Source organism: Penicillium diatomitis (assembly GCF_028827545.1).
Source record: "Penicillium diatomitis strain IBT 30728 chromosome Unknown utg000013l_segment0_segment0, whole genome shotgun sequence".
Classification (NCBI taxonomy): Eukaryota; Fungi; Ascomycota; class Eurotiomycetes; order Eurotiales; family Aspergillaceae; genus Penicillium; species Penicillium diatomitis.
In genome coordinates this window covers 1107352-1229333 of record NW_026623185.1, presented here as the reverse complement: position 1 = coordinate 1229333, position 121982 = coordinate 1107352, and the positions used below count along the sequence as shown (strand labels likewise).

Here is a 121982-nt window from a genome sequence, read left to right as displayed (position 1 = left end):
TTGACCGATGAGATCTATATTGATCTTCCTGGAGGAATCCGCGAACAGCATAGTCCTTCGAAATGCGGTCTGCTTATGAAAACCTTGTATGGCCTCAAGCAGAGCCCAAGGGATCGGTACAACGTGGTGCACAATGCATTTACAGCACTCGGATTCATGAGATCTGAAGCGGATTACTGCGTTTTCTACCTTGTTACGAATGCAACGCCGACCCCTTCGAGGCGCCTCTACGTCCTTATTCATGTTGACGACTGCCCGATCATATCTCCTTCTAATGAGGATATCGCATGGCTGAAGCAAATGCTTTTCAAAACGTTCGATCTTACTGATAATGAGGTCCCTAAGCGTTTCTTAGCGATTGATATCATACAGCAAGACGATACAATCTTCTTGAGCCAACAAGCTTACATTAAGAAGATCCTTGCGGATTTTAACTTGCAAGATTGCCATCCCGTGCCTACACCATTCTTTGACCGAGAGGTCTTACAACCACATAACGGAACTGCAACCGCAGAGGAAGTATTGGAATGCCGCAAGAAAGTTGGTTTCTTGATATGGCTCATGGTCAAATCCAGACCTGATATTCAATACGCTATCACCAAACTTGCACGCTACTCTCACAATCCTTCTAAACCGCACTTTACGGCTTTCAAGAGAGTATTTTGTTATCTCAAAGGCACCAAGGGTCTCTCAATCTGTTACAGACGGAATTTGGACCCTCTCTATGGCTACGTTGATGCAGATTTGGCAGGCCGCCATGCTGATAATACCATGTCAACCTCCGACTTTGTGTTCAAGCTTGGAGGGGGCCAGTCTCATGGATCTCGAAGAAGCAAACTTGCGTTGCACTATCATCAACAGAAAGCGAATATATCGCTGTATCTCTGGCTACGCAAGAGCTGGTCTGGCTCCAACTTTTCCTGAGGGAGCTTCAATTCGACTTTCTCCTCGAGCTTCCCACGCTCATTTATGAGGATAACCAAGGTGCCATATGCCTCACGGAGAATCCTGAGTTTCACCAAAGGACCAAACACATTGATGTGAAATTCCACCACATCAGGCATCAAGTTGTAAAAGGGGTCTGCAAATTCAAACAGATTCCTACGGCAGAGCAGGTGGCAGATGGTCTTACAAAGCCACTTGCGAAAATACAGCACGAGAGATTTATCAATCTTCTAGGGATGCAACAGCTCCATACGAAGTAATCTCTCAAAATTCCTAACAAAAAGGTGTTTTTAACTTCCTTGGAGGAACGCACACAAGGCACAACAGCATGGATTTTGGCGATTTTTGAGAGTTTGGCGGTCCAGGGGGGTGTTTGTGGTGAGGTCTGCCATACTGCCTGGCACACACATGGGCTACACCCTCTCACCACCTAGGACCACCAACCTCAGTAGTCTAGCTTAGCTTCCTTCTTCCTCCTCTCCTAGTCAACGTCGAGTGTTTTCACCTTTCAGGTTTTTCCTTTCGTAGGATCCTGCAGTCAAACATTTCTATCCGAAACGGGATCAACACTCTTAAGGACCGCGAACGACCCCTGTCTCTTCTTTCTTTCCTCAAGATTGTTGTAAACAGCATGTTTGTAAGAAGAGAAATCAGTGCAGTCTCATTGAAAATTGAGTGCTCGGGTAAGCTCGGTCGGGGACTTGGAAAGCTGGACCTGAGGACACCCAGGATGGGTCACGTGGTCCGTAGTGGCCGCAGTCAGCCGCAAATCAAGGACGTCACGACTGAACGAAGAACTCGCAGATTCCCCAAGGAAAAATTATCGGAGGAAGACAGTCCGTAGGGAATCAAGAGTCAGACTTGTTACTCACCCATGCCTATATTGACTTGCTCCGTAACCGTTGAGATATCTGTCCCACCTCGCATCTCCATCTAATCATTACCGTCTCTTCACGTACCATGTATTCGACCCAGTTCTCCCTCGGGCTATTCCTTTTAGGGATTGTCCTTACATTTATAGGTCAAGAGTATTCAAGTATCAAGATGACAATGCTCCTTCCTTTCCGCAGCCCCTGCTTTTCGTAATAGCTCAGGCAGAGTACATAGTTATTGAAAATTGTAATGGTGGTAGATACCAAGGTTAGAGCTATAAAGGACTTCGGAGATCTAATCAAATGGCGTGAATAAGCTACAAGAAACTTTGTTTTGCGGCCGTAGCTTTACTTAATTTTTTCAATTCGTGAAATCGTTCTACGCGGAGATCAAATTTTCATTGGCTACGCAGCAAAGCTTGAGCCTGAAGACGCTCAGAGCGACGGAGGGGAGGAGAAGTGGGCCTTGGAAGGTCAATTGAACCACAAGAGGCACAATTTCCAGGTATACAGCAGGCGTAAAGTCTCTCTATTGAGAATACAGTCAGTACGAGCGAGAGGAAACTGGCACACCGTAGGATGCCTACGTTTATTCCATGCAGACTTGTTTCTGTGTAAACGCGCCTTACCACGGCCCTCAAATACCGCCAACTTGATTGGATTGAGTGTCCTGACAATCTGCTCTTCGACGTCTGCAATAACAACGAAATATTTCTGACTATCGTCGGGCTCGAGTCGACTAGTGAAGGATTCCATTATGAAGGATGACACTTTATCGCAGGCATTTGCTGCCCAAACGATGATTCCTTCAAGTCCGCCTTGATTTACTTCGTCGCAGGAAGACAAGCGAAGAAAATCAGTAGGGGTGACTGTCGCGATTACTTGGAGTCTCTCATGATCCACTCGGTGAACTATCCGGCATATAGCGATCAGTACAATATTTTGGCTAGCTAGCGGAAGAGCGTGGATCACCATCGCGCCCGGTGTCAACCTTTCGCTTGGGCAAATATATGCTATCGTTGTCGATGGGGTCTAAAGACTAATTTTTTTTCGTATGGAAGCGGTCACTCTATCGGTGCCTTTTCCTCAAGGCAGAAGCGTAGCCCCCGAAGTGAAAATCGGAATTGATACAAATTCTCAAAGGCCATAGGGATGCACGGTTCAGTCCTGCAACATTCTGGCGCTGAAATCTCACCCAAAATAGAAATTTCTATATATAGCCTGTCTCTAGAATAGCGAACGAGTTTGTGCAATAGTGAGAATAGTATATATGGGCATTGATCAATTGATGAGATGGGTCAGAGTCACTATATTCTATTAGTCTGTAAAAGGTGGATTGAAAAACTAAAAATCTACTCACATTGTATGTACTTATCTAGAACGTATATACATAGTTGTTATTTCATATTTCAATTCAAGTTGTGATCAAAACTCGTCTGACATGTATGGAACTGAATGACGCGTACCTCTCTTTCATTGCTGCTGATGTACGCCAGTCAGGAAAAGCTCTAGAAGGACTCATAAACTCTTATTCAACTGTCTGCGCGGTGTTCAAGGATTTCAAGAGCTGGAGAGAAGATAAAGAAGAAGAAGAAGAAGAAGCTACAGTGACATCCCAAGTTTTGAGGTGGTGCGCGTGGTGTGCGTGGCACACGTGGTGGGCGTGTCCCTGTCCTCCGATACTGATTTCTTCTGCAGAAGAAATCCAAGTCCCGCAACCCAAGTCCTCCCATGTTCTTTCTCTCATCCTGAGTCAGTCCAGTAGTCCAGTCCTCCTGTCATGTTCACAACAGCTGCTAACGTTAATTTGCACCTACAAATTTCTGAATCAGTGCTATAGCTGGTTTGTCATCACGATCTATTCTTAATAACTCTATAATGACGTACCTCATTACTGTTTTCATAGATAAAACTTCAGGTATTCGATTCTATGGCCAGCCAGGTAGTAAGATCCATATGACAAGACGATTTCACTATATTTAAGTTAAAATCGTCAAAACTCAAAAACTCACTGTCTCCTGTTTCTTCATAGCCAGGAAGAAGTGGATACCCAAAATAGCGTATTTTTTTGTCAATACCGGTCGACATTTATCCTCTCACCGAAGTGACAGGGTCGGAATCTGTACAATACACATTATTAGCAATAGAAGTATTGAATTTGCAAATTCTTCGTATCAGTCCAGTATTATACCTCATTCCTTACCCATGCTAGCTCTTCGAAGACCGTTACATCATCTCCGTCTTTTATGAGAGCGTATAGCTAGTCGTAGAACCTTGAAGAGTTGTTGTCGGGCTTTCAAAGCATTGCCCAAGGTTCTCGACTGTGATGTTCTCCATAGTGCTTTACAAAACTGCCAGTCTTCACTGAATTTTCGACGTAGGACCAGCGTTGAAAGTCTTGCAGAGTTCAAAGGCGCCGATACAATCTGATCACAAGGTCAAAGTGAACTAGGTATTTGAATATGTTGACCCACCATATATTCCGTGCGCGGTGGAATTATTGATGAAACCATCCTTACTACCATTCGCGTTCGGATGCATTCACACTCAAAACGAGACAGCGATGTGCCATCTCGAGCGTTCTTCTACTCATTCCACTTAAAGATTGATCTGTCCTCTACATTTTCAAACAATATGACCCGGCGTGCGGTTTAATGTTGGTAAAGAGACACATGCCCGATTAGGTAGTTGATATCCATTCTCCTACGTAATTAGTGGATTCATCTGCTTATGAATGCATCACAAGACAATCAATCCCGGAATATGACACTAGCAACAGAGAAACAGGATTTTCAAATAAAATGAAAAGCTCCACGATGAGAGCACCCTTTCCGACGGCTGTAACGCTTCGTGACAAGTACTATCACGCCTTTTGAAACTGCAGGTGTCGTTCTACATGACTTCGTTGCCCTTACGTCTTTGCTGAGATCGGTTAAAAGACTCTATTCACAATAAAATAATGTATCCCCAGCAGAACAACGGCAATGAGCACAGCAGTTGGTAAGGTCCAGAACACAGAGCTTCAAGATAATTGACAGAGCTTCTAGATAATTGAAACATTATCATACCAGCCAGCATTATGGGAGGAGACGGTAGTGAAGAGATATAGATACGTGATGGAAAAGCTTTCTTCAGAGTTACAGAGTGAATGGACGTAGGTACTGTATGGGTGTATAACAACTCTGACTCTTGATTCCCTACGGACTGTCTTCCTCTGATAATTTTTCCTTGGGGAATCTGCGAGTCCTTCGTTCAGTCGTGACGTCCTTGATTTGCGGCTGGCTGCGGCCACTACGGACCACGTGACCCATCCTGGGTGTCCTCAGGTCCAGCTTTCCAAGTCCCCGACCAAGCTCACCCGAGCACTCAATATTCAATGAGACTGCACTGAGTTCTCTTCTTACACAGAACGCTTTCCGTAACACTAATACATACTAGAATAAACAAGATCTCTATAAACTACTTTTGTAAAGGTGGGTAGCACTGAGAAATCTTATTAATTTCTATTAAAGCTACTTTATTCTATCTTAATTATGAATTTTAATCACAAGCTTAGTATGATATATTCTCTGCGGAGGCTTGTATAGACTCGATTTGTTACGGAAGCGTTCTGGGCGGACACTAACCAACAAGACCATAAAAGATCACTAATATCCGCAGTTGCGGATACTGCCCAGAGTCCGGTATATATAGTATGGTATCGCAATATTGTTCGGCCACGCCGTAACACGATTTAACTCAATTAAATTCTGTTCATTAGAGAAAAGCCATGACTACCTGATATTAGTTCTGTATTAAGTTGATGGGGGGAGCTCATAGTGTGAAAATACTGAATCAACCCAATAGTGTAAGCCGATATTAGTAGTATTCAGTCCCCTTCGAGTCCGATCGATCTCATTACTCCGCGACATTAGCCCGCGAGGTATTCAGTTTTCAAAAAATTGAAAGAAACCGGTAACATTCCAGTTTATCCGGTTTATGACCACCCCATCAGCCCGCGACCCAGACCCCCAAATATGACGCACCTATTGATCTGAGTAGCCCGTAATGTCATAGTAATTGATTGAACTGATAAGTTGAACCGCAGTTGAACCGAAGTTGAATCATCCCCGCCTCTGAAGTTGAAATTCACCAGTTCGTACTTGAGTTCGTGCTTAATTCTGCACTTAAGTCTGGGGTAGGATGTAAAATTAGTAGTAGAATAAGGTTAGCAGTAGAGTTGGAGGTGGCATGGGAGGCGGAATGGGAGGCGGAATGGGAGGCGGAATGAGAGGCGGAATGGAAGGTGGAATTTGTTGTACGCGAGAATAGAAAAGCTTTAGAAGGACTCAGAAACTTTCATTCAACTTGGCTGCGTGGTATCAAGAATCTCAAAGGCTGAAGAGAAGAAAAAGAAAAGAGAAGAGACTACAGTTCATCCTGGGTTTTGAGATGGTGCGTGTTGTGTGCGTGGCTCACGTGGTAGGCGTGGCACGCATGTCTCCTATCCTCCCATGTCCCATCCTCTCTCTCGTCCTGAGTCTGCTCAGTCCTGCCGTATTCACAACAGAATTGGTGGTGGATCAAACTACTGACATTTACTCCTATATGGGCACAAATTCTCCTCAATAACAACAGACAGATATTCATGGTGATGGAGCGCAGACTATTTTAAGCCCAAACCCTGCAAGGATACGTGCTTTAATAAGCCGGGCATCCGTACCGCCTCTCACTCTGTACCGGGTGTGCATCAGGGCCAGATTTGCGAGTCTGATGCCAATTTGATGAACAAGAGACGTTCGTATCTGGCAGCGAACACGTTGTCCAAATTTTGTCTTCGTCATTTCCTGGAAGAGAGATGCGTACTGCAATACATAATGAACCGTCGAGATTTCTTCAAGCAAGGTGCAGCATTGCTCTTGTACTCTATGTTCTGCTTTTTGCCATGAGCGATCTAGAAGCTCAATATGAATTGATCGTTAGTGAGAGTATTTGCATCATAGGTGGCGGCTTAGCTTTAATGATGCAGATTGCTCACCCGCAAATAGCCACGGCAGTAGCTGGTCATAGCACTTTCCAAAAAAATGCTGAAAAACGCGCCATCTCAACGCTAGAATTCGCTTATATCGTTCTCCTTGGTACAGAAGAAGAAATTACCGAGATATCTAAACGGGTAGGCCATGTTCATAGCATGGTTAAAGGGGGTGAAGCGGAGCAGTCATATAGCGCTACAGACCCGACCTTACAAAAATGGGTGGCTGGGACAATATACTGGGGGATGATTCGAATATACGAGAAGGCCTTTGGCAAACTATCTACGGAGCTTTCTGACTATGTATACCAGAGATTTGCAATGTTAGGAACTGCTTTGAACATGAGACACGAGATGTGGCCGAGCAGTAGGGCTGCGTTCAGCTTGTGGTGGGATGAAGAATGCGCGTCGCTTCAGTACTCTGAAACTTTCGCGAGCCTTCAAAAGGATCTTTTTGAGATACAGACAGCCATTCGGTGGCCTTACAAGATAATTTTTATCGTCGGAATGCCTTTTTTCCAAGCTTTCATGAGATCGAATTTGCCACCAGTGATTTGCGAGGAATTTGGGCTTCGATCGACTATATTTTCGCGAATACTTAACATGGTTACGGAATGCTTTATACGTTCGATCTACCCATGGCTGCCATCCCGCCGAAGACGTCGATTTTGCCATTATATTCTTCAACGGTACAGATCGAAGCATTGCTTGAAATTTTAAAGGTGTGTTGGCTTTCAGTCGCGAGTCTGGCGATTAGCCTTTTGGATTCACGCGTTTGAATAGACATTATGTTGTTTGATGGTGAGGTCTGCCATACTGCCTGGGCTACGCCCTCTCACCACCTGGGACCACCGACCTCAGTAGTCTAGCTTAGCTTCCTTCTTCCTCCTCTCCTCTTCTTCTAGCCAACGTCGAGTGTTTTCACCTTTCAGGTTTTTCCTTCGTAGGATCCTGCAGTCAAATAATACGAATACCACGTGACCTAAATTTCGCGGATATCTTTAGGAAACCTACCTAGTATACTGATTATAGTATTACTAGGCTTAAAACAATAAATTACGATTTCTCATTACCGACTCGATGCAGAAAATATCGGTATATATATCAAGACTCGCGAGCTTAAATCTCTGATTTTCGGCTCAGAGCCCGCGAGCTCTAAGCCCGCGATTTTAAGGCTCGCGGGCACGAGCCTAAATGTCCGGCCCGCTCGGCTCGTTGGCAAGGTCTACTACCTGATGAGATACGGCTACGGTAGGGGCTGCGGTATCGATGTGTGAGAGGGATGAGGAGTGAGATTGCTGAAGGGGAGAGATTCTACCTAAGCTATGGACTGCGGTGAGTCGGCAGTATCATATGCCATACAAACACTACCCAGGAGTGGTTCATCAAGGCGTAGCATGTCGTCAACAACATGCTCGTCGTCTGAACATACGCGCTGGCTAACCGGAGAAGCTAAGGGATTATCTGGAGTTGCTTAGTTAGCCTTCTGGCAAGTTCGCGGATAAGCCGCCAAATGCCCGACTCCGACTTCTTGCTCTTCCTTATATACCCGTCGCTAAGCGAGAAAGAAGGTGGCCATTTCCTGTATAGCCCTAAAAGACTTCTAGTTACACGACCTCCAGAAAAACATGTGTATAGGCAAAATACCCTGGCTGCTACCGATGGTCTTGTCGAAGTTTCCAAACAGAGATTGTTCTTCTCATTGCCAGTGTTCTCGAAAGGAAAAGGGATATACATGCTCTGTCTCAAGTCTGCGCAGGTCTTCACTTACTGCTCGATGGCGCCCTCTACCTACACGATTCTCATTATTCTGGTAGTACCGCTTTTTTCTGGGCCGCCCGCCATAGTGCTTTCAAAACTGCGATAAAAGTTTTTGCAGCGAGGTTTCAGCAGAAGACCGTTTTGACTAAAGTTGGCGACTCATCCGCTTCCAACGCAACATCAGGCGAGTATGCATCAGGGTCCGTTGACTGTGACGCATAACAATAGATTGATCTGCCACAGTCTGCATGCGCTATCGCTCAGCCATTAAGCATCAAAAGATGTGTTGATTTGCGTTCAAGCGACCTAGGTCAAATGACCTTGTCGATCGGTGCAGAATATAGGCATCCTGATTTTTTGGAGTTTTTGGTCGAAGCCCACTGTAATGGAAAGATCTAGAATCGCCATTATTTCATGCCGTGCCAAACAGATGTCTCGGCGTAGCAAGGCGTTTGCTTCAGGCGAGAGCTAATCCTAATGCACAAGCTAATCCGAATGAATTGTTGATCTGCTGAGCAGCCACGTACGTTCAATTCGAGTTTGTGAAGCTGCTCAGAGAGTATAAAGCTTTCCCCCAACCCAGGAATGCGCCTGCGTATCGGCTATTGCCGGTACAGGTGGCTGCATAGAGGGGACATTACGATGTGCCTGCATTTCCCTGTGGAGCTCTCGAATTGGATTCATCAACTGGGCCAGAATGTGAAAATCACCGATTTGCTTCTTTACATCGCCGCTATGTGTGAAAGACCTTTTGAAACAGCTCTTGACACGGAGTCACGCCAAAGATGCTATTTCGCGGGATGAAGTCAGGTCCGTGTCAGATAAATGTTTAACGCTTTTATGCAGATCAGCCGCAAAAAGTCACTATCGAGCTGTACGACACTTTCTGAAATGAAATGCGGGTCCAAATCTCCATCAGGGCTTAAAGATGAAGCTAGACCTTCGTATAAGATAGTTCAAAATGGACATGTCATGGTTGTCAAACTCTTCCTGGACTTTGGGGCGAATCCAGATACGCTCGACTCATACGGGCGACCTGGGTTGACTTTATTTGCCACACCCCACATTTTTCCGATTGCTGGTGTACCGAGATGCCCATGTCCTTGACGTGAAGACGTTAGGGTTGTCTTTGGCATGAGTATCATAGCGCTTTCTACGCCCAGTACTTCCATCTACTCTACCTTTGTAGTCTAGGCACTAGCCAAATGATCATTTGCAGGGAGCAGCTCCGACCCAAGAAAGTCCCATTTCATGAAGGACTCGTAGTCTCCCTCCAGAGAAAGCCTCATGGTCAGCCACATCAGAGAAAATCAAGGGCCAGGACTATTCGCACCAGCAACATTTCAGTAACTCCGTAGCGTTTTGTGTTATATTCATTATACATGTCACTTAAATCCCTAATCATATCTCTAGTAAGGTGCGACCGATTCTGTTCTTAGATTGCAGAAGAATAGAGCTAAACTGGATCATGTACGCAGACATTGTGGATAGTTTAAGATCGTAGAATAAAATACTACCCAAAACCCTCGAGAACAACTTTTATAGTACAAAATACTCTATACTCGTCTGTAATAGCTATAGTCTGGTCACGAGAGAAGATTAACTAGATAGTCTTCTTATATTGAGTATAGAATACCCCGGTGTGCTCAAGGCTAGTAAGAAAGTTTTGCTATGTTGAAGTTCAGTCGAATTGAGTCATGTCAAGGTAATCACCCTATTACCTCCAGTACACCTCGTCAAAGACCCTGCAGCGTTTCACACAGACAGACAGGTGGTATTATTGCTGTGGTGGATGATAGTTTTCCAACAATCTAGAGTCTCTAAGATTGCGAAGCAAGTTCCAGATAGAAACGACTATGGTAAAGTTCCAACGAGGCCGAGCCTCCTTCAGGAAGCCACTTCTCGTCAATTGGAAGAGGCATTGAGCTCCGTTTTGGATCAAGGGATTTCCAATGAACATATCATTAAGCGAATCACTACCATATCCCACGTCTTTCCCTGCTACCAGTCTTTATGTTTATTTGTGAACTCTCCAATAGACCCGACATTGATTGAGATGCTTTCGCTGTACACAATCCTTCCATATGCCGGGGATTATTTCTATCCCAACTAGCTACAGTGGCCCTGTTTATAGGCAGGTTATTGTCTGGGAGACTATCACCAATGTTGTCTGGGAAACTGTGAATGTGACTACGACTGTCTTACCCAGTGAATATACACAACCCACAGCTGCACCAGTAGCAGTCACCGCTGTTGCTTATGTTGAGATAGCTTGGCGGTCAGGCGCGTCAAACCAGCGTGGTGCACGCCTACGCACACACCACCACAGTAGTTTAGATAGCACCTCTCACCAGTTACAATTCCACCACTCCACCATCCCTTTCTCCCCTCTTTGGTCAGTGCTACGTTTTCCGTAGCTCTCTGATAGCTTAGATCATGATGATTCACATATCTGTATTAGCCAGATGGTTTTCCTTGACACACTATCGCATGTTCTAACACTGGATTCGAACTCGCAGCTCCGATATTTACTCTAGGCGATGTAGTTCGAAAAACCCATTATGGAGAGAACCACACCGAGTTTTCCATATTGAATCCCCGAGAGCCGTTATTTTGATCATTTTGCTCTCGATACCAGCTCTTGAGATTGTGTTGATTGTGCTAATTTTCGCGCACTTTTCTCTTTTTTAGCTTTAGCTGCAGCTTACTCAGCATTTGTAGCCTTAACAATATCACTTGTACCTCCGATGGAGACACAGTATCGCGGTTGAGTAGTGTCTTCAGTTGGCGACTAGAGGTGCGCTGGGAGAGAGGGGCTGTAGCCGCCATCACCTTGCAGGTTGCTAGGTCAGCCTTTCTGAAATTTTCGCGCGCCGCCTTGAAGTAGTTCTGGTAGCGCTGAAGCTTCTGGTGAAATTTAAGCTCATTGTGACGGCTGCGATATAACCTTGCTCCGATATAGCGATCATATTAAGGCGCCTCTGGTAGCTCATCAGGAATCGGTGATGATAGATGTACAATTGGCTGCACATCCGCATCTCAATACACTCCAAAGAATTCAGTACGCGCAGTAGATACAATTAAATGCAAAAACATATCCAGATAAAGTGCCCTTATATCGAGGCACTCAAGCTTACTGGCCAGTGGTTCAACCATTAGCTGAGCCTTCACTGGACAGGTCCAGCAATCCTCGAAGAAATCCTTAAGAATGCGCCGACTCAATGCGGTCTTGCTAATTGCTCCAATGATTTGCAAAAATGGATCATTGCCAAGGGGCTCACCTAGTTATAATAGTAAGTACCAAGGTCTCGACACCAAGATTTCGAGTACAGTTGCAACTCACCACCACGCATTCAACACCAAAGATTCAATCTATCAGTCCAATAACCTGCGAGGAGTCATACGTCTTGAAATGCCGCTGGTAGGGTAAGAACGGCCCTCAATTCAGCGGGTTGCATATCTTCGTCGAATACTCAAAAGCCCCAACGCCGAGATATTATCGTATTCGTCCCGTTTTACAAGGAAGCGAAGCGTACAGCTCTATAACCCGATTCGTAGGTCCATGCCCATCAGAGAATTGCAGCGCCCAAGTATTTAAACCAATCGAGTGCAATTCGAGCAGTCACCTATCCCTTGTTGTACGCCAGTTAGGAAAAGTTTTGGAAGGACTCATAAACTCTTATTCAACTGTCTGCGTGGTATTCAAGGATCTCAAGAGCTGGAGGGGAAAATTAGAAAGAAGAAGAAGCTACAGTACATCCCAGGTTTTTAAGGTGGTGCGCGTGGTTCACGGTATCTCCCCTCCGATACTGATTCCTTCTGCAGAAGAAATCCAAGTTCGCAATGCAAGTCCGCTAACTCCCGTCAACTCGTAACGGTACGCGTGGCACACGTGGTGGGTGTCCCTGCCCTCCGAGACTGATTTCTTCTGCAGAAGAAATCCAAGTCCGTAGTCCTCTCATGTTCTGAACATCCCTCAGGCGACAGGGGCGATTCGGTCTCTCTGGAACTGGCTTCAGAGCCTTGGAACCATTTTTCATATAAACCTCTAAGGTACTGTACTCTCGCCAGCAGTGCGACAGCCGTAGTAGATTCAGACTTTTTACCGTTCGCTGAAATACAATCAACAATATGAGTACCATAGCCTCGTGCTCCTTCAAGCAGATCTGAATCATGTTGACTAGTTGATCCTATTATCTTACTAGCCTTATCCTCACCAGGACAAAATCCGCATTCATCCATGTATACTCGCGGTCTCAGCCAGGCCAACATTGTTGTCTCTCTTGCTTTCGGCTATGGTGGTCTGGTCCAGCTGCTGGCTGGCATGTGGTAAGTGGTTGCGCATCCCCCGTGATTTTTCCATGACTGGCATCATGCACATCGCATGAGGAACGCGGGTACTGATTATCCGCTCATAGGGAAATGGCTGTCGGCAACACATTTGGTGCTACTGCACTCTCCTCGTACGGTGGTTTCTGGCTCGCTTTCGCCATTGTCTTGACTCCCGGTTTTGGTATTGGCAAGGCCCTTGAGGTCACGGACGCAGAAGGCAGGATCACAGACGAGACCGCCTTACTCAACTCCATGGGTCTCTTCTTGATGGGATGGTTCATCTTCACCACCATTCTGCTTATCTGTACCCTGCGATCCACCGTTGCCTTCTTCTTGCTGTTCTTCTTCCTGGACTTGACCTTCCTGTTGCTTGGAATCTCGTACCTGGTCCGCCCCAATGGAGGACAGTACGTCGCCGTTCAAAAGGCTGGCGGTCTCTTCGGTTTCCTTGCTGGCTTTGCTGCTTGGTACAACGCTCTCGCCGGTCTGGTCGACAACAGCAACAGCTTCTTCATCGTTCCTGTTGCTCACTTCCCATGGTCTCCCACCGGTCGTAGCCGCCGCTCCAAGACCCAGCGTGAACTTGCTTAAGCAACGGCCCGTCTGGTTGCAAATTGCAGCATCTTGAACCGGAGCGATGAGCGCGCTTTGTCGCGTGTAATATGATGCCAAGGTTCAACTTGCACCTTCTCGCAAAGGTCGCCGTCCGCGTCATCGTGGAGGATCCTGTGGAGGGTTGCCACGGAAATCGCAGGATCGGAATCCGTTCCCCATTCTTCTCTCGCTTGCCTTTGCTCGGGACTTTCTCGTCCCATTTGATCACAGAGGTTTGTCCCACATGCGGCGTTCGTTGAAACTGTTGTTCTTGCCATTCTGCTGTTGAGATTCCTTTGGTATGATTTCTGCTGCAATGGAGGCCTTCGCGAAAAGAAAAAGTCGACCTCTTTTGACGCTGGGACTGGGAATGTAATCTTTTTGCCCCTTTGTCATGATCACTGTACTTCATTAATAATCCTTTCATCAGACTTTACTCCTTTCCACGTGTAGTGACTGCTTTCGTAAGTCTTAGGTGTTCTAAAATCATGTTGTGAATTAGGCGCGGTACAATACGTATGTCTCGCAGCTTAGATTCAAGCTGATCGCACCAGTACGGTAGAGTCAGAGTACTAAGATTACATAGGCCATAGATGAAGAGCAAGATCCTCGCGACTTGCGCGATAGGCGATATTTTTTACAATCGAGAATAAGGTACTTTCTATCTTCAGCTAACATTATCATGGAAATTCCAAGCGGAACAAGATTGCACTATTACTTGGAATAACCCTAATAACTTTGATGATCCTTCTCGGCCATCTCTCCTAGACATGCAATTTAGCATGGCAAAGACCGGTCCAAAGGAAAAGATATTATTACGAGCTTGAGGCAGCCAAGAAGTAGAAGAAAGATAGACTGTGAGGTAGAAAATTGATCTGGATTCTGAAGGTCAGAGGTAGAATATAGATTGAATTGTTTTGAGCTATGGGATAGCTCTAAACTCTTAGAAAAGATGGCTGTATTAAGTGACCAATTTACTTCTTCCAGACTATGCGCGGTGTTTCATCACCTTTTCTAGGGCTTGCAGAATTTAAGTTAGAAAAAAGGCAGAATTAGTGGGTATTATAGGCGGTTGGTATACGTACCCAGAGACCCAAGCTCACAGATGCACTGCATGTGGAAATACAGAATTCATGGAACCATAGGACTCGAGTAAGGGCCCGGAATAGGCACACTCCCATAAATGGTCTCACCGGGAGCCGCAGGCACGTGGAGCACCTGGATTTGAGTAGGCGAATCGCGCGACTTGGGCACTGACACCATCGCTAACTGACCTTGCTGTTGCTTTGGCATAGACTGTTGACAGTGACTGGGGTCCCGCCCCTGAAGCGAGGACAGGAACGAGGACATAGGTCGCATGAGCAAGTGAGCCGAGGCAAACTGGATAGACGGCTCCGCTTGCCTCTCTTTTGCTAAGCGTAAAGAGGCAGTAAAGACAGCATACGGCGACTTGCCTGGAATGCTCGCGCGGGAAGGTAATGCAAAGGTGTTGGATGTGGACTGTAAGTCAAGGTCAGGGCAGGCCTTGCCACAATCATCCATGGCGCCCATGAGAAGCCGTTTGGACCAGACACGGTATGCAACAACGACGTAAACGAGCAAGACAACGAGATTAATGACAATTCCCATGAATATTAGACAGAGACCCCATTCCTATGGATATAGTTAGTCCAATGTTCCTGCACCTTCGTGGGCTGTACAAACCTGCAGAACACAAGGTACGGCGTGACTGATGGTACTGGAGTACAACCGTTTCTCAGTGTTTCGCGTGAAGAACCCATCCCATATGTTCTGGTCGTTGCTAGCTGCTCTATGTTTCTGGTCACTCGAAGTTACAATAAATGGCATGATAAGGTTGCGGGCGACGAATTTGATCAAGAGAAATGTTTTAGTAAACGGTGATCTTCTCAGCCTATGCACCTTTCTAATAGCACAAGAAAACCACTAACCAGTTGAAAAGGAGGAAGAATTAGCTCAAAGAGAAATTTTGCGCTCAGGAGCTAGTGCCTTTTGCCCAGCTCGACAAAGTGTTGCGTGATGGAAAGGGACTCGGTTGCTTGGAAGATAATTAGAGCTGTGGCAAGCAGACCATGGTAATCAGACTGCGAGAGGAAATGATACCGCGAACATACAGTGTACTCGTAATGCATATTCGTACTTGATACGCCGGACGCCTAGCAGATTCAAACAAATGTCTTGCGTCAGGTTGCCTTCCTAGTTAAAAATACTCCGCGGTCTGAATTGTCGCTTTTTCCTCGCGATTCTCCGAATCGTGCTCTTCTCTATACCTAATTGATTTACTAAGACGTGTATGAAAACACCAGTACTCACTGAGCTACGGTGTCTTTCCTCACGAATAAAATCGAAAAAATGTCGAAGTTAGGTAGTAGAGTACGATTATGATCATTCTCGTCCTATCGATCATAAATTCAAACTAACAAGAGCTCATTATTATGCGATATTCCTGATCCAGAAATACCCATACACCGCCTCGTTGTCGTCTTAACTCAAGCATTTGAACCACGGAAAAACAAGACGTCTTTCCGTCGAATTGGCTGGGCATACTTGGGACGATGAAATTGTGTCCTTCCGGGAGGCTCTCATCAACATTGAAAAGTATGACTCCAAAACTTATAACACCGACAAAATTTGACCGTACAAATAGCCAATAGCAAGCGATGAAGAACCAAGGTAATTGCTCTTATCACTTCACAGAGGAAGAGTTAAAGAGTCATGCTGTAGATGCAGAAGGTTGGAATGAAGTTCGAGACTTTTTTGATCGCATCGAGGACCTTGTGAAGAGAGATGGCTGGACCCACCCGGAAACGTTCGATGTTGCCTTTGATTTCTTCTGCGACCTCCCGAAATTAGGTCTCAGGCGCATGAAAGGCCGAGAAAGAGAGATTTTCGACAAACACACCAGCTAGGCGAGAGGTCATAATTGAGACTCTACACCGACCAGGCTGGCTCTTGTCCCAGAGAATGGCTTAAGAGCGACATGTCTGTATTTAGCGCTACAGTAGCACCAGCCATCGCCTTCCATGTTGGAGACAGAAATGCTCTATTATACCATCATTACATCATCGAAAAATATCACGTTTTATATATACTCACCATAATACAAGCTCCTCTTGTAGTTTATGAAACGATATAAGAACCTGAAATAAGACTCCGACCCTATCCACTTACAAGTTGCTGCACCGTACATTAGTAATGTAAAACTTGGTCACTTATTTACTCAAGTAGTCACTTACAGTAGATAACTATTGAATGACAAGAGGCAAAAGGGATGGATTCTTCTAAGGATGTGAACTACTTCGGGTGGCGATAGCTACTCGATGGGGTCACGTGTACATCTAACAGTGTATCACGTGTATGGGACGCGGTCCCGCGTCAATAACTGTTATGTGGTCCGCAACTACTTAAGGGCCGACCTTGCCCACAATAATCGCCCGTTTCTCTGTTCTCGGCAACGAAGCCACCAAGAACGGACTGTGCACGATCTCCCTCCTTTTTTCAGCTGTATGCTTTATTGCGTCTGAAATACTAGATCGAGATGTTTGTCCATCCATTGTCAGCCGACGCATAGCCTTTAATCCTTTTTCGTGCCGAGTGCAGCAGCAACAGAAGCTTCAGTGAAGGCTACTTATGTGCAGGGAGTACGCCCGCCCGAGACCCACCATCAAGGCAAGAATTCGATGACCACCTCTCTTGGCAACCGAAACCCACGCACTTCCTATCCTTCGGCACTTGGAGGCGGGCCGTGCAGCGACGCAAACAACTAGAGAGTGAAAAGAAAATTAATGTTGTTGTGATTGCCATGTGGGCACAGGGTTTGGCAGGCATGTATAGTGCAGAGGAAGCTGCATTCGAGCTTGGATATTCTGATACAGGCCTGGATAGGGACAGAAAGCTACGGCACCACCGCGACGAATACCTCCTTGAAGGCGGTATTGCGGCTGATGAATATCGTATTCTTGCCGTCTTCGGGGGTGGAGGGCTCGAGCATAATGTCGTCTTCGAATGCCCTTTTTCGGATAACAACAACGATTCCAAGTGGACTCTTCCTTGGGCGGAGATCGAACAATGCACTGGAGGATATAGAGTATGAAATATACAGTCGTTTTGGAGTTTGTGACGACATGAAGTGAGATGAACTTGTGAAGGCAATCACTGGAAATCAACAGATGGGAGCCCACGGCCCCACGCCAAGCAAGACCCATTTTCCAATGGCGCACCTGATTCCACCACCACATTGCCTGAATTCGGAGTCAAGCATAGGATGGCTTGTCAATCAAGTGGCGACGAAAACTTGGCAACATGAGGTTATATCACGGTTCGCGTAGGCTCCGGACTTATAGGAGATTGATTCATTGACAGGATGGTCAAGAATTGTCACTACAATATGGACAGAATAGGCGGGTGAGATCCCACGTGAGGATGGGATAGGATGTCAGAGGCGATGAAGCGCCTGTCTCCCCCCAAAACTTGTTCACGAACTTAAGACAAGCCAGGGGACTCAGTTGGACAAAAAATAGTAAGATTGGTCTGTTATTTTGAGTGAATATTTACATATACCTGCGTATTAGTGAAAGGAGAAAGTACCTACGATTTCACCCTTGTCAAGGCTTCCCGTTCTCCCTCCCTCCAACGTATTTCCTACCCATCTTTGACTGTCTGCCTCGGCGTCAGGCTTATATCCATACCATCTACCATCGGTCGTTGGTTGTAGTCAATTCTCAATCAGCCAGCCTATCGTAGATTTCCCCACCTCATTAGTTGATCAATTCACGGTTGTGAGCACTCGTCATCTCCATGATAAACGTAGGAGTTGAGAGCGAATTGACATCCATGTAACATCAGTATCACATCTTCACTAATTTGGTGAATATGATAAGGGTTGTATAACGTTATCTGCTTTTAGCATCTCTAACAGTTCTAACCCTCTTTCAAGTCGCAAGCACGTATTCCTCACGCGCACATACCCGAGGAAGAAGTTACGACACTTACTCATTCCTAGACAGACAACGTGGTTTGATATCCAGCAATGAACACTCATCTCTAACTTTTACCGCGTCGCGAGGTAATTATCACAAGTTATCGTTGGTTGCTTTAAGGAAGTCCGGACATTAATAGGTAGACAGCTGGTGGTTAGTGGTCACCAAATAACATGGTGCGGTAATCGTCAAAAAGGCGCCAGGCAAATATGGAAAATCTGAAAAATGGGCACATTCCACCTCGTCATTGGGGTAAAGAATACTGAGGCATTTCAAAATCGGCAGCTATGGGTGTACCTCCAGGTATCTACAATACCTACAATAAGGCCTCTTCTGACATACCGAGTACTCATTACAGATCTTAGTGCCCGTGTTGTGATGATCGTGTGCAACGTAGAGATTTGAGATATTACATCGCAACTGCTAAACATACCCGTGTTGGCCTCGAGTTGGTGAGAAGAGGGGCATATCGCGCATGAGCTTGTACAGGGATGTTCCACCAGAAGGCTGGCGTAGCCGACGTCTGAAAGATGTTACGAGGTCAGATTCCACAATTGCCCTCCGACAGACAGTCCGGTGTTTACGATGGCTTCCCCGATGCCGTGCTCGAGCATTCATTCTATTGGCATTCATACCGAACCCCCGCGCGGAACAGTCGCCGGCAACGGCCAGCATAAGACTCGACGGTGTGGCGGAGGAACATCCCCTCGAGCTCAGACCTGACGTTTGGTTTGCTCGAAACACCAAAGTTTTTGTTAACGGGTTGTCTCTCACTCCTGCTTGCATACAGAGCACGCGTTTGACTCTGGCATCAGTTCACTTTGTGAAGATTTCGGTCATTAGTGCGTCGTACGTCGGAAGCCATAAGGGACAAGCTATGGTACGCACGGCGGCATACGAGCAGGGAAAGATAAAGGCGTGTAGGTCGTCTGGTATGTATGGACTTTCATGCAAATCATTTTTGTTCCGGAAACGATTGCCTTTGACGCAGCAAAGAATGGTCAGCTGGTCGTTGGCCGCAACGACGTAGCCCTTCAATAGAGTATACTCGATATAGAAACAGCTATCATAGTAAGCCTGCGCTCGGCGTCGGCGTGCTTCTATTGGTCGATGTAAGATCCGTCCTCCACCGGGTGAGTGTCCTTAGACTGTCCACCTCTCTAGGATCGAAATAGTAAGGTCAATCCTTGGATTTATTACGTTCGTCGTTTCGAATGTGATGAGATACGGCTATGGTAGGGGTAGCAGTATCGATGTGTGAGAGGGATGAGGAGTGAGATTGCTGAGGGGGAGAGATTCTACCTAAGCTATGGACTGTGGTGAGTGGCAGAATCACATGCCATGCAAACAGTATAGAGGGCCATTTAAATACACCCATTTCTTCACCTACCGCCTTGTCGGTGGGGCCCGGAAAGAAAGTGAGAGTGTAAATTGGTGAAGCTGGTTTTGCAGGTGTCTGTAAGCTAAGCCCACGACTTATAATTAATTTACTAATAGCTGGCAGGAATGCGGGAGGTTAAGTTATGAGCTGGGACGGGACAGCTACGGTGTCCTTAGGTTGTCCACCTCGCTAGGACCGAAACGGTAAGATTAATTTGGGCATTTACAGTGACGGGTCATAGGTTTGAGCACCCCCTAGCCCCACATCTCCTACACCGCTCGCCATACAGCCTACCGCCTGCCATATACGCGTTGTAGAAAACACGCTAGAGCGCGTGTGCCAGGAAGAGTGTAGAGATCATCTAGATCAGTGGAAATAATACGTAGAAATCAATTCCTACCTACCTACCAACCTACCTACCAACCTACCTACCTACCAACCTACCTACCAACCTACCCACCTACCAACCTACCCACCTACCTACCCACCTAGGCATGGGTCGGTCTAAAGAGCTTACACCTCACCTACGCGCGCGTATATGCGAGCTATACGATATTGGCTGGGGATATAAGCGTATTCATAAGCGATATCCTTGGATCTCTCTCTCTGGGATACGCTATACGATCAAAAGGGCCCCAGATCGACTGGATAGTGTTATATCGAAGCCACGCAGCGGCCGGCCAAAGAAGCTTACTGAATCTGACAAAACGCGCATCCTTGAGGTTATTCATGATAATCCACGCGTTACCCGGGAAGATCTCCTGACTGAGGTTGATCATAGGGTTAAGATCCGATCGATTCAACGGCTTTCAAACGCAGAAAATATGCGTAAATGGCGCTGTTTATGGCGGCCCTACCTCGATGAGGAACACGCATCAAAACGGCTTCAGTGGGCGTATCGCTATCGCGAGTTTACCCCTACTGATTGGGCTCGTGTATTCTGGTCTGATGAATGTACTGTTGAGCGTGGTATCGGTATACAACGCGAATGGACCTTTATTCGCCCTCGAGATCAACCACGTATGAATCACTGTCAGGGTCTACCGCATCGCGGTAAGCAAGTTAAGCAGATGTTTTGGGCTGCATTCTCGGCTGATCGCCGAACAGGCCTAATACCCCTATTCGGCGATCCTATCTCAGAGCGTGGTGGTGTTAATCGATTCGTGATCGAGGAGTTATATCGGCGTGTGCTACCAACGTTACTATCTACTGAAGATGGTATATTTATGCATGATAACGCACCAACACACACAGCTCGTGTAGTACGCGAGGCCTTAGATGATATGCAGATCGAGGTAATGATCTGGCCACCTCACTCACCAGATCTCAATCCAATTGAGAATCTATGGGCGCTCCTGAAAGCAGAGATCTACAAGCTTAGGCCTGATCTGATGCATATGAAAAATAACGAGGATACCAAGCAAATCTTAGTTGATACAGCCCAAATCGCATGGGAAAATATCGATATGGAACATCTTCAGCACCTCTCTGGTACCATGCCTAATAGGGTGCAAGCGATTATCGATTCTAATGGGTGGTATACACCATACTAGTTTTGTCACGGCGCAAGTCATACGTGGTGACTCAAGACGATTCACGATCGAATCGACCCCGCGTCGTCTTAGGGTAACAACCCCAAGAGCTCTGTGTGGGGCTGTGGGGACTCGGTACGTGGAACCTCTATGTATATATTGTGGGAACTGGTGGAGCCTACCAGACCCCAAGATTCAGTCTTTGAAATCAGACCCCATAGACTTGGACGCTCTGCCTAGCCAACAGGTCCTCTGTCCTGCGATACAGACCCCTTAACAAGTTTATGCAGCTGATATTGAATGCAAATGGTGATTCTGGCGGAGGTTTCTTGACCGGCTGTATAATATAATCAGTAAGTGTGGGGCTAGGGGTGCTCAAACTTATGACCCGTCACTGTATTACGGTCGTCGTTTTGAAAATGTTGAACTCTCAAAGTAAGATTCCATTCGCCTTTACTTTCCGACTCAAAACTTCAATTTTCCAAGTCACCGGTCTTGCTCCTACTCCAGGCAACCTATCCTCTATAGTCGGATCGTCAGCCTCATGAAATGACTCCACAAAGCTAGTATCTGATTGTTCTAAAGGGCCTTAATAAATATACATATTATATTAAATAAATAATAGTGCTGAAGTTTAGAGAACTTCTGAATGAAGTTTTGGTGTTCTCGGTCGGGAAGGCAGTGGGCGGTAAGGAGTAGCAAAAAACGGTTCCGTCTCTTTGCAAGTACAGAATCGATACAAAATGACAGTACAGTCACGTGAAAATTAGAGCTCAGCTTTTCCACCTTGGTCCTAACGAAGTGGACAACCTAAGGACACCCGGGTCGGGAGTGGGCTGGCTGATGAGCTGTAATCACTTTACTATTTTACAGTGAATTTAAGGATAATTTGGTCTATCTCAAGTATTCATAACTTATAAATACCTGAGATAGCTCCAGCCAAATTAGGCCACTTTCCTTTTGACCGCTTTGCCAAGGCTTACGCCTTACCGGAATGAGCATATGTAAAGATTTTGTAAACTTTCGCTTAGACTGCCCATCGTAAGATAGTCGCGAACACCTCCATGTGGTGATTTGATTGTCATGAATGATAGCTAGGTTATAGTGGACAGGACAACGACCAGACCCACTTCGAGTAGTGTAGTATGTTATTCGGGTTTAGACCTTGCTAACGAGCCGAGCGGGCCGGACTTTTAGGCTCGCGTCCGCGCGCGAGCCGAGAATCTAATTAGGCTCGTGCCCGCGAGCCCTAAAACCGGGAGCTCTAAGCTCTTACTCGCGAGTCTTACCATATAACATTATCAGGGAGCTACGGAAAACGTAGCACTGACCAAAAGAGGGGAGAAAGGGATGGTGAGATAGTAACTGGTGAGAGATGCTATCTAAACTTCTGGCTTGTGGTGGTGTGCGTAGGCGTGCACCACGCTGGTGTGACGCGCCGGACCACCAAGCTATCTCAACATGAATAAAAGACCCAGAGTGTATATAAATAAGTTCCGCTCCAACATTCTGTTTGCATGGTATGTGATTCTGCCGCTCACCACACTCTATAGCTTACGTAGAATCTCTCCCTAACAGCATTCTCACTCCTCATCCCTCTCACACATCGATACTGCTGCCCCTACCGTAGCCGTATCTCATCGTTTTTCCTATTCACCTTTATATGTTTAAGATTGTCGCGTCCTTCTGTGTTGGTATCATGGTTAGCTACCATCATGAGTTGAAATTTTATTTCAGGCTTTGAATTGCAAGTGTTGTGGACCACTTGGAAATATTGACCATCTCTGGGATCTCTGGGCGCGATGACCGTCTTTTCAAGTCACAAGATATTCTTGAGACTAGCACAGGTCTATGAAGAGGTATTAGTGGACGGAACCGATAGGGTACTCGAGGTCGTCATTATAGGGCGCAAAAAATCATACGTAATCTAATTAATTTCTTTGCCTTTCTAATTTTACATGGGACGATTTTCCACGACGCGGCTAGCGTCCCTGGTCATGCGCATCCTAATACAAACTGAAATGGTATTCTTCCAACTATCTTCTGTTCGAAACCTGATATTATTAGAACCGATCTTAGGCACGAAAACAAGGTATAAAGTATGCCATTCCCTATTCTACGTAGCAGACTATTCCGGCTCAAAACACGCCTGGTCCCGGCTATTTGACTGAGGTCTTACGAAGGAAAACCCATGAAGGTGAAAACACTCGACGTTGACTAGGAGAGAAGGAAAAAGGAAGCTAAGCTAGACTACTGAGGTTGGTGGTCCCAGGTGGTGAGGGCGTAGCCCATGTGTGTGCCAGGCAGTATGGCAGGCCTCACCACAAACACCTGCTGCAATCATGGCGCTCGGAGGGACATGCGAACACTGCGAGAAACAGGTCAGGTACACCAACCAGGAAGAGGGGATCCGCCAGGAGCGTTCTTAGTGGAAATGGCATATTGCGAGTTACCTTCCTCCTGCACGGATTAGTACACGGTTTTAAAATTTCTGCGATAGCTCCTACGCTTGGTCTAACAAGACTAATGCAAGGGAAGCTTCCTGCTTTTCCCGCCGGCCCTAGATCGTCTATCAGTCACAGGCCCTACACGAGAAAATATGATCACAGTTGTAGTCGCCTTCACGCTGACTGCTATTGGATTTCTGCCAATCTTCTTTGTGCCATTTGCGGAAACAAGACAACATATCTCGATCATCTGCAATAGGTATTACTGATATTGATACGCTCGGTTTTCGCCGTGATTAACATTATTCGGTAGAATTTGTTTAAGTGCAGACATCCTCGGAATCCTGAATATTGGACTGCCCCTGGTATACGGGATGCAAAGAAGCATGTTCATCACGGCGGTGCTTGTGATCGCAGGATGACAGGGCCTTTGTTTTCTTTTAGCAGAGTTTCTTCTTTCGCAATCGGCTGGCTCGAACAAGACGATGCTTACCCTATTCCAGCGTTCGAATACCGCGAGGAAGCAATTTCAGCACTTGAGCGTTCAAGATGTGTCGCCGGATCACGGTTCGGTGCCCAGGAATACGGATTCGTCACAAAATGTAGTCTGGGCCTGAAAGTTGCAGTTGATATCCATTCTTATTGCTTGAATTATTACACGACAGTCAACATTGCAAGGACTGGTCATGTGGTCCCACTTTTTCGACAAAATAGCTCAGATAGATTATCGTATCTTTTCATCGAATTCAAACTTCGATGATGCTGAAGTCCTGAGAGAATGAACCACCTCGGTACAGCATACCAAAAGCCCGAGCTCTACTCAGGAATCACTCAATTCTCATTAGACTTCCGAGAAAGGGGGGCGCAAGGGTCATAATGACGACGTGGCTAATGTGGTTCCTGCTCCAGTGAATTCCTATCTTACAGGCACCGACACCAAAAATCCAAGGTCACGCGAAGAATACTCGTCATGTACAAGGAAACAATCAAATGGAATGAAGTTTATGTTGGATTGAAAGCGAATTTTACCTACATGGAGGCGAGAGACTCTTTTCCTATTATCTAACACAGTAACATAGTACCCGCTTCATAGAAAATTGGCCGAAGGGGTTCTTTTAGTGCTGCTATAGTAGTTGTGACGCTGGCGGGCTAGGCTTTCGTATAGGGGAGAGAGGAAGAGTGGGAGTAGTGTTAGGCGAAGGGGCAAAATAGACACGTAGGGGTCAAAAGATGGAAAGAAGAAAAACCGCGAAGAGGTAACCTTTAGACCTTCACCCTCCACTTGACTACTAGCACTGAGAGAAAAGAGGTGATTCCTGCCAAAACTCGGCCCGGTAGCTAAACGGGAATGTCTCGATTTTGATTTTGTAAAGATTGTGAAAATCACTCTAGATAACTCCGTCATGTGATTTTTGGGGGAGATATGCCGACCGAGAAAGACGACTATAAATAGAAGACTCTTTTGGCGGCAATACTTATATCTAGAACGTGCGTCAAGCCGAAGAGAAGATAAACTCCTCATATCATTTAAAACAACCTGAAGGCTACGAAGTTAAGGCACACTGCACTTACACTATGGCCCTGCTTCATGTCGCCGCATGGGAGGGATATCTAGGCTTACACTTGGTGAAAGATAATGATATAACACCGGCCTCCGAAAAGGCCACAACAGCCTATCCCAATGATGAAAAGCTGTGAAGGAAAAGGATCGGGAAACAGCCCGATGACACGAATCTCATCGAGAACGTTTCCATAATAATGGTATCTCAAAGCGACTATGTAAAGACGCAACATTGCGAACAGCTCCACAAATGTTCAGAACCATAACGGCTTGTGTTTTCAGAAGTGCGAATGACTTGTTTGAACGGAATATTATATGTACGGGCGATCATCAAATCTAAATTCCTCGAAAAAAAGAATGGGTTCGGATATGCGTATCTGTTCCTTGATAGTGAGTGCTACGCCTTGTGGGTTCCTGCGCCGTGTGGATCCTTTTCAGCGGCTAAGCTATCTGAGATGAAGAGCTATGAATGAGTCAAAAAAAGAATATCTTAGTTGGATGGTCCCTCACTATAAGCCTCCAACCGTGTCTCAAATACGCCTCTATCTTCAACAGAGAGGTGGCCTTGCCACAAGGGACAAAACGAAAGAGCTCAAAGATTTGATTCGCAAAAGTGAATTCGAAGATCTGACGGTCTTTAAAAATTGTGACAGACTTAGTCCTGTATGATTTCAGAGAGGTTGCTGAAGATGCTGTACAGCGCATTGGAAAGCCAAGCAAAAAGATACCATGCGACACGATGCGAGCTGGTGAGTACCTCAAGCTCTCAAAATTGTCCATAACCCTCACCTGAACGAATCGGTTGGCTTAAAATATTCTAGTCAATCAAGACATATCGGGATGATTACATTCTTGGCTTCTGGTGTCGTGTATGCGAGCAAGTTAATCAACTTCAGACAGAGCAGAAATTCTTCCTAGACAATGTTTCATCCGAGTTGGTATACAGAATCCAGGCCCGTATACCCTCGGTTTCCAAAGAAGATGCAGACGAAATCAAGGTGATTTTTCCTTCCCAGTCTACGTTGAAAGGACTACGAGAAGGTTGTCGAAAGGCACTCGAGTCTGCGATTTTGGAATCCAAATGCATGATACCATCAATGTAACTATTCACAGTGCATGCCAGAATTCTAAGTAAAGTCTCGATATTACCGAAAAATATGCTGTGGCTCAACGACGAAGCTCATCGGGGAAGACAAGGATGCGGAATACTGGCTGAGGAGACCCTGAGGAGATTATATATGCAGCCGAACAACAACGTGGACACCAACGCAATACAGACAACAGAAGGCTGGAGAATTATCACCGCTCCGTTCCAGGAGCGCCAAGAGCTCTGCTGTCGACAGTTGTGGTTATTCATCGTGAGACATCTCAACAACGCAAACCTGCCATCATTCCCAAACCACCTGGCCGGCATGGCAAAGTGCCTCGCTTTCCATTCGGATTGAATAACCAAGCGTGCCGGTGAAGACGTTGATCTTCTTCCCCTGGACCGTCAAGCTTTTCAAAGGAATCTGTGCAATGGTTGTAAGTTTCCCAACGTTACACGGGATCCCTATTTAGGTCAGAAAGGCGATCGCTGGTTAAAGAAAACGGAGACCGCACGGCAGCACCTTTTTTCGACATTGCCGAGACAACTGACACGGATTTGAATCAAAGATTTAACAAGTTCGGTAGTTGCAATACGCTTATAGAACTTGCGTGTATATATCGAGCATTCTTCGGCGATCCGTTCTGCCCTTCACAGTACGCTGAGGTCCCGCGCTGACAAGCCACAGAGAGTCGACTGACGTATACTTCCAAGTGAGCCCGACATCACACTACGAGAAATCGAATCTCATCACCGGAACGAGTCCCCTCAACTTACCAGCTCGCTCAATGCGCAACCAAACACCTCACCATTCGTGCAGGCGAAAGCGGTGGGAATTTGGTTCATCATTGCGGTAATGGCCAGGATGACGACCAGATGTCTATACTAGAATACTCCGCGGATGAGACCCCTGAAACCGAGACTCGACAGATTTCGAAACTTTCGACTGACATACGTAGCGATTACGTGGGGCCACAGAACATGCCAGGTCAGTATCGCCCTTTATATTAAGACGAAACTCCTGTACATGAAACGGTCTAGAATTCATTCTCAGTACAAAGACTCATGATTTACTTCCAGATCCGCCAACCCCTTGTTCGAACTTCATACAAGATAGTGCAGCACCGTTGAAACCATTGGCCGAGGACACATCGCATCATCAGGCGACCCACAATCTGTTTGCACTGGAATCAAGATTCTCGCCAGAACGGTCAGGCTCCACGAAGACACATCACAACACCCATCAGCCGAAAACCAAGCGACGAACTGGAAATCGCCCTATGTGGAAGATGAAAATGATAGCAATGCGGAGTAAGTCGATTGCCCCAAGATGTTTGCCATTCATCTAGTCTGATACCTCCCAAAATTGCTACTGGCAGTGATATGCCGCACTCTCGAGGGGCCAATACTGTACATGTTTCCAGGGGAAATGTAGATGGACATGAGGCACAATAGCCTGATGACTGTTTCGAAGTCGGCCTACCAAACGCTATGAATGATGTAAAAGAGGACGATTTTTCCACAAATGAGCTTCCCACGTGTTTCCAGTACAAGTGAACTGGATACACTGGAACGCACTGTTCAAGGCGAACCTCATATCAACACTGGATTATCCTCAGTGTATGATTCCTATCACCCGTTCGATCCGATGGATATTGGCTCCGACTTACCACTTCTGCCAGAAGTTATAGGTCAGGCGGATGCGTTGGCTGACGGCAATAATGCTACATGGCGCGCGACACAAATTCCGTATGTACAAACTTCACTGGATGGCGACCATATGTGAGATTCGGTTGATATAGTTTCTAATCCCATACTTCCGGTCTCCCATTCTGGGGTCAGAACAACAATAAGTCCCCTGACAGTTCATAATATATACTCATCTAACACGAAAGATCAAACGGATTTAAGCTAGGAACCGTGCCTGCAGGAAGCTACCACTAATCCAATGTGGACCGAGGCATAAATTTCAGATATACAAGCTCGATCAATTGACGAACACGAACATAGATCAGCTATGATCTTGGATGCCACGAACCCTAGTCAAAGCAAGGTTCCGTCACCAGGTAGAATCCAAAAAGACCACTGTAATTCATACATAGCCAACGCCAACCCTCGCGGATCCAAAAAAAATATCTGAGAACTTTCAGGTTCTAATAAAGCTAGAGCGGTTGAGCAAGATCAACTCATCCGGCGACTTACACTAAAATAGCGACGATGGCTAAACCTACCACACCGAATCAGAACACGCGGAAGGAGTTACCGGGGAATTAACGGCCCCCGCTCGACGAAATCCTGCAACGAATTGCTAAGAAAAGCGACAAGGGACCATTTCCACATGTCCCAGAGCACACATCGACCTATTTCACAGGGTATAGACACGGCAGAAACATACGAAGCGTCAGCACCTTCGAGGCAAAGACATACGATGCAGTATCCAGTTACGATGGAAGACGTGGAAGTATTGGAAAGAGTTTTTGTTCTCAAGCCGAGGCACCGTCACGGCTATGCCCGCTACCTTTTTCTTTCTATGGAGGTCAAACCACCACATCTTCAGGGGTCCATGAATTTTTAGTTTCATCAACCCTGTCGCACAGTCACGAGGCAGATGGCGCTGACGTCACATCACAAACAAATGAGCTAAATAAGCGCTTAATGTCCGGCCCGGAGTACAAAACGAGAGAAGACGCTATCTCTGAATCACAGAACGGAAGCGTGCTAGAACAGCCTCATGGAAAACCTAAACCAGATGTGGTTGATCAACGATATAATGCCGCGGTAACAAAACATCCTCTTAATCCAAAAGACACACATACCGAAAGTTTGCAGAGCTACAACACCATCTCAAGCCGCGCTTCTCGTCTGCGATGTTCCAAATTGGGGCTAAAGTAAGAGAGAAATTTCAAGCTACAAATATCGCATACGCCTCATGGTTTGTTCTCAACGGGACCTATATCAAGACTGTGGAGCATCGCGCGAAGTCTGAAGTCAAAAATCTTATGTAAAGACACATTCCCAGGGCAACAAAAAAGAGTGGCCAATTTTAAAACATAAACATACGCCTAGTCGAGTCGGAAGATGGGAAGCCAGGCTACATAAGCTTGGAGGAATTCATCAAAAACGATGACATCCTTCTGTATCAGGAAACGAGCCACGCAGAAGTGGAGAATACTTTGGCGTTTATAGAAGCTATTGCAAAAATGGTAACAACTAGCTTGCGCCATTATCCTTCTCCAGCGTATTCTGCTGCTCGGGAAAAAGCAGAACGCAAAGAACGAAAGGCAAGATAAGCAAGCCTTGGTAAAGAAAAGCTGACGACAGAAAATGAAGGAGCCGTGAAAAGACTACGTTAGAGTCGTAAGTAAAGGACGATATAAAGAAATCGAGTCGCCGAAAAGACCGGAGGAAGAAGAGACCAAGCTCGGGCAAAATGCTACAAACAGCTCTGGAACGGAGTGGATTGGCTCAATCTTGAATAGCTAGTCATTTAAATGTCTATCTACTGTCTCAGAAAATACTATTGTATCGGCTAGCTTCTCGGTGACTCGGGAAATATTCTCTTCTTAGAATCGCTCTTTGTTGGTCAAGAAGAATGCGAGAGCAATGTTCAAATGTAATCCCTAGCTTTGTCTTATTTCCAAATCTCCATGTCTCACAAAACTCCCAACCACTCAATGGAAGAGAGGCCTTCGGTCACAAGGTTGCCGGACATATCATGTCGAAGCATTGTACAGAGCCTCCCCTTATCACGTCAAGTGACTTTATTCAAAGCACGTATTTCTAGCGAGTATTCAGTCACCCTTTCCAAGTTATGATCGCCTGTCAGAAATTTCTGTGCGGTCTTCTTTTACTCACGGCTTGATCCCTATCATACCTTGCCTCTGGAGGCTTTCCTCCAAGCTCATCCGGTCGGGTGCATGAGATTCCCAGGCAAAACCACGTTTCTGAAAATATTTGGGTTTTCTCGAGCCAGATGGAACAGGCTGACAGTAAATCCAATTGTTGCTGAGTAGCTGTCTTGATTTGACGCGGACTTTTCCTGCAATCTGTACATAACCTATGCTTGATCGTAAGTCTTATGGTCCGCTGGATGATATCTGAGTTGGTCCATATTTGCATAGCAATTGGTATAGCAGCATATGTCCTCGACTGCATATCGACTTTAGCCGAACATGACTGTCCAATGCAACACGTTTGGTGAAGAGGATCACCAGACCGGAGGCAGAAGACTTCTTGCAATCTTTGAAGATTTGCAGCCATTCGAGAGAACGAGAACAGAACGGATGAGATAGGTGAAGGATCTCGTTGAGATGAACCTTTCAGGTTTTGAGGCTTGCCAACCGAGTCACAACATAACGTAAAAAGTAGTTATGACAGGGCAACCCATTAGTCATCTCAGGGGAGACGATCTACAAGGCCAATTTTCTCACAGGACATTGTTTATCGTCCTGACCGATGGTTTTCCTGAAAAGTTCTAGCAAGATACTCAGTGGAACTTTCTATGATACCGTGTCTACTATTGCCTCAAAATTAGTTCTCATAAAACGCAGACCGACCTATCTAAACATGCTGGGCCACCAACGGCAATAGTAAGACACAGATACTGTGGGTCGATCAGTGATTTTTCATACATACCTCAAATCCCCGTAATATTATTGCGGGATTTGATTGAATGATCGAATAAGCCCTGTAGAGTGTCTGGGCCCAATATCTTACGTGGAAAGCCCGAATATCACCGATGGGGTGATTCGAAGGTTTTCGATTTTCACATTGTCCCTTGATCGACATGGAGGGATCTCATCACTATTTAGCGCATCAGTGCTTCCTGTATATACATTATATCCAGTTGAAATTCCCTTTTATTCATCACTGTGTTCGAGCTCCGTGCCACGAACCTAGTGTTTGATAATGAGGCCTGCCATACTGCCTGGGCTACGCCCTCTCACCACCTGGGACCACCAACTTCAGTAGTCTAGCCATAGCTTCCTACTTCCTCCTCTCCCCTTCTAGTCCACGTCGAGTGTTTTCATCTTTCGGGTTTCTCCTTCGTAGGATCCTGCAGCCAAATAATTAGCATAATCAGCATGTACTTTCACATTAGATTTGTGTCTTGCATTTATGATGTGTTGAACTGTAGAAATAATCTGCATGGGAGAAGGACGCCTACGTTCTGTATTTCCTTCCCGATATAGAGCTATCTCGCTAAAGCTTCAGAGTCCACGGAGACAAAATACGTGACACGGTCAGCATCTTGCTACTTGAGTCTAAAATTGATACCCCATTCACAGAGCCCAATCGACCTCCGTTTTTTCTTCAACCACTTTGTAAAGAAGTGCAATTCACTGTTGACATAATTAGCTAAGTACGAGAACTTTTGGCCATTATGGACGCGACTATCCAATGGCGCCCGCAGATTCAAAATTCTATGGCCTCTTCATGCGCGCTTCAAGTAGGCGGTTCGCTCCAAGGTTGGGCGGGCCAGAGCCGACCGACATGTTATGGCCACTGCCAGAAATTGACCGGACCTTCACAACGTCTCACTACTCCGAGGGAAATTTCCTACCTAATCTCCAGTCACCTTAGAATGTGTGCTCTCTGCCAATAAAGTTCCTACGTGCCATAAGGTGGGTGGGAGACATTATGCGCCGATGCTTGATATCGCAACGGTAAGGACCTAAAAACAGAGGTATTTAAAAAGCTGGAAGCCGAACGGCAAAATGTAGTAGAGCTTTAAAGTCCCATATTCGCGCGCGACTATAACTCTAGGCTATATAAACCACTGGCCTCGGTCATCGTCCTGGTGTGAGCTGGCGGTTAGTTTCCGAGTAGCTCGACTATGGAAGAATGACTGTGTTGAGCTGCGGTCTGTACGGCCTCTTTCCGTGGCTTTTATAAATGCCTAAATGAACCCGCGGGTGGTCACTAAGCAGTCTTGATATTTCGTTCGTTGGAATGCACTAGTTAAGGTCGCATGGCTATATTTCATTTCTTATCGCGTGTGTTGAGTCTTAGTATATCTTGGTCCCGATTCGAATCCTTGGCTGGAAGTTTGATAAACAAATACGCGGGGATAGGCTGAAGCCATGACAGGTCATTATATATCTATAAAGCTAAACACCTGTTAAAAAAAGGTCGGCCTGTTTAGGTTAGGCTCAGACTCAGATAAGAGTGCCTCAAGTCAGATACTGGGGTAGAACACCATTGCCGCTGAACTCTCCAATGCTTTGGAATAGAATGTGGTCGGTTAAATGGATGACCCAGTCCTCTATAAACCAAGAAGACGGGTAGCTACCCGCTATTTCCATGGGGTCGTCGAAATAGCCCAGGTCACAGGGGGAAATATTTGATCTATGCATACTGGTCAAAATCGAGTGCGGAGTCTCCGTGCCCTCGGAAGGGCTTAGGTATGTATCAAATCCATAAGCCCTGTTTCGGGGAGCTTCTAAGATCTCTATATTACTGTTTGCTAAAAAGCTAACTTGATAGTCAGCCACAACTGCTTTTTTCGTGGGGTTTCTGGAACCAGGCTTATAATAGAGATTATAGTCTGGGTTGGCCTCGGAGTGATTTCGGCGCTTAACCTCTGCTAGTGCTCTGTAGGTATATCGCGTTATAGGATCTATACGCTATAACCCTCCGGCAACCTGGGACACCACGCTATTATTACGGACGTTGTGCCGACTCGCAAGATACTAAAGTATCGGGTAATAACGGGCGAAACGGAAAACTATAAACGCGTTAAAAGGTCGATTAATTTTCCTATTCTGGTTCAGTGCTTCAGCCTTTCTGATACTCGGAGGCTTATCCACGCGGGCGACCGCCTTTTCGTACGCCTGAGAACTTTAGCGTTCGAGTATCTCACTGTAAAGGATTAGTAGATTAAAGACAAGACTATGCTAAGGGTTTGACTGTCCTTATATTAATTACAGCTATATAAATAAAAGAAGCTACGAATACGACTAATCAATGTTGTAGGTACTCTTTCAAGGGGACCCTAATCGAGTCGGTAGTAGAGTGACGAGGAGTAGCTTAGTTACACCGACTATTATAATAAACACAAAAGTTCTATAAGAGAGAATTTCGAAGGAGACGCTATAGGCCTAAAGCTCAGCGTCTTCCGAGCCATTAATATTTAAATAAGAGTAATCCGGCGTTTTTCCCCGCTCGCCTTAATAATGACTAGACTTAGTCAAATTGACATTACCTAATATACGGTCATTTATCCTAAGTCGGCCAGACTCCCCGGGGCGTATATTAAAGTTGTGCTAACGAGACGAAGCTTTATATCGAACGTGGAAATGTAATTCATAAATTAGTAATTCTTCTCTAGTATAATGATCGATAATAGATTCACGTGTATATACTTAGGTACTTTCTAAAGTAACGTAGTATCTTTATTGATATATTTCTATTCTCCTTCTATAGATGATATATTTGTAGCAGTTACTTCGTCTATATAGATAAGGGCCGGAACCTGTTCCTGTTTCTTAATCTAACAGCAGGTAGAAATAGAAACTTAGAGATAACTACCTAGGAGGCTTGAAGACCCATGTTTATAATAATCATATATTGAAGTTAAAGATTTCCGCATTATTCAAAGCTGACAAAAATCGTGCGACTGAGATTCAACGCTACTAACCTTAAATCTAGGTCATGGATCCAAAGATAGGGTGACCGACCGGGCTAGGTGAGGTCGGATTCATTATGCTAGACTATAATGACTATTGCTAAAGATATTAGATAATTTCCTAAAGTAATTTGACCGAAATCTATCGTAATATAATAGTACTGATTCACTGTGTTAGGCCTTGCGTACCTATTTATTCTTAATCCCGGAGTAGTCTACTACTCTTGCGGTAAAAATGAACTAACCTTTTCAAAGACAAAGGTAATTTATAGGTTATAGACTATATCTTTAAAGAAATCTTTGATTCTTCTGATTAGGGTGATACTAGACTTATAATATTTACTCTAGTTCGTCCGATGAGTTTCAATGCTTAAGTGTGATACGACTTTGCCGAGTTTGATTAGGGATATGAAATATAAAAGGGAACGAGGAGCTAAAAAAATTTTCCTCGTACACCCACCTCGTCGTCCGTTCAAAGCTCCTATATTGTCAACTTAATTTTCGGCTTCACTATCTCTCTTGGCAGTGTGGCTTTGGCTGTGATCACGGTTAACACGTAAGTAACGGATTGATGGCGTGCCTATGCTTCGCTTGGCAAGAGCTTTCGAGAAACAGATACGGAGAACAGTAACCGCAGCGATTACTCGAGTACTATAACACCTCTGCAGAACCCGGAGAACGGCCCTGCCATCATGTTACCCCTAGTACCGATCCTACGAAACTACGATCTTTCGCCGGAGTATGGCTTCCTGCCTCCAGAGCTACCACTCGAGACCTTACCCGACAGGTACTATACGGAATGGGAAGCAATCGTGGCAGATCTGCAGCCGTTACTACTTAGAAAGTATATTCGATCCGCGATTGATCGCCTTCCTTGCCTCTCCACAGACTATCTAAAGACGGTTGCCGAGTGGCGTCGTGCATATGTGATCTTGGTGTTCTTGCTCCATAGCTATGTTTGGGGTGGGGATCACCCAGCCGAGGTATGGGGTTCCGCGAACACGGCTTTTCCTCTGAAATCTACCACTGAGGTAATGAGAAGATATTCATTAACTGAGACCAATTTCTCTTTGACAGAAGATCCCGCCGCAGCTAACAGTCCCCTTATTTCAAGTGTGTAAGCGCCTAGAGGTGCCTCCCGTAGCGACCTACGCGGGAGTCTGTCTTTGGAACTACAAGCCAATCTTCCCCGACGAGCCTACCAAGAACCTTGAGAATCTCGCGTGCCTGCAGACATTCACCGGGTCTCTCGATGAACAGTGGTTTTATTTGGTGTCAGTGGCAATCGAAGCACAAGGTGCCCCAGCACTTCCCCTTATGCTCCGGGCAATTACGGCCGCTCGCGCCGGCGACACGTGCCAGGTCACAGACTGTTTACAGCAAGTTGCAGAGATCATCAGCAAGATCACCTCGATCTTACAACGTTTATATGAAAATTGTGACCCTAATTATTTTTATCGCCGTATTCGGCCCTATTTATCGGGCAGTAAGAATATGAGTGAGGCAGGCTTGCCCCACGGTCTGCTGTACGATGACGGGACCAACCGCCCAGTGCATCGCCAGTACGGTGGTGGGAGCAATGCGCAAAGTTCACTGATTCAGTTCTTCGATATTGTCTTGGGTGTAGAACATCGTCCGACCGGAATCACCCACAACGAACAGAAAAAAGGTCCACTTCAAGCACGGCAAAGTCGCGCACCGGATTTATCCATGAAATGCGCGACTATATGCCCGGCTCCCACCGTCGGTTCTTACAAGATGTCGAAGCAGTTGCGAACATTCGCTCATATGTTGATGATCGGCGCACGGATTTTGCTTTGCAATTCGCGTACGATACCTGTCTGTCAATGCTACGAGAGATGCGCGACCAGCACATTCAGGTCGTTTGCCGCTACATTGTTGTCCAGTCCCGTGTAAACCAACAGACACCGCCGTCCGGTACACATCCTATGGTGATAAATTCAGCTACTATGGTTCCGGAAGATCGCAAAATGCTTCGTGGTACAGGTGGCACAGCGCTCATTCCCTTTCTTAAACAAGCCAGGGATGAGACAGCGGAGCCTGTCATCGATGCAAGGGCGCGACGACTGCTGCGCCACAAGCCCGGTTCACTCGAACCGGCCTCGTTGAGTAAGGTCGGAGAGCAACCGGATGATCATCCTCAACTGGTTGATCCCTGCGGGACATGGACGGCTGGCCATAGCGAAGGTGGCATCTGCCGCTGGTGAGATATGGTTGGTTGATGGTGAGGCCTGCTATACTGCCTGGGCTACGCCCTCACCACCTGGGACCACCAACCTCAGTAGTATAGCTTGGCTTCCTTCTTCCTCCTCTCCTCTCTTCTTCTAGTCAACGCTGAGTGTTTTCACCTTTCAGGTTTTTCCTTCGTAGGATCCTGCAGTCAAACAGTGGTTGAACTACCACCGTTATGACAATTGGAGCATGCATTGTGCTTGTGCCTTTAATGTATATTGTCTTTCATTGTAATTGAGAGCATTGAATGAAGCCAGTATACTATTGCCCGTGAGGCGCTCGAAAGCGATTCGGGATATCATAGCGGAGATGCAGCGGGTCTCGGGTGTATACGTGGGCCACATGGCTCATCTGGAATCTCTGACTTGAGGCTAATCTCCGCTGCTGTGTGTAATTTTCATGTTCATTCATGTATGATCGCGGTCGGGACAATTGTATCTTAATGACATAATGAGAGGGTAACGCGGGCAAAAACTGATTGCGATGCCCGAAATCAACAAGCCTTGTCTTTCAGAGCCGACTATGCTGAGTGGTTCTATTGCGTGCGCTCGACAACACGTGAATCCTTAAAGCCTTAACTAGAGCTTCCAGATCCTGAGATTTCAACCCCAAGAGCCTTCTTTTACTCCAAGGATACCACCATCATCATTCGCAAACCCATTTACTGTTGATCATCTCTGAATCAACAACAACGCATCCCCTCTCGGTTCCTCCATGAGGTAGACCACCGACACCGCTCGGCGTGTCCTTTGATGCCGATATCGCAAACTCCTTGGCGGATGTGGGCTTCCAGTACTTTATCTGCCATTTGAACGTTCCTAGTACTTGAACTGCGCATCGCTTATTTAGTTATGTCTTATCTCCCTCATAGCTTAAGGCGCCGTCTTAAAAGACTGGCCGGGTACTCAAGTACTCAGTATTGCATCTCCCACACTATTACCTATATCAGTAACTTTGTCGTCGACCAAAAACCCAGTTTTGTTGATAAAAACAATGAAAAAGAAATCCCACCACCCCGACAGCGAGACCAGACCATTATTTTTGCCAATGTTCCATCGAAAATCTTATCAGACATCAAGGTCCTCGTGACGCCAGCACCAAGCAGAGCGGGCCTGGCAAGGCAGATTGTTGATGCTGTTGTGTGCGCTCGAATTCAGGGAAAAGACTATCCTGTTGTTGTGTAATATTATCTTCTCTTCTTCCTAATCTTCTACACAGGTTTAACCACAGCAAGATAATACCTCATCTGGCCTCCATTTAGTACAGAGTTAGATATCAATGACGACACATTGCAGTATCTCTTTTTACCACCCTCGAGCCTTTGTTGACCAAGACGCGGGACTGAATCCCTATAACGTCCAGCTCGTACATATCTGTAATGAAAATACGTAGTTCTAGTTATACATAAGACCTTGCAATATGTGTCCGTCAAAAGGTCCGAGGAAGCTCGCTTTACTGCCAGATGTCTGTCTATTTATTAGTATATGTAACTTTTGAGCTGGAGCCATATGTTCGTTTCCACCGAGTCCGAGAATGACCTGGCCTTTACAGTCATGGACCCTACTACAGGATTCCGAGCTGTAAAGATATTTACCGTTGGATCAAAGAAGCATCAGACGGACGGCGACCTCGGTACGCGGGAACCTTAACGTATACGTGTATGTTGTGGGAACTAGAGGAGTCTCTACCGGATTCCGAGATTCAGCCTTGAAAGCCGACCTCGTAAACTTGGACTTTCTACCCAGCCAACAGGTTATCCGGTCTACGACACTAACCCCCTAACATTAGGTTTACACATTGTCTTTCACCGCGAGGTAGTACAGTCGCGACGAGGAACAGCCCAGCAAATGGTGTGGGCTTATGGCGCTTGTTGAAATGTTGAACAGTGATTTGGTATCTGCCCCCTACCCGCCAGCGGTTTCTATATTGCAGTCTACCGAGACACTGCAAGCATTGCAGTGCAGCTCCAAGCGTCTTCTCTCGTAGGTAATTTCTCATGTATCAGTGAGCCCTACCTGGCACACTGATTGTCTACAGGGATATTGCCATGCTGAGTAGAGCAATCTTGAAAGTGTCAGGTTCTCACAAGCTTGAAAATCAGATTCCTGCAGCACGTGGACCGAGGACGAGACAGACTGCGGAAAGTACGGGTCGCTAGATTTGATTAGTGTCGCACCTATTCGGTCCACTGCAGATCTTCACCAGATGAGCTAATTGAATCAGCTCTAGTGCTAGGCATGTCATTTGGACATCAAGAGGTCGATGGTGGGGGGCACCTATGCGCGAGAAACATGCTAATGTTTGGACCGAGACTGAAAGGTGGCCTATTATGTTGCTCAAAGCTCAGAAATGTGCGAGAGAGGATCTATCTGCCTTCAAAACCTACTCTGAACAGGTCAGACGGCGATTTCATGTCCTTTTTGTCCGGTGCATGCAAGTTCCCAACAGCTCATCAAGCCTCTTTTTCCGAGTAAGGTATGCTTTCAACAAGAGATAATTATATGAAATACAAGCGATGACTCATAGATTGATGGAAGGTACCATGTGTTACTAGTCTAGCTTCCGACACTGTCCACGACTTACGATTAATCGTCAACCTCATGCGTAAAATGGCAGTCTGTTACTCTATTTGATGTGACGAGATCTCTAGTGACTATATAAAAAGTGCCACGAGTGGATATGGATGTAAATTTACCGCGGTACCCCACGGATCTTACGGCGGCTGGCGCGAGTGACTTGACAAACGCTAGCAGACGCCGAGACCGTGGTGGGTGCTGCTGAGGTGGCAGTGGGTGTTGCTGTTGTGGTTGTAGAGGGCATCGCCACTTGCTTGGAACTAACCACGGAAGAGCCAGCGGTCGTAGTCGCCGTTGCACAATCAAGCTTCCCGTTGTTACTTTTGCAATATTCGTCTACGGCCCGAATCAGTAAATGTGCGGATGGGTTATGGAAACTCCATCGAGATCAGTCAGTACTTACTGAGATCGATCAGTATCGGAGCATCGCTGCCGTCGCAGGAAACGCCCATGAAATTCTTTTTCGCACGGAATCTGCACGATTCAGCCGCGGCGCCCCTTTTACCATTCAGCGTCAGCAGCCTCTCAGGAACAGAATTAATCGAGCTGACAATGCATCAGGCTGTAACATACTTTTTCTGGGGTTTGATATCGTTTCCATCGTTCACCCAATTAGCGTTTATGTTCTGGCTACAAGCCTTGTAGTCGCCTGTACGTAATAGACATTTACATGTCAGAGTCGGGTCAGTTCCATCGATTCTACAGTCAGTGATTCCCAGAGAAGTATCGGCAAGAGTGCCACGTAGAGCGATGATAGAAAGAACGATCAGAATGTTGAGCATCTTGTGAATTAATACTTGCTCAGACAATCGGATCTTGCACCTGGCATGAAAACACGAAGACTTCTGTGATATTTAATAGAAATCGTTAGCACGAGCTAAAGGACTGATTGGGAACATGAGCCACAAATAGACAACGAGGTCGATTTCGCGGTCTACCTAGTTGAATGTCACTGATCCAAGTGTACGTAGAACGGCCCTTCAAAGTGGACGCACTGCGAATGAACTTCGGGGTCCAGTGTATTGCGCTACTAAACTCTCCTCTTCCCTAGCCGTGCATTTAATTTTGGAATTGCACAGACACCTCAGTGCCGGTGTCCATAATTAGTTCCTAGTATGAACGTAGGTGATTTTGAGCTTTCTGGCAGATCTGTGCTGAACATAATACAGGTGGCACACCTCAGTACAGTATCTCAAGGCTCATTCTTATTCAGGGTCTGCCCGACGGGTTTATACGGTCTGACAATATCAGACCCAACTCTCATGCTGCCACATATAATCGCACATGCGCCAGGATTTCCAGGAAATACATCAAATTGCACATCGCACAGAAGACATACATATCTCATACTAGTCTAATTCTATGTTCTGTCTTCAGTAGGGGATAAAAGTTGTGATACGTTCCAGCTACTAAGAAGAAGTTCCAGCTCTGGTAGTAGACCAAGTTAATTACTGATAAAGATGCCATTATTATTTATGTGCCAGAAGACCGGAAAATCTAAGTTACCATCGAAACCTCTTAGCTTTACGCTAGGATACTATGAATAGCATCAGTACCCCATATCATATTGTCTGATGCTGGTCAAGACCAAATGATTTTATTTATAGCACACAACCTGCGCCTGGGTGCCAAGAGTAGGTAGAAGGTATAAGATATAGAATCAAATGATGAAGTCGACAATTTCCATTTGAAATCGGCAAATTTGGTTGCACGTAACAACATGATATCCTGGAACATTTATTTTAACGGGAAGCATATTCGAACTTGGCGTCAACGAGAAAGGCCGCAACGACACTGCATAACTAGAGTTGAAAAAAAAATCATCTCTAAACGACGGCTAGGTGCTCGAAGGACGGCAGAGTCTACGTGCTGTTGCCGAAGAAAATCATCTACACGGACACTCTCCGAAATCCTCTTCAAGATTATTGGGCACGCAGTATTGAGACAGACTACTCGACATTCGTCACAAGCGCAATGTAAGACGGTCTCGGCTGTGACCGACGGAGAATAGCCTTTTTGAGCTGGCAGACTTCTGCTGCGAGAGCCGATATTAGATAACGCCATGTTGATCCAAAACAACACCAAAAACGCGAAACGGCAACATCGATATTCACTGGCCGACCAGGCGAAGCAGGGGCATGTTACGAAACCTGTTGTGAATATGGCAGGACTGACCAGACTCAGGATGAGAGGGAGGATGGGACATGGGAGGATGGGACATGGGAGGATAGGAGACACGCGCGACACGCCTACCACGTGTGCCACGCGCACAACACGCACCATCTCAAAACCCAGGATGAACTGTAGTCCCTTCTCTTTTCTTTTTCTTCTTCTCTTCAGCCTTTGAGATTCTTGGTACCACGCAGTCAAGTTAGAATAAGAGTTTATGAGTCCTTCTGAAGCTTTTCCATTCTCGCGTACAACAAAACCCGTCGAGCGCAGACAGACATGCTAACTCAATGTATCCGAACACGCCAAAAACTGTACATACTTCCCACTTCGGTATGTCTAATACTGACCAGGAACTGTTTCTCGGGACTCAGGAGTCGCACAGTCACTGGGAAGCGTGTGCGCAAATCTCAAAACCTCTCATTAGAATTAGTTTATTCAAATCGTGTAGATTCTTCTGAGGTTCCCAAAAAAATAGCCTAGGGCTATTTGTATAGTAATGGATCTATACATACGATACTAGATCATTTGTAGGTGAAAAAATGAGTTAAAGAATAAAGCGCTAAGGGGACCGTGCTTGATCACGAAATGGTATCTACTCGGGCTAATGACATATGTTTGACCTAGCACACCCCGAGATACCATCAAAAGCGAATACGAGATGCATGCACGTAAAGTCAATGGGAAGGGGTAAGTGAGAACCTGGAAAGGGACAATAAATTTCTCTCGTAAATACAGAATTTTCCCATCTAATTCAGCTAGAAGTTAGAACCGCCATTCTGAAGACTCCTTGTTTCCATAATGAGGCGACAAGACGACTACAATGTAACCGTTCCGTGCAGACATAGGATATATTATAAAAAGTAATGCGATCTATGTTGGTAGATCACATGTAGAATTTGCTGTTCCGGGGTTACACTGACCCACCCCTCAGCTCGAACCCCGCACATACTTGAAATCTAAGATACAAGTTCTGCACGTGTAATGTGCCGCTATATTAATATCTTGTTACTATGATAATGAGGCGAAACTATCAGCATTGCCAATTGACAGCTCTGAAGACGATATAGCGGGGCTCATCAATGAAAGTCTTTGGAACCATGATGAATGGAGTCGCTACTAGCTCTGTGAGACGCCTGACATTGGAAGATTTTTCACGTAAGAGACTAGTGGCACCTATTCGGGGTCCAAAGCAGCTGACACAGATTGAAAGGCCAGCATACTGATTGAAATGAGGGACCGTTCGATCGAGTATGAACTCTGCAATCCTCGCCGGTGGGCAGTTGTATTGTATTGTTTTCTTGATTTCGTACTCGGTCTCGTGACGAGATGTCGAAATTCGTAGTAACGAAGTGATCAATACAAATACATAACGTATCAGGAGTATTCTGTCAAAACCTGACTTTTAGCTTCCCGCATACCTTCCGGCTTCAACCGTGGAGCTTTGAACACCTACCACACCACCAAAATGCGGTCTTTCGGCACCGAAATTAGTGCAAATCGAAGGCCGAAAGCTCAATTATTGACTGACCAGCGTGCTGAAATCCTTACCGCGTTGGAGCTTGGTGAGCCTGTATCTAAGATTGCAGCTAGATTTGGCTATACGCGCCAGACTGTCTACCATACACGCGACCGGTGGAATCAATACCAGACCTGAAAATCTGTACCTAGATCTGGCGGTCCAAGGAAATTCGGCAACTATACTGAACGCTATATCTATCGATTAACACGAAAGCATCCTACTTGGAGCTATAGAGTCCTAATCAGCGATCTACTTCATTCGATCTCTAAGTCAACAATCAAGCAAATTTACGAATATACAACCTTTGAAAGTGGAAATCTAAGAAAGGTATCCAACTTATAGCTTAGGATGCACGAAAAAGGCGGCTTTTGTACGGAAATAGGTGGATTTTGACCGATGGGAGGGTGTCATATTATCCGATGAATGTTCGGTCCAACGCGGCTCGAGTTCGACTGTACAATTTGTGTTCCGCTTCTAGAACGAGACCTTCCGAATGGATCTAGTTAATCTAGACGTCTACGGACGTGATATTTTGTAGATGGTATTCGCAACAATCTGGATTGGTGGCCGATCAGATCTAGTGATCATGGAACGTGATACGACTAGTGGTTATACCCCAAATTCATATCTTAAGGCTTTTGATAATGGTCTAATTCCGTTCTACGAATCTGAATTACCTATCAGCAAGATAATACGCCAACTCATGTCTCTGGGCCAGCGAAGGAGTGGTTTGAAAAGCATGGAATTCATATGATGGAATGGCCGCCGCATTCGCCAGATCTGAACCCAATTGAGCCGGTCTGGGCCCTACTAAAGCGCGAGCTTTTCAGGCGATACCCTCGCCTAGCCAGCCGGCGCTGGCGCCAGATTGATACTGCTGAATTTCATACGGCTTTGAAGGATTCATCGGCGCATATAAATCAAGACTCTATAGATCCTCTGATTCGAAGCATGGAACGCAGAATCTCGCCTTTAGGCGCAGTGCAAGGCTGGTATACTAAATATCAGTATATATGATAGATAATTGATCGTGCCATTATATCGCAGATTTTGAAGCTTTGGAGTCTTATATCAATAGTGCAATCTTGAATCTGGTGCAGCTTGGTTGATGTGGTAAGATTAGGTAATTGCGGGTGCTAGAATGCTCCTGGACTTTGACTGTATTTCTAGTCGAATGACTTTCTTGGCGTGGTACGTATCTTCACTTGAAAGAAAGGGGTATCATGCGGAAGTGCTGGCAGATCGTTCTCGGAGCGACTGAAGTGGTCAATCTGGCTGGATGAATAACGGGTTGTTTGCTTTCTTCGCGCAGCTGAAGGACACGAGTATGTAGTATTTTGTTCTCCATTTTCTGAGGCCGTTAGGTAGGTCGGAGACGAAATTCCTCGAACTCTAGGAAGATATACAAATCGAAGAGCTTTTTCTGCCAAGTGAACCGCTTGATGATAAGTACAGTATGCCCATGCCCAGCCTCCGAAAACAGAATGAACTGAGTCGAGCTCAATCACAAGTCAGATCGGCTGCCTTTGAAGAATTTCTTACAGCAACCGACATCTAATCAGCCTGCTCTTTTCTGGATTTCTAGAATTAGTGATTTCTGTACTTTGGCACCTGTGACTGTTGTCAAAAACGGGAGGCACCATCTCTCAATATAGACCATGATGTCATAATTCAAAACAAATAGATAGTTACTTCCTACCTCTGAGACCCCGGACGTTTATGGCAGGTTACGTATAAGATCCGAATGCGGGATACCGCAGGAAAGCGGATGCAGGATCGACTCTCTATAGACAGTTGCTGTGACGGGTTAGGGGGATACCGAAGGGAGATACCGAACTTTGATTTCTTCTGCAGAAGAAATCAGTATCGGAAGGGAGATACCGTAACCACGCGTCTGCGTGGTAAAGAGAAGGATGAAGGCATATTCCGATGAACTCACCACCTCAATACCTTCTGCAGATTAGATTTCTCTTTCCATTCCCCCCTCAGGCTTTCGGACCTTAGTTGAATGCACAAGTTGATTTCGAGCTTTTTGGCACGTAACAGTTGCAAGACAAACTACTTATCAGGTGATTTGGCTCAGACATTTTGGCCTACCGGCAACACCGATGTCTAGGATGGTTCTACAATATCAAGATTCGGGGGCAACAGTAGGTGTTTCTTCTACTCCGCTGATTGATCTAGTCTCCGGAGCTAAGAATTGAGATAGAGCCTTGAATTTTCAACTGGACGATTTAGCACCTTTCCGTCTTTCGATGCAATAAACCCTTTCAAGTATATTCCTAAAAATTTGAAACTCCGGGATCAATCTCGCTCTTCCCATTATTGGCCGTGGGTTACAAATCGAAATTGTTGTTAGGCATGGCCGACGAAGTGCTAGATCGGTGAAAATGAGATTTTCGTTTTCGGACATACTGTATAGCAGCATACCCTGGGAAGACACTGTGTCTTTATCAGTGCCGTCTATGTAGCTGGCGGCAAAATACGAGGACGCGGCACATAGCCCGCTTTCACGTAAGTAGTATCCATTATTGTGTAGATGGAACAGATGAATCAAAGGACCTCGTTGAAATAAAACTACTGTGTCTTCAAACATGACTTTTCCACGACTGGATTGAGTCATGTTCCGGATAGTCAACACCACGCATCCTGTGCTGGATATTGGAAGCAAGAGGATTACTACCAAGTCCTTCGACTTAAACCCAGTAACAGAGTGTTGTGGAAGGTGATATAGAAGGATGCAAGCAACTACAATGATCAGAGCTGACGTTGGGAAAGACAGTTACATATCGCCAACCCTTTCCATATCGGTCGGAACTTTCTAGCACTTCAGACATAGCGGAACAAACGGCAATCATAAGAATCATCCTAGGGTCATGGCGGCATAGAGAAATCTTTCATTTCGCTGCTGTCATTCCCTCTGGTTCAGGAACTACCGCCTTTGAGTTGGGGGTCACTTCGGCCGGCGGGACCTTTTCTTCATTTGCAGACCTGGTCTCGTTCGTCGAAGGCCGCTTTCGAAATATCCATGCGGAAAGACCAATTCCGAAGCTCAGTAACACGGCCGAATAGATTGCCATCCAAGCACCATTCCCCCGCCTGGTTTTACTCGAATACCAGCAGACCATTCCGACGAGCATTTCGATTATCGATAGTGCGGGGAGCACCAACGGCGACCACGCTATCGCCATGTCTCGTCGTACGATATCAGAGGGCTCCTCAAATTGAAATGGTGCCATTGTGGCAGTAACTTCTGACATCATCGCAGTCAATATAGAGCCACAGAGGTAAGATTCAGCTGCGCGCGCTAGATCAGACAACGTTGGATGAAACTCATCAAATGTCAAAGCGCCCACAGCAATCGCACAGACTAAAACCGCAAGAGCAACAAAGGTCTTGCAAAATCTTTGCAATCTCCAAACAATCTGTCTCGCTCCGCAATCAAGCCGCTTGTTCCACTGTATAGACACCTTGCTCCTATGATGTACTCAGTATCATCACTCACTCGAAATTTTCTCTGACACTAACCTGGCGGAATAGGTAAAGGTGTCTTGAGTACCAGGTCCACCTTTCTTTTTCTGGAAATCCATACGAACTTCAGCTGACAAGATTTTGAATATTTGGGAAAGCGAATCTCTGTTCGTGAGTCATTCTTAATGGAGTTTCAAAATACGCATAGTTCAATTCGACTCGGAGCTGCTTGTAATAGACCGGAAACTGACCGTGTCCGAACAAAAAAATTCAAAATTGGAGAAAAAATCTTCTTTGATGGTGCAGGGGCGGGCTAAATATGTACACGTAGCCGAGTATAAAGGGCGGAGAGCACTACTTTCATCCACCCATCCAACCCGGCTATTTTATTTCTACTCTATCGTTGAGAGACGAGATCGCCATATTCTTACGTAAGGAAGAGCTGGGTCATACTTCCAATATACCTTTAAGACTCGTTAGCGTTGATATAATAATGCCTGAAACAAGAGAGTTCTTTCCAGTTCCATATACACTGGTCTCGACTTATGGGTATGTATTTGGTATAGTGAATTTCCGCAATATATGACAGGAACTAATTTTGTGTCTCATTTGACACAAGTGAACCGGCGATGATTTTGTATTTTAGAAAATGGTAAAAACAGTCTGTTAATTGCTCTAGTAACCTTGAATTATCGATATAACATAATCGTACAACTAGCTCGGTGTCAAGTCATGTATATTTTCCTGGATGCTAAGTATACGTGAGTGTTAGACTAGGTATCACCTTCATCAACGAACATGTCATTGAGGTCAATATGGCGGATGATTTCCGGTGAGAAGTGGGGAGGACAGTAACTAACTTGGGCAGCAGCAACCCTAGTCAACACATTGCTCAAATAAACAGTCGTCTACGTCTCAATCTCGTTGATTGCGATCAATGGCCAGCAATGAAAATCACTTATCTACTGGTTTGAAACAGTGACGAATTTCAAGCCAATCTCAGGGACTTGCGTTTGGGAAGTCACTACCGCCACGAGGGTTTTACGAAACAATCCCTGCCATATGCTTCAATTCTCAAGAAACTGGTCGACTCCTGAGAAAATGATCAAGTCTTATTGCTATACAGAACGGCATTGGCTTCTTTTCAGACATCATATGGTTTGCCAATTCTAATCCACAATTCTGCTATCTTGGTGCATAACATACGGCCCGTGGGTTCTCAGTGGTGCACAATCACAACGCCCATCATGCTAGTACATATAATCAGGACATGAGCATCTGGATTTATGATTGTCACCAGCTAGACTCCAGGGCGGAAAACGCTGGCAGAACATGGGCTATTGTTAAGGCACCTGGAATTAGACGTGCATTACCTGATAATTGCTCTGTGCCAATTGGTGGGAGGTAGCTGATCGTTATTTCAGGAGACCTTAGCTCTGAAGGAGAAAAACAAGGTGGACAAGGTGAGGGTGAGACAAACAATTCTTTTTCCAGAATGGAAGCTTTCACGTCCATCTTATGTATCTTGTTTTTTCGGGTAGTCTTGTCCCTTTCGATCTCGACCCCTTCTGCAAAACCGCCAAACTTGTTTGTGCGGCCATTTTCTTCTATTCAAAATCAAAAGACATTGCCTAGGCGACCTACGACAAAAGAAACCGTCAATGTGTGTATTTAGTAAAACGGAGGTGATATTCAATAGAGAGCACAGGGCAGCAGAAATAAAGGTCAATTGATATTCGCACTTTTCCGCCAGATCTTCAATAACTAGAGAGGACAATTTATGGAGGGGGGAGGACTGCCGCATTGAAGATAGGGGATTTGTTAGCCAAGACTATGGAGACCCAATCAAGCGGCGAGTTTCATAGCAAGCCTAGAGAAAGCACTTGCAGTACGCCGCATACCTTGTGTTATCCCTGATAACGATCATGTGCTAAACTTGATATAATATGCTGTCGAGGCTTTCTGTTAGAGTGAACGTCAAGTCTCCAAATCGAGGTCTCTCATCCTACTGGTCTACATTTGACCGGCCACACAATCCTCAGTTCAGTACTCTCTATAGCCATAGATAATGAACTGCAATATTTTTGAACGAAAACTATGTGCGCGTGAGTTGCACTCGTGACTGGCCTTCAGATCTTTATTTGGGGCCCTAACACGAAAGAAGGATCGCGTCGCGCGCGAGGCTTGCTTCGACACGGGCCAAGGAAGCGCAGCCTCTCTGTTTGTTCGCTGGTAATTGGTATGGGTTTACTACACAATTGCTCTCAGAACATTGTGATATGCCGTTGAGTCTGAGTCTGGTTGGTATCGGTATTAAGAAAAGTCAATGTAGGACTCTGGCAACATCGCCGGAACCCCTCAGGAAAGAGGATGTTTGCCAGGTCTATACATGGAGCTGAGATTTGTTGGAAAGTCAGGAATTTCAACCTCCATCTAAGAGCGAAATTATGAGCTGTGATAGGAATGTAATGGGTTCTGTGGGGTTCCGAGCTCTGACATGGGTCTGATATCAAAACCAAGTCTCAGAAGAAGATCGTATTCTCGCTTCATTTTTTTTCCTGGTTGGCCAAGTAAATTTACGGAGGATATACCTAAGTTCCAATCAAGACTCTCAAGTATGATGATTTCCCATCTTGCCATTTCTCCTCTTCTTCTCGAGACCCATTTTTGCAGAGCAGGTGTACGTTTCCCGCACCGGCGGATTACTAAGCATGAAGGATAAGCTATTGTACTGTTCGGATTTAACCCATTGTCACTCACCCTTTTGTGATATAGCCCAGCAAGCTATGAGAAAGTCCATTCTTTGCTTCCTGTCAATATTTGTTCCTAATCTGGTCCGTAACACCCGGATACAAAGGTGAGAGAAATATAATATCACGGCATAAGAGCTTTCATCGGTCTCATCACAAAGTTCATGAATCAGTCTGGGAAGATAAACACGAAGCTGATGAGTTCTGTCGCAGCGATGACCTGTAATAGCGGCCCACTCTGTGCAGATATACTGGTCGAGGGGATTGTTTAACAAGGTTATTCGCAACAGCACTTAGCTGATCATGAAGTACTTACCTGAGCAGCCGCGTGTTGGCATCTTAATACAAGCTGTGTGTACATCTCTCGCTTTGTACGAGTGTCAAGGCACATGGTATCAGGTACGCTTGTTTTAGAGGGCCAAATAATTTCGACGAGCAGCCGTGATACTGTCAAGTCTATATGGTTCTGGATGATACATTCTCAAGGGAGCAATACTATCCCACGTGCCAAATAACAGCGGAGGTATCATCAAGACTGGATATTAATAGCTCAGATTTCGGACTAGTTGGACGGGCATGCAGGACAACCATTCGCGCGAGGGCCTCCTAGTGGTTCAATTTATATTTTTATCTCGTCTACCATGTGCACTATTCATTACGCCGTGAGCTCTAGGCGCTCGTTCCCCACGCGTCGTATTTGTTTTTTTGAAGCAAACCTTGTATTTCATGTTTTAGGCTAACTCACCAGAGAGAGGATGTATGGTAGACTTCGATACATGATAGCCAAGAACATCGTCCACGGAGGTCCATGAAGCTCAGTATGGGGAAGCGGGGTGGAATCACGCATCCCAAATTTCTATGCATGATATGAATAGCATCTGAGATAGGCGATGGAGACCCGACAGAAAACAAGAACGCCGGTTAGGTGGCTGAAGCCTATGGATTCTGTTAAGCTGACCGGGCGCATCGTCGCAAAGTATGCAGTCGCCTTGTATGCCAAAGACGCTAAGAGAAAGCAGAAATTCTCGCAAGCCGCATAGATTCGTTTTCATCATCTTCGCAGTCTTTATTGATCGATAGAAATGATTGAAATGTTTCAAGTGAAGCCTACACCGAATAGCCATCACATGCACAAAAGTTGACAAAGTTCACTTCCTATTGCAAAAAATACAATCTGTCAAAACACGCGTCAAGATATGAGACGCCGGAAATGCAACATGATCTATGTCACAGACCCGCTCTAAAATGGCCGCAAAACAACAACTGGGGTGACACGTTTCGCGGGGCTACAGGCTCCTAATGCAGTAGCCGGGTATGCCCCACAGTTCACTAGATCACCAAGAATGAATCATGAAAATTCAGCCGGTGGATGACACCTTCAACATTGACCCATCGACATATCAAAGCAGTATCATTCTTTCAAATTCATCAAACACTTATATCGTACTTTAATTACAATTAGAATTTATGTGGAACTTGAACCCGAATCTGACTCATCCTGACTAGTCCGTGCCTTACAGGCCATGGGGCCCCTAGGGAAAATGTGAAAGTGTCTTTTTTGTATTGCATGTCTTTCCTACACAAATATAGTAATAGCTCTATGTTTTAGTTATGGTGTTTAATCTGCCCGCTGAAAGACCTCGAAATTGATACAGTGTGTGACGCATAGGCAAAGGCCAACAGGCAAACTGGTGAGTCGGTTGGCCAGTTAGTGGAGAAGGTCTTGGAGAATTGAAGAGGAGCCCACGTGACTAATGTTTGTGTTCACGACAGCCAGGTGATCGTGTTCTATTTGTGATGTGCTGTGACCTTTCACACGTGGGAGCGTAGAGGCCTGAGGATTTTTTGCTTTTCTGTTTACTACCATGCGGAACCTTCCATGCGGGTCTTGCCATGGGGATCTGCCGCCTTGCCGCCGCCCCATCCCACGATGAGTATTTAAAGCTCGACTTCGCCTTCTTCGATGAGATGCTTCATTTGCTTTTTCCTCCTCGTCTTGATTACTTCGTTGCATAGGACACAGTTGCTTCACCCTCTTCTTTCTATACGTAGGTTCTTGTAGCTGTACTGCCTGGGAGTCACCATAGTGGGGAGTGGCGCACATCGATCACCCTAGATCGGGCGGCTGACTGACCATGAGCATTCAAACGGTGGATCGTCTAATATAGGAAACTTGATAATGGTAGAGACTAGTGGCCATCATTGAGGGTTCATCGAGCAGATATAGAACACCCATTCCTGAAGTCAGGAGTTTTAGGCATGTTGTTGCGAACATGGGACCGGGCAACCTCAGGATGCGAGAAAGAACATGGGAGGACATGGACACGCCCACCACGTGTGCCACGCGTACTGTTACGAGTTGACGGGAGTTAGCGGACTTGGACTGCGGACTTGGATTTCTTCTGCAGAAGAAATCAGTATCGGAAGGGAGATACCGTTAACCACGCGACCCTACGCGCACCACCTCAAAATTTGGGATGTACTGTAGCTTCTTCTTCTTTCTCTTTTTCCCCTCCAGCCTTTGAGATCCTTGAATACCACGCAGACGGTTGAATTAAAGTTAATGAGTTCGTCTAAAGCTTTTCGTAAATGGCGTACAAAACATGTATTAGCTCTAGAATTCCCACAGGTGTCCGTGGAGCAAGGTACTATGAAATAAACGATAACTGATTTAATGAGCCATTCGCAGTTTCACGATATGAATTACTTATATTTCGACATACATGGCTTGATCTTTGTGTGACAAGCATCATGACTGCTGGCGGAATCAACCAGATAACTTCACTGTCGGGCAGGCCCCGGGGCCCGTGAAAACACGCAAGCACACTGACCTGTAGAGTTTCCCGTTAGTTTATCTATCGTTTCCATGGTTTGACACTTGCAATACCGGCTACTGGCAGATTTCGTGTTATCCAAAACCAAAAAGCCGGTCCTGCGCACACAACTTCACGCCGCTCACCTATAATTTCTGAAGATCACCCTGCTTTGAGATTTAGCGCTAAAGTGAACTATGATATGAGTCCTACATAGTATGTAGCTATCTTTGGTCTTTTCTTATTGGTCTCGTCTTATTTAGAGGAAATCAAGATTTCTACAAAATGACGTACCAGCTTAGGTACAGGCCTCAATCCCGCGTACTCAATGAACCCACCCACCGTACTGAGTATAAGTCATCTTTTATCTAAAGTTTGATATTGGTAAGGATATAGCAAACAATACGGTAAACAACTTAATAAAGGTATATTCAAGATGCTAGGCTCGATCAACTTACTAAGCAGTAAGCTTTCCATTTATTCATCACGTCACAGTCAATATTGTTTCGTTAAAAAATAGAAGGTAACTGAAATAAGAACATCTTTTATTTCTACTGTCACTTCGACAAGTCAGTGATCTAAATTCCGTGGGTCCAATCACACCTCATTGACCACCGTCGGCCCTTCAACAAATACAATAATACACTAGCTTATACAATGCAACAACGCTTCCTCAGTGTCATATTCAGAAACGTAAGGGAAACGGCATAGGGAGTTTTGATACTTTATGCAAACTGGAGCTGAACCAGGAGGTAGGTCTCGTGGCTATTGCTCGCCCCGAATCAATTTTCCGCACCTGCAACTCGTGGTTGCTTAGGAGACAAATGGCAGCTTCAGAAATGAGTTTTAGATCAACCCTCTCCACCCCGTCAATGATCAAATCCAGGTTGTTTTTCGTTTCGGTCAATAGCAGTGTTTCCATCCAGTCGATCTTCTGCTCGAGATGGCGGTTCTTCTCCTCAAGTTTATCAATATGGTACTCACGACGCTGTAGTTGCTGTTGTAAGACATCCACAGATTCTACGAGCGGTGTTGGCATATTTTTCTTGAGCTCTTTGTTCTCAATCTGTAGCTTCTTGTTGTCGCTTGTGGCGTGGTTGATGAATTTGCGAAGCCGAAGCATGTTTACCTCGGAGTTTTTTTTACACTTCTCGAGATTGACAACCTTAGCTTCAAGATTGTGGATCTCCATTCGATACTGGGTAAGTCTGTTACCAAGTTCAGAAATTCTTTGTTCCCTTCCAGCGTTGTATTGAGTGTTTTTTTCTCTCAGGTGTTTTTGACAAGCTACCCAATCTGCCTTAGCGCGGTGAAATATTTTCTTCACTTGAGCCGTTTGCGATATGAGGCGTTCAGCTGCTCTTGCTTCCTCACAAAGCGTGTGGCTGGCTTCGGTGAAGGGGTTTACTCTCAAATCATCAATATCAGTATTAGAAGCATGTACCCTGTCATCGTTGGTGTTGTATATTACTTCCAATGCGATATTGTTCCATTCAATCAGGCTTTGTGATAGTTGATTTACTAATCCTCGCTCGGGATACCATTCTCCCACAGACGGCGTATAGCGCTGTCTCGTGCCGGCGATCACAGAAGGAGAGGCTTTATATGCCCATGGAACAGATGTGTTTGTGCTGGGTTTCCGTTTATCCTTTTGAGGGATACAAACTATTATTGCATGCTCTTCCCCAAAAGGAACCTTAATCCGCTTGTGATTAAGAACAGCCATTTTTAGTGTCTAATTAATGTAGAGATTGTATCAGTATGAGATTCAAACAAGATTTGTATGCGATGTTTGGAGGAAAGGGCAAGGAGAACTCTGGATACCTCACCGTAGCTCGCTTTACTCTGTAATCTATTACCTGAAATTAAATGCTAACCCGGTAAATAAACGTATTATCTACCGGCAGGACCGCTGTGGAGATATCGGGAAGACAAGGTTTGTTTAGAGATGGAAATGCTCGCGTATTCGCATAGATTGTATCAGAACATAGGATCAATGAGTGGAGTTTACGGGGTAATCAGGTGATCGATTCTCGTACGAAGGGTGCCTCGAGCTGGAGGACACGATTTACCTGGTAAAGGAAATAAAGAATTAGATATACACGGACTATGGCAAAAAGATTTCATATGCTTCACTGATTATATAGACGTCATTTTAATCACAAAGATCATCATCGGAACTCTAAAGACTCAAGTGCTGTTTTTGCTTGCTTCCGGATTCGTCCGAATGGGCAAAAAGCTTTCCGCGAATGCACTCACTGCACGAAATCCAAATGAGTACATGTCTATTAAATCACATGCATGCCATATTTAGTACTTTGACGCGTTTTCATAGAAAATCGGGGTATTTTATCGTCATTTTGTCGTCGTAGGTACTCATTCGACAGTTCGTTCTCAGATATTTTGATACAGCAACGTAGGCTTACGACGAACAATGGTCAGCGAGGAAAGTCATACTTGAGGCTGTACTCATGACGTGAGAGTTCGATAAGTACGAATCAAATCAGGCCTCCTCCGCTAGTATTCGGCTCCGTCAACTACCCGGTAGCTTTATAAGCGCAAGACAACTAGGAGTATATTATAGAATAATAGACTTAGATTACTTATGATTCGGATAGGTATTGAGAGTACATATGTCTTTTGTAAAATTCTAGCAATTTCTAGGCTAAGAAGATTTAGACCGAGAAAAAGAAATGCGAGGAAGCCCTCGGTCGCTAGGGACCCTCGATGTGCCTGAGCGATAGATGTGGATATCAGGACTCTTTCCCCACTCTCGACGACATTATCAGAAATCGCTCGCTCAGATCTGGGCTTGGAATAAAACGTTCCATAGACTCAAGGGGCCTTCAGGGCTAGCAATTCCGGATGGGTTCAGGCTGAGGTCGTTGTTGTCATGGAGATGGTAGATGGGTGTCCAAATTTAGGTGGGCCATTTCCGGTGGGGATTGTTGAATGCCTGGTTATACAAAGCTTGACCGAGGACTTGGTCAATATTCAGGAGTCTGAGTGAAGTAGATCGTATCACAAATGGGCCGAGCACAAATAAATGGCTTGTAAATTGAGGAAATAGGACAGCACAGCCCCTTCGATAACCTTTGGCCGACCCAGATAGTCACCGAGATGAAAATATCTAGCCCTGGCTTCAGGATCTTTCAAAAAGTAGAATTTTATTACAATAGCAACGTCGTGGAAAGGTCAGGACGTCCAATCTGAGCGGACAATCTCCTGACTCATATTAGTCGGATAGCAGAACAACTACGATACCGCACGTGGGCCGAGCGGTGACTAGAACATTCCGCGCCATTGTTCCACTACGTCCCTACCGGGTACGTGTCAATAATAACCGGCCAAGATGAGCTAATCGGCGCTCAGAGTAGAGGCCATCTCGTCTGGTCGATTCAGCCCTGCACGTCCGATTTCATATCACAGATATACGGTAATTACATCCGCTTTTCACTGTAGATAATACGCCCCCTGCAGCTTTCTTCCCAATTGGAAATGTGATTGAGAATCTCGATCCAAGTGTGGAAAACATTCATGCTCAATCAACGGCGGGTAGGGGATACTGCTTAATGAACTTACACCTCACTCTTACAAAGAGAAGTCTTTGATACCTTAACAGCCCGTCCATACGACGAAATAAGGGGGCAATGGATCGGATTATCCCATCCGGCCAACATATATGGTAACATTTCTGGCGTGAATACGTCCGTCTCAGGAGCTTGTCCTGACGAAGGAAATCTCACGTCAACGGTTGGCTAGGAACACGACTGGTCTTAGCTAGGTCCCTCATTCGGGAGACCTCGGTTTCGAAGAACATCAATCTCTTCTGCGGAGGATGTCGATTATCATTCTTGTGTCGTCAATTTGTTGGATTTTGAAATCACAACGATCGGCGGCTGAGACTGCTTTGGAAAGAGCCCCACTCACATGCATTCCAGCTGCCATAGCTTCTTGGGGAAGAAGGGCGCGTAAGGGTTCCATGTGTTTGGTTGGTTTTTTCGGAAACATAGCCTAGGAAAAAGTACAAAGAAGGACAGTCGGGACACCGAAAATGGCTAATTCCAATCACGCACGAATAACACCACGCCTCTGTCTGACTGAATTTGATACGGAACAAGAATATTGAGTAGAGGCGCTTCGCAGACCCCAGAGGTTGCCTATGTTTACCTCATCTAATGCACCATTTAATTATCTTCCCTGCTAGCCATGTTTTTCGTTCTCACATTCTCTATAACAACCAATCTACTTACGAACCACACTGGTTCAAGTTGACTGGTTTTCAACCGAATGCTTGTGCTGTTCAAGACCGTTGTGATTGCGGCCATTCTCTTCCTTCAAACTGCCTATGGGGGCCCGGTTCACCAGCAACTTGTTGTTTGGGAGACTATTATTTGGGAGACTACAACCATCGTTGTGGAAACTGTCAATGTAACCACTACCGTCCCCGTCAGTGAATCAATATATCGCACAACAACGGCAGTAACTGCCCCCACTCATACTTAGGCCAATATATACCACTCAAAAAAATGACGAGACACTTGTTTCTCAATATTCGTGAAAGATCGTCTACTTTTTAAAAGTGAATGGAGATCTAATTGCGGACCCTACGTAGCCTCGTCGGGTTCTGAATCGAGCACCAAACGATGGATGACTAGATCCAATGAATCAAGAACCCAGTAAGAGAATACAATCTCGGCAACTCTTAATTCTTATAATCTTTTCATGACACAGACATGCTCTGTTGCGATCAGTATACCGAGTGGAAAGACCCCCACAATACGGAAACAATACAAGTGTCTAGAGATTCTATACTGGCTGTCTATAATTCATGTGCGTAGCTCTGCTGCTGTGGTATCTAGTTTTTAATATTATGATATACTTTGAAAGGTTACTGTAAGTGAAAAAAATGAATCACGGAGAATACTGTACGAAGCTAGGTTCAGGCCACCACTCCCAGTTTTGCAGCTCTCGAAATTTAGCATTTCATCCCAGTCTTCCCTATTCGTGAGACAATAAAACAAGATACAAGGTTCACGGTTTGATCTACTACCTATAAACAGTAAAGATTGAGATCATTAATCAGTAAGATTGAAGAGTAAGTGAATAAAAGCCTTAGCCGGTCTGCCATTATCTTCACCTGTTTTTCCTGCAATATCTGAATACCGTCATTCAGGTGATTCTGCATGAGCAATCGTACCTATTGGCGAACAACTTCGACCGAAATACCGTACTGATACCGGTACTTGGCCGTTTTTTGAAAGAAATGCATGGCCCACAGACTCGATCTAAGCTACAAGAGTATGGAGGAGACGCCAATTAGAGAGGTTTGGAGTGCAGCCCATGTGGTGGGAGTGGGCCAATGACAGAATATATTAGACCTCGAATATCATCCAAGTTGTGTCGGAGGCCCACTCATGTGTGTGCATTGTACAGTACTAGGTTCTGGGCGCATCAATCTGGAAATCAAAAGTGGCCCTCACAGTCATAGTACCTAGTATTGGTAAGTACGGATCGACGTTACGTTATTCCATTTTCTACATATCTTCCAACAATCCTCGAGGCAGTTGTACTCACAACAGTGTGAAAAGGATGATTTAATTCTAGTATCAATTAAGTGTATCGCTGGCCAAGAAAACCATATATATGTGACGAGGACGACCAACGTAATTTTCTCTGTGACATCGGAAACGAGTGACAATCTGAATGAGCGGATATTCGAATCGTAAATCTTTACTGGTTGCAGGGCTATCTCAGAAGCGGTCCAGGGAATCGCCGAGCAATCCCCCATTGCCTCCAAACCCAAACAGGTTGGGGGAAGTTCAAAGAGAACGCTTACCGGGAGAGTCTCATTCACGCCCAAAGCGAAGCAGATCGCCCATCGCCAGCAAAACGAACGTATTCGAAGAGCGACAACTGTTCTATACGTTCTTTGGCTTCAATCGCAAGGAGACCCTGACTGGTGGAAAGGTAGTCTCTGCAAAACCTATTCTCGAACGGAATGTGATCATCCCCGATAATTCCACCCGTATATCCTGTTGCATGTGGTTAAAGAAATACATCATCGACAGAATCGAGATGGTCAAGATCGACGGAGATCGATCTCGAGGAATAAATTTTGCAAATCATAGACGATTCTCCCTTCTGGTGTGCTAACCGAGGCTTCGGTCTCTTATGGGATTTCTTGGATAGACCTAGAATTACTGAAGATCCCATAGACCAATTGCGTTGGTTTGAGGCATGCGGCCCATAAAGCGCTTGCTGTGCCATATTGTCTAATCATGTCTACTAGAAACGTGACTTGTCATCTGAAGACGCCGGGCATATACTTCATATTTGGAGACCTCTACAGGCTCTGCTTATCTATCATCCGGCCGTGCAGTTGATCAAGTCTCACGAGTATGATGTCACAATTAGCGCAATTTGTCAAATGGTTAATCAAGTCATGGGGACAGGAAATGTCAAGATTCATGCATATTGACTAGCAACTTGATCTATACCAGATCTATGCTAACCAAGCATCCTGCAACCGTGCTTGGTTAAGCGGGCTATCACACATTTCTTCCAAACTGTATATGATTATTTGGTTATGAAAGTATTCATCTCACCCGTGACCCTCTTATACATAAGTCTGAGCCTGACAGTGAATTCCGTGTAGTTACCCATTGTAGTGGGGGATTTGGTTACATGTGCTTAGAGTGGTTCTCTTGTAGAGGTAAGGATGCCTGATGGCCTTATGGTCGGGAGACGTTATTTAGTCTTTGCGATGCGGGATTGAGAACATCATCAACCACCTCTCGGTCAGATCATCAGTTTGGTCGGAAGGTCGGAGACAGTCTTTACAGTCAAGTTCTTTTCACTCATAATGTCAACACTCTTTCAATCTCTTCTTGCCTACCGTACGGCGACCTTCAGAGAGTCCAGGACTTACGTGCTTGTGGGTTTGGTATAGTTCCTCTATGACTCGACCTGTCTGGTGAGATCAGACTGCCGCGAGCTTCCCCCTCTTCACCATCTATCTTACTCTCATTCCTAGAATTCCCACTACGCCCTGCTCTTATCCTTGACGCACTATGGTAAGGTTTTCTTGAATTCCCCAGACGAGGTCATGCTGACGCTACGCTCTTTTAAGGCCCCAAAAGCGATCGTTGCTTCACTTGTGGTACTTCGTACTGTCATCTGTCACCACAGAGGAAGCAACCAATTTTACGTGCGAGCATCAATGTATGTACCGCAGGAAAATCTACGGACACTGGCCGTGCGCACTGCGATGTCACGCAACGCAACGAAGAATATTTTCGCCACTGTTCCAAACGCGTTTGTCACATGCAACGGTATCACACCAATATCTAATATCGCCACTTTGCGCCGCTCCTGTTATCTGCGGAAGAGAAGGAAAATTCCTGCAAAATCCAATTTCAATGTGATAGGCGAGTTCTGGCTGAGTGAGGAAAACTTGCGAATTCTATCACCACAGAAAGTTCATGATTTTAAGGAGAAGTATCTAAGACAGCCTGGCTGAGGCCGTGAGATCTGTATATAATATGTGAACGGTGCAGAGCCTTGATTTGACGACAAGTCTCTGATTCATGAACCGTCTCTTCCTTCGGTGTATTAATACTGGCATAAGGGGTACGTTTCCTTCGGCATCTCCATTATTCATACTGGAAATATGGCAGTCATTGCCGATAAGTCCTGGCATTTTGAGATTCACTTATATCGGTATAGTGAGCCCGTTGATCGTGATCCCTAGAATTGATTCGCGGGCACTACGATCTACATAAAGAAATGATGGAGATCAGCATTCAGCAACGTCGAGGAGACCCCCGAACTCAGGTTTCAGGTTGGGAACACGCCCAGATCCCGCCTTCTCTTTAGGCCCCTATTCTCTGCCTAGCGGACAAATTAACTACTAGCTACTGGATATAATGCAAGATCAGCGTCAGTCGCCGCAGAAGAGGTGGTTGTCGATTGAGGACATTAAAATAGTCGAATTGCCTCTTTTGAGCGTACTTCATCTCTTCGGCCCTACATCGTTCTTTAATAATATTAAATGGTAGGGCGGGCTTTTATCATTTTGTAATATCCGAAAGCACTAATAGCCACTCCGGGTCGCGCTCGTTCTGGGTCGTATTAGCAAAATCATGTTGCCGCTAGGAATATATAAGCGTCAATTCAAGAGACCGCTTCGGACATTTCTTTTGCCTTAGAGATTGATAGGCCTGTAAGAAAATGTTTTGCGGATTAAGGACTCCTCCGATCACGGCCAGAATTCCGCGCTCGGAAACCGGTATCCATATCACCTGGTGATCAGCTCGGTTGATGAGGGACGATGGTAACGAAAAATTCTTCCAGACTTTTTGGTCACCAGATATCCCTATGTTAACCATGATCAAAGTTATAGCTGCTGTATCTGCCGAGCCATTGTCGGAGGAGATCTGACTCAAGTCTATTTGACTGCAGGATCCTACAAAGGAAAATCTGAAAGGTGAAAACACTCGACGTTGACTAGAAGAAGAGGAGGAAGAAGGAAGCTAAGCTAGATTACTGAGGTTGGTGGTCCCAGGTGGTGAGGGCGTAGCCCAGGCAGTATGGCAGGCCTCACCATCAAACAAAGTCTTTGCCTCGCATCCCACCGAAGTAAAATGCAAGGCTTTTGCTTGGCACGGATTCACTAATGGTACTTGGCAGAGTGGAATTGAAGAAGTACCCCGTGTTCAGCTCTGACGGATGAGTCGCGGATCTATATCCAAGAAGGTTGGCGGAGTGAAAGCTCCTGGTGTCCGTTTCCCTGGTCACGCCACTATCGTGCAGAGCTGCAGAGTTATTCTGCGCCGTAATTACAGTAATGAGGATAGAATAACCGTATAGGAGAATTTCTTCGTCACTACCAAAAATGGCACCGCTTCTAAAGCTTTGATGTTGGATTCGCGAGCTCGACTTTGCCGAAAATAGTATAGTCACATTCGTTGTTTGGGTATCGAATGGCTTGCTCGGAGGGAGGCTTAGAAATGGGCCGCTCTTGTGTTTCAGGTGGCTTCATTAGAAATATCTGACAGAGCCCTTCAGAAACGCCTATCACTATTTTCAGGAATGCCGAGCAAACCGTCCGAGTATCCGCTGGGACGAATTAGCACTGCTCAAGAAAAGAATGAGGTACCTACCTTTGCCACCCCAGTGAGCCACCGTTGAACATAATACTTTGCCGAAACTGAATCGCTTGGAACATTTAGCCTTCCTCATACATGATCATCAAGAAACGGATTTTGTATCACACCGCGATACTGATTCCAGTACACATCGTTGTATTCACTTGTGTCTTCCAATTTTGCGTATGAAGTTCATTGACCAAAGAGAGTATGCACGCAACTTGCGTATAAACCTGGAATTTCGGGCGCATTCTGGGCTAAGCATAAGTAAACGAGGGTTAATCAGTCCAGAAAGCCGTGAGCGGGAAACATGCATCTCTAAATGAAGTCACGCTTGACTAAGCGTTAGTCAGAATCCTGGTCATCACGATGCTGGATTGGCAGTCCTGAGCGTCATCTCACTTAATAGAACCCATGTTTATTCAACGAATTTGTCGCGATAGGTTCTCTACCAACAATGCTAATACAGACTACTCGAATTCTTTGTGTGCCATTGACACCGCCGTACTTCATTCGGACAACGACTGCCCAATCCATTCTTTTCTAAGTATCCCTTGCACCTAAGACCAACCTGATGTTCGGTGAGGATTGTGGGTAAGGAAGCTGAGGTATTGGAGCAACTCACGATTATGGACATGCGTCGGAAAATAGGGCTAAACCTCAACCTATAAGTATGATGCACTAAATTGAGTAGCTTTTTTGGACCCTTTTTTGACTTTCTCTAAAAAAGTCACATTGTCTTCTAATATTAAAGACTTGATTGTGACTTCACTATTTTGATGATTACTTTGATATTCCGTAGCTGAAAACTGAGCACTAGGCGCCCCGGGAACATGAAAACGTAAATCAATCAGTTTTTTCCACACCAACAGATACGAGGTGATGAGTAATCTTGTGTTTGATACCAGAGCTTTAGGAGTGGTCTCAGATCCCACGGACGCAATTCTCGCAGGATATTATACATGCAACCAGCGTAGTCGAACGGAAATCTGATGTGAATTTACTGATAAGCAGCATTGTAGAGGGGCTAGCCTTGATTGCCGAGATTTCGCCCATTGTACACTTTGCGGGTGTTTGGATCCAGAATATCTTGGGTTTGATCGGGTGCGGAGTACAAGAAAATTCTTAGGGGTGTATGATTTGCAAGTAAAGTTCACGCAATCTGTTTCCTAGAATTACGAACCTGGCGGCTTTCACAATCATTTGCCTTTATCCACAGGCCAGAGTTTATCTGGCAAAATGACCGAATCTTGGCAGTTTGAATGATGAAAAACAAATCGTTCGAGTTGGTTCCTCTCAAGATAGGAGTGGTCAGTTGACTTTCTTTCATCTGCTCTGTGCTTATCTTTTCTGTCCTCAGATAGCTTTGGTAGGTTATTTCCGCGTCCACGAGGGTGGCTTTCGCAACGTTGACTCTAACTTCCATGAATCAGCGCTCCTGGTCCCGAGTCATTAAACCTACCCATCGAGTTTAATCACATCTAGAGCTCTCGACTTAGAAAAATCATCCTGCTAACGATTCTCAACAAGGGCCCCAAACATTCAACCTATATCAGCGCCGACTCAGCCATTTTCTCTATAAGAACGGATAGACAACATGCGTAGAATTAACACCACCATTCCGCTTTTAAGCTTGCTCGCCCGGATCAGTCGCGCAGCATATACTCTGCAGAATGATTATGAAACCACCGACGTATTTTTCGACCGTTTCAACTTCTTTACAGTATGTACCTGACAGAAAGTGAGATATCACTTTAGTGTTATCTGGGATTGATGGTAACCCCAGGCGTAGTGTTTATTGGCCTGTCTGACTGAAACGCAAGGATATCTTCCGGTGGCTCCATATTTAGCAAATCTGTCAAAGTTTCAAATGACGAATACACGAAAAAGAGACCACTATCTGAATACCGCTGTCAGATACAGCATGGTACTTCGCCGAGTAAAAGCACGCTCCAACAGGGATCCGAAAATCATCTGCGGCAGCAATAAAAGCTGGAATATAGTTTTGGACAAGAACGGAGTCGAGGCCTAGATTAAGATCCATTTGTGCCAACAACTCAACGTAGGTTGCGCTAAATTTGGGTTGATAAATGGTCGCGCCCAAATCGCGACATAGCCACGGGTCGCGTTGTACTATAATAACATGCTGATGACCTTGAAAGAAGCTATTAAATGTTTGGGTTTAACCTTCCCTCATGTATCTTGATTACCTCCTGCTAATCAGCCTATTAGCGAACTAGGTCTGTGCCGAACCATACGTTGGGAACTTTGAATCAGCCAGATGACTCTAGCGACGCAGGTTGTTTTGCGTTTCTTGATCTTGACGAATGCCAATCTTGGACCCAGAAATTTGCAAAATTGAAGGAAGATATGTGCTTTCGTAAGTCTTTGCAAACATCAATCTAGACATACGGTCGGTCATTTGACTGAGCATAATGCAAACTAATTAGCGTTTGAGGCTCATTCCTGGAGCGTTTGTGATACGGGTCGGGTTTCATTTGACGTTTCTGGTCAGGTTTTGGTCGAGGACCCCCGTAGGGAATATCAAGCTTCGTGCTTGATGGAAGGCGGTCTCGCACTTGGTAACCAGTGTCAATTGACCAGGGTAACCTCAAAAGTTTGTTCAACCCGGGCAAAAACCTCTAGCGCCACCTTGAGCACCATGCTTCTGACTTCAATACCAGCGCTGCCTACGGATCAGGCACCACGCAACACGGTTATCAGCACTGGAAGTCAAACTCCCACAGTGCCGAGTTCGGCTTGTAAATGCTGCTAACTAGGCTCCGTTGAATTTTGGTAATCCGATCAGTTCTTTCGCAGGCTATGCCCCGCTTATATGCCAGATATAACAAGTTAGTAGCCTACAGAGAAGAAATGTGTGGAATATCTCGGTATGCCTTTATACTTGAACAATTTAACTGATTAACACTGTTCACGGTACACGGTGTTTGAGCCGTACGTGCTCATCCGTCGCCTCTGTATTTTGCTGTGTACATGCATAAGGCCTTGCTGTGTATGAGGGTAAGGGGGAAAAAGTGTAAAGCGCTTTTGAGTCGATATTGGATTATTGTCGTAGTGTTCAGTCAATGGTATCTCCATCAAGACAAGGCCACTTATCGACAGCGGTGCGGACTTGTTAATTCTTATACTTGAGTTCGTCTCACTCTGCCGTTCGGTCTAGCATGGCAGACACCTACCTGCTACCCTGCAGTAAAGGTTCAGGAAGCATCTGATCAGAAGGACGTCCAGCCAGCCCCGTCAACCATCTATAGATTTTCCAGTCAGTGTACAGGCATTGTGTAGCATCAAAGTTGAGTATGGTCAAACCATACTCATACCATTTACGTTCATCATATCTCTCTCCATGCGTAGTTCTCTTACCGCTCGTCGTGACTTTCACAATTGGGTGTGTTACTTGGACGAGATTGACTTTATCTGTCCTAGGTGGCACACATCCTGCCAACAATACCTGTATTTTTGTGCAGTATTGACCAGAAACTGGGAGCCAGGATGAAATTCAAACTCATGAAAGATAATGCTCTTTAAAGGTTGAGTACCTCTTGGAAATGGGACATTCCATGGTACAACGTTGGGACAGAGGGCTCAGCATTGGTTGGGGTAAAATACCCGGCTTGGACTAGTAACAGGAACGTCTCGAGCAATATTTGTTTAGATGATTCTGCCGACTCACCACCGAGGGACCCACAAACCCACACATTAGATAGCCTCACTTCCTTCCTATTCCTTTTACACTAATCAAGTTGTATTTCATCTTCCTCTTTTCCTTCCAGTATATCAACACCTACAAATACCACTGGTGATCAATAGTATGTAAGGAAGGCAAGTGCAACGAACGTATAGAACGACGGGTCCATGAGGTGCGGCAGATGCCGAAATAAGGCGGTATGCCGAAACTTTGGAGAGATACTTTTCTCACAGATTCAGAGGTGTGTCCTTACTGTAGTGAGCCCAAATTAAGACCAAACAAAATCAAAAACAACAATTTTCAAATTAAAATCGTCTTAATTAATTAGAACCAAATTTGTAACTGTGGATACCTGCGCATTATAGACGTGGAGTATTATCATACACTGTGTCCGTATTAGATATGCACAGGACTATCTACTTTGCAAAAGCAAAGATACCACGGTCTGGACTTCGAACCCGCGCCCTTTAATGTCTCACTAATTCACTATTACTAGTACGAAGTAGACTATAGGAGCTACTTAGAGCTATGGCCAGCCGCCAGCCCTGGAGGTTTCTGATCATATAGAGTCTCTGAATTAATTCCCTGAGGAAGATCTATCAATCTTTTAATAATATTAATAATATTGATGATATTAGTAATATTGATGATATTAGTAATATTGATGATATTAGTAATCATATTAATCATATTATCCATATTATTCATATTATTCATATTAATGACGTTGATGTTATTAATAATGAAATCCGTAGACTGCGGATACTCGAGTAATGTATGTATCAGATATATATTTTTGATATGGATATGCGAATACTATAAAGTATGGGTATGTAAGCTGACAAGGTAGGTGGTAAAGCCTTTGTAACGGCTGGAATACCTAGGTAAAGAAGTAGTGGGCCCGCTCCTGAGTGGCTTTATCAGAACGTACGGCTTCTGATTGGTTGGTGTGCTGATGCCTGATGTGAAGGGCTGTAGCGGAATTGATTCAATTGCACTAGGCCAACATGCTGTTTACAACAATCTTGAAGAGGGAAGAGTCCACATGGTGTTCTTCTGCCGAAGAACACCGGGTTCTTTCTGCCGAAGGCGGTGTCTATCCTCCGTTCGCCCACACAATCCCTTAAGGCCATGGCACATGGTTTATGGCCGGGCTCTGGCCCGTTACACCTGAGGTATTGGTGGTTTTAATTTAATTCGCCGAAAAATCAGAAACAACGGACTAATTAGCCTAGTGTAAGTATCGCACTCACTTCTACCGATTATAAAACGGTTGCATTAATTTTATGCCAAAAAGGCGTTATTAAATGATATGAAAAAATAACTAGTATATTGAAATAAGTAGTACTTTATATCGAAAAATGTTTTCATTCTTACAACTAAAGCCTATCATTTGTTAAAAACAATTAATCTCGTAGTGTTCTACCACGTATATAAGTGTCATAAAGTTTGCTTCGCGTTTAGATGCTTTCAACACTTATCTTAAATTGATATAGCTTTCCTGCCATGCCTATGAGATCAAATACTTAAGTATGAGCATTCAGTTAAATTCATTGATTACATAAATGTAATATAAATCATAAACAACAGGTAAACCAGAGATCAATCTACCCAACACCATTCGTACGAAGGGGCTCTCTTCAATCTACTTTAAGTCCCTCTAGAAGATAGAAACCATACTGTCTCACGACGTATCAAACTCAGCTTATGTAGCTCTTTCATCGACGAACAGTCGAACCTTTCATGATTTCTGCATGCATGAGGATGAGCTAAGCCGACATCGAGGTGCCAAACCGCGCACTCAATTTGTACTCTCTTGCGCAAATTAGCCTGTTCAATTTGTGTTATCATAAAAAATTATTTTTTTATTTCCATTTTTCTCAAAATGGTTCAAACTATTTCATCATCTTTATTAACTTGATTTTGGGATGGATATTTGATATAGAAATATTTTTATTATTAAGTACCACTTACTCAACCTTTTACTCCAAAAGCTCCAACACGTGAAGAAAAGTTTATTACGATACGTTACAAATTAGCTTTTAAATTAACTATAAAAACTGATGTTGGATATTCTTTAATAGAAGAATAAGCATTTTCTAGAGTGTATGTGGCATAGTATATCCTAGTTCGATTCTAGGTATCCTAGCAACAATGGAAAATGGAGCAGGGACAGGATGAACATTATATCCACCATTATTAGGTATACAGTCTCACAGTGGACCAAGTGTTGATTTAGCTATTTTTGGTTTACACTTAAGTGGTATAAGTAGTATGTTAGGTGCTATGAATTTTATAACAACAGTATTAAACATGAGAAGTCCAGGTATACGTTTATACAAGTTAGCCTTATTTGGATGAACTATAATCATTATAGCTGTATTAGCAGGTGGTATTACTATGATATCAACTGATAGAAACTATATGACACCATTCTTTGAAGTAGCAGGTGGAGGTGATTCTATATTATACTAACACTTATTCTGATTCTTCGGACAGCCTGAAGTTTTTAATTTAATTATACCAGGATTCGGTATAATTAGTACAGTCATAGCAGCAGGATCTGGAAAAAGTTTATTTGGTTACTTAGGTATGGTTTATGCTATGCTATCTATTGGCGTATTAGGTTTCATAGTTTGAAGTCACCACATGTATACAGTTGGTTTAGATGTTGATACTAGAGCTTAATTTACAGCAGCTACTTTAATCATAGCAGTACCTACAGATATTGAAATATTCAGTTGTACCAAAAATTAAAGCCATTGTATTTATGATCCCTACTGGGCAGATAGTCTGTATGTCTGTGACAACGAATTGCAGTACGACATTTATCGTCAAACTCCTGACAACAGGTCGCAACTTCGCCAATAACGGATGTACTAGTGCGGTCGCATAAAGCACCCAAGTCAAACCTCAAAGACACAATTCGCACAGTATAGCTGGGAATTATTATCACTAGTGCTCAATCTATAATATAGATCCAAAATCATATATAATATCAAACTTTCATATTCCGGACCCCTGTAGCGCTCAAGCGGGAAATTGATCTCTTCTGCAAAGTTGTGTTCTACTCTGATTAACGTTTGTTCATACGGTCACCTCTAATCAGTGATGATCGCGCTGTACTATTAACTTCCAATTGTATATGTATGCAACTGGAAGGACGGAGAATGATCTACGATCTATTTTTGGGCGACAAAGGATCATTTGATTATTAAACCGTTATTCAGGACAGATGGAAGCTATCTATGTGAAGCTTCGGCACACCGCCTTATCTTTTTCCTCATACTATATATATACGTTAAACCCGTGGCCCGCTCGATCCAAACACAGCTCGCCTCTTGAGGATTTAGAAGATCCGGTCTCGTGAAGCCTCAGTCGTCGATTCACGTTTACTCAGACGGGGTTCCCACAACATCATGTATTATCCACCAGGGCTGGCAGAGATATGGCTAGACATCTCACAATACTTAGACCCCTTGACCATATTTAAATTGAGTGCTGTGTGCAGATACTTCCACACGCTTTTCGCACTTACACGGCTGGGGTATGAATTGATTCATTTTCTGAAACAGGATGAAGAGCATGATGCTCTGGTATTCATATCATCCCCAGGTCGATCTCGACGTTTACGATAGGGTAGGGAATACCATATTCAGCATAATCGCGGAAAAGGGGCATATAGCTACCTTGAGTCTCTTGCTCGCTCGACCATATAGTAAAGAGACTATCCGTTTTAAAGGAGCTTTAGGGAACACGCCATCAATCTTGGCCGCTCAGAATAATCACTTCGCGGTGGTTGTTGCATTTCTTCACGCTGGAGTTGACGTAAATGACCAGAATGCCGCAGGACAGACAGTTCTGTACTGGGCAGTCCTGCATGGCAATTATTCCCAACAAAATATTTACTCGATGCCAATGCAGAGTGCAAGGATATTTTCGGTGCAGATCTAGAATCGCTGTGGTCACGAGCAAAGAGGCATAGTCCAGGAATTTCGGACCTGCTCACACGTAAGTCCCAGAATGAGAAGATTGAGGAGGCTTTCAGTGAGCCCCTGTTATGTTGGGCCACCAAGCGCAGAAAGGAGAGATACGTCAGCATGTTGCTTCGTCGAGGAGCCGATCCACGCCAAGCTGACCGGCAGCAGCGGCGGCCGCTAATATGGGCAGCGCTCACGGAGTGGATTCCCATCGCGCAAATGCTCATTTCCTGGGGTGCGAGCCCAGATGCTGTTGATTGATTGAACCGGACCCCCTTGATGTGGGCTGTGATGATGGGACATCTTGAGATGACAGAGATGTTGTTGTGTCACGGTGCCGATCCGAATGTGACGGATCGCCTAGGCTGGACACCTATTGCCCGGGCGGTCGCTCATGAACATGAGCGTATAGCCTTCCTCTTGATACAGAAAGGGGCAGCCGTTGAACGCAGGGGCGTTAAGGACCGATCTGCCCTCATATGGGCAATCAGAAGAACGAATAGAGATCTGACTTGGTTACTTCTGGAGAAAGGGGCTGATCCTACGCGCGTCGACCGTTATGGTTGGTCACCACTGATGGAGGCTATTCAGGCCCAAGACGAGAGCATGGTTCAATTACTTAGCAGTTACACAAGGCCCCAATATGAAGATGTCGTCCCCAGACGAGGTAAGACCCAGCCTTATTACAGGCTCACGCTTGAAGCCATATCGTATAAACAACACGCTACATAATTCCAGGAACTTGACTTGATAAATAATCCGACTAAAAAACCAGAGCGGCTATGTTAAGCGCCCGAGTGCCGAAGGCCTTGATCTCAGACTAGCAGCGATGGGAGCCCTCGAAACTGAGATTTTCTCATCTTGTGAAAGGGCAAACCCACCACGCATCTTCCACACATCACGTAATAGATCAATCATCGATACAAATTTCATGAAACACAAGATAGTCCTCCACAATTTAGATGGGAGATCATTTTGCGACTCCGTCCCTAGCGCATCGGCCGAGCTCACTGAGAGTAGTGCCTGTGGGTCCCGAATGACAAAAGGCACGGCCTGACTTTGCATCGAGACACTCCAAATCCACGGCGTTGTTCGTTGTGGATTTTTATTTCTCGGGGCATAGTTATGCTTGAAATACATGGTAATTTTGAGATAAGGTCATCTGTTTTTGAGAGGGCGGTTTTAAAAGCCCTCAGTTTCCTCTAGAGATAAGCACTTCGTCGTGAGAGCTTAAAAGCGCGTAACTAGTTAGGAAGAAAGGAACCGATGAGATAGCTTTTGTCCGAGAGTTGAAGTGGCCAGACTTGGATCTGATAGTACGTCATAGATATGTTTAATAGCGGCACAGCAGATGGATAGATTAATACCGAGAGGTCGCGTTGAGGAATCGCACTCTTGACATTGAGAAATTGTCTCAGAGTATCTCAAACAACTGCCTCCAGATACCGCGAAACAATCATTGCTCTCGAGATGGTACTTCTACCTATCTCTTCCGGAGAGAGAGAAGATATAGCTTCCGTCTCGGGGCTCTCTATTAACTATTCATTAGACACAAACAGAGACTAAAAGCTCTTTAATCAATTGAGCGAACAGCTTCGGTCATTCCGTGCTTCAGCGCCCTGTCCCCTGAAAGGAACATAAAGGATTGTTCTCGAACCACGGTAAGTCAACCTAGCCGTTGACCCTTGTTTCTCGATTAGCTGGCCGACGCCCGAACTCATTACGACTAAATTACACATGAGCAAAGTCATCATAGCGCAACAATTCGCGATCAAATTCCGAGCCGTAGGTATTTAGCATCGTATCTCTGCTCTCGCGACTCCTTGCGCTGACGTTTATCTCGCATGAATTAGTCTTTCACACGATGCCTACACTTTACGAACAATGTGGAGACACCGCACTTGCTTTTATTGGATCCTTCCAGGGATCGGTACCGGAGGCTATCATAGCCCATCGAGCAAAGAATTGTCTGCATCGGATCAGGTCCGGCTCATTGAGCTCAGGCCCCATGACCAATGCTGAGTACTGCGCCTGGGTGAAAAGTCTGATGCCTGTCATGCGGACCTTTCAGCTTCACCTTCAGGAAGGTCACCTACCGATCATTGATGCCACACAGCGAAAGGTTACATTATACTTACGATCCACAAGTGACACGGACTTTGGCAACTACTCGAACGAATACATCTGGATTCTCAGCCTCGACGATACCGGTCGCAAGGTCAACGACATAATGGAATTCACTGACAGTGAATACACCTCAAATTGGATTCCTAAATTGATGAAAGCGGCGGTCCTGAAAGGCACGAACATGGTTAGCCTGGGGAATTATTCAAGAGGCTAACCACCTTGATTTTATTTCATGTACCTAGCCACCGACACCTCAATTCAAGCCCGTGTGTTACCGTGCCCTAGTCTGTTTCATAAGTTACGACCCTACTTATTGGTCCCCGGAGAAAATGAAAGCCTCTGCACACTTGACATCCCGCCTGGACACTGCGACAATGATCGGGCTTTCATGCGTCCTGGAACTAGAATCACGCTCGTGATACCTTCTCAATGTACCAATCTCGAGATGTTGACGCGACGTATATTCGTTTGTGAAGAGCCCCCATCAAACATGCCACTTCTCGGACTAAAGGAAAGTCCGTATAGCACTGGCAACTTGCTTGACGGATATACTAGAAGAGTAAATTCAATCTTTCGGATCATTACCGTTCGCAAAGTCTCGTCCATACAGCTAGGTTGCCTGTGGCAGATCGCATCATATCAAGCGGTAACTTGTGCCCATATCATAGTTCTTTACGTGTCTGACTGTAAGCATCAACTATTACCTATGTGGCCCCCTATGGATACTTGACCAAAGCGCTGAATTACATGAATGGCTATCTCAGCCACCTACAGATGTCCTCAGGAATGAACCTAAAGCCATACAGATGATTACTACGGTTCAACACGTTATGATACAAGACACGAATCTGACGTGAAAGCGCATGCTGATTATGCTAAGCTCGTGGCGGAGAGCCAGAACATAGCGATGAACGAAAGCCAATTTTAACTTGGTCTAATCAATATACAGGAAGTACTGCTAGGCTAAATAGTGATCTGATGATTCAGATCCCTACATGTCGATCAAAAAACAATGTCAAGATCGAAAGCCTTCGAATCACACTATCGGTAATATTCCGCCTTTCAACGTAAGATATTGGGCCCATACACTCTATAGGTCTTACTCGATCATTCAATCAAATGGCGCTAGAAAACATAGGGGTTTGGCAATGGGGGGTTGGGGTATATATTAAAAATCATTGATCGACCCACAGTATCCGTGTCTTATAATGTACTAGGGAGCAGAGGTCGCGGCCTCGCTGCGAGGACCTCGATAACTTCATATTGATTTGAGGGTCGGTCTGGACAGTAGGTTCCAGTTCACTTGGACCGGAATGCCTGGGCAAATCTCCGCCGAGCTCAATTGTGGAAAGCTCGTCCACTTTTTCATCATCGATAGCGTTGTGTTGGCCGACTTTGAAACCCTCATGATGCCATTGTGGCTCGTGTCCATCCACGCTTTCTCTGGAAACCTGTGCAGTATCGCGCCCTCGAAAGCGCGGCATATCACTGCCAGGAGCAATTTTAGGATGTATCAGACTTGATGAATGGCAAACATCCAGGGACAATTGACCTACTTTGCATCGCTTTCATTTTCTTTTTCCATATAGGGTGATTTCCAGTTACTCGCTTGGTTTCGGGGCTGACGACTGTTGTTATGCGTCTTCGTGGAGGCTAACGGTTCTGGCGCGGATCTTGGGTCTAGTACAAACAAATCAGTAGTCGCATCAAAATGCGAAGTCTCGTTGTACAAAAGTGCTGTACTATCCTGCATAAGAGGACCTAATTCGAACAAGGGGTTACCGGATCTGGAATTATATCATAAGTTCTTGTCCTGAGGATGAATCCTGGACCATTTCATAAACAGGGACTTCGTCTGGATACGAAGGGTCATACCGCCCTATTATGATCTCTGGCTACACGTAATTGCTAGGTATGTCTGTCGAAGATCTCGGAATCTGTAGAGTCTCGGTTTCAGGAATCTCATCCGCGGAGTATTCTATTATAGACATCCATCTGGTTGTCACCCTGACTATTACCGCAATGGGGGACCAAATTTCCACCGCTTCTCTCTCGCGAGTGGGATTAGTTTGCGTATTGAGCGAGCTGTTAAGTTGAGGTGACTTGTTTTGATGATGAGATTCTAATTTTCATAGTGCGATGTCGAGCTCACTTGCGGAGGTATGCGTCAGTCGACTCCCTGCGGCTTCTCCGCGCGGGACTTTAGCGTACTGTAAAGCGCAGAAGGGATCGCCGAAGAAAGCTCGATACATACACGCAAGCTCTACAAGCCTATTGCAACTACCGAACTGATCAAACCTTTGACTCAAGTCCGTGCCAATGGTCTCGGCAATGTCGGAAAAAAGGTGCTGCCGCTCGGTCTCCGTTTTCTCCAACCAGCCACTGCCTATCTGACCTAAACAGTCATCCCGTGTAATATTGTTGTGAAACTTCCAGCCAGTGCACAGATCTCTTGGGAAAGCTTGACGGTCGCGGGGAAGAAGGTCGATTTCTTCGCGACCACGCTTGGCTATCCAATCTGAACGAAAACCGAGGCGCTTTGCCATGCTGGCCAGGTGGTTTGGCAATGATGGCAGGTTTGCGTTGTTGAGTTGATTCATCATAAACAACCACCATTCTCGACAGCTGAGATCTTGGCGTAGCTGGAACTGAGCGGTTATTGTTCTCCAGCCTTCTGTTTTCTGTATCGCGTAGGTATCCATGCTGTTGCTCGGCTATGTATTTAATTTCCTCAGGGTCCAGTCTGCTTAGCCGGTGTTCCGTATCCTTGTCTGTCTGTGCCCATAGACTCCCTCGTTGAGCCCCAGTATATCTTTCAGTGTTATCAAGACTTTGGATAGAATTCTGGCATACACTGTAAATATTTGGCTGCAGGATCCTACAAGGAAAGACTTGAAAGGTGAAAACACTCGACGTTTACTAGAAGAAGAGGAAAGGAGGAAGAAGGAAGTTAAGCCAGACTACTGAGGTTGGTGGTCCCGGGTGGTGAGGGCGTAGCCCAGGCAGTATAGCAGGCCTAACCATCAAACCGTAAATAGTTGCATTGATGGGATCATGCATTTGGATTCCAAAATCGCAGCCTCGAGTTCCTCTTGACAACCTTCCCGTAGTCCTTCAAACGTATACTGGGAAGAAAAGAGCGCCTTGATTTCATCTGCATGGCGTTGTGAAACCGAGGACATACAGGTCTGAACTCTATCTATCATCTCGGAGGAACATCATCTAGCAGGAAAGACCCATCTCCCAGAATTTGATGAATTCGCTCCCTCCCCAGAAGTTAAGAATGTAAACACCCCAGTATCTTTTGATTGACTAGGATATTTCAACCCAACCGATTCGTGCAGTCAGGGTGATGGACAATGTTAAAAGCTTGAGGGTACTCACCAGCTCGCATTTTGTCGCATAGGTTTTTTTGCTTGGCTTTCCAATGTTCCACACAGATTTTTAGGGAGTTCCTGTTGAAATCTTTCGTATATAGGGCCAATTCTGTCACAATTTCTCAAGACCGTCTGACCTTTTGATTCACTGATGCGGATCAAACATTTTGGCTTTTTCGTCTTGCCTCTTGTGGTAAGGTCACCCCTATGTTGAAGATAAAAGCGTAGTTGAGACACTTTTGGAGGCTTATAGTGAGAAACCCCCCAAGTAAGATAATCTTTTTCGTCTACTCATATTTTTTCATCTCAGATAGCTTAGCTGCTGAAAAGAATCTACACGGCGCAGGACTCACTATCAAGAAAAAGATGCGCATATTTAAACCCACAGAATTTACTCAAGACATTACAGTTGAGGATCGCCTATATACGTCGTAATCCGTCCAAACAGGTCATTCGAACCCTGGAAATTCAAGCCGTTGTGGTTCTGAATTTCTGTGGAGTTGTCGGTTGCAACATTGCGTTTTTTCGTAGTCCCTTTGAGATACCATTATCATCAGAGCATTCTCAATGAATTCTGAGTTATCAAAAGATTTCATGATCCGTTTCCTCCACCTCTTCTCATTTTTGGAAAGGGCTATTGTGACTTTTTCGGAGTCTGGCTGTATATCATTACATTTCACAAAGTGTAAGCCTAGATATTCCTTCCACTCGGCGACATATATCAGGGCCATAGTGTAAGGCTAGCGTGTACTGAGTACGTGGACGTTTAGGTCGCTGTCAATGAAGCAGAAAATTCATCTTCTCTTGTCTTGAATCACATCCTTCAAAAAAGTATTGCCGCCGAAAGAGGGTTCTATTCATAGTCCTCTTTCTCGATTGACATACCCCGGCCTAGACAAAGTCAAGAGCTGGAGGTATTCAGAATGATCATTCTAATTTTTATCGAAATCAAGGCAATCCTCCGGGTCGGCTACTTGAGCAATTTGTTGGCAGAAATTGCTACTTTTCACTCAGGGGTAGTAGTTAAGTGAAAGACGAAAGGTTTTGCACCGGTCACCTTCTAGTGATTTTTCTTCTTTTCATCTCCTTTTACTCCTACGTATCATTTCCCTTTTCACCTACTTTAATACTGGTTTTACGGGTTCTTCCTCCCTCTAAGCTTTACACGAAGGTCTAGGTCGCTAGCGTGACTCCTCTTTCCAGACGTTTTTCTGTGAAGCGGGTACCATACTAATGTACAAGGTTGTAGCTGAAGAGACCCGCTTCTATGTAGGCAAAATTGATAAGCCCGTTTTCTTCTCAATATAAACGTCGTGTCATTTGGTTGTACCGTAGTATAGGGCGAGTTTTCTTCGCACGACCTTTCTTTTCCATGTAGATGCCGGTGATGTACAAAACAACTAGAGCGGGAGTCACATGAGGCCGATCTTCATCATGACCCTCGCACACCCCATTCTCTAGGTTCTGACGTTGGTCTAGAGATCTCTGAGCAAGAGCTCGGAACTTTGGGAGGCTGTCTCGAGGTGGTACATTCTTTCAGGATTTTAGCATCGTCGACGTTTGAATCCGAGAAGAGATACAAGGGTCGTTTCAAGGTATTTTGTCAAGAAAGCGGGATCACAGGACTAGCCTTGCAATGTTGACTGCCATATAACAATTACAGCAATGAGAATTGTTTGCATGGCATGTGATTCTGCCGCTCAACACAGTCCATAGATTAGGTAGAATCTCTTCCCCCTCAATAATCTCACTCCTCATCCCTCTCACACATCGATACTGCTGCCCCTACCGTAGCCGTATCTCATCAAGAATGGATATTCACCGCCACTTTCAGGCCCAGACTACATTCTGTAGCGGATCCGTATTCCTGGGCACCGAACCGTGATCCGGCGACATGTCCTGAACCCTCAAGTGTTGAAGTTGCTTCGTCACGGTATTCGAACGCTGGAGTAGGGTGAACATTGTCTTGTTCGAGCCAGCCGATCGCGAAAGAAGAAAGTCTGCTAGGAGAAAACAGAAGGCCTGCCATCCTGCAATCACAAGTGCTGCCGTGATGAACATGCTTCTCTGCATCCCGTATACCAGGTGCAGTCCAATATTCAAGATTCCGAGGATGTCTTCACCTAAACAAATTCTATCGAACAACGTTAATCACGGCCAGAACCGAGTGTATCAGTGTCAATAATACCTATTGCAGACTACTGAGATATGCTTGCTTGTTTCGGCAAATGGCACAAATATTATTGGCAGAAATCCAACAGCAGTCAGTGTAAAGGCGATCACAAGTGCGATAATATTTTCTCGTGAAGGGCCTGCGATTGATAGGCGATCTAGGGCCGGTGGGAAAAGTAGGAAGCTTTCCTTACATTAGTTTTGTCCAATCGAGGGTAGGAGGTACCGCAGAGTTTGAAAACCTTATACTAATCCCGGTTGGAGGAAGGTAATTCACAATATGCCATTTCCACTTAAGACGCTCTGGTCGGGTGCTTTCTTCCTGTTTGGTATACCTGACCCGTTTCTCGCAGTGTTCGCATATCCGCATAGGCTCCATGATCGCATCAGGGACCAGGTATTTTTTTGTCAGCGGAACACTAATGTGTAGAGTGAGAAATGGCATTCTTATACTTTGCTTCGTGCCTAACTTCTTTCTAGTAATATTATGTTTCCACCGGAAAGTAGTTGGAAGAATACTATTTTAGTGTGTGTTAGGATGCGCATGACCCGGGGCGCTCACTAGCCGCGTCGAGGAAATCATCCATGTACAAATATGAGAATTAAGTAAAATAATTAGATAAAATGTGATTTTTCGCGCCCTTGAACGACGACCCCGGATACCTCATCGGATCCGCCCGCTAAAACCTAATGATAGACCTGTACTAGTCACAAATATATTTCGTGACTTGAAAAGACGGTCATCGCGCCCAGAAAACCCCCGAACTGGTCAAATTTTCGAATTAGTCCACAACATTTACGATTCAGAGCCTGAAAGCAATTTCGAATCATGATGGTAGCCAGCCATGATACCAACAACGAAGCGCGCGATAACATTAAACATATGAAGGTAAATGAGGGAATGACAAGAGTCCAGTGATCATATGTGCTAATCGTCGTTTGTTGATCGCAGAAATTATCATCACAGAGAGAGGCGCAGAGAAAACACCGCAAAACGCAGAAGGAAAGGAGACAATATGACATGAAAAAAGTCGAAGAATTGGAGCGGCGACTCCAAGAATCCGATCAGAAAATCCAGGAATTAAATATTCAGCTTGTGCAGTCCCGGGCCGAGCATTCCCAGTGTGCGCCGCGGGCAGATCAAGCACAAGAGGCATTGAGAGAGAACCAGCGCATCCTGAAACTGATGATGACTAAGTTGTCACCTTCGAGTTCTCACCCGGCCAACAACATTGATACCAAATTTGGGGGTTCGGGCAGCTGGTTGACCTTTACGCCTCGCTTGAATGGCCACAGCCAGTCTTGGCCTTGCTTATCACCAGTATCGCCAATGCCAGGGAACGAGTCGTCGGGGATTTCCCCAGGCGCCATTGAGTTGACGGGAAAGAGAAATTAGCACAGGTAGACCGTAACTCCCAAGGACCCTTTGTCCGAGCTTACTGAGCCATTGGAAACTGTTCGTCTGCACCTCGAGGCGTGAACTAGATGTGTTTGACTACCCCCGCCTCTGTTTGGAGAACACCCTGTGGTAAAGATACGAATGGCGCTACTAGTGGTGCTGTACATCATTAGTTGGAGTATTCTATTCCAGTGTACGCGACTCGCGAGATACATTTCGATTGAAGCATACATACTAAGCCTCCCTTTACAATAGTTCTTTAAAATCTGGTATTCACCAAGGATCCTATGATATCAATAATTAAGTCAAGCTCGCCTATGACTACGAGACTACGAATCCAATCTAGCCCAACCTTACCCACTTCAACAATTTGAAGACATTCAACTTGAATGCGCCCTCATCATTACGAACGAACACTTCTTTCTATCATTCTATGTATATCAGCATTTTTCGACCCCGACATGATGCATCCTTATGCCTGCACTCCCTTGATGATGGGCCCTTAGCTAAGCGTTTTCATCAGGGTCTCAGGCTCTCAGCTTTACCGGCCTGGGCGTAATCGAACCAGACGTATTTCATAAGTAGCCACTTTGTGCGCTCAAGTAGGCAGAGCACGCTATTAGTTAATGAGGCTGGGATCGTTTGCAAAGTGGCCATCACAAGTAATTGGAGCTTCATACGGCTCCAGATACTTTGAATTACAAAACTGATCGAATGACTCTTATCCTGCAAGACATCACAAGAATTCTAAGACATGGCTAGGGTCTAGAGGCGTAATCCTTACACTTCTTAAGGCTGTTTTAACCATATCTGACATATACATATGGTATCTTTGGCTAGCGCCTTAAGGGTAGACCGGCCACGCGCCGTAAGCAGTAGGTTCGCTATATCGCGCAACTGATCAAGATTCAAGCCTAGGGGCAGTACGACGAGAGTCAAGACTCAAGAGGAAGAGCCTATTCTAGAAGCGCACTCTCCTGGATCCTTATTTTCAGTCATTTAAACGAATCTAGGCGTAAATCAACGAGCGCAGGCGGCTGGCCTACCCTTACAGCGCTTGCCTAAGACGGCATGCCGCTTGCGATGAAGCGAGACTTGATAGCACCTTGCAGCTGCGCGAATTTATGAGATCTGGCCCTCTTGCTAGGCTCTAGCTGAGAGAAGAAGCCTATCATCTTGCTCCACCAAATTTGAGCAATTTACCTGTCGATTTGGAGGCATGGTGGCATTGGTGGGTGGTTGAAGTTGGAAGGTTGAATGCTTTGAGCCTCTCGGCGCGTTTTGACACGACTGTATCGCTCACTCAGTCAATGACAATGCGTTATAGACCTGGAAACATCTATTCAAAGAAAACAGACATAATGGGAAATAATAATAAGAATACTAAAAATCATAATAATAATCATAATCATCATAATAATAATAATAATAATAATCATAATAATAATAATAACAGTTTGTGCCTTTTGTTACGGTGCGGCTGAGCTCGGTGCGGCGGAACAAAGTACCAAGTTGCGCTAATATACTACATATACCAGACTCTGCGCAATATCCGCAACCGCGGATATTAGTGATGTCCTATAGTCTTGTTGGTTAGTGTCCGCCCAGAACGCTTTCCGTAACACGTTTACATAGTCAGGAATCAGAATTAGATACGCCATTACATACATTATATGTTATTTCACCAATCATAAGCCACATTGTAAGGGGACTCCCTTTGTTGAAGTACCCTCTCAGGTGACCCGCTGTCATGGAGCCATCAGGTGATTCCACGTGATAACCTGGCTTGAGGCGTTAGGGGTCCCCCGCTCCAGCTGACCGGTCGATCGAACGATCGTCGGTGAGGGAGCCAGAACTTCAGAATGGATCCCTCTGTGGTATGAGGAGCGAGGACTATAAGATAGCCATCCGTTAGAGGACCGATATGGTTCCCTAAGAATTAGTGTCTGTACCAATCAGACAGTTGAGAACCATCTCTTCCATGAGTCCTGACGACCAAGTCCGACTACCTTGCCAAAGTAGTTGCCTTAACACAGATATTAAATCTTGGGTTATTCGAGTGACTCAAATAGCTCGTAAATCGATTTATGACAATTACGATAGATTAGCAAGAGTGTTACGCAAAGCGTCTCTGGGCGGAACACCAACCAATAAGAACTAAAAGATCACTAATATACGCGGTTGCGGTCTGCCGCGGATATTGCCCAGTGTCCGGTTGATCCGGTATACATAGTAGAGTAGCGCAATTATGTATATCGTTGCAACTTGCAAGTAGACCTTGCCAACGAGCCGAGCGGATCAGACTTTTAGGCTCGTGCCCGCGAGCCTTAAAGCCGCGAGCTTAGAGGTTTAGAGCTCGCGAGCTCTGAGCCGAAAATCAGAGATTCAAGCTCATATTCGCGAGTCTTGATATATAGAATACCAATACTGTAACGGGCCAGAGCCCGGTGGTTAACCATATGCTATGGCTTTCCGGATACCGCCTTAGCAGAAGGGGGTCCGAGCGAGGTTCTAGTGGGTCCTACCCGAGGACGCTCTTAAGGACTGCGACCGACTCCTACCCCTTCTTCCTTCTTTCCTTAAGATTGTTGCAAACAGCATGTTGGCCTAGTACAATTGAATCAATTCTGCTACAGCCCTTCACAAATACCTTCTGTATCGGATCGGTAATAGAAAATCATAATTTAATTTAAAGCTTAGTAATTCTACATTGAGTATAGGTTTTTTAAAAGAAATATTCGCGAATTTAGGTCACATGGTATTCGTATTACCTATCGTAAAGCTCGCGGATACGCGTAGCGCGCGAGTTACTAAGCTCGTACCCGCGAGCCCTAAGACCGCGAGCTTAGAGCCCGCGGGCTCCGAGCTAACATTTAGAGATTTAAGCCCGTGCTCGCGAGCTTTGGCAAGGTCCAAGTGTGAAGGGCTGTAGCAGAATTGATTCAATTGTACTAGGCCAACATGCTGTTTGCAACAATCTTAAGGAAAGAAGGAAGAAGGGGTAGGAGTCGGTCGCAGTCCTTAAGAGCGTCCTCGGGTAGGACCCACTAGAACCTCGCTCGGACCCCCTTCTGCTAAGGCGGTATCCGGAAAGCCATGGCATATGGTTAACCACCGGGCTCTGGCCCGTTACACTAAGTCCATGAGACTATAATTTATTAGTTAGTATAGTCTTATAGCGAAATTATATATAGACCGATTATAAATACGAACTCCCATACACCTTCAACGACCTGATAACACCTGCTACAAGATTTTTATTAGATCGCTGTTTTAGATCGCTATTTCGAAATCATAGCTAAAAACGATAAATTTAGTATATATCGAGATGTTTCCAAATCGAACTTTGCAGATCCATTCAACGAGAAATAACAGCGACTCCGGCCTCTTTTGCTTTTGGGATATTTGAGTAATTACTGGTAAGTTCTTGAAATTTCCGTTCAGCGACCTCCATGCAGCGACCCTGCGGTCCCTGCGACCTCTTGGCTCTGTGATAGAGCCAGTCTACTATTAGTACCACATAACAGTCTGGAATTCTTTACGCAATTAGTATTAAATATAGTTCGCTAAGTACGGTGAGTAGTAACACCTTGGTATCAACGGGAGGAAAAAAGGCACTATGAGCAGAGAGCCGTTCCCCCTACCACCTACAAGTGGTTACTAACTGTGATTTCGCAAAATGTACCGTCTACAGCTCCCTTTGACCGAGGACGTGACACAGGCGAAAATGAACATGACCGTTGTAGGTTCATGGTCTTGTTTATTTTGTTCACGTTGACATTGCTGTAATACGACCGAGCTTGGCTTTTACACCTTTTGATTAACCTCTCAACTCTTCAGCAAGAATCAAGGTGAAACCTCTCTTGGCGGTCCGAAATCCTTTCGCACAGATATTGCTCTAAGCTGGCCACATTGCGAGCATTACATTTGAATGCCGCATCTCCCAAATCGCCGATCAACGGTATCAAGCCAACGGTGAAATCGAAAATCACATTCATCACCATCTTCATACGTCGTGCGCGTGGGAGTCCCTCGTCGATATCCCCGCACTTCCAAACAAGCAGTAACGCGAGTATGGCGTCCGCAGTATCACCAATTCTGAAAATTTCAATGAGTATTAGATCCGGGCGTTAGACTAATCTCTTTCTCTTTAACACATTTTGAAAGAGGTAAATAATCAACCTACATTGGTATGATACCAATAACACTGCCCCAGCCAAAGTGAATACCGCAGACGTTGAACAGGGCGAAATCAAGTTGGTAGGCTCGACGCTGCACGTACTGAAGAGTTTCTGTATCTCTTTTAGTCAGGCAGTCCAGATTCATATGAGTGGTTCCCGTGCGTTTCGTCATTCCGAAGTTTTTGGAGAAGTCAACTTGCGAATGGTCCTGTCCATGAGCATTGTTCCATTTAATACTCAACAATGCACTAGCGGTATAACCCAGCAAGTTCAGGGACTCACCCCGCGGCCATTGTCACTCGGACCGAGATGTAGTTTCACCATTGCAAACGAAGATTTCCGGAGTTCTATCGCTGACCTGGCCTGGACACTGGAACAAAAATAAGACTGGGACAGAATTGATAGTCTATATATACACGTGACTACTGGAAAAGGACTTCACTCTTTGTCTATTATTTCTGATATGAGCGTAAATCTCGGATGCGCCGTGTCTCGCTCACAAAATCGAATAGGTATTTGCTGAAATCATATTACCCAAATTTACGGCCACTTTGGCCCCCAAATGAAACAGGTCTGATGGCATATCTAGGCGATGGTGGTGAATTATGGTCATGTCGTTGAGGAATTGATGAGATACGGCTACGGTAGGGGCAGCAGTATCGATGTGTGAGAGGGATAAGGAGTGAGATTGCTGAGGAGGAGAGATTCTACCTAAGCTATGGACTGTGGTGAGTGGCAGAATCACATGCCATGCAAACAGGAATCAATCGTATCGTGCGATGCGAAGATTTCATTACAGCTCAGTCTCCATTTTTCCTGCCTGTGTAAATCCGAATCTACTCACGCGGAGGACCAAGAATAAATATAGATTACGTAGGGACGGTAAATGATGTCAGTCTCTTACGATACAATATCATAGGAAAGCGGCCCCGATCGCCTTTTCGATGTGTACATGCCCTGAGAATGGGCTCCCGGTATTGAGGCACCACGATTTGAGCAAAGAGAATAGCTATAGCGTTCGAGGCAGCAGAGTACATCCCAAGCCATACTCACCTAATATGCAAGCATTCCCGTAGCGATCTTTCAGCCACTAGCCCCGCGTGTGAGGAGCCAGTAGTTCTGCCTATTATAACGGCCGCCACTTGTGAGGCGGAAGCGCTTCACACGCCAATCTGGCCTGAGGGAGGAAGACTTTCTACAGCGCACTCTGCAAATTGTTTGGGTTGCAGATGGCTCAACTGGTATATTGAAAGTACTAGAGCTGGCACCAGCTTCGAGTAAAGATGATGGAAAACCGGCTCCTTGAGAGACCCCATTATGTATGGTTTTGATGACAGGCTCAACTGCCGCGCCTAGAGCCGGCTCAGACGCCTGGCGCACGAGGTCGTCCTGTATTTGTGTGATTAGTCAAAGAAGAACAGGAGGCGAACTGATTGCATACATACTTGTTCGATTGCGTCAATGATGCTCAATGAATCTACGGACTCTATTAGTTTCCCACGCAGTCTTTCCCCTATGACCTCGCATCCTTTCTTTATTGCCTGCATTTCAAGCTTCATGTCTCGGCTCAAGTTTTTTGCAGACAATGTGACAAGCACGAAATCTTTGAGCAATTGACAGAGACTTTCGATCATCTCACGCCCTTTATCTTTGTTGCGAGTGATATGTTGTATGCCCCCTGGTCAGTAAATCAGCCGTTATCTACAATAGATAAGGAATGCGTGGAAAGGAATACCAAGGACCACCCTGCCGGCCCACCCTATCAGAACGTTGCTAGTATTGATTTGATCATGATGGTACCCACGTTTCATTAACTCGCGGACTCCGCGAAGCACCTGGAGAGAATTAGGTTAGTAATCTCCTCAATAAACTGAAATATTTGGTACCACGAACCTGTTGAAACACTGACCATACTAACCCGACCTTGTATAAAGACGGATGATTCTTGACACCAAGTAAAATTTTCCCTAAGGTTGTACACATGTGTTCAGATATAGTAACTAGATGCTTATCCTCCCAGTAACTTTCCCTAGGAGCAAGAATGTGATCCATGTTTTCAAGCCCTGACTGCAAAAGTTCTCCTTGTTCCTCGGGTATGTCGTATACTCGAAAGTCAAAGAGATTATTGCTTAACCCGGTCGCAATACTTTCCGAGCATCGGTCTTGTCTCTGCTGGACCAAGACTTTGACATCCAGAGGCTCGATCCAGAGCTCGTGGTATCTTCCTTCGCCATAGGGAATACCCGAGCCGAAATTACGTTGCCAAGCTTCGGCTGCCACAGCCTTTGGGAGGATTAACTCCCTGCACCCTGGGCTTGGAAGGTGCTTCATCCTGGTGAATTATGAAAAACCGAAACAATGGTCATTGAAAAGAGCAAGTGCGCACTATTTCAAGTAAAATTACCCTGGTGCATCCAATTTGTTACTAATAATAAACTATCTACTTTACTCAAGGCTATCAGAGCTAAGAATAATGTCTACGCCGGTTTGTACACATATGAAACTGCACGTGGAATGAAGTCATAGACGCCCTCAGGACTGTGCCGACTTCCGCGGAAAAGTCAATGTTCTACGTCAAGCTCTATCAAAGAAAGCAGCTCACATCTCAGCATGGCTGACAAATGGTTCCATAGGCCTGTACATAGTCGACAGTCGAGACGCCTCGGCAAGTTACGGGCTTCGCGATTTCCAACAGGGAAGTTTGCGGTATCGAATATATTATCTGGTGATTGCTGAATTAGTCATTATACTGCCATTTGCGCGCCCCTATAAGGCGTCACACATCTGATATTCAAATCCCGTAACAGTGCTCTCCAGGTAGACTGGCAGGGCCGTCCTGGTCTTGGAATGGTGGGACGCGTCCTTGGTGCTTGGTTTAGGCTGGTCTACAAGAAGATGGTCGTAGAACCGGACACATGCCAGGCCATATTCGTTACACATGGTTGTAGCTAAATATAGTTGACTCAAGTCCTTGACCTTCGGTATATATAACGGACGAGACTCAAGAGCGGAGGCACTAGCTGTACTCCGGAGAAAAACATTACATGATGGAAGCTATAGTGCTACAAGTGCTAGCGAGTTTTAATAGGCTGACCAGTCATGAGCTGGCAAGCAACTACCCCCAAAACTTAGGCGAGACATTTTGCCTTAAGAACTCCCAGAAGGCATGCGAAAGACTGTATGATTATATGAGAGAATCTTCGGATGCATTTCCTCCCAACACTGTGATGCAGCAAACCTTTGATGATCTGCTATGGCTACAGTATGCCGCATTGGGCCAACAAATCTGGGCGAAAGCGATGTACTATAGTCGAACTGATATGCGACGCTCACCGACTATGTCAACTGACAGTCTTCTTACCGAGGTTGCAGAATGTGCCGACTTTCTTTTGGGACAGCTAACAGACTCATGAAAAACAAAATTGGCTGAGAAGCACCCATTATGGAGTCAGAAGAACCGCGCGAGCTTACAAGACAGTAGGCCGAGCAGAAGGCTAGGACAAGAATCTATCAGATTTCGGACAATGAGGATGAAAAAGTCTGCGTCTCGATATTAAGCCAGCTTAAATCATAAATTATTTGATTCAAGCCGTACGGTGGCGAATCGGCTATACACGGCTTGGGTGTTAGATTACTGGGAGCCGATGAAAAATATCATTGTCGATCATTTCTAACGAGCTGTACATGATACGTTTGATACTCTATTTATAGTCATGACATTCTTATTCCAGAGGTGGCAGGAAAACCCATTTCACGTAATTTGTAATAATATCACCGGACCTGGCAGTGAACTTTCAATTGAATTTGAAAATTTATCACTTTCTCTTGAAATCACTTCAATGTGCGACTCCGAGCCCTCTGTATCTATTTTATACGGTACGGTAATTCTAAACAGACTACTGGGGCATTCACAATTAGATTCCAGAACACAATAGATCATTTTCAAAAAGAACTCAAGGTGACTTTGAGAAGATGTTTGCAGATTTTTTTTTCCTGGTCCAATTAACCTGATTCACTGGTCACCCTTCCGGCTCGGGACTTCTACTTGGATGATAACGAGTTTGTAGATATAAAACTCAAAATCTGGAAGCTTCCGAGTGAGTTGTGACATCGATGCTAAATGGTAGATATATCTATATACGGTACTTGCGATGGATACTAGTTCTGTTGGTGCCGCTGTGTTTGACCGCAACTTTTGGTTGATCCCGTCGGTCTATCTCAGAACGCGGATTGGAACAGTGTGCTCTCTAGTTTGATAGCCCTTACACAAAGCAGGGACGGATATGGCTCTTGGTCATGAATACTGGTTCCTGGTCCAATACTGGTACTCCTGGAGATGCCGCCAATATGGGAATGAGTTCCGTTTGAGCGAATCTATCTCTTTTCCAAACCAATCAGGTATATCACAGAAATCAGCAAGCTCGACTTCGAGTTTACCAATGAGAGAGCACAGTCGTAGAATGAGAAATAGCCAGCGGAGGTCTCTCGTAGTTGACCGCGATAGCTGACGCCACAGCCGAGACCAAATGTTCATCCGCATTAGGTCCATATGAATCTTACTAGATGACTCTAGGTACTGCGATAGTAATGAGTGAAGCACTTTGAAGTTCCATTGGGGAATCGTAACATCCCGTGCTGGACTATACAATTCCGAGCTAAATGACTGGAGTCGTGCGTTGGTGATCTGCTTTATTACCCGAAAAGGCCCCAGGCCAAGGTTGCAGACCGCCCCGCGGGTACCGACCGTCACTTTCTTCTCATCGATTATATTTCGTTTCTCTTCACATAAGTTCAAGATTGCCCAGAACGCGAAAGAGGCCACATCCCGAGGTGAAACTGAGTCACAATTGGCGCCATATAGCCGAATTTCCGCTGAGTCAGTTCGGGCTTTGATTAACCTACGTCCCGTCCGAGTTTCAACGAAAATTTTGCGGAGAAAACTCTGGTGGATGCAGATGTATTTACGCAGTGACATTAAAATATGCAGGGGTGAAGCGTTATAGCTGCCTGAACCCTAAGCAAAGGACGAGTTCAACTTATATTACTGCGATCAAAAGTAGATTTGACTGGTTTGAAATCCATTTACAGGTCAAGAAACTGCGCGCAAGGTTCATTATGTCTCCATTCTGAGATCCTCCTCCATTATTCGCCATGTACTCGGGAACGCTTCAGATTTCGCCGAAAAATCTTCTGTCGCTTCTGAGCGAGAGTATTAGTCAACCATGAGCTTGTACGTCGTAGTTACCCAATTGTCAGAGGGCGCAAAAGGTCTTACATAAGTCGAAATTCTTTCCTGTTGTCTGGGAGCTTTTCCAAAAAGGAAAAAAAAAAACAAAAAAAAAGTAAATCGCAGGCTCGTGACACAGAGCAGGTGAAAATAGACAAGGGCACCCTTAGTGTTTCTGCGTTGGACCTATAGCTATTTCAGGTTTGGATTTCCCCGTAGGTAAAGTTTCCCTGTCCCCAAATTTAGGAGAGGAAAGAGTGGGACGCCAGTTCGCCCAGTTCTTCCTAGCATATATGGATTGCCCTTGCTCAGCCACCCAAAAGAGAGTTCTTAGCTATCGCGAATCAGTGTTACCACACAAGAGACAGTCACTGCATTCACCACCAGTATGATATTGAACCTAGAACATCGAGCCAGTATTTACAGTCCGAGAACATTAGTTATCATACGATTTACAGCGGGGCTCGAAATTCCGCCGGCAATTAGCCTTTGTTAAAAGATCCACGCATCATCGATACATGTTGATAGAATGCAGCTACAGTGGGTGCAGCCCTACGAAATGCGAGAGGGATGAAGTATCAGATTGCTACGGGGAGAGATTCTATCAAGGCTAAGGACTGCGGTGTGCGGCAGTATCACACACATGCCACACAAACCTGAATCATAACTCTGTCCGCAATCTCACTGCAAAACTGGACTGAAACCATTGTACAGTGAACGAATTTGCATGCGCCCCTGGCCACCTGGTCGCGAATATGATGATATTTGACATCAACATGTTTAGTGCGCTGATGTATATCGTGGCTCTCTGTAAGGAAGATGGTGCCTCGATTATCTCCATATATGAAGGTAGGCAGATTCAACAGGTTTTCGAAACTAGGACCAAGTTCGTTCACAAAGAGTTGCAACCACACCACTTCTTGTACAGCTAAGGGGCTGCAATGTACTCGTTTTCGGTAGACGAGAGAGCCACGCAGGTCTGCTTCTTAGAACCCCAAGTGATAGGGCCGTTCGTAAGCTTGAACACGAAGCCAGATGTAGACATGCAAGAGTCAGCATGCTTACCAGCCCAATCAGCGTCAACGAAGCCGAATAGGCTACTGGGCGAGTATGAGTATGTGACACATAGACTTTCAGACCCGTTGAAATATGGAATGATGTGTTTAAACGCAGACATATGCTTGGATGGAAGGTTGTGTGCGTAACCGGCCGGCCTAGTGACTGGAAATGAGATCTCCTGTCTCGTGTTGACCATGGGCGATATCGATGAGCCTATCATATCTCAGAAAAGCTCGATTTCATCAGGCGATGCAGTGTCCTCACGCGGTCGTAAGACTTCCTTCTCATACAAGGGCGTAGGCACTGTATGCGCATCTTGAAGTCCCAAATCTATTCGATACCCTGCGCGCATATGCCGTCTGCGAAAAAAAGAATCGGCTGTCCATTTGAATGATATCAATTCCAAGGAATCTGCTGACTTGACCGTTATCGGTGATGTGGAATGTCTTTTTCATTTGGTCCTTCAGCCAGTCTCGCGCATCGTCAGAAGGTGGAACTAATCATAAAAATATCATCAACATGTAGAAGGCCGTAGAGCTTGCGTTTCGTGTTGAGAAGACGAAGTGATCGGCTTATAGGCATTTGAATCCAATAGCCAATAGAGCCCCATGATCGGTGTTATACCATATTCGATTCGCGGAGACTCTGTTTCAGCCCATACAAAATCTCCAAAGGAGGCCGTATTTGCCAGATTCTTTGAAACCTCCAAGAAGATTTATTTGAACTTCTTCTATCAATTCGGCGTTCAAGAACGCAGCAATGTAGTCGATATGTTGCATATCTCGAACGTGTTGGGCTGCGATTGCGCAAAATATCATGAAGCTTTAGCCGTACTGGTATAAACATCAAGATAATCGATTCCTTTGCGCTGTTTGAAGCCTTTTGCACCAGACGGGCTTTGTAAGTGCCGTTATACCTGACGCGGAGGATCCATCGAAGTAGTAATACAATCTTCTGATTCCTTTTCGAAGGACGATCAACCACACACCAAGTGCTAACTTTCAGCTGCTTTTGCATCTTCTTGTGCGCTGGTTCAACCCCCTTAACATGCTCCTTTTTAGTGCATTTTTCCTTCATGTCCTGTCAGCCGTCTAGCTCATGTGACGTTTGAGCAGGCTTTTGCAGCAGAAGATGCGAAAGCGGTTTCTAATGCACCGAATCAAATATATTGCGTACTCAATGTCGTTAACATATGCAGCAAATTAACGCTTTCTGAACGCGAGATACTGCTTGAATTCAATGGCCGCGCGTTATTTGGTGAGCATGCGTGTTGAACGTCGAAGAGGTGGATGATTTTCAGCTTCAATTTGATCAATTTCTGGTCGAGTTTGGACGATTTCGTCACGCACTTTCTGACTCTGAAACTTCACTTCAAATGAAGTCTCTGGAGGTGATAGTCTTTCCAAAATTGGCAGCTCGTTCGTTGTACTAACAGGGTTTAAAGTCACCGACCGTGGCGTTTCTTCGGTAACCAGGTATATCTGGTGGTCTTCAACAAGTTGATCTTCAAGGAACTCGGCAGGCGTGTGTCTGCGTTGATCGACAATAGGGTCCAGCTACCCCAGAGGCTGCTGGTCTACATTAAGATCATAGTACGGCTTTGGTAGATCCTTCAGAACGTTCTCGTTGAAAATGACGTTCCTCGATGGGACAACGCGTTTGGAATGCACATCGTAAAGCTTATAGCCATCGGTGCAGTATTCGATCAGTCTAGACTCGGCCATGTGCGGACAAAGCTTATCAACGCGCTGTTCCTGCGGAGTCAAATACTATGCTTGGCAGCCAAGGACGCGGAGATTCAAACTATCTGGCTTTTTGCCATAGAAACATAAGGCGTCATATCAATGGTCGGATGCCACAGACGGTTCATGGTCTAATGAATCTCTAAAAGCAGCTCACTCCAAAGGTGCTTGAAAGCTGATACTTTGTAAGAATGACCACAAGTGGTTGATTGAGGTAACGATTTTTGATTTCCGCAACACCATTCAGTTGCGGAGTGTATGGCGGGACGAGGTTCAATACAATGCTCGATTCTTCGCAGAAAGCTTGAATATCAAGGTGTTCTTTCGCATTAACGTCGAGAATCATTTGACAGTGTAGTTGAATTGGGTGGACAGATAATTCATCGCAAGGCGTATTTTATCAGAGACCTCACTCTTAGCCTTCAACGGAAAGGCCTAACAAAAGCGAGACACACCATCAGTAATCGTAGAGAGAAGTCTGTGGCTCCCAACGCCTTGAATTGATGATAAACCCCAAATATCAGTGTGCAGCTTCTGATCAGCCGTGGTCTTGATACGCTTACCCTAGCCTTCCTTTAATTCAGGGAGGACTGAGTGTAATAGTGCCAGTGTTCTTTGGAATCAAAATGCCAGCGGCATATTCAGGCATGCGCTTCATTTTCTGCTCGCCTACGTGACAGGCTCTTTTGTGAGCCAGATACATTGAATTCGGCTTGATTTTTGTTGTTTTGGAAGCTGCAGAGTTAAGTTGATACTTGGATTCTTTAATGAAGGCCAGAACAACTGCTTATGCGCAGAAGTATATCAACCTGGCTGTCTCCGGCGCATGTGTTGACCCAACATCGGGCGTTGATTTGACGCGCCGTAACGATTAATTGACCCCCTTGATGAGTGAGCCATGGTCCTTCCCAAATCCAGTCTAGATGTTTGGGTCGTCGGTCAGTTGCCATGATGAGATGAGGTTCACATGGAATACATCAAGGCTTGGGCAATGTGAGCTCCGTAAGACTCTCGTTATTGGGAAGATTGAGCACAACATCACCGTATCTTTCGATGTGAACATGGTGACCATCAGGCAGGTTGACCTGGGTGACGAAAGGCGTAGAACGAATGAAACTCGCGCGGTATGGCGTGATACGGTCCTTTGCGCCAGAATCAACCAGCCGCGCATGTCGACCATTTTCAGCTAGCGCAGCCGCAACATGGACTGAAAATGCAAATCCAATACTGGCGGCAGATGCACCAAGTTCTGTAAATTTTGAAGACGCCTTCCTGGTCGATTACTCCCCATCTTTCGAGTCAGATTTTGAACCATCCGCGGTGGTATCCGTAGCAGCCGCGTCAGGCCCACCCTGCGACTCGCCTTTTCCTTTGTTTCTGGGGTTGTCCCAGCACTCATCACTGGTGTGACCAGCCGGACGATTATAGAAGGAACAAAAACGAGGGGCACCTCGTCCTCGGCCTCTTCCGCGACCGCATCCTCGACAGCGACTAGACTCATATTGATTATTTTGGTCGTCAGAATCATTTCCTCTGCCTCTACCTCTGCCTCTGCCTCTTCCGGCATCGTGAATTGTAGAAGTTGCAGCTAAAGCCTACCTATCCGGTTCAATCGAGTAAGGACCATTCAGCGAACTCCAAGCGGCGAGTCCACGAGCCCTGGACTCCCCTGGAGACTCGGTACGCGGGATCTTCATGTACAGTGACGTTCCGAAAATTTTCAACACCGTGCCCTGTTTTCGATCTCCGCCGTCCGGAAACCCACGTTCAATTCGCGGAGTGCCTTCAGCTCTTGAGCTTGATTAGCTCGTAAGGGCGGTTGGAAGGGCGGTTGGAAGGGCGGTGGGACAAGGGGGATAAAGACTTATAGAACGTCACTATCTCTGTTGTGGAAACTAATTAGTGGAGTCACTACTAGACTCCAAGATTCAGTTGCTGGAAATCAGACCCTCATAGACTCGGAATTTCTGTCTAGCCAACAGGTAATCTGACCTACGGCCTGCCTGCGATACAGATGTCATAGGTAACACATCATGTCTCAGGTTGAGTGCCTTGCGTGACTCATCAATTGGTCAAATTCTACAATTTGATACGCTTGTTACAGTACGTCGCCATCACGTTCAGCGTGTAACGTAATATTGACTTATGGGTTCGAATTAATCCACGAAGAAAGTACCCAGAGAAAAAACTATGAACGAGGATACAGCAATCCCTGCTGGTAATAGAGAGGGAAAATCGTGCACCTTTTGACGCAAATTGTGTGCAGAGATAAAAATTTGACAGGATTCTGATGTCTTCATTTCGAATACCTGGTTCGCTATGGGCCACGGTTGGATGACAGAACTACCACTGTCACGGAAGCGTTCTGGGTGGACACTAACCAACAAGACCATAAAAGATCACTAATATCCGCCGTTGCGGATACTGCCCAGAGTCCGGTATATATAGTATGGTATCGCAACTTGTTCGGCCACGCCGTAGCAGCCACGTAGACCTTGATTCCGATGGACAAGGTTCTTACGATAAAGTATACCCAAAGCTGAAGGTGATTGCTGTTCAAATGGGAATTACTAGCCATCCGAGGACCAACGTGGTCTTAGGACTGAAAAAGTGTCTCGTCAGAGGCCACAACAACATTGTAAATCCGATTCCTAACTTACCTATAATTACACCGAGCCAGCATTATAGCCAGATTTGCACCAGGTTTATACCAGATCCGCAGCCAGTATCGCAGCCAAATCCGCAGCCCGGAACGCAGCCAGATCCGCTGTCAGTATCGCAGCCAGTAACGCAGCCAGTAATGTAGCCAGTAACGTAACCAATGACGTAGCCAGTATCGTAGCCAGTATCGTAGCCAGTAACGTAGCCAGTCACGTAGCCGTCGTACCCAGGAACGCAGCCAGCGTCGCAGCTAATAAAGCAGTCAGATCCGCAGCCAGTATCGTGCTAGATCCGTCGAGTCTAGCTAATTACAGGCTAGCGTCGCTGCCACAGAACCAAGATTCGGTCTGTGGGTCACATGATTTGTACTTCGCAGACCGCTTTGGCAGAACCCCTTCCCCTAGGGAAAAAAAATACTATCTGATGCCCCCCCCTCCCGTAAGCGTATATCCTAGAAGTAAAGAAGTTAGCCTAGAATATTGTTGTTGTGTCTCTGAAGAGACACAATTATATAAAACCTTAGTTTGAGCATTTTTGAGGAGCTTTTTGACGCATGATCTTGAATTTTCTCCCCCGTGTTTTCCAAAGTATGCTAAATACAAGCAGTGAGGGGCCTGAGGGCGGCAAGCTGTTGTGGACGGATGGACGTTAGGTCATCTTCGTGATTTGATTGCAAATTGGAGTGGAACGAGAAATTGCTTTCCATGTAAGTGCCTGGAATTTTATTCATGCGCTCTGATTAGCTGGCTGTGGCAGAATTGACCGCCCCTAAAGTTATATCACGTGATGTCTTCCAGATGTTTGCTTTGTGATTCTGTGATCAGTCTTAATCTCCTCTCGCATCACGTGGTCCTTATGTCTCGACTCTCGGGTGACTTATCACGTGACTCTTGTCTAATAATATCAACAGTTGATATCATATGTAGAGGTGGGAATACGGGCCCCCATCGGCAAAGACGCAAAACGACCCTTCCCATGGATACCCATTTGCAGATTATCAGACCCATGGGAATTCCCCATACCCAAGTAGGTGGGAATACCCATACCCACAGGAATAACCGTAGGCGGTAGGCCCCATAGTCAAAACCTAAATTCTGACCCAAACCCAAGTACCTATATGGGCCCCATGGGTATTCCCGCAAGTTGATAATCAACTTTACTTGCGTTATGGTCTTATAGATTTATGATTTAATTTGCGTTAGCCGTTGGCCCGTTGATGGGGGTCTACGGGGGTCTCCCCCGTATATAGAGTTGAGAATATTGATATAATCGGTGGATATCAGAGTACCCTACTACAATTTCTACTTCTTGCTCCACGCATTAGAAGGGAGGGGCGGTACACTTGTAATCTTATATTCTTTCGGCGACTCTGCCGCTCACGATAAACTTATCACGGGGACGAGATGTATCTCAAAGATCTCACTACCAGCCGCGCTGTTACACGGAGTAGCCGATACCTACTGCACGACTCCGCCATACATTCCGTGCCTTCGACAAGGAATGTCTGGTCATACATCCCGGACTGGGTCCACGAGAGTTGGCAACCTCCTCTTGTTTCTGGTGTAAGAAACCTGCCCAGTGCGTCCGACTCGGTGACGACTAAAACTTTGATCAAGCATTTTCTCGAGGTGAACGACGTCTATACATCTTATTTCGGAGCTTGGCGAGGCCCTGATTTGATGCACGATTCGACTGATCTTTCGCAGATCATGAGATATATCGGACGGCGGTTGAATGTGATATGCAGGACACAACTGGAGATCAAGGTCACTGCTTTCAACTCAGACCTCTCTCCAACCTGGGTACATTCCGAACGGATTCAGGGCTCAGCATACCCCGTTGCAGTCTGCCATGAGCCTGTTCGGTTCTTGCGCGAGCAAGTTATTGAGCAATGTCGTGGAGACGGTTTACCGTTCATTCAGGTTGTTTTTTGTTTGCATGGCATGTGATTCTGCCACTCACAACAGTCCATAGCTTAGGTAGAATCTCTCCCCCATAGCAATCTCACTCCTCATCCCTCTCACACATCGATACTGCTGCCCCCACCGTAGCCGTATCTCATCACTTTTGATATGCAGTAGACTTATATATCTGACTCGATAAGCCGTAACTCAGATTCGATTATCCGTCTCAGTAAGTCAGACTCCTGTCATTTTAGGAGTCTCTCATGAAGGAAACCACACTTCCTGTATTCTTGGCTATTCAAGTATTCAACTGACGTCCTGAATCTTTGTCATTCGACATACGAGTCGCTTGAGTCAATCGACCTATTATATGTTTCTAATACGAGAAGATTCAATCATGATACGGTAACTGTGAAGGGAATTGCTGGGCTCCTCATTTTTCAAAGCATGGCGTGAAGCCGAGAAGACTGCTGCGGGGGCTAAGCATTCCTAACGGTCAGACCACGCACGGCGTTAAGCGGAAAGCTACCATCAAAGCTCCTGTCTAAGACGCTGACGAAAGTAACCTGCTCGTTCATCACATCTCCTTCAATATCTGGCCAGGCCAAGAGCACCGCGCGTAATAATCGAAAGCAAATGTCGCCCAAACTCTCTGCAATTGGGTACAGACTCATAGTGCTTTAACCTAGTCACGCAGGCTTTTGGCATCCCCGGAGAAAGAAATTGTTGTCAAGTGAGGTGGGGTTGGTATAAAGTCATAAATACACTGAAAGACATTATCTCGCGATCATCAATGATCAACCTTCCAAATTCCAGCATCAGTCTCCACCATATCACTTTAAGGTCTTCATTGCGCAGCACGCGACGAGACCACTCATAACTGTCCTGAGCGAAGCGTTTCCCCAAGTCTGGACCTTCCCGCTCTTGCGTCAGGTACCGTACAATCTCAGAAAAATCACGTACATCAATGCTGATTGGTATGTAATGAGCCTAAGGGATTAACCAGTCGTCATACGACTCCTAGTATAGCGTTGGCTTAAGAACGGCCGATTCTGATCTCAAGAGACGGCAAAAGCGACCACTTGGGACAGTCACCGTCCAGATCGCCTGTAGCAAAATTTGTATCCCTTGGTGATATATCGTCTGTTTGACCCTCTTTGATCTGAAATCCATTTACTTATTCTTCACATAGTGGATCGTCTTATTGGACGGCTGCTGTCATTCGTACACGGGTAAAATTGGACAGAGTCGCCATGGTTGACTTTATCTGGGCGCAGTCGAAGTCGTGTAGGGCCATTCGCTCATGTCGACTCAGTAGTTTGACTGGTAATCTCTTATCCAAAGTTATAAGAATCAGACGTTAGCGCTGAAAGTCTCGCCTGTTGTCAGAGTTGGATTTATCTCCTGTGTTGAATCCAGCCAAATAGACGACACTCTGTTTCTGTTCCTAATCACCGTCCACTGCTCCTTTGTAATTCTCCATTCGCATTCTTTCGGCATGAAAGGAACTAGGGTAAAGGAGGTCATTGAAACAACATGGTTTGGATTGCGACAACACCGGAACTGGGGAGTGTGCGATGGTTATCGATGCAGGATGGCTTAGCCCGGCATGATGGTTGTGGAGTTCGGAAAATTGACAGACATCCTTGCTGAGTGGGAGATTTTCAAGGAATGCCATGTCTGTGAGAAACGAAGAACCTACAGCGAGTGCAGAGAGATTTCGTGCTGGTGTATCAAGGGGCAAGACACAGCAAGTATATTCCAGGTGTTTTGTTTGCTAATATCCAACTAATCGATAGATTGAGCGAGACTGGCTAGGCTAGACGGTGGCAGAGGAGTGAAATGTGGAGCCCAAGCCACGCGCAAGACACGCGACAGCATATCATGGGGGGCGGCGATCTTCGCTTCATCCATGGTGCTTATCGCTAGTGTCATATTCGGTAGCGTTTGCCAAATCTCGACATCGAGCCAGGAAGAGAAATTGAAAGTCATCCTATGGTCAGGGTTGACTAGTGAAGCCTGATCGTTATTAGATATAGTCAAAGTAAACAGTTCATTTCGCGGATAAGCAGCAGCAAGATCCTCGATGCGCGCTCTAATGTCAGAGGGAGTCACACCCCATAGCAACTGTATATCTAGCTGTAATCCTGGTGTCAAACTCATCAATTAACAGGAAGTCTTGTTTCTTTGCCGCATAGAATTAATTGTCAAAATGTGCGGGTGGTTTTCGTCCGTGATTTCTCTCATAATTCTTGCAGCCGGCTTTGAAAGTCGAAGAATGGCTTTCGATCAACGAATCAAAAGTATTCTCTGCTTCTGGTAAGATAATAACTTGGACAAGTGGAAGGCTCCAGCTTTACTTACCGGCTCGACTGCCGTGACTTGCCCCGCCAGGTGTCTAAGGTGGACGGACGATGAGGGAATAGCATTGCTAAATGTTGAAAATTGGTACAAGAAAGCGAAAGAGGGCAGTAGGAGAAGACCTATTAGTTCTCGACGTGCCGCGGATAGGGTTAAACCGTCGACTCCAATCTTCAATGACAAGGCTGAGACCAGCAGTGCGATGAGCCTCTCATACGATTTTTGTTTTTTCAACAGTTGTTTTTTCAACAGCCCATACAGGGCGGTCACTGAGGAAGATTCCATGGTCAAGGCGGGTAGGGTGGGGCAGTCATGAGCTGTGGGGAAAGACTGTCAGCCGACCAACTCAGAGGATCCGAACTGGAAGCGCATTGTCATCGTACACACCAGATAAATAGTACAGGCGAGGTTTTCGGTTCTAACAAAAGCCATGAAGACTACCTGCCACGGTATCACTGTCGAGGGAGGCCATATGTAAATTACGATCGTGAGGGTAAGCAGTACCCGGAGAACAAGAGTCTCTGCTACCTTGACATGCGATAGCCGTTCGACCTGTTCGCGGCATGTGTCGAGCAAGGAAACCCCCAAGGATTACATCAGGGCATAACTCGCTAGCAACACCATCCATGTTGACAGACAGCATTGACATCCACAGGAAGAAGAGATAATAAGCATATTGCTAGCAAGCCCCAGATGACAGTTTGTGGCCTCAATTGCAGTTTCGGGCAGCGTCAAGGTAGCCGTTGGTGACCCGCTAGGCCAGGGAGCGCAGGCAATGTCTGTTCTCGATATAAAATTGCGAAGAAGCCAGATACTAAGGCCTAGGGCTGTGAGCGTTCCGAGTTTCATTGGCTCCCTGGGCAGACGCATCAAGGCTCGATAGCTTACCGTGGCTACAGTACTAGTGTGAATTACGTTGATAACCTAGCCGGCTGAATGTTACCGAAGGCGAAGCTCCTCACAGATTTATATTGACCTCATGGGGAATTTCCCTCGCCGGGAACCCCTCTTTGATAACGTTGACTTGGTGTCTTAGCAGCGTCTTCCACCTCAGAGCGAAAAGTAAGCCCGCCCAAGAAATATATTCGACGCAGATATCGTGATTCGTGGACCAAAACCCGTTCGCATATTCGTTGCAAGCCGCGCTTACGGCAGACACGAGGTATGCGGTACTTCTATCCATGCTGAGTATGTATTAGATTTGCGAAGACAAAGAGCCAGCAGAAAGAGACCACTCTGTCCTTAGGGAGGGGGTCCACGATAGAAGACAATCACTTCGTTAACGATCTAGATCCTCCCCTGAACCACTTGAGCGGCTCGAATATTCTTCAGAGGGGTCAATACACGCTATTTAGATTGTATACCTACGAGCAATATGTCTTAAAGTGGGAGAGGTGTCCCGACAAAATTTATTACAGGCCTGAGCGCAAGTCACTCAAGAGGTACAGATTTTGTTGTCTCTGCTCTTTCTGATCTATACAGTCCAACAGACTCCGGTATTTCAGTTAACATCTACCAGTCGCTGGCCAGCTACACCATCCCCGGACCTGCTCCGTACACGGGTGCCGTCTCCATTGATCAAGCTATCTCAGTCATCGCGGGATTCAGTGATGCCTCTACCACAACCACCGCTGCAGGTGGGGCCGGACCATCGACTAAGCAGATATCAACAAACTACGCCGGTCACCGAGACAACCACAATACTCGGTAACCTCTACTCATTGGTATGACTATCTCTTTACTCGTGAAATAATTCGTACAGAGCGAACGTGAAAGTGAAATTGAATGAAATTTACCAACTAGATCCTCAGATAAAACGCGCCTGAACAAGCACACCTGCTGCATAGGACTAGCTTTGTAGACCTAAAATTTGCGATGGAGGGAACGTGGATGGAGTTTCAAAGAGACAACCAGGGCCCCCAATATTCTGAAACCCATCCAGACCGAGCAACAGCCCTATCCTCTGGTGTTCGATGGTCACAGTTCTCTCCATCAAGTAGACAGCTCCAGGATATCAGGGTATTTGTAGGACCATATAGAATTCACAAATGGACCACTTTCAAGCCATCAGTGCCGGAGAATTTGAATTCCATTTTTTCACCCGTCGAAGCCAAGATCGACCGCTAGCCGCACGGGGCCAGGCGTTAAGGCTCCTCCAATCCCGTCTATGTCTGCAACTGAGCTGGTATAGGCATTATTTGTGATTTTAGCATCCCAGGTTGTGGAAGAGCCCTGACAACCGAGCAAATCTTCATTCCCTGTATCTGGAGCTATGCCCTTTGTACTTGTATTACTGAGACATCGAAACTCGACCAGCCTCGATTTGTGGACGATCCAAAATCAAATTCACCCCAAGTAGAAGCGTAACCACCGTACTGATCTTTTGAAATAGTGTTCGTGTTAGAAGCGGCCCAGCCACCTTGAGAGTCTGCCGCGAATGCTATGTACTGGATTGCTCCCGGCGCCAGAGTGAAAGAATGACAGGCATTTCCATACCATCCAGTCAACTGTCCGTCCGGACCAACTTTGTTCCAAATTGCGACATACCAGGTCTCTGCAGAAGCTTGGCTGAATCTAACGACGTACTGGTACTTGGAAACCTCTGTAGGGGAGATGGAAATGATGTTACTTCCGTATGGGCGACCGACGTTACCTATGTAAGAAACACCAGAGCCACTTGACTGTGTTGGACAAACCCTAAACCCTAACCCTAACCCCTAAACCCCCTAAAGCCCGAACATAAGCTTTTGCGCAAGATTCTACCACTTTATTACAAGCACGTGCAAGATAACCCTGATACGCTCATCTCGAAATTCTATGGGTTGCATCGAGTGAAGATGGCTTATGGACGGAAGATCCACTTCGTCGTGATGAATAATCTCTTCCCACCGCACCGTGATATCCACCAGACACGTGGATTACGTTGCTCATATTGCGGATATCACGTCACGCTGAGCGCGTCACGTGACTTGGCTCCACACCAAAGCAAAAATTCCTAATGGTGATGAGCACGTAACGGAACCACGACAAATTAGCCAGGCCATGACCGGCGCACACTCTTCTGTGATTCGGTCAAAGCTAAGAAAATACCTCTCTATGAGCCGAAAGAAAATTATCTTAGCATCCCAGTTGACCTGAGATAAAAATTGTTCTTGGAGCGGTGTCTCTTGATTATTAAGCGGGCGGCATCGCTACTAACTATCTAAGATATATTCAATCCTCTTCACGTCTGCCGTCGACGACAAACATACTGATTTCTTGAGATACAGATCCCAACGAGATCCTGACCAATTTTAAGAGATGAAGAATGGTAAAGAAAGGAATCAATCTTTGAGGGTCATAGCGATATTTATCTGAATTTGGGCGAGAAAAATTGCGAGGTTCAAAGGAAGGCCATTAATTCGACAGGGTGCGAAAGTCAGTCGCATTCAATTGCCGCTTTTGGTCTTTTCGAAAAGATTTTGTCTCATTTAGACTGAAAGAGACTTGAATCTCTCTCTACCTCTCGCAGGTAGCTAATTATGTGCCAGAGTACAGGGTACGCTCACTATTCTGGTAAAGAACAAAACGACGGGCGTTGCATCGTACGTTTGTAGCGTGTCTTTGGAATATTGGCAAGGGCCCGCTCTTCTCAAAGGAAGAGGGATGTCAATGTTGAATAGACCTCGCGTCAAGTAAAACCTCGTGGAAAGTCGGAGAAGTCGCTGTGAGTTGATGATGCATGGATGAATTTGCAATAACCGGGGATGTTCATGATTCTCCAAGATCTCGCCAGTTTCCATATGTACGACACACCACTCTTGATTCCAGGCAAGACCAGTAGCAGTCAGATTCCAGTGTTGGTCACCAGGAATCTGGAACCCGTGGCATCCTATAATAGGGTAGATTACTGCTGATGTTTCATCAAGGTTTGGTGAGACGTGAACTTGTAACTCCACTGATTTTGACAGCCTCCGCGAGGAGCTTGCCATCTATGAAAAACTGTTAGAAATTGTAATTCGGGAAAATGGTGTGGTAGCAAATGACAAAAGCACTGGTCACGCCTTCAATACCACCGACCTGTGCTATAGCCTAATCTTGGCTCGCTCGAGGTATTTGTTAACGAGTGTTCAGAACTGCAATAAAAAGGTAGTGGCTGCGTGTTAGGTATTTGTGCAAGACGCGCTGACCCAGAAACGATGAGCTTCATAAGGTCAGCGCCAATCACCTGCTATGGCGAGTATTTGGCTGAATATCCTCCCACTATCTATTCGGAGATTGCTCATTGAAAAGATCATCATAGCGTAACGTAATTTGCCATTGCTTATATACAAGTCGATAGGAATGTGGATATGATTTGCGTGTTATAAGCTGCTTTGACGATTTCCTGGGAAACGAATGACGATCAGGAAAACAAGCACAGTGTGGAATTGAGGGCGAAGTCTTGAAACTTAAGATGGGAAATCACTGTTGTAGTATAATGAAGCCCAGGGCAGAAACGGATCTCCAAATAATAACCAAGAAGCTCGAAGCCAACCTTGAAGTATAGATAGAAAGTGTAACTGCTAGTTTGGCAGAGGTTTTAAGGTCTCTGTGAGGGGGTTCATTGAAAAGCTGAATCTTGAAATTTGGAAGTGCCCGCGACTTCAACGATTCTTCATTTACATGGCGACCAGGCCATGTTCGTTGTGCTTTCAAGTTTGTGACCCTGTGTGAACTCAGAACTGCGTCACATGTCTGCTCTTCTTTCCGAAATATCATGACATTTGCTTATCAATCAGATGAAGGGATTATTTTCATATAATCCGAAGTACGATGTTGGCACAGTAATATCATTACTCCACGAACTTTCCCTACATCACTGTTCTAGCATCTAAAGACGTCGCTAGTTTTTGAAAATATTTGATGAGCAGGCCTATCTTTTGACCTGAGAATTGGGCTAACACAGCTAGATCGTGCACCATTTAACACGTGATGACCCGCTCAACGTAATTATTTGATGATTTGAAAACCACGCTTCTGCGTTGATCTTGCCAAAGGAAATGAATGGCTCAGTGCAAAAGCCGATTGACACGGGCCAGCGTGTCAAAATTACGCTATTCAGCGGAACTATTTGTAACCAATGTACATCTTACTAGTAGTTTATCTTGCGATCTCTACTGGATGTGGGTTGTCGGTATCAAGCACAACAAACACAAGTCCAATGATGAAGCTTCATTCGTTGGAAGGATTTTTGCTGCGTAGATGTGGTGATCAGTGGCATGGGAGGATAGCTGAGTTCAGCAAAGCTTCAACAGTGATATATCCTGTACACATGGTAGTAGTACTGTACGACACGTGAGTGACAGTGGATTGAATATGGAACACAGAGATCGTAGTTGTCATCTCACTCGTTGTCGAATCTGAGCCTGCTTGAATTGAGGTTGCATAGGTATTCACAGGAAAAGGGCCATCGCTTGATTGAGTTTGAACAGTCGATACTGGATGTGATTCCCTCGTGCTCACTAGGCTCTTTGAAACAGACTCACTCAAAAGAGAGCCGCTTTTGGAAGAGCCTTGGCTATCGCTAGTTTTCAATGCAGAAGAGGATGTGGTAATCGAAATAATGGAGCTTGACTGCGTCTCGGATGTTTCGTAAAAGCTGACCAAAGCGGTAGAACAATGCTGAGCCGGCGAAGACTCTATGACGAGGCTTGTTGATACGGTTGTCGAAGCGGGGGTGCTGGGGCTCTGAAAAGATACGGAAGGCGAAATCGAGGTAAGACCGTAATTGCTGCTGGTCAGATCTTCAGAACTTTCTGCAGATTGTATAGAAGTGAAGACACGCGTTGTCTCGGAAGAACAGTCAATTGCACCGGCTTTACAACTCATCACAGCAGCAGAGCTGGTTGTGTGTGTGGGCACACGAGAGTTGGTACTCTCTCTGAGGGTTGCGGAGGCAGTTGTTTGAGAAAGAAGACTCCATATCGTTGATGTCGAGACTTGAGGCTCTGGCCGAATCGTTGAGACCGTGGCGATGGGGCTTACATATAGTGTAGTTACCGACGATGTCACTGAGGGAAAACTCGATGTCCTATCGGCAGGACAATCGATTACCGTTGGTGCACAGCTGATGATTGTCACCATTTGTGTTGTATAGACTGTCAAGATGGGATATCGGGCGAGCAAATGTGACTCCGACTGGATCACGAAGGCATGAGTACTTGTGAACATCGACAGCACGTATACGGCCACAAGGACGATGTACATCGTGGTTGAACTTTTGCTTGCTCTTCAACGGAACTTGAACCAGATTGTTGATCAATTATGGATGTCAAGAATCCACGGAGTATTGGTGATGGCAGAGGATGCCGCTTTGTACTCTTTTTGATGGTGCTATTCTAGCTCATGCGAATGGTGTCTTATCCGGTGTTGAAAGCAGCAAGAACTACGCGAGACAGATCGGCAATAATATATGATTTTCGTAAAGATCAGAGGTCCGCTGCTGCTAAACCTCCCCACAAGTAACGACCACAAAACATTGATTCTGCATCTATCTGGCCCTTGAGTATCCGGTTCTTCATAATCTTAAGTCGGTAACAGGCCGGCACTCAAGGTGGCGTTCTCTATTCCATCATCATTTCGCGATCTTTCTCTGCGTGTTTCTTGATGGCCTTCTTTGCTGAGTATCTTCTCCACCTGATGAGACATGACTTCTGGTTTTTCATTACTCCACCCGGCAATTATTCAGATGCGCGCGGTAAGACTATGTGTAGTACGAGCGTGAGAATTGCTGTATTGTGAGGAAGCCCCTTCTTCTATCTTTGAAAAGCTGTTGAGCGATTGCTGTAGGAGATCACGAAACGACTTGCTTATTCTATTGAATGATTTCGTTGGCTTTGCTTAGTAAATAATTAGCGATGATGATATCAGGGTTGGATCTGACCATGTCTATTGTCCTCAGCTTTTATATTCCCCGTTGTAGTATCTCTTACTCCAACCAATTTTCATAAATAGCCTCAGTTCCTGTACCCGAACAGTGGAGGTCACGACGCTTTCGTTTTGAATCAATAATTTTCTATACCCATACATCACCTTCTGAGATGGCAAACTCACAGCCCGGTAGCGACGTACGCCATTATGAGCAAGGCATATGCGAGGTGAACATCACGCGAAGCTGGAGAACCAGCAAAAAAATAATAGTCTCGTTTGGCGCTATACTAAGTTTCTCGGTGATGTGAGCGAAATCTATGTCAAGCGGTACAAGCCACTTTGCTGAAAATCAACCTAGTACTCTCGCCACCTCAATTTACGTTGCCAGTATACCGGGGATCATGGTCGAGTTTCACGTTCGAGAAACCTTGGCCATTCTACCAGTCACGTTGTACGGCTTAGGATTCGTGTTCGGGCCAATATGCACTTCTGCTTTGTCAGAGCAATTTGGCAGACAATATATCTACAAGGTCTCGCTTTTCTTACTTACTATTTTCAGTATCATGGGATGTTTTGCAAAGAACTACTGCACAATTGCAGTGTCCCGTGCGCTGGCTGGCGTCGCCGGTTCGCCGTCTGTCAGCGTATTCGCTGGCGTTCTGAATGATATGTGGAATATCCCTAGCGATCGGCTGGGCGTCCTCGCCTTTGTCATGTACGGGCTGGGAGGCGCAATCGCACCATCTCTTGGTCCTATTGTTGGCGAGTCTATCGTGGCAACCTACGGTTGGCGATCATCGTTCTGGCTCACATCTGTGCTGGCTGGATCATGCTTTCTTGGCATGGTGTTCACGCCAGAGACGTTTCAGAACGAGATAATGCGGCAGAAGCAAAATGCGCCACGACGAGGACTGGTGAAAGCACTCGTGCCTGCGCTTAGGCGCCCCTTGGAGCTGCTCTGGTTCGAGCCCGTCATATGGCCGACTGCGCTTATTGTGACAACAAGCCAAATCGTACTCTTTATTCTTTATGTCAGCCTACCAGTGGTCTTGAAACAGACCTATCAGTTCTCCCCGTATCACGTCGGGTTAGCATTTTTGCCGTTCATGGTCGGCACCCTGCTCGCAGTACCTGCGCTGGCTATGCAAGATCGACGGAAACGGTCTCTACCTCAACCAGCCCCGGAGGACAGTCTTGTTGGAGTCAAAGTCGCAGGAATCTTACTTCCCATCAGCTTGATCTGGTATGTGATCTTATTGGCAATTATGTTCTCACGGCCTGAAGTATAACTAATTAGCGGCTAGGCTTGGCTGGACTATGCGACCAACGGTCCACTGGATCTGGCCTCTTCTTTCACTTGTGGCGCATGGATGGTCATTTGCGATGGAACAGGTATGAATAAGCCGTTTGACATTTAGTGCGAGTGAGATCTTTCGATATTAACTTCGTCCACAAAGCTTTCCTACCCGGTCTACAAAAACGAAATCTATGGCATCGAGTATGGAGCGTCATCTCTGGCGGTGGACATCGCAATGCGATACTTGCTTTCCTCAGTCTTCCCATTGTTCACAGCGCCAATGATCGACTGGATGGGATTTTCTTGGCTGATGACTACGTGCGCGGTGATTATAGTTGTCTTTATACCTCTACCGTGGGTGCTACAGAAAAAGGGAGAATCGTGGCGTGCACGAAGCAGGTTCGTGGGCCATGATTCCGGACATTGTGAAAAAAAAACCACCCACGAGTCACATCAACTTCACACAGAGTCTCGTCCGTCTATGGCGCTGCCAAAACGTCCGAGTGCTGGGACCGTCACTGTCACCATCACAGCGACTGGTGCCCCCTAGGATACTGCGTGTACGATGTTTAGCGGCAACCAAGCAGTCTCACTCAGGCATGAACGTATTCTATACGGGGTCTTATATCGTGAGATTTGAATTGGAGATCATAAGGTGGTCGACTCGCGCCGGCTCAATGAAATTCAAATTGAATGAAATCTGATTATCGGCGAAACTCAGGATGTCCACCTTGTGATCTTCTTAGATGTCAAAGGCGCTTGTACAAGGGTCGCTTGGGTCACAGGGTGGCTGGAGGTCAATGATTTCCTACAAGGAATTACCCGCAACTACTTAGATTTGACAGTTTGAAGCGAGAATAATTTGAAAACGCACCGTATATTGATAACGTTAAAGTCATCTTTAGAAAAAAACCTGATGTTAGGCCGCCTGAGCGGGCTCTGATGGACAACGTTCAATTTGACGCCCAGCCGTGGCTCGGAAATTTTTAAAAAATAGCGCTTAGATATTTTTTCCATTCCCTCTGACGTTGAAGAGCCTCCAATCAAATAGATATTTACTGTTAGATTAGCTTTATCAACCAGATAATGACACCATAAGCCCCCTTCAAGTGTACGCGGCCGAATCTTGTCTAGATTGCACGAAGACGCTGACGTATCCCTCGTTATTTATCATACAACGATTGCCAATACGTGCATCCAATATTACATTTTCTACGAGTGGTGTCTCTGCAAAGAAGAAGCGGGTTATCGGTTTTGCTTGCGTCACCGCTACAAAAACTATCCTGGAACCAAGATCGAAGTTGGTCACGCATACTGCTTTTGTAATCGCCACGCTACGCACAGCTACCAGACCGAGAGACAATTCCGGAAAGCAAAGAAAAAGTGCCGGGAGCTTCTAGCAGAGGAACGTCTCGGGGATAGAAAGTGGTATCGAATTTTATAGCGAAGGGTTGTACACATACAGGAAATATTTGATACTTGCGACCGAAGCTATGAAGTGGTGAGGACATTATCATCAGTTTCCTTTTGGTCAGCGAAAGTCTTCATTGCCAATGCGAGACTGGTGGTGAGAGCTGAATTGATATTTACACTCCGTGCGTGGGTATGTATTTCCTGCGTGTGTAGTGCCTCCTTACTAGTCAAGAATCCTGCATCTTCCAGTGTTTATATTGTGTATTCTAAGTCAGTATATTGTAGTGGAGCACGCGACATGGTTATTTGTGCGCAGTATGCGAGAAAGTCATGCCCTGTACCCTACCCTTCTGGGCGGGCGTGGAGGCATGGTGAAAGATGACCAAACATGTACCAAGGATATCATAAATTGACAATTGCCCTGGTTTATATGCCTCAAAACGTGACCGCTGTTCTAAGGTAGTGAGGCAGATATTAGCGGAATTGGCAAATTGAAAGATTGTCAAATTATTGGTAGAAAGTCGCCAACGCCGAAAATTCTCTCAGCGAGCCTCGTTCAACCACTCCACGACCGCTAGATTCACAAGCCAATCAACTTTCTGTATTCGGCAGCGATGGAAAGAGCACTTCGACCACCACGCGCTATCTTTCGCTTCCGCGCTCTGTATCTCAGAAGAGCGTACAAAATTCCTAGTACGACTAAGCCAGCGGCGATGCTACTACACACGACAATTGTCGAATTTGCCGTGCTCCGTTGTTCTGTCTGGTGGTCCTCGTGGGGCGGTAGGTTGTCTTGTGCCGATTCTGCTGTGACACGCAGATCTGTTATACCACAGGAAACACCTCTGAATAGTAAACTATACCCGTCGCTTCCAAGAGGATCCTAAGTGTAGAGTTACCTGGTGGATTCTGGCAAGAATGATGCATGGACGCTGCTCTTTTCCGAGCTTGTGATCAGGACTTGCTTGGTAGTGGACATTCACGAGAAGATGTGAAGTTCACTCTTAAAGCAATTATATCAAGGAAATGTTCTCTACGGTGAGTTAAATTTGTTGGCAATTCTATCGAAACAGGTGTTAGAGTCACTAGAACGTAGTAAAGGCAGGTTGCCACCGCTCGTGTTCGTGATTTCGAACTGCGTGGTGTTGCTTATATAGGCTTGGAACATCATATATTGCCCATAAAAGCCTTACAATTTCTTGAATCATTGTCACCTTCCAATTACATTGTCGTGTCCATTTGTGTACAGCCCCCCGCTTTTGGCTCATCTCGAGTAGTTATCGCCATTTCTGGTGGCCCATGGCCTTACACCTTGCCTATATAGACAACAACTGAGCACAATAAGGCGGAGTTGGAGATCTGTCTCACCTCTGCTGTTTCACGCCAATTCAAGCAACGCTAAATGGGCGTCTCGCACCGGAAGATCAAGGCTCTTTTAGAAAGTCTGAGGGCCCAAAAAGACATGATAGACCAACACATGCAATTCCTTGCTTGTCAACTTGACCATCTGGAAGCCGCAGAAAGATTACTGGTTCGAATGAACGCGGTACCGCCCCGTGGCAGGGGCTGGCTTGAACTACTCCACAGAGCCCCAGTGCTTTCGGACGACGCATCTTGATCTCCTGAGGCCGTGTTTTCCATATCTGCAGGAACAAAATCCGGCTGGTCACCCTCCGTGAAAGATCGTGAAAGATGTGTGGGAATGTAGACAACTAGATCGTTTGAAAATATAACCTTTCCTACTCACTCCGATCAAAGTCGTGTTTTTTCCTTGAAACATTCAGAGGCGGCCGAAAGAGACATCAAGGAGTGAGCGTATTTCAGGCTATAAGACTTGATCATTTTACCGTTAGCTTGTATTAGTTTCTTGTATCCAGGCGGAAACTCTGTGTTTCCCCATTCCAATTGGGAAGGTTACTTCCCCATAGCGACGGGCAAATATTTTATCACACTCATAATTGAGCGCCTTAAACTCATCTGACTTCCTTTTTTCCATCTGCTCTTTACTGTGGCCGTATCAGCTACCAGAAAAAAACCTTAATAAAATAGGCTATTACACCGGCGAAGCGTGGACCATTGAAGCTACGATGAAGAGCAAATCTGTGTCCGATAAGTTGCATACTCCTCAAATTCTTTTCTACTCAATTGCGTAATTTCTGCAGCAGTAGAATTACATCCTGCCACAAAAGAAATTCTGGAATCCATATCGAATGTGTTCGCAGTGAAACTTGTTGGGGTTTGTTTCACAAACCTTGTAAGAGGTGATGTATCAGGCAGGTTCTACAGTAATCGTCTCAAGAGGTAGTACGTTAGCCAGCCACCAGAAACGCGGCCGAATCCTCGATCGTGGGTTCCATTTCGCGAAGACCCAGGCTTTGATGGTCTGCTCGACGAGACCCAAAAGGCGTCCCTGCTGCGAGCGTCTCGGCTAGCTATCGTGGGTCTAGATGGCGCTGGATGGGCTGAAATCCCATTCTTGAAAAAGAAAAAAGAAAAGATTGCTAATTATACAAGAAAATCCAAATTGGTCTTTAGGCTCTTCTTTCGAGTTCGTGAGAAGTCACCAGAAATATGCTTCCGCTAGGAGAACGCGCGCAATGCAGACCGTCTCAAACAAAGTTTCGTTGACAATGCCGAACATCTTAAGATCCCACGAGGCCAAGATCCAGAAGTCAGCATATTTGAAATCTTTATCAACTGCCTCCGCAATGAAGAAAATGAAATTTTTGGTTCTTGTCTTCGATAACGTGGTTCAAGGTTACCCACGAATGGCAAGTACTATCAAAAACCTTGGTAATCGCTTGCAAGCTGTACAAGTGGCTCACTTATCATCGCCACTCGAGGCTACGGTACGGCGCTGCGTTATGTCCATCTGAATGACCTCTTGCCAGTCCAGCCAATGAATGAATATCACGCAGTGAAGTTGATGCAGAAGAGATTGGACGTGCGAGTACATTATGAAGGCAATGATTTTGGAATACTTGTACGTGCGGTCGAGTATATGCCGTTGACTATCATACAGGCCGCATTTTATATCAGTCACCGTTGGCCGATCTCACCGGTTGGGAAATACAATGATAATTTCAAAAGGGTGATGGTAAGAAGTCAGGCTCTTGAGTTATGGAGCAGCGCCTCTCATAGAGACGAGGAGGAGTTATGTGCCATTTTGACAACTCTACAATGGTCGTTCGATCATCTTCGCCGGTCTAAGCCATCAGCTGCGGATCTTCTCCCCATTCTGAGCTTTTTACACCAAAGCAGCATTCCTGATCAGTTCTTCGGCAAATCCCCATAACAAGCATTGGGAAAAGTCCAACTTTGAGGAAGGAATTCGGGTCTTGCAGGAGTACTTGTTAATATCCATGATTTCAGAAGCCAATACATGCCAAATGCCCAACCTAGTACAGATTGCGGTACGCGACTGGCTAGATATCCTCGGTCAGACTGAGAAGTGGAGAGGAAGCTTTATCAATATCCTTTCTTGTGAAGTTCCAACGCGATCTAAGCATATAAGAGCAATGGAGTTCCTTTTCACGCATATTCAATCAGCCGCCTCGGAAGAGCCAGCTTTGGGTGCACTTTCTGAATGGTCTCTGGTACTGCACAAGGAGGCGGAGTATGTACAGAAGACAGGAAAGTTGAGAGAAATGTAGCGAATGGCACGCAGTGTTTCATAGGCGCGTGAAAAGCTGTTCGGACAAAAAGATGAATGCACTGTGGCGAGTTTCAAATTTCTAGCTGTGGCGCAAGGGGATACTGCTACATCGCAAACGCACTGTTATAAATCAGATTGATCTGCAAATAGCCTCATTCAAGTCACTTTATTCCAGTCTCATTTCGACTGTATGCTGTTGTATTGTTTCTCAATTACAACAAAATACAAAGACTTACTCTCGCTACAGAGAGAGACTTAGTTGAGGATGGACAAGAAGGAGAAATATCGAAATGAGGTTTTCGCAAATTAGATCATGAATTTGTGAAACTAAATCTGATTTCGAGCAAAGAAAAAACCTTGTCAACCAGGAAAGATAGACGAACGCGCTCAATCAAAACGGATCAGGAAACCATAATCTTGTGTACACCCAAAGGTTCCGGTGACAGTCTTTCTCTGTACGAGGCAGAGTGTGGCTTGCCTCATTTGCTGAAGCTGATTTTTTCCTCCTCTTTGCCTCTCGGGCAGCTTCCTTTTCTTCGCCCTTTCTTTTTGCCACTGCGATATCCTTAAATGTCATGATCTGAACCTTCCCGACCACGATTGACCTTTTATGTTTGCGACTTTTGTCCTCGTCATTTGGTGGAAATAAGTCCTGAGTCTGCCTTGTTTCCCATATTGAACAGAAACCCAATAGACACATAGCCTTGCTGGCAATTGTGTGTAATATTAATCCCGTCACATTCACATCTTGACTCTTGAGGCTTTCCAAGAAAAGCAGGTACTGTTGAAAACGAGGGATCTATAATTAGATAATAAGACTCGAAACAACCGATCGAACATGATAATCAGAAAATACAAATGATGAATTTATTCGGTTTCTGTCCCACAAACTTTAGATACCAACTTTCGGGTTGACAGCGAGACTGGATCCTTCCATGCGTGTTACTGATCTAGCAACGTGAGCTCTGTTCAAAGCAAGCGACATTGCGAACTGTACCACTTGGTCTGCAAAATCAGGAATTTTGACAACCCAGAATCTACCCTCTGGCACCGCGCTAGCGGGCGGCCGTCGAGAGAAGAGAAAGCGGAGAAACAGCGTTATCTTACGGACCCCGAGGAAAAAGTGCGTAAAGGTTCTTTCTACGTTTCGCAAACAAAGTTCTTCCATCGCCACGTGTTTATGGCCTACCTTATCTTCAAACAACATTTTTCTGTATTCTTTGACGATCATGCTGTCAAGCCACCTAGTTTCGGTTGGCTGCGAGCTTTCTTTAAATGGTAGCCAGAGCTCAAATCTAGAAAGTTCTAAACCCATCGATTGGAAACTTCATAACCACAACATTGATAGTAAAATTGAACAATGGTTCTCGCCTTAACTTCAGGATCATAACATTGACCCGTCAATTTTTGCAATATGGACGAGACGGGAGTCATGCTCATGCTCAGTGGCCCCCGTGCGTTGAACGTCTCAGAAGACACTGAATGCGACAGAAAGAGCGTTCGCAGAGCTTTCAATCCTCTTCAAATACCTTCAACAACTTGATAGTCTCACCCGCCACATAATCAACTAGTAGAATTGTGGTGAATGAGGTAGACATTTTGCCAATTCCAGCTCTTTTAACGACCGTTCAAGTTGAACGAAAAAGGAAAAACAGAAAATGAAGATTGTGAGATCAAACCGATATGCTATCTATCTTCGGCCCGTGCATAAGGTTCAACAACAAATATTGTTGTGCTGTAAAGAAGTAAGGTGACTTCAAGGTATGCGAACTGTGCTACATACTAGAGGTCAAATATTGGTCTCTTCGTCTGATTGACTGGAATATTTGTTTTTGTGCTTCACCGTTTGAAATCAGTAAGACTTGAATCGCGACCTGTCGATGTCTTTCCTTGTATGACCGCGCCATGATTTGCACGCGGTTATTGCTCGGGACTGAATCAGTGTAAGAAGCTGACTCTGCCGTTACAAGTGCTAAATTTGAAGACAGTACAAGTCCGATTGGTGCTTAATATTCAAAGAATCGCGATGAAGGTATCGCTTACTCTACGAGCTCACTGTTGTCTGATTGCGGACGCATATTGCCTAAGGTTGACGTTCACCGGGTATCATAATTCTGTACTTGCCCTGGCGTCAAGATCGACTTTACGTGAATTTGGTGCTCATATCTTACGACTCATAAAAAGTAAAAAAGTAATTCGACGAAACAGGATAATTTAAGAAACAGAGTGTGTACGTTATGTCTTATCATACAGCTATATGTCCGTACCTTGTTAGCACAGGCCTGAGAATTCCGAAATCGATCGTAGACTTCAAGACGTAGAGAGCGAATGGGTTCTCAAATATGATCTGACCATATAATGTTTTCAAGAAGGCATGAACTCATCAAACTTCTTGTTTTTCGTTCTCTTGGGGATTCCACACCCAGTGCCCCGTAGCGATGGAGACAAAGGATGAGATGGAGATCTTCAAGGATTTTGACCTCAATAATCTTGACTTGACCAAGGTTGACTACAAGAAGGTTTTGAGGGTGAAAGACACAGATACATATGACATCGTCAAAAAAGAATATTGGCGTTTAGGTAAGCTCTCTGTGATATGCCTTGTGGTCTAACGTAGCTGATGTGCGGCAAGCCGGAAAGTTTCACCCAGATAAAGGCCCACTACTCAATATCACGATACATCCTGCGAAATTCGTGATTATCGGAAAGGCCTGGGAAAACTACCAGGAGGTGGCGAAGCAGGAACAGCAGGAACAGTCTAAGGGGTCCAAAGGACGCAAAGAACATAGTAGGAAGACTGATCATTCAACGGATTTTCAGCCTGAAGCAGTGCCCAAGGCGAGATCACCGGCTGGATCATCGGCTGCTGCGCCCGAGGGAATTAGACGACAGAAGGTCAATAGTGATCGGTCGGCGACATCCTCATTTGCAGCGTTTGGCGGGCGCAGGTTCCACAAATATCATAGTCCAGCAACGTTGAGAGCCGGCACCCCTTCATCGAGAGTCTACAGTTACACAACAATTAGACTTTACTAAGTAGCAGTAAGTACAGGGGCAACAATCGTAAAGTCCACAATATGAACCAAGAGTTCGATCGGATGCGAAGCAGTCCACCTTACAGAGCTACAGAGAATTCCCCTTACACGCAGACACCCAGCAACAATCGTGTCAAAGAAGAAAAGGGCACAACATGTCGAGACGATCATGATCCGGATCCGCTGCCAGCCACATCATCACCTATCGCAACGCGACTGCAGCCGACCTCGGAAAATGCGGCCGAACGTGCACTCGGTAGTAGACTCATGTCCATTTCGCAATTTTTAGGAGTACAATTCGATTTCGAGCCCCGCACTGACGAATGGGTCATTCCCGCACCTCTTATCTCCAGGGAATTTGAAAGTTTTCAAAGAAATGAGCAACGTCGAGTCGTAGTCGGAGAATAGATTGCTTGAAAGAGATTGAATGAGAATGTAGCTTATCAACGGCCCCGGGTGACCGTCGGAGGGTTCGTATTTGAGCAAACCATTCGATCGCACTGTGCTGTCTCTTTTACCTTTCTAAATGGAATGTCGAGAGGATATTAGTGGAATTTTTCAAATCAATCTAGTATTCACGTGAGAACATTGACCAACGCATAGTAGCTAATAACCAGAGTGACAGTAGTTGACCAAATACCCGATTTCACCAAAATGTAGGCGGAAACAGGATGTTTGCTTGTTAATTATTCAACAATACACAATGCTCATGCTGATTTTTTATCTCAGTTGAGGCAAGTAATTTGTGTGACTTATGTGGCTTACGGAAATGTAGGAAGAGGCCTGCACATCAATGAACTCATGAGTTGGTGGAAGCACCTGAAGAGCTAGTGTAATTTAAAGCATTTCGGTACGTATCAGCAGACACACCAAGTCGTCCCTAGTTACGCGATGGATACACAGAGCAATCGGAGCAATCGCTTGAGCTTGAGCGGCGAAGTACGTGACACTTCTTGGTAGGCTGTGGCTATGACTTGGATTTCTTGAAGCTACACCCACACTTCCACTTTGCCCCCTTCTGCGCTTGAAAGCACCAGTGTCAGCCGCTGTCTCTCGCTTCCTACCGGTTCAATCGGCTCCTTCACAGGTAAATTTATTAGCGAGAATGTCTGCAGTATCCTGACTATAGTGTAAGACACCTCCATTTTAGCGAAATCCTCGCCCGGACATTGCCGGGGTCCACCACTGAAAGGAAAATAAGCCCAGCGAATCTTCTCAAGCTCACCGCTTTCCCAGCGCTCAGGTCGAAAGTCACATGCATCAGAACCGAAAAGGTTTTTTTTCGTGAATTCACGTACTGCGAAAATACGACCAGTTCACCTTTCCTTACCAACACTGGTTTGTCTCCTTCCGCCCCCACCCTATTGGGAGAAGAGTGGTTCGTACCGCTTCCCGATTGTTCAGCGAAACAGGAGGATAAAGACGAAGGCCTGTAAAGTACATAAGCGACTGCTCCGTAGGAATGTCCCAAACTGTCCCGACTCACTTTCTTCAATCACACAAGCAAGATATGGCATCTTCTTGATTTGGTCCCTTGTTGGTACGTGACCACCTTCCATGACTGAGACGATTTCTTGCCGCAGGCCTTTCATGTCATTCACATGAGGAACAAGGAGTCGACTGATTAGCAGAAAGACGACGTCAGCGCTGATATGATGGAAGTGTGGAGCCCGATACGTACAGTGTCCAAGATAAGCAGTATGCTGTTGTATCTCGGCCACCAAGCGAAACGTTCAGGACTTGATCACGGAGCTCCTTCACACTCGTCGACTCTTCAACTATCTGCTGTATAAAGCCACTTTGTTTCATTTCATTTCGTTCAACATTTTCTAAACCCAAATGCTTGATGTATCTTTCCACGAATTGGTGCACATTCGCACACGCTTTGCGAAAAGCTGGGGGATTATAGAGAAAGTGCCAAGGTGCTATGCGAAAGCGTTTGGCAAGACTTTATCTTCTTGGTGCTGATCGATACCTGCCCTCAAACTATAGACTGATCGACCGAACAGTGGATTCGTCGCAGTATCTAAGGTTAGATCGAAAAACAGAGGCTGTAGATCGACAACTCCACCTGAAGGTAGGCGATAGATCAGGTTGTCAATATGCTCGCGAAAGTGGTGGAATTTCTGATATTGAACACGAATAAAATGCTTCCGCAGGAATTCTCGAGAATGTTTCCATGCTTGTCCTTTTGCGTAGGAATCCCATTTCCCAACAAGGGGGCAGAAACCTGAGGCCTTGCACCGAAAGCGTAGTCTGTTCATTCTCTCGAAAAGTTGTAAGCACGGTTCGGCTTGCTAATCGTTCTGCAGAATGGCGGACGAAAGTCACCTTTAAAAGTTGTTCACAAGACCGTCTCTACATTTGATGGATGCAATAAATGAAAAGCTCTTTGTCCAACTAACAGATACTGGGTGAGAGTATTTCCAGGTTCGTAATCTTCTGCGACCTTGAAAAGATATGCAAGAAGTCGACCTTCCGCGTTTGTTTCCCAAAGGTCCTTGATGCGATCGATACCGAATGGCCATTTCTTGGGCAGTTCAGGTGGTAAGTGGCAACCGTGTTGCAATCCCAAAGCAGAATCGTCCTGCAGGCTGTGAGTGTGAAGTTTCGTTTATTGCAGATCGAATGTTTACTTACGCAGTAGTCTGAATCTCAAATGAGAGAGGCAGCAGACACGACTGACAACGAGTATGAACAAGGTCCAGACAATGAAAGTAGCCGCCATCGTGGTTTTTAGGGAATCTTGACTCGGCTGTAATTTTTTTTGAATTTGAGGGTTAACTTAGGGCCAAAGGTGATGGCACTTAAAAGTCGCTTGTGTCGTTGCCCGTCCGGCGGTCAAGACGCCTCCTAGCCTTTGTACGATAATCGGCGAAGTTCCGTTGACCAAACATTAGACAGATCCTAAGAGTAGCTAAATGCTACGTAAAATCATCATATCATGTTATTCAGCGTTCAAGAGCGGAGTAACGCGGTATCCAAGAATCATGGACGGATGGCATCGAGGTGGGACTGGATCTCTTCGCGGAAAGCTGATATCAGAAGTTGTAATTAGTACTCCACGATTTCTACCTTGACAAGACGACTGAGTGTTGTAGATATTCTTGTATGTACTAAATCGTTTCTCTTGAGGCTAAGGAAGGTACATGATTCTTCAGCTATCACATAGCCACCTTCGTTGTCGTTCGCCGAAGTTTCATAGACAAGTAGTTCTTTACATCTTGATGCTTAATATTAGAATTCCTGGTAAAAACCTGATCGAGCCCCTTCAACTCATTCAGGAACTTGGATGGTGAGCCTGACTTGTAGATTATAAGGGCGAGGCCTTCATCAACCACGAGCCGCGGGCCATCGACTACGGTACGTGGGGTTTTGGATGATGTGGCTCCTTTCAAGTCATTCTCGTTGCATAGGGCCTCGATTAGACAGGCATCAAAATACAATTCTTGCGTTTGTGCGTGGATTCCCCATCATCTTCTTCTCTTCCCGTTTATGTGTTATGCAAGATTTTTCCTCTCTCTCTCATTGCTGCGCATGGCCTGCGGCAAGCCTAGTCACCCCCGTAACAAATAATTCCCAGTGCCGCGATCGGTCAACACAACGAGCGATATCAGCTAGCTATTCTATCAGAATGTCAAGGTGCAGTGAGTCTGGAAATTTAAATATATAGTTTTAGCTTCGCCTACCGAACTATGAACATGCAAATGAATGATCGGCTATATACTTCGTAAGCATGCTCAACGGTAGCCACTATACCCTAGCTTTCCATGGTAGCAATACGTGATGTGACCGAAGGGTGGTTCAGCGCATTGTTGCCCCATAGCGGCGGTTGAAAGCAATCAGGATTATAAACATCATGGCTTTATGGGTATCGTGTTGCTCTTGGTACCTGAGCTACTCCGTATCTAACTTTCGATACCAGTAATCCATAGATTTCTCCTAAACGAAGAAATGAGGATGCCTCTTGACATGGAACAAAAATACAATAAGCTCATCAGAATCAGATGCATCGACGTTTGCACGTTTTGACTGGTGGCTCATGGTTCTCAGAGTTCTTGCGCTTTACCGTTTGACAAGTGAATCGCGTGTCATCTCCGTCTGCGAAAAAAGGAGGCGGAGCGGAGGGAAGCTGAAGATATAACATCTGCGCGAGTGTCATAGGGAACCCACTGATGGGATGAGTGCCTTTCCCATGTTCAAACAGGCTGATGTGGATGGGTGTATCTAGGCTGGATATTATAACGGAGCAGCGAGTGAATCCCATTTGAGGGAATTCTCTGTATACTTTATTTTTGTTTCCTACCACAACATACGCACGCTGTAAGTACCCACAAAGCGCCTTTCAGATTGCATTATCCTCAGGCCACCGGGATTGAAGTGTCAGATTGGCATGGAACTGGCCATCCCGAGGATCATAAGCTGGTATTTGAGAAAGTGTGCGAAAGAAGCACGAGGCTACCATGGCCATTGCAAGTCGTCGTGAATCCGCTCTTACTTCCGATGTTCTCATGTGGTGGATTGTCTGCTTTTCGATTGTCTCAAGTATGCACGCGTCGTCCCAGGAAAATCCTGGTTTTGAGAGGTATGGGTCTATTCGATAGTGTTTCAGATCCCTTTCCCTCTTGTCGACGGTATTCAAGAATTTCTCATACATATGGCTGGCGTCAATCGCACATCTTACACATACTATGAGCCGTTGAATCCAGCGAGGGGTGAAGATCTTGGCTATTTTGCTTTTGACGGAGAGATCCGATTCTCGAAACCGACCGGTACCGAAGCTAGCGCAAAGATCTAGCATCCGGGTATCCAGTAGTGAAAGAGCATTGACTTCCATCATACCTACCCATGCTGGGCAATTAGCTACAAATACTCCATCCAAGCTCTCTCTGCGCGAACAGTCCTTATTGAGTTTTGTTTTCTCTCGCTTGTAGGGTAGTGGTTCGAAAATGAAAGGGGCAGTGCAGCTTGTTGTGACTCTAACTTTTTTTAGCGCAGCTTTTTTGTGAAGGAGACGACATCGACAGTGTGTAAGCGCCTGGAGGTGCCTTCCGTAGCGACCTACGCGGGAGTCTGTCTTTGGAACTACAAGCCAATCTTCCCCGACGAGCCTACCAAGAGCCTTGAGAGTCTCGCGTGCCTACAGACATTCACCCGGTCTCTCGATAAACAGTGGTTTTATTTGGTGTCAGTGGCAATCGAAGCACAAGGTGCTCCAGCACTTTCCCTTATGCTCCGGGCGATTACGGCCGCTCGCGCCGGCGACACGTGCCAGGTCACAGACTGTTTACAGCAACTTGCAAAGATCATCAGCAAGATCACCTTGATCTTACAACCTTTGTATGAAAATTGTGACCCTAATTATTTTTATCGCCGTATTCGGCCCTATTTATCGGGCAGCAAGAATATGAGTGAGGCAGGCTTGCCCCACGGTCTGCTGTACGATGACGGGACCGACCGCCCAGTGCATCACCAGTACGGTGGTGGGAGCAATGCGCAAAGCTCACTGATTCAGTTCTTCGATATTGTCTTGGGTGTAGAACATCGTCCGACCGGAATCACCCGCAACGAACAGAAAAAAAGTCCATTTCAAGCACGGCAAAGTCGCGCACCGGATTTATCCATGAAATGCGCGACTATATGCCCGGCTCCCACCGTCGGTTCTTACAAGACGTCGAAGCAGTTGCGAACATTCGCTCATATGTTGATGATCGGCGCACGGGTTTTGCTTTGCAATTCGCGTACGATACCTGTCTGTCAATGCTACGAGAGATGCGCGACCAGCACATTCAGGTCGTTTGCCGCTACATTGTTGTCCAGTCCCGTGTAAACCAACAGGCACCGCCGTCCGGTACACATCCTATGGTGATAGATTCAGCTACTATGGTTCCGGGAGATCGCAAAATACTTCGTGGTACAGGTGGCACAGCGCTCATTCCCTTCCTTAAACAAGCCAGGGATGAGACAGCGGAGCCTGTCATCGATGCAAGGGCGCGACGACTGCTGAGCCACAAGCCCGGTTCACTTGAACCGGCCTCGTTGAATAAGGTCGGAGAGCAACCGGATGATCATCCTCAACTGGTTGATCCTTGCGGGAAATGGACGGCTGGCCATAGCGAAGGTGGCATCTGCCGCTGGTGAGATGTGGTTGGTTGATGGTGAGGCCTGCTATACTGCCTGGGCTACGCCCTCACCACCTGGGACCACCAACCTCAGTAGTATAGCTTGGCTTCCTTCTTCCTCCTCTCCTCTCTTCTTCTAGTCAACGCTGAGTGTTTTCACCTTTCGGGTTTTTCCTTCGCAGGATTCTGCAGTCAAACAGTGGTTGGACTACCACCGTCATGACAATTGGAGCGTGCATTGTGCTTGTGCCTTTAATGTATGTTGTCTTTCATTGTAACTGAGAGCATTGAATGAAGCCAGTATACTACTGCCCGTGAGGCGCTCGAAAGCGATTCGGGATATCATAGCGGAGATGCAGCGGGTTTCGGGTGTATACGTGAGCGAAATGGCTCATCTGGAATCTCTGACGTGAGGCTAATCTCCGCTGCTGTGTGTAATTTTCATGTTCATTCATGTATGACCGCAGTCGGGACAACTGTATCTTAATGACATAATGAGAGAGTAACGCGGGCAAAAACTGATTGCGATACCCGTAATCAACAAGCCTTGTCTTTCAGAGCCGACTATGCTGAGTGGCTCTATTGCGTGCGCTCAACAACACGTGAATACTTAAAGCCTTAACTAGAGTTTCCAGATCCTGAGATTTCAACTCCAAGAGGCCTTCTTTTACTCCAAGGATACCACCATCGTCATTCGCAAACCCATTTACTGTTGATCATCTCTGAATCAACAACAACGCATCCCCTCTCGGTTCCACCATGAGGTAGACCACCAACACCGCTCGGTGTGTCCTTTGATGCCGATATCGCAAACTCCTTAGCGAATGTGGGCTTCCAGTACTTTATCTGGCATTTGAACGTTCTTAGTACTTAGACTGCGCATGGCTTATCTAGTTATGTCTTATCTCCCTCGTAGCTTAAGGGCGCCGTCTTAAAGGACTGGGCAGGGTACTCAGGTACTCAGTATTACATCTCCCACACTATTTCCTATATCAGTAACTTTATCGTCGACCAAAAAACCAGTTTTGTTGATACAAACAATGAAAAAAATTCCCACCACCCCGACAGCGAGACCAGACCATTATTTTTGCCAATGTTCCATCGAAAATCTTATCAGACATCAAGGTCCTCGTGACGCCAGCACCAAGCAGAGCTGGCCTGGCAAGGCAGATTGTTGATGCCGTTGTGTGCGCTCGAATTCAGGGAAAAGACTATCCTGTTGTTGTGTAATATTATCTTCTCTTCTTCCTAATCTTCTACACAGGTTTAACCACAGCAAGATAATACCTCATCTGGCCTCCATTTAGTACAGAGTTAGATATCAATGACGACACATTGCAGTATCTCTTTTTACCACCCTCGAGCCTTTGTTGACCAAGACGCGGGACTGAATCCCTATAACGTCCAGCTCCTACATATCTGTAATGAAAATACGTAGTTCTAGTTATACATAAGACCTTGCAATATGTGTCCGTCAAAAGGTCCGAGGAAGCTCGCTTTACTGCCAGATGTCTGTCTATTTATTAGTATATGTAACTTTTGAGCTGGAGCCATATGTTCGTTTCCACCGAGTCCGAGAATGACCTGGCCTTTACAGTCATGGACCCTACTACAGGATTCCGAGCTGTAAAGATATTTACCGTTGGATCAAAGAAGCATCAGACGGACGGCGACCTCGGTACGCGGGAACCTTAACGTATACGTGTATGTTGTGGGAACTAGAGGAGTCTCTACCGGATTCCGAGATTCAGCCTTGAAAGCCGACCTCGTAAACTTGGACTTTCTACCCAGCCAACAGGTTATCCGGTCTACGACACTAACCCCCTAACATTAGGTTTACACATTGTCTTTCACCGCGAGGTAGTACAGTCGCGACGAGGAACAGCCCAGCAAATGGTGTGGGCTTATGGCGCTTGTTGAAATGTTGAACAGTGATTTGGTATCTGCCCCCTACCCGCCAGCGGTTTCTATATTGCAGTCTACCGAGACACTGCAAGCATTGCAGTGCAGCTCCAAGCGTCTTCTCTCGTAGGTAATTTCTCATGTATCAGTGAGCCCTACCTGGCACACTGATTGTCTACAGGGATATTGCCATGCTGAGTAGAGCAATCTTGAAAGTGTCAGGTTCTCACAAGCTTGAAAATCAGATTCCCGCAGCACGTGGACCGAGGACGAGACAGACTGCGGAAAGTACGGGTCGCTAGATTTGATTAGTGTCGCACCTATTCGGTCCACTGCAGATCTTCACCAGATGAGCTAATTGAATCAGCTCTAGTGCTAGGCATGTCATTTGGACATCAAGAGGTCGATGGTGGGGGGCACCTATGCGCGAGAAACATGCTAATGTTTGGACCGAGACTGAAAGGTGGCCTATTATGTTGCTCAAAGCTCAGAAATGTGCGAGAGAGGATCTATCTGCCTTCAAAACCTACTCTGAACAGGTCAGACGGCGATTTCATGTCCTTTTTGTCCGGTGCATGCAAGTTCCCAACAGCTCATCAAGCCTCTTTTTCCGAGTAAGGTATACTTTCAACAAGAGATAATTATATGAAATACAAGCGATGACTCATAGATTGATGGAAGGTACCATGTGTTACTAGTCTAGCTTCCGACACTGTCCACGACTTACGATTAATCGTCAACCTCATGCGTAAAATGGCAGTCTGTTACTCTATTTGATGTGACGAGATCTCTAGTGACTATATAAAAAGTTATGGATGTAAATTTACCGCGGTACCCCACGGATCTTACGGCGGCTGGCGCGAGTGACTTGACAAGCGCTAGCAGACGCCGAGACCGTGGTGCGTGCTGCTGAGGTGGCAG

The 121982-nt window shown here is 45.6% G+C and overlaps 19 protein-coding genes across 19 annotated transcripts; 9 read left to right on the top strand and 10 right to left on the bottom strand.

Annotated features, from left to right (window-relative positions):
• Nucleotides 1-2196: 2196 nt before the first annotated feature.
• On the bottom strand, nucleotides 2197-2573 carry N7539_008708 (uncharacterized protein; the record flags this gene model as incomplete). The annotated part of the gene is made up of 2 exons (XM_056938303.1): nucleotides 2197-2342; nucleotides 2447-2573. The coding sequence occupies 2 exons, from the start codon at nucleotides 2571-2573 to the stop codon at nucleotides 2197-2199; spliced, it is 273 nt and encodes a 90-aa protein (XP_056786685.1).
• A 10256-nt stretch (nucleotides 2574-12829) lies between these two features.
• Nucleotides 12830-13512, top strand: N7539_008707 (acetate uptake transporter family protein; the record flags this gene model as incomplete). The annotated part of the gene is made up of 2 exons (XM_056938302.1): nucleotides 12830-12918; nucleotides 13008-13512. The coding sequence occupies 2 exons, from the start codon at nucleotides 12830-12832 to the stop codon at nucleotides 13510-13512; spliced, it is 594 nt and encodes a 197-aa protein (XP_056786684.1).
• A 1134-nt stretch (nucleotides 13513-14646) lies between these two features.
• On the bottom strand, nucleotides 14647-15363 carry N7539_008706 (uncharacterized protein; the record flags this gene model as incomplete). Its single annotated transcript, XM_056938301.1, has 2 exons — nucleotides 14647-15168; nucleotides 15220-15363. The coding sequence occupies 2 exons, from the start codon at nucleotides 15361-15363 to the stop codon at nucleotides 14647-14649; spliced, it is 666 nt and encodes a 221-aa protein (XP_056786683.1).
• Nucleotides 15364-16088: 725 nt separating this feature from the next.
• N7539_008705 (uncharacterized protein) lies at nucleotides 16089-16442 on the top strand (the record flags this gene model as incomplete). Its single annotated transcript, XM_056938300.1, has 2 exons — nucleotides 16089-16131; nucleotides 16192-16442. The coding sequence occupies 2 exons, from the start codon at nucleotides 16089-16091 to the stop codon at nucleotides 16440-16442; spliced, it is 294 nt and encodes a 97-aa protein (XP_056786682.1).
• Nucleotides 16443-20717: 4275 nt separating this feature from the next.
• N7539_008704 (uncharacterized protein) lies at nucleotides 20718-21446 on the top strand (the record flags this gene model as incomplete). The annotated part of the gene is made up of 2 exons (XM_056938299.1): nucleotides 20718-20946; nucleotides 21001-21446. The coding sequence occupies 2 exons, from the start codon at nucleotides 20718-20720 to the stop codon at nucleotides 21444-21446; spliced, it is 675 nt and encodes a 224-aa protein (XP_056786681.1).
• Nucleotides 21447-34839: 13393 nt separating this feature from the next.
• Nucleotides 34840-36375, top strand: N7539_008703 (indoleamine 2,3-dioxygenase; the record flags this gene model as incomplete). Its single annotated transcript, XM_056938298.1, has 3 exons — nucleotides 34840-35130; nucleotides 35225-35770; nucleotides 35839-36375. The coding sequence occupies 3 exons, from the start codon at nucleotides 34840-34842 to the stop codon at nucleotides 36373-36375; spliced, it is 1374 nt and encodes a 457-aa protein (XP_056786680.1).
• Nucleotides 36376-45564: 9189 nt separating this feature from the next.
• Nucleotides 45565-45906, bottom strand: N7539_008702 (uncharacterized protein; the record flags this gene model as incomplete). Its single annotated transcript, XM_056938297.1, has 1 exon — nucleotides 45565-45906. One exon carries the CDS (start codon nucleotides 45904-45906, stop codon nucleotides 45565-45567), a length of 342 nt encoding a protein of 113 aa, XP_056786679.1.
• A 6480-nt stretch (nucleotides 45907-52386) lies between these two features.
• Nucleotides 52387-52893, bottom strand: N7539_008701 (uncharacterized protein; the record flags this gene model as incomplete). Its single annotated transcript, XM_056938296.1, has 1 exon — nucleotides 52387-52893. The coding sequence occupies one exon, from the start codon at nucleotides 52891-52893 to the stop codon at nucleotides 52387-52389; it is 507 nt and encodes a 168-aa protein (XP_056786678.1).
• Nucleotides 52894-70400: 17507 nt separating this feature from the next.
• Nucleotides 70401-70877, top strand: N7539_008700 (uncharacterized protein; the record flags this gene model as incomplete). The annotated part of the gene is made up of 1 exon (XM_056938295.1): nucleotides 70401-70877. One exon carries the CDS (start codon nucleotides 70401-70403, stop codon nucleotides 70875-70877), a length of 477 nt encoding a protein of 158 aa, XP_056786677.1.
• Nucleotides 70878-72830: 1953 nt separating this feature from the next.
• Nucleotides 72831-73209, bottom strand: N7539_008699 (uncharacterized protein; the record flags this gene model as incomplete). The annotated part of the gene is made up of 2 exons (XM_056938294.1): nucleotides 72831-72873; nucleotides 72962-73209. The coding sequence occupies 2 exons, from the start codon at nucleotides 73207-73209 to the stop codon at nucleotides 72831-72833; spliced, it is 291 nt and encodes a 96-aa protein (XP_056786676.1).
• Nucleotides 73210-77041: 3832 nt separating this feature from the next.
• On the top strand, nucleotides 77042-77608 carry N7539_008698 (uncharacterized protein; the record flags this gene model as incomplete). The annotated part of the gene is made up of 2 exons (XM_056938293.1): nucleotides 77042-77101; nucleotides 77180-77608. 2 exons carry the CDS (start codon nucleotides 77042-77044, stop codon nucleotides 77606-77608), a joined length of 489 nt encoding a protein of 162 aa, XP_056786675.1.
• A 3839-nt stretch (nucleotides 77609-81447) lies between these two features.
• On the bottom strand, nucleotides 81448-81964 carry N7539_008697 (DUF4112 domain-containing protein; the record flags this gene model as incomplete). Its single annotated transcript, XM_056938292.1, has 2 exons — nucleotides 81448-81709; nucleotides 81798-81964. 2 exons carry the CDS (start codon nucleotides 81962-81964, stop codon nucleotides 81448-81450), a joined length of 429 nt encoding a protein of 142 aa, XP_056786674.1.
• Nucleotides 81965-91100: 9136 nt separating this feature from the next.
• N7539_008696 (uncharacterized protein) lies at nucleotides 91101-91387 on the bottom strand (the record flags this gene model as incomplete). The annotated part of the gene is made up of 2 exons (XM_056938291.1): nucleotides 91101-91214; nucleotides 91262-91387. 2 exons carry the CDS (start codon nucleotides 91385-91387, stop codon nucleotides 91101-91103), a joined length of 240 nt encoding a protein of 79 aa, XP_056786673.1.
• A 3727-nt stretch (nucleotides 91388-95114) lies between these two features.
• N7539_008695 (uncharacterized protein) lies at nucleotides 95115-95558 on the bottom strand (the record flags this gene model as incomplete). The annotated part of the gene is made up of 2 exons (XM_056938290.1): nucleotides 95115-95375; nucleotides 95430-95558. 2 exons carry the CDS (start codon nucleotides 95556-95558, stop codon nucleotides 95115-95117), a joined length of 390 nt encoding a protein of 129 aa, XP_056786672.1.
• A 28-nt stretch (nucleotides 95559-95586) lies between these two features.
• Nucleotides 95587-96063, bottom strand: N7539_008694 (uncharacterized protein; the record flags this gene model as incomplete). The annotated part of the gene is made up of 2 exons (XM_056938289.1): nucleotides 95587-95708; nucleotides 95841-96063. The coding sequence occupies 2 exons, from the start codon at nucleotides 96061-96063 to the stop codon at nucleotides 95587-95589; spliced, it is 345 nt and encodes a 114-aa protein (XP_056786671.1).
• A 522-nt stretch (nucleotides 96064-96585) lies between these two features.
• On the bottom strand, nucleotides 96586-97118 carry N7539_008693 (uncharacterized protein; the record flags this gene model as incomplete). The annotated part of the gene is given in 3 exon segments (XM_056938288.1): nucleotides 96586-96693; nucleotides 96750-97076; nucleotides 97089-97118. The coding sequence occupies 3 exon segments, from the start codon at nucleotides 97116-97118 to the stop codon at nucleotides 96586-96588; spliced, it is 465 nt and encodes a 154-aa protein (XP_056786670.1).
• Nucleotides 97119-104200: 7082 nt separating this feature from the next.
• Nucleotides 104201-105484, top strand: N7539_008692 (MFS general substrate transporter; the record flags this gene model as incomplete). Its single annotated transcript, XM_056938287.1, has 5 exons — nucleotides 104201-104880; nucleotides 104942-105029; nucleotides 105095-105252; nucleotides 105302-105333; nucleotides 105402-105484. 5 exons carry the CDS (start codon nucleotides 104201-104203, stop codon nucleotides 105482-105484), a joined length of 1041 nt encoding a protein of 346 aa, XP_056786669.1.
• A 6956-nt stretch (nucleotides 105485-112440) lies between these two features.
• N7539_008691 (heat shock protein DnaJ) lies at nucleotides 112441-113038 on the top strand (the record flags this gene model as incomplete). Its single annotated transcript, XM_056938286.1, has 2 exons — nucleotides 112441-112582; nucleotides 112635-113038. The coding sequence occupies 2 exons, from the start codon at nucleotides 112441-112443 to the stop codon at nucleotides 113036-113038; spliced, it is 546 nt and encodes a 181-aa protein (XP_056786668.1).
• Nucleotides 113039-118665: 5627 nt separating this feature from the next.
• N7539_008690 (Indoleamine 2-3-dioxygenase) lies at nucleotides 118666-119178 on the top strand (the record flags this gene model as incomplete). Its single annotated transcript, XM_056938285.1, has 1 exon — nucleotides 118666-119178. One exon carries the CDS (start codon nucleotides 118666-118668, stop codon nucleotides 119176-119178), a length of 513 nt encoding a protein of 170 aa, XP_056786667.1.
• Between the last annotated feature and the right edge of the window lie 2804 nt (nucleotides 119179-121982).